Source organism: Chenopodium quinoa, unplaced genomic scaffold, assembly GCF_001683475.1.
Source record: "Chenopodium quinoa cultivar QQ74 unplaced genomic scaffold, ASM168347v1, whole genome shotgun sequence".
In the NCBI taxonomy this organism is placed as follows: domain Eukaryota; kingdom Viridiplantae; phylum Streptophyta; class Magnoliopsida; order Caryophyllales; family Amaranthaceae; genus Chenopodium; species Chenopodium quinoa.
In genome coordinates this window covers 296,995-434,990 of record NW_018744955.1, presented here as the reverse complement: position 1 = coordinate 434,990, position 137,996 = coordinate 296,995, and the positions used below count along the sequence as shown (strand labels likewise).

Below are 137,996 nucleotides of genomic sequence, written 5' to 3'. Positions count from 1 at the left end.
TATTTTTTATACTAAAATGATGTGATATGCACCTAAGAGCATCATATAACATATCTAAGCGTTATATATAAATCATACAATACTTAGCTTGAAAATAATTGAAAGAAGAAGAAAACAACTTTAGATTATTATTATGGCTCAAAACGGTCCCAACCAAATAACCATATCTAGATGCAATAGGTCAAAAATTATACTTCTTTTTTAGGGTCAATTATCATCAACAATTCTGCAAGACAAACGTGTGTATGCCATTGAAACTCAATAAATTCTCTAGCCAGTACCATAGTACAACCTGAAATTTAGTGCTATAATAAACAATGCATGGTAAAGAAAAAAAACATTTCATATGATAGATATTTCACCACAATAGTATGATATTGCAATATCACAAGTTGGATGAAGAAAAGTTTGGCAGTTTATGTTTGGCTCTTTAGATGGCCCAATTCATTTATAATAATAATGGGCTACCAATATTGTCTTAGATAATTTAATTCAAACTGCAAAAAATATGAAAAAAGAGTACTAAAATGAAATATAAATTAATTATAAACTGTCAAGCATATAATTTTGCCTCTAACAGTTTGCTGTTTTCATTGGCCCATATATCACATGTCTAAAATTAACTCTTTATATTTATTTACTATGTATATATAAATAAATAAAAAAAGGACTTGATGAGAAAACTCAAAAATAATTGTTGTATATATATTACTTGGCACAAATGCAGTGAGTGTGTACTCCAGATGAAAATGAAATATTAATAACACCAAGTATTGGTTTCTGAGCTGTGAAATGGATAGTTACATAATCAATGTTCCCCTTTTTAAAACTTACATAAATAGATGTTGGCGAATATTTATACTGGTCCTATTTAGGGGTGTACACCGGTCCAAAATCGGACCGGACTTGGTCCGGACCTGTTTGGACCGGGGACCTGAATTGGGTAATTATGAGGACCGGGGACCGGACCTGAATTAACAGGTCCGGTCCGGCTTTGAACCTGAATGGACCTGTTTTGTGTCTTTTTCGTTTTTTTTTTTTTAATACAAAACCTGTTGGACCTGCATATGGACCTGCATATGGACCTGTTTTGTGATTTTTAGACCTGTTGCATAATTTAATAATTACATGCAAACCAAAATTATCAATTACAAAACTACATAAAGTCTATAAAGTCCCGATTCTCAAACACCAAAAATACAAATGAGTCCACCGAAAATACAAATAAGTCCACGAAAACTCAGTTTCAATTTTTCAGAGTTTGGTTTTCTTTTTTTTTTTTTTTTTTTTTTTTTTTTTTAATTACGATTTTCCCGGGTTTCAGGTCCGGACCTGAAAACCCCGGGTTTGCACCGGGTCCGGACCGGGACCGGGAACCTGGATTTTTAAGAACCGGGACCGGACCTGAATCAACAGGTCCGGGTCAGGTCCGGTCCGGTTCAGGTCGGTTCAGGTCCGGTTTCAGGTCCGGGCCAATTTTTGTACACCCCTAGTCCTATTTATGAGCTATTGAAACCAACCATTCAACCCTAATGGGGCCAATTAGGACCATTGAGTCAAATTAGTACTAACATTTGTGTGTTGGTTTTCCACCTTTGTTCATATAGGAAGATACATACTCTCTCCGGCCCTTTTCAATATTACATATTGTGATAGCTAGCTTGTTTTCATTTTATATACTTACTTCATTCACTTATAGTTGCTAAAAATTGATTAAAAGTAGGAGCTGAGAGTTGTATGTCAAATGGTTTCAACAAAAAGTAAATGGAGAGAATACTGTGTATTTTGTAAGTTCAATTTACTATGTTAAAATTTTGTTTCTAAGAAAGTTTGGGAAAACAAATGAGTGAATAATAAGTAGAAGGCAAATATACTCGGAGATATAAAGTATTACTTTTTCATTTGTTTAGTCTAACTATGGAAACGGTATTTGTTACCCTAAGTTTTTGAGAGGTAAATGATGAGGGGTAATTGTTATCCTTAGATAATAGTAATTGTTACCATGCCTTCAAACCAAACACATGATAACAGTATTGATTTAATCGAATTCGTTTCCAATCCAAAAAATACACTAACCAAACGTACCGTAAATTTATTCCAAATTCTATATCAAAACCCAAAAAAAAAAAAATTGATAAGTTACCTCCCATGTGGTTGGCATGAATAAATCCTTAAAGATTCTGCTCAAGGTTAAGGATGTTGAAGCGTTACCATCATATTGCTTCGCAACTGCTGCAATTTCCCTACCTCTTTGTTTAAGACAAAAGCAAGACACAAACTAAATTCTTCCCCACACTCCTTTTAGCTAGCTACCTTCTAATTTTCAAAGCTTTGTGTTGTCTTGATCCTTTATGTTATTATCATTCTCATCAATCATCATGTTTCATGGTTTTCACCACCACGTAAATACGAATTTACGGCCACTCTAGAGAATGTATAGGATTGATAATAAAAATTTATACTATCTCTAAAGCCCGAGGAAAAGATAAGTTATCTCACTACGCGTTACCCCTACATTATCTATTGTAGGCAAAGATAAGTAATTAAGTATACACCACCCGTTACCCCCTATCTAATAACCTAACGTTCATATGTAATCCTCAGCTCAATGGTACAATTTCAGTATTATGAACACATCAAAAATTTATTTGTTAACCATAAATCTTGACAGAAAGAAATGGTGTTTTAAAAGTAAAATGTCAATATAATAAACTTGATGTGAACGGAGCTAGGCTTATTTTAATTATTCTCTTAAATGTTAACCATAAATCTTTTTTTTTTTTTTTTTTTTTTTTTGAGGAAATAACCATAAATCTTGGTATTGTAGTTTATACGACAATCATACTCAACCAATAAAACACAAATCAAATTTATGGATTTTGACCCATATATATTCATGGAAATCACAAAGTAAAAGTTTATGAGGCAAATAATGATTGGAGTTATATGTAATTAATTAGATAATCAACAAAAAAGCAAAAATTAAAATGACTTTTATCGATCCTGAATTGATTCGATTGCAATCTTGCTCAAGTAATATTTATAACCCTATAAATAAAGTTTCTCTAAACAAAAGGTGTTTCTTAAGTGACCTTAAACATAAACCCAATTGTACGGTAATTATCTATCTATATACACATATAAATACACATATAAGGGTCTGTTCACTTTAGCTTAATTTCAGTTCAGTTTAGCTCATAATTTTATTCTCTCATAAAATATTCATTTCAGCTCTATTCAGTTCAGTTCAGCTCCAATAATTAGTTTAGTTCAGTAAATGTGAACAAGACCTTGGTCTATTCCTCACAATTAAGGGTATGTTCTGATTTATTGAATTGAACTGAATAGTTTATGAGAAAAGGAAATTAGAAATTAAACTTAATTTAAATTAAGTGGAAGAAAACCGCCCTAAATTACATTGCATCATGTTATTTACGGGGTTAATATTTCTTTATATGACTTTCAAGAGAGATGTCCCTTGATATTAAATATATGTGACCCTTATGAGCGTGATCCAAAAAAAAAAAAAAAAAAAAAAAAAAAAAAAAAAAAAAAAAAAAAACTTTATAATAAAAATAAACACATAATCCTAGTAAATAAAGCTATCACATCTGAGATCAGTTGTTACTTTTCCAACACAAGATGATGATTATAACTTAACAGAAAACCATATTTGGACCGTTGGTTCTCCTGCAAATTTAAGACCTTCTATCCATCCATAACGTATTGCAAGAAAACATCGACAACGATGGTTTTCATTTTCCAACTTAACTTCAAATCTTCAAGCTAGCACAAGTGGCCTCACCCATATAATAAAAATTAAACTTATAAATAATGTCATGATGATTTATGATATGATATGATTAAACTGTCATATTTTTTAACTGATACAAGGAAAACACCTCCTACTTTTTTTTTTACCATTAATAGTAATTTCTAAGTTAATCTAAAAAAAACACCATACCACATAATCGATCCATCATATTTTTTCTGCATCGTTCCAATTTTATCAGAAGCTTTTGAATAGATAGACTTAAAGACGATCATATCATATCCAATCTCTTAATTAACACTATCTAATTTCTACAATTTTTACTTCCATTTTCTTAGGGACAATAATAATTAAATTAAAAGTTAAGATTAAAAAAATGAAATAAAATTAAAATCTTCTAATAATTAATTTCATTAAGTAGCACCAACACCAAGGAAATCTATGAAAGGTGGTGAAGAAGAAGTAGGATTATCATCTGATCTGCCTCCAGCTGCTCCAATTGAAGATTGTGAGGAGAGAGAATAAGGGTCTGTTTGGGGAAGTGAAATTAGAGGAGAATTATTATTGATATTATTGTTGTTGTTGTAGTAGTAACAATAGTAAGACTGCTGTTGTTGTAATTGCATTTGTATTGGCCTATCCAAACAGCTGCTTTGACTGAACATGCTCACCATGTTTTGGTTATTATTATTTGGACCTGCCCAAAATATTATGCACAAATCAACACATATACTAAATCATATATTAAAAATATTAAAATGAAACAATATTTGAAAAAATAACAAAGGAATAAATGTGGTATGATATCAGCATACATATAAGTATATATGTTGGTTAGTTTTTAAGATTTGGTGTATCTTATGCTTTTATTCGATCTCCTTAGCATAGACCAAGTAAAAGTATGTATGTACATACTACATATGGTAGGGGTTAAAAGAGTTATGCTAGCTATATATTAACTGTTGTTTACCTAACTCATTATTAAATCGATATTAACATTATCTTAACTTATTTTTCTCTCGCGGTTTTTGGTTTATTTAATCTCATGTTAACAATTTTGTTTCTCTAATTGACTCTTTTTACGTTTTTGTCGTTTAACTTGATAAAAAACATTAACTTATGAAATAGTCCATAACTAAGCGATTTAATTTTATTCTATCATTCTATGTATGGGAAAAACCGTTATACTGTTTTACTCATAAATCTAGATTAATTTCACATTTTGATACGCACCATAATTCCTAATTTTCAAAAAAGGTTATTAATTCATGAATTAGATATAAAAGCAAGGCGTACAATATTTCTTTAAAAACAACACACATAAACATATAATTGAACAAAATCAACCTAGAGAGAATAACTCTACAATCATAGCAAATATTAAATTATTATTATTATTTTTAATTTTAATTTTTGTTGCAACTAATATGAAACGGAGATAAACTAACCTGAGAAATAATCGAAAGGAGACTGCTGCCCACAAAACCCATTACCATTACTTGGAAAAGAAGAAGATTGATTATTGTTGATCAAATTATTAACTCCACCATTGTAAGCACTAGGAATTTGTTCATCTTCCTCCATAGACGACGACGACGAAGACGACCTCATGTGATTAAGATGATAACTGTTAGGAAAACTCGACGACGAAGACGGTAGTGGTTGTTGTTGTGGATGAACAATAAGATTTCTTCTCCGACGATAAGCACTAGATTGTTCCCTATACTTTCGAGCCATAATAACGTGCCAATGATTTTTAACAGCATTATCAGTTCTTCCTGGAAAAAGTCTTGCTATCATTGCCCATTTGTTACCGTACACTCTATGTGCTTGCATTAGTCTCTCTTCTTCTTCTTCTGTAAATGCCCTTCTGTTTATTCTTGGGTCTAATTGGTTGAACCACCTTAACCTGCAACTTTTACCTGCAACATTTCATTTTTAATAAAAGATTATCATAATAATTCATAAAATAAATATTATCATCAATACATATATACTAGCCATGATATGATGATGTCACAATATTTCCAACAAAATATCTTTGTAAATAATTTCAGGTAAACTTTTATTATTATTATTACAAAGAATAAATAGAAGGATAAAAATAAAAATTACCTGATCTTCCTTCTAATTTTTCAGCAATGAGGTTCCAATTTTGAGGGCCATAAATAGCAACAAGTTCCTTGAGCTTACTATCTTCAGCAGGTCTCCAATGTCCTCTTGCACAAACCTTACTACTTTCTTTAGAACAACCCACTTTATTAATACTATTAATTTCATTATTAAAGTTATTATTTTCATAAAAGTTTTCATCTTTATTATTAAAATTTGCATTGAGATCCATGCTAGAAATCCCATGTTTTTCAACAAACCCATCTCCAAAATCACACACTTTACCCTCAATTACTTCTTGCTCTTCATTAATTTGAGTGTGGTCTGATCTTGGGATCATAAAACTACCCAGAAAGGGGAAACCCCTGCTCTTCGAGGCGGTCGGCTGTTCCGAAGCAGCCGGCATTGCCCCGAACGAGCTGGGTTTCCTAAGCGAGAGCGAGGTTAAATCTGGGAATGCGCTCATACCCATTTACGAACTGAGTAAACTAATCTGTAACGGAGGAAGTATTTTTTTTTTTTAAGGGGATTCTAATAGTTGTTGATGAAGGAATTGGAGTGTGGTTTTGGTTAATAGTAACAACAACTACTACACTTGTTGGCCATGCCTACATTTGTTTTTCTGACAAACAAATTTTGTCGGAAAAAAAAAAACTGTTAACAAAGAAATTGTAAAAATTTCTTGAATTTGTTGCAAAATTTTCTAGAGAGAGAAAGAGATTTGAAAATCAGGATTCAGAAAGAAATGAAAGGAATGATTGGTGACAAGTTTTGGGCAAAGAGAAATATAAGGGGGTAGGAAAAATAAATTAAAGGGGGGATTTGATTTAATTTAATTTAATTTAAGAGAAGTTATATGAATATGTGAGAAGAATTGAAAAATGGGAAATGTTTGTAACAGAAACCTACAACAAAGCCTTTCTCTCTCTATCTCTATCTCTATATTGATATCTCTCTATTGCTATCTCTATCTCTATTGTTGAGTTAAAATAAATACTACTGGTTCCAAGTTGTTAAACACCCTGCTGACTGATGACCTTTTGATGTAACTCCCAACCAAAACAAAACAAAATTTTAAATAAGGAGTCCTTTTTTGGTTGTGTGTTTTTTTATTAATTTAAGTCGTAGGATTATTTACTCATATTTGACAGATAGTGTCGATTTAGGATCATTTAGTAAGGGGTTGTTCTAACTTAATCACATACACTCAAGAATGTAATAATGTTAATTTTTTAGAGACTGAAATTGTTTTAAATTTGAATTTTTAGTCAGAGTCAAATAGATATTAAATTACTAAGTAATTTTAAGGACCATGTAAAAAGAGTTAGTTTATGGGTTTGTTGACTGAGTAGATAAGGTCGTAGCCTTAAAAATGCATTACTCCGTATTGTTTTGAGTTACATAGTATATTAATTAGTTGGAATCTGATACGTTTCCGATTACTGGATAAGGAACCTAATATATATACATAGTATATTTTTTTTAATAAGGTCATAAGAAATTCAAAATGGTAATAATTATAATAAGCAAAGTTGAGCTACTTTATAACAGAAAAAGAGAAGAAGAATAGAAGTAGTAGTGAGAATAAACAAGTCGAGGAAGTTAAGTGAGTCAAACCTTCCAAAAAATTGGCAATGGAGGCATTGATGACCAACCACGGGAAAGAAATGAACGTGTGTAGTAACTAATAAGCCCCACTTTGCAAATCTAGTTTAGATTAGGTCTGACTATTTTTGTGTTTGCATTTTAATGAATCTTCAAAAGTTAGGCAAAACGGTCCTAAACTTCACACACGTGTGTGTGGAATTTTAAGGGATTATTATTCAGAAGTGTATAATTACTAGTACTCTTTTCATTCTATTTTTGCAATTCACTTTTCTATTTTTTAATAATTAAATTAGAGTTGCTTAGCTCGGAAAATTTTTATTTAATAAAAAACAATTAGCAAAAGAGGAAGTTATGCGAGGTTTGATTGTCATTAGAGTATTTATATTGGGTCCAAGGATCATGTAAGGTTTTAGATCATATTTGGTTTAAGTCATGTCAAGTCTCAATCTAGTCTCCAAATTGAGTTTCAATTTGTGTTATGTTAGATTGTTTATCATCTCGGGTAAAAATTGTGATTGGTTTAAGGTAGATATAATCGGGCTTGAGTCAGATAATTGATATCTCTTGACGAACCGGTATCACTTAATATTTCATTGTGAGCAACACCAAGATCAATCTAGACCACCAATAATAATATGTAAATTAAAGTTAAAACTCAAAAAAAAGGGTTTAAAAAAATAGGGTTGTCTCTCTCTTAAATGACAAGAATGTGACGGTTTTGCGCAAGCAAGGGGTATGTTATGTAATGTACAATTCTGGAGAGCTTTCTAATCAAAAGCCCACAAAAATAAAAACTAAAGAGGTCATTGACATCAGATTTCTGCTAACATTAGTTAATATAGGCTACCCCCTTTACTTCTCTCTTGGCTCACAATCTCAATCAATCATACATTATCTCTCTCTTTCAATCTCTTTCTCTGTCTCTTTGCTTTTCAGTTTTGTAGAGTTGGGCACCTGAGCTTGACCCACCAACCTATAAGTGAAGTATTTATTTTGCCTCTATAGTGCTCTATCTTTCCCAATTTTAATTTCTTGTTAATTAATCTCTTTAATCTATTAAGAATTTAAGAGTACTTACGAGTTGCTATATGTGTTCAATTAAAGTTCCTAGTGAGGTCGTTGTCCCAAACCTCATGAAATTGCCAGATTTATGTTTCACAAAGGTTACCGCTCTATAGAATTCGTCTTTTCTTTATCTCCTCGACAATCAGCTTTGGGGCAATCGCAGCCGGGAGATCACACCTTTGCTTGGTTTCGGGCGGTTCCTATTTCAAGGTTAGGTCAGACGATGAACGCAAAGACATACCGATGTGTGTTGTGCTACCGGTTGGGTGTTCCATTGTTCAATGTCTCGACGTCGTGCTCTGCTTGTTTAAGGGTCTTTACTAGGGATATTTTCGGTAATCACGCGGTGTCGTGTGCTGGTATTATCGGTATTAAACATCGGCATAATGTTTTTCGGGATACCCTTGTTGATGTTTGCTACAGGTTTGGGATTTCAGCGAGAAAGGAGGTTGGCATTGGATTATCTAGAGGGAATGACGGGGCCTTTAGACTTGCATATGCGTTACTTTATTCATGGGATTGTGGTCGTGATGTATGTATTGATTTGACAGGGTTTTCTCCTTTGACTCGGTCTGGGCCAATGCGGCTCATCCGAAGCGGATCAAATATAAATTTAGTTGTCAAACAATTGGATATGAATCATTCCCTTCTCCTTTTATTCGATCACTTGGGGAATTAGATAAGGCTATCGCGTTGTTGAAGCGGGTTCAAATATTCTCGATTACTCAAGACATTGGGGCTCGTGCTGCTGCTCATATATTTACTAAGATAGGTTTTTCTATAACTAGAGGATTGGGTGTCCAAATTGTATCTTGTCTTTCCACTAATTTTCTATAAGTTGTAAAATTTTATATGTTTTTGAGATATAATAAGGAATTTTTGACAATTAGCACCTTCTATTATGTCCATTTTAGCAATTACCACCTTGTATTTTTTTTTTTTTGAAAATTACCACCTTCTACTTTCAAAAACATCAAAAGTTACCACCTTCTTGCCCCCCAACTACCACATGATGTCATTTTGGGCTCATTCTTTCCCTTCCCTCCCTATTTCCCTCACATTTCTCATTCTTATTTGGATTCTCATCTCCCTTTTCACTTTTTTTCCCCCAAACCACCAATAATTGTCCGTCAATTTTGATTTGGAGGAGTGAATTGAAGTGTTTTTTATTGTTTGGGGGAAAAAAAGCGAAAGGAGAGATGAAAATCGAGTTAGGAATGAGAAATGTGAGGGAAATAGGGAGGAAATGGAAAGAATGAGACCAAAATGACGTCATGTGGTAGTTGGGAGGCAAGAAGGTGGTAACTTTTGATGTTTTTGAAAATAGAAGGTGGTAATTTTCAAAAAAAAAAAAAATACAAGGTGGTAATTGCTAAAATGGATATAACAGAAGGTGGTAATTGTCAAAATTTACATATAATAATAATAATGTTCGTTAGTTCCTTTGAAATTTTCCAATATATTTTAATGCATATAAAAATTTAAATTATTAGTATATCTAATTTTATACGGAATATTAGTTTAAAAAAATTATAAATTATACTTGTAGAAGTTTTCTGTCAAAATAAAAAGTTACTCATATACAAGTAGAAGTATGGCATTTTAAATTTATTGAGAGTACCAGAACAATAGCTCCCAAATAAAATTTTATATAACTATATTTTTAATATTGGAAAGAATTTTGGAGTATGCTTTAGGGTGGACGAGTAATAATATTGAAAAATGAAAATTAAAGTTCCATTGATAAGTCCAATCACCGAGTAAAATGGTTGAGGGTTATTTCTTTGTTTCCTTTAGAAGTGGATGAATGAAGGAAAAGCAAGCTCTGCAAATGCATATTCCCCAAAAAAACAAACTACTATTTAAACCAGTTAAAAGGATGAAGGTATATTTCCATAATTCCATCTAAGGAATGTCTTCCTGCTTGCTTGTGTGTTATCTCACCACTATTTATCCCCTTTTTGGAATGTTTATCTTTTAGAGAGATAAAATGTCATGTGTCATGTTGTTTTACCTTAACAATAACATGGTCAATTTTATTTTTTTAAACTTTTGGATATTAATAATCAAAGTATTTACTAGTACATTAAGTTATTTACGTATCATGCACATATGTCCATAATTCATCATCAATTACATCAATAAGGGCATGTTCTCTTCAGCTTAATTTCGGTTATTTATTTCAGTTTAATTTAATTCTTAATTTCATTCTCTCATAAAATATTCAGTCCAGTTCAGCTCCAATCAATTCATTTCAATTCAATAAAATCAAAACAGGCCCTAACTTAGTTGACTCATGACATATACTGTAGGTCTAAACTGTGTATAGGTTGACCTTTTGAAAATTCTAGTCTAACTTGACAAGTAACTCATGAGTCCAGCCTAGATAATTCCAAAGCATGTTGACTTGACATGCATGATGTTAGGCTCATCGCAACCCGGCCTACACCGTCTTCAAACCAAATGTTGCCTATGTTATTCGAACTCTTCATTTCACCACATGTATCCGTATCGGACCCTCGACACTCGTACTCGGATATGACTATGACACCCGAACTTTTCACTTTTAGTTCAAATTTATGAATTTTTTTTCACAAAATAACCGAGTCGAACACTTGTACATGTACCCGGGTCGAACATGAGTTCCCGAGTCCAAGTTGCATATATATAAAACCCTAGTATTTCTCCTATAAATTGTATAGGTTTTTATCGTATTAGTAACTAAATTGTGAACCATTAAATTTATACAGTTGTTTTCTTACCAGTAGGGTAATAATAAGCTACAACAACACAGCTGTCCAAAGGACATGGGGTTTTACTATTTCCTTCTCAATTTCCAAAGTAGAAACAAATTTGTAAATACATTAGTCAGTAGAAAAATCCGGTGACAAACATTTTTCATTAAATGCAAGGGTCACTTTGCTAAAATAACAGAATTGACTCCAACAAATAAGCATCAAAAAGGGGGAAGAGGGCACTGTAACTACAATCTTTACTGCGAGTGATTCAATAGGTTCAAGTCAAAGCTTCATAAAAAAAGTCCTGTTTTTTTTTTTTTTTTTTTTTTCAAAAATCAAATTAAGGGTTTGTTCTCTTCAGATTATTTTTAGTTCCAATAAGTTTAGTTTAATTCAGTTCATTTCTTATTTCCTCCTCTCATAAAATATTCAGTTCAGTTCAGTTCAACTCATTTCTTATTTCCTCCTCAACTCCTCTCATAATAGTTAGGGCCTGTTCTAATTGACTGAACTGCGCTAAACTGATTGGAGCAAAGCTGAACTGAACTGAACTAAATTAAATTGAACTGTACATTTTACGAGAGAAGGAAATTAGGAACTGAACTAAAGGTGCTGAATTGAACTGAAAATAAGTTAAAGAGAACAGGACCTATCTATTATTAGAAGAAAACTCAAACAATTTTGAGGTGACATGCATAAACTAAATTATTTACAAGAAAACTGATAAATGTCTTAATGGTTCTAATTATTGTACTTAAACAATGAATGACCTAATTAAGGGCCTGTTTATATTATGAGAATAGACAAAAATTACAATTGTCTTGCATGCACATCATTGTTTAAATCTCAACCTCATTTTAAACAACTAAACAACTCGTTCATTTGGAAAGCTATCCTTTGTTCTCAGAATTTCTCCGAAAATAAAGGTAAGGAAATCTAAACAGCTCGTGATAATCAGACTTAATAATATCAATGTGAATACGGAGTAGCATTTTACCTAATGAGTGCACAATTGAAAGAAAATTTACTATGTACTCCATATAAATTATTGCTTGAAATACTTTCCATTTCATGCTTGTCAATACGTCATTTTGAATCATTAATTTTCTTTTATTGCAAATATGTGAAAATTACTAGAATTTAATATTAATAAAATATACTTCATATAGAATAAGTCTATTGAAATAAATATAACAATATCTTACATGACTATAAATCTTCTTAACAGTAAACTACAGAGTATTAAAACTAATTAAAGTAAAATACAATATAAAATAAATACTACTGTAAAAGTCAAAAAATACAACTATACGTAGTATAGAAAAGTCAAAGGGTAAAAAGTGTTAAAAAAAACGGAGAAAGTATCTGATAAAATAGTTGTGAAATATTTGATGACGTCATAACCTGTGATAAACAAATGCACATTGGGAATCCGCAAGTAGTTGTTATTTTAATGCTGTTACGCCTTCAAATTGACCCTGCAGATGAGTTACTAATGCCTACTATTTTCCTATTTTTAGCCATCTAATTTATTATCCTGTTTTCAAATATTTGTGTATTCTATCACACCAATTCACCATAATTTACCCCAATTTAGGAAACAGTCCTCTATCCAGGGGTATGTAGTTGTAATTTGAAACCAAGGAAACTACATTTAAAGATATTTTCTTAAAAAAAAAAATGTTTCACTCCGTATTAATGAGAGGTTAGTTTGCAACAAAACATAAAAAATATGAAGGTAGTATTTGGTAACTAGCTTATTTGAGCAACATTAAGAGTCTGTTCTCATACGTTGAAATTCAGTTCAGTTCAGCTCAACTTAGTTCAGTTCAATTCAATTCAATTCAGCTCCTAATTTCCTTCTCTAATAAAATATTCATTTCAGTTCAGTTCAGCTCAGCTCAGCTCAGCCAGTTCAGTTCAGCTTAGCTCGGCTCAGTTCAGTTCGACTGAGTTCAGTCAATGAGAACATGCCCCAATTTATTTCACCAACATTAGTTAATTTAAGGTATTTGGTGGGAAGCTTATTTAAAGAGCTTATCCACTAAAAAAAATTTAAGCTCTATTACAAAAACGCTCTTTTTAGAAGTTTTTTCAATTACTAGTAGCTTATTCAATATCTTACGGTAAATGACACTTATACCTCTATTTAAATTAAAATTCCACCACATTTTCCTACCCTAACAATTAGCTTATTAGTCATTTCATACTTAATAAACAACTTTAAGCAATCATTCATTTACTAAACATTTTTATTTAATTAGCTAATAAAATAAGTTAGTCAAATCAATTTATACAACCAGCTAGTCAAAATCAACTAATAAAATCAGGTTCAGCTTTCAGTTTTTCACCAAACACATCCAAAGTATAAACAGAAGTCACTCACTTTAGTGATTGTAATATTATAGTACAAAGTATTATTTATGACGTGGTTTAATCCAAACTTTTTGTTGCTCATTAATTCAAGATTAATCTCCACCCAATATAGATCGATCAATGGCCTAGCCTTTGATTGTTGTTCGTTCAAGATTAATCTCCACCTAATATGGATCGATCAATTACCTTTGCAATAAGCTTTCTAATGATATATTATAAGCTCAAAACATGTGCATATTAGATTTGAATAAGATACATCATTTTTTAAAAAATGACAATTATGTATTATTAGTGTCATAATTTTATGCTTTGATCCATATCACTTATTAATGACTCGCACAAAATTTCACTCTTTATTTAATATTAACACCAATATGCGATCCAAAACAAGAATAGTTATCGAGTAAGAATTGAGTATAACATCTGAAATTTTGTTAAAGATTTACTAATAATTAAGTGTATTTTTAAAAAAAAAACATTATAATTTATTAAATTATGTATTCAATATTCATGCATAGTTAATGATATAAACATTTGTCATGTTACACAAAAGCTTCAAAAAAAGGATCAAGAAAAATTAATCTTAATAAACTAAAAGCTAAATTTTTATTACATTGATGAATGTACAGTGCTTTTTTGGTGCAGCAGGCCACACCTGCTGGCAAATCAGTAAAAATAACGAATTACGCAGTATAACGGGGTTATTATTCACTCGCATGACGGGGTTACTGGTTTTGTCAGGGTTACTTGTATTTTTTTTTCAGGGATTACTTGTATTTTTTTTTTCAGGGGTTACTTGTATGGATTACTTATTCAAGGGTTACTTTTTTTTTTTTTTTTTCAGGGGTTACTTGTATGGATTACTTATTCAAGGGTTACTTGTATTTTTTTTTTCAGGGGTTACTTGTATTTTTTTTCAGGGGTTACTTGTATTTTTTTTCAGGGGTTACTTGTATGGATTACTTATTCAAGGGTTACTTGTGTATTTTTTTTCAGGGGTTACTTGTATTTTTTTTTTTCAGGGGTTACTTGTATTTTTTTTCCAGATGTTACTTGTATTTTTTTTCAGGGGTTACTTGTATGGATTACTTATTCAGGAGTTACTTGTATTTTTTTTTCAGGGGTTACTTATATTTTTTTTTTCAGGGGTTACTTGTATTTTTTTTCAAGAGTTACTTGTATTTTATTTTTCAGGGGTTACTTGTATTTTTTTTTCCAAGATTTAGTTGTATTTTTTTCAGGGGTTATTTGTATTTTTTTTTTAGGGATTACTTGTATGGGTTAATTCAAGGGTTACTTGTATGAGTTATTTATTCAAGGGTTACTTGAATGAGTTAGTTATTCAGGGGTTACTTATATGAGTTACTTCAAAGGTTACTTGTATGAATTACTTATTCAAAGGTTACTTGTAAGCCCCATACCAAACCAGTAACACCCTACAAGTAACCCTTGAGCAAAACTAATTATAACATCACTCTACAAACAATCCCTAACCAAACCAGTAACACCCTACAAGTAACTCTTGAGCAAAACTAGTAACACCCTACAAGTAACCCCTAACCAAACCAGTAACACCCTACAAGTAACCCCTGACCAAAACCAGTAACACCCTACAAGTAACCTGACCAAACCAGTAACACTCTCACCAAACCAGTAACACCCTACAAGTAACCCCTGACCAAACCAGTAACACCCTACATGTAACCCCTGACCAAACCAGTAACACCTACAAGTTCTCATAACCAAACTAGTAACACCCTACAATTTTTGACGTAGAATGTTTGATCTAAGATTCCACGAAGAAAACGAGCTCACATTTCTTTGGTTCTCATCAATTTCACTACTTTAAATGTTGTTGATGATTTTAAGGATAATTAATCACAATTTTTCACATCAATTTAACACTCAATTTCTACAATTTCGGGCTTTAATTGCAGCAATTTGGCAAAGACGAGAGAAAAAAATGGGTGGAGTAGAGATATGGTTGTTGGTGATGTGTGGTTTGGCTTGAAGAAGAAGCTAAGAAAAGATGAGAGAGAAAATGGGTATAGTAGAGATATGATTGTTGGTGATGTATGGTTTGGAAAAGAAGATAAGAAAAAAATAGAGAGAAGAGTTGTGGTATTTTTTTTAAAAAAAAAATAATAAAATTTGTGGCTGGCCACACCGTGTGGCCAGCCACATACAAAAATTTGTGATGAATTTATATTTTTCACATAAATTTCCAAATATATATACTTCAGTTCTATAGATTAAAATCATATGAATTTGATTAAAAAATTATATGCAGTCATTTTCAACAAAGATCTTTCTAGTTATATATCATCATTATCAAGATATCTTCTCCACTAGTAAAATTAGATCTATAAAAAGGCATATATTTGCACCCAAGACGAAAACAAGATGATGAAAGCATCAAAGAATTTTCATGATGAAGTGAGATTAGTTGTAGGTAAATACAAAAATATTTGTGTAGAGTGAAAAGGACAAGTTTATGTATGTGTCCCTCAAACTTCCATCATCGCATGTAAACTAAAGTGTAAAAAAGCCCAAAAGATCAAACAAAAAGAAAAACAAACATAAAGCAAAAATACAAGAAACAAATAAGAGTAACAACTGTTATTTCTTTGCGCGCTTTTTTTTTTTTTTTTTTTTTTTTTTTAAGGACGACTACTTTATACAAGTATATTATTGATTATTCCTCTAATTTCACACTCTCTTCATTCCCTTTCTTAATAATTGCAATATTAAGTGTTGTAGAGTAGGGATCAGATTAAAAGGAGAATTTTACACTATAAAGTATAGTTAGTGGGATAATATTATAATACATAGTAATGTTCTGTTCTCATTGACCGAACTCAGCTGAACTGAATTGAATTGAGCTAAATTGAACTGAACTGAAAATAAACGTATGAGAACACGCCCTAACACGGAGCGCAAGTTTTCTTTTCAAAGGCGATGAGAATTGAAGCCACCTAAGCGACTACAATGCAATTGCATTATTAGAAGATTGTGGTATTTGTGGCAAGAGCTGAATTGTCAAAATGTCAAATACCATTTTAATCATCAATTCACACATTGATGCCTATAAGCCATTCCACTACACACAAATCATAATTTCTCATTTTAAAAATGAGATAAATAAAAGAAAATAAATAAAACCTTATTTAATTTGGGACCCAAGATTTTAAAGGTAGTTAGTTAACATCTCAATCCAAATGTAGTAAATTTCACAATCAACACATACATAACGTTAGTTGCAGAAAACATAGGGGGCAAGTAACAGTTCATTAAACTCTTCATAGTCATACATAATATAATAAATAATTTAAATATAAATAAATAAACTAAATAAAGTATGATATTGACATTAATCAGTTTAATAAGTTGGTGCAATATTGATGAAATGCATGAGACTAATTACCATGTTTCTGGGATTATTAGTTAACTTCCTTAAGATAAGGACATCCTATTTGCATTTTTTAAGCCACCTTGCCACATAATGAATTTGCATGCGCCCACATAATTTATGTATATAATAAAGTTTTTTAATATAATATGTTCAACGAACTAAGCTAAACTTATATCATATCTAGTACGTGAAATTGACATTCTCCTTAAAATACTTTTTTGGATAAGTTGGAATAAATGGCTTCACTTTTAAGTAGGTAAACAGTTTATATACATAATTTAGCTAAATAATATATTTTAAAGTGTTTAATTTCCAACCCAAAACATACTTCCCAAAATGGTAGGCCAAGTAGTTGGCCTTGTTATATGGTTTGCTTGTATTAACTAACTTGTGCATACAAGTTAGAGGCATTTCATCTGTCTTTTCCAAATATAATTATAAGCATACATGGAAATTCTCACCCACCTAGCTTATAATTTGTGTATAGTTATTCAAATTCAATAACAACTTCTGAATACATAAATAAGTAAGTGACGTGGATTAAATAGTCTACTTAGTTAGTTAGAACTATGTTCACATCAGACTAACTTTTAGAGTAGCTAATTACTATAATTAGGAACCATTAATATATAAGCACAAAAAATTCATATTTATGAGGATACTTGTAATGTAAATACCGAAATTATTATTGGAACAAGCAGTCTTAAAACATTAAAACCTACAATTAAACATTGAGTACTTGTGAGTTGTGACATTTGAGAACCTAAACCCTACTTGTAAGTCACTACCACACGTGCAAATGAGAGATCCAACATCATGAAATATAAGTTGGTTATAATTTGAACCAAGTTGGGATGAGCATGCATTTAGAATGATAATAACTTCCACCCCAACCCCCTTTTCCCCCCTTCCATGTAAAAATCAAGGTGAGAGAGAATAAATGCATGCACCATAACTTTCTTTGTACTAAATCAAACCCAAAAAAGTGATGAAGTAAAAATTGCATGAATAAGATTGAAGGGGGGTCACATAGAATATATGAGTTGGCCCACCAATATAACAATGGGGTATCCCCCATAAGATTCTGTTAAGAAGCTGCTCCCTTACAAGCCAATTTTAAGGGGCACTCAACTAACTACATGGATGGCCTGGGGTCACAATTATGCCATATTCCTTCTTATTTTGTTTGCCCCATTTTACAACGATATTATTCATCTATATTTTTAACTTAAAGGAGTTGATGAGTCTGAAATGAGTGTGAGGCAAAAGAATAAACGTTAAAGAAACAAAATTAGAAAGAAAACCGATGTAAACATTAAGGGACATATAGAGAAATATCGAATAAAACTAAATGGTAAGACTTTAGTGTTTAGGGCAACAAAATAAAAAGGAATAGGCGTTGGTTTCCTTACCATCAAACAAATGTGGGAGAGATAATGAAGGGCGGCCTATTAATATGAATATATAAGAAAGTCGGTTACCCTTGTCTGTGGACAACATCTAATGACAAAATTCAAACATTATAACAAAAACCCACTTGAGTTAGATCCTAAGCACTTAATGTTTGTTAACTTTGTCTAAAGACAAACAACAAATCAAATGACCATACTTAGCTAATGTATTGTTTCCCTTTTTTCCCCAAACTTTCACTATCTTATCATGTTTTCATAATTTCATTTTATCTTGTTTCTTTCCATATATCCCTATTCAATTCTATCGACCAAGACAAATATTGACAAACAATGTTTTCCTACTTGCTAATATTGTCTTAATATTTTCCTACTAGCCTAGCTTGGAAGCATCAATGCCCATGAAAACCTTTGTTTATAATAATAATAATAATAATAATAATAATAATAATAATAATAATAATAATAATAAGATCAAAATTAAAGATCTAGTCCAAAATTTTCTCATTTGATTTGATTTCAAAATATAAGAGGACAAAAAAAAGAATTTAGATAAGTTTAATAATCGTACCTAGTATAATTTGTACAACCTTAGTGGTGAGAATAACCGGTAAATTGGTAAGAGTACAATAGTAACAGTGAAGATTTGGAGACTAGAAAACAGTCATAAAAGAAAGGGTAATCATGTGAAATTATTAGGGTTTCATGAAATGCCAAACAAAACAGCAAATTGTTCACTTTCAGATGCAAATCATGCAATAGGCTTTCAGAGAGCAATATACTAGATTAGGACCAAGTCTAAGCTAGAACAACAGGCCATGATGTACATTTAACTCTTGTGCCATTATTTAATTTGGTCAAGCACAGCCTATGAACGTACTAATGGTACTATATGGATATATATGGTTATAGGGTCAAGCACTCAAGAGCCATGGACATGGTGCCAGGTTAATCAAACTAGGGGTGGCAATTCGGGTCAGCAGGTCGGGTTCGGGTCAGATGTCGGGTCGATTTCGGGTTATGCTTAGAAACTATTAAAAATAGTGTAAAACTTAATATTATTACGAAATATGAAATTTGGGTCAAATCGGGTCGAATTCGGGTTGTTCGGGTTCGGTTCAGGTCGGGTTCGGGTCTTTCTCAGTAACTTCGGGTCGGGTTTTCGTGTCGGGTCAGGGTTTGCCAGCCCTAAATCAAACCACGTTTCCGATTGTACCTTGTAAATTAAAGTGTAACAAAATATAGTCGTACCTATATTTTGTTTAGACCATTTGCTCACAAGAAAGATATCTGGACAAGAGAATAATCTTGATTGTACCTTAGGATGTATACAACTAATTGTTTAGAGAAGAATTATTGGTTGGAGGATCGAGGGAAGTAAATAATTATAAATCATATATCAAAAATGAGCTGCCACGTTTTAAATTCCTTCAAAGTTGGGGTAAAATAAAATGCAAGAATCCTGAAGTAACATAAAGAGGGGTAATTGCAATAATGTAACGTCTGAAGGAGGGCATCAAAGAATTCTTCTAGGAGAGTTATTTGTGAATAAAAACAATTATGGCTAGAAACAACTTTTGATGCAGTGAAAACTTAAATTAAATCACTAAAATAAATCCAATAATATTTGTAATATGATTAATTAGTTTGGTTTAACACACTCTTGCATATGCACTAGACTCCTTGTTGATTCAAGAAATAAGTGCATACTAGATCCAAAAGTGTACAACCTTTAGATAGTATGGTTAAAAAATTAGTAACGGTCTAACAGGGTGTCATGAGAGAAAAACGACTACTATAAAGGATCATATATATTGTGAAATTGCATTCTAAATAAAGAGGTGAACATTAACGTATTTAATGTGACAATACATCGATAAATTATTTATGAACGAGGGAACGAGTAGGGCTAGAAAGAATTGATCAAGTGTGCAAAAAACTTTGAGAAAGCAACCCTGAAACATATATGCGCATGGATGCCAAAGAAAGAAATGAGAAAAGGATAGAAATATGCATGCAATGTTGATCTCTGAATAAAGTTATCTTCTTTATCATGGCTTCTAGCTAGTACACCTGTCATTACAATTGATAACAACATTCCTGTAAAAGTAACACGGTAAAAACAAGTTTATCATCATCCAATATGTGCCTAGCAACAGTATATTTTGTTGATTATTTTCAATTCTACCATACAATTTACTCCTTCCTTTTTCAATGTCCAACAGTACTACCACTCTCAGCTCGTAATCTCGTATGACTTATTATTCCATCAAAGTTAAATTTATTTTGCCTAATGCACATCTAGTTATATTGCCGCGCACTTAATTAATTCAAAAAAAGATTATATGTTCAGAACATATGTAACAATATAAAGTAAAATAGGTTAGCTATATATATGGCCCCGTTCTATTGAGCTTCAATTCTGAGTAGAACAGAGCAGATTTCAGCATAGCATAGCAGATTGAGTCAGCATAGTTAAGCATATTGCTCTAAAAAATAGGGCCATAGTATGATACTACTCATGACCAAATAACCTACAATCAAGATATGACATACTAAAGATAGACACTAAACATAGACCATACAGATGGACACCATTTCAGTTTCAGATTCCAGATAATGAAAATGAGAGTCATATTAATATTATTATTAGAGGACATGTATATATCAATAATATGCATTATATACAAGTATGTGTTTGTGGATGGGCTGCTTTCTAAAGCATTATGAAAGTGCACTACACTAAACAAGGGATGTACCAAAACCAATTACATGTCTACATTTAGCCAATTATAATACTAAGACTGTACTGTACCTAAAACTATTATGGCTTTTTAACTGTCAGTAATTTCTCCTCTTTTTCCTTTTTCTGTAACAGTATGACTTCACAGTAGATACTTACTGCTAAAGTTAATGACTTACATTTGCAGTTACTACTACATATGGTTAAAATATGATGTAATAAATATATTTATTTATATATTTGGTTTTTTTTGGAAGGATGTTAACAGCTCAATACATAGTAGCTTCAATAAGCTTAAAGTATATCAACAGGAAGCCATTATATCAGTGGGTTTCAGTTCATCAACCTAAGAGTAACTCCAATTTCTAATAGTGACTTACAGATGATTCATTATTACTGCCAATGATTCAGTTACTTTATCTTTTGGGTGTTGGTGTTGGGGTTGAAAAAACTATATCATCATATCATTTCCGATTTTCATTTATTTGAACTTATTATCTAATATTGCGTGTGTAGAGTATGAGTGCATTAGACAAATGTGTAATTAAAGATATTTAAAACTCATTCAAATACAAATGACACATAAGATATCTTTTACTTATTATAATAACATGCACCAATAAAATGAATTCTCCATTTGAAATAATGTACTTCAAATTGTATTACCATAATGTATCCTTTAAACTCTTTAACATCCTAATCATTTGTATATGAGCATAAAAAAATGACTTTAGAGAATATAAAGATAAAAAAATTCCCTCACTAATCACAAAAGAAAACAAAAAATAAAAGAAATTAACAAAAAATAAAGTAAAGGGGAATGGAAATTGTAGTTCCTTGATGAAAAAAGTGTGTCATAAATGATGTAAGAAGTTATTTAACTGTGTAATGCAGAGTAGCAGTAATAAGGAAGTAAAAGGACAACCTTTGATTTAGGGGTCAAGATTTTCTTTTCATTAAGTGGGGAAATAGTTAAGCGAGTAACAGTTACTATCTGTTGTATCAAACTTTAACATTTTTTTTTATTTTTCATTTTTTCTCCTACTCACTTTATTTGTATAGTTTGTTTTTCTATTCTTTGCAAATTCAAATAAGCATATGAATAATTGAATAGTACCAATATAACATAAGAATGATGCTCCATAACATATTTGGATAGTGTTATATGCATCCTTGCATATATATAACAAAATCACACATAAATCAGTTTTGTATAGAATATATTAATGTTTGATTAGGTTTAATAATATTTCCGGTTTAACTCTATATTCTATACAGCATTAAATGATTAAATTCAGAATAAATTTTAGCTTGTGAGAGTAGGGGGAAAGAAAGGACAGAAGATTGTACCATTCCCACGTGCGATAGACCCAGTTGTTTAAAACAAACAAAGGCAGGCCCAACGGTTGATATAGTCCTTTCTGACATTACCTTAACATAATCCTTTCTTTCTACAACAATTATTTATCTACATACACCCCTTAGCTATTCTCTTGGATTCCCACCATTATTGGCCTATTGCTCTCTTCCCTCATCTATTAAGTTTCATATATGCTATCACCTATGTCATCGATCATGCCCCATATAGGTGGCACTTCCCTTGTTATATTATGTATGTTGGGCCGCTTATATGCCTTGAATATGTTAGCCTCTAACGCACAATGTTAGCCTATTATCATTGAGTTACCCTACCCCATAATATAACCACCTCTAATTGAGGCCATGATGACGCTAGTCATGCTTAGAGGCGGACCATTGTTATGGCAGGCGAGATCTTGACCCTCCTAAATTTTTCATAGTTGTTGATTATAACAATATAAAGTAATAAAATCACATAAAAATTAAATTTTTGCATAATAGTTAACTACTACCTCCGTTAAATGCTATGTGCAACTTTGGGGATTTGTGAGATATAAAATATTCCAAAGTTGCACATAACATTTAACGGAGGTAGTATTATTATTTTGGTAATGTTATATGTAGCCCAAAGGGCTATATATAAGCATTAAGTTAAGTCTTGAAAATTGTATAAAATTAGGAATTCATGACAAAAACAATCGTAAATCGGTGTAATTAGTGTTTATATGTCTTATGTTTTATGATTTCTTAACTTTTTACGATTTTTAAGTGTAAATTTAAAGCTTATATATAACCATAAGGGTTATGTATATTATTTTCCTTATTATTTTTTAAGCAATAGATTGGACGATCAAACTTGTCTCACCAACTTTTTGACCTAAGATACACCACTGGTCATGATGGAAAACAAGAGTTTATGACCCTAACAAAAGTCACCATCTTACCAACATGGATGCTCTCATAAGTTATAGTACAATATATCTTCTTCATAGCCGCTCCAATTCAATTGCAAGTTCGATCTTCTCCGGGCCATTATTATCAATGTTGTCTACCAAATGTCCCACCATTGTCAATATCATGATTACGAGTTTTGCTCGTGTTTTCATTAACACCATAGCTTCAGTCTAGGACAATACACTGCCACCTTGATTGGATCTTCGTAGGGTCTATTGAAGTTGGTTCGAAACACAAACGGCTCCAACCTGTTTATTTGGGTCACACGATTTCGAAATAAGATCATCAGTAGTTATCCTAGTTCGGGACGTGTTAGGAAATACTAACACCATTTCTTATCTCATGTTTTGTCCGAGTTAATTATATATTCCACTTTTATCATCCTAGTTAGGACACTACGACTCAAAATCAAATTCCGTCTCATCACTAGCCTTTGTAGCTCTTGCCGTAATTCACTACTGTAATAGTGAATCACAGCGATGTCAAAGCGTGTGAAGCATGTTTGCAAGTTGGTAACATCTATACACAGCATCACATACATAAACATATGTAGAGCAAAAATAGACAAGGCAGAAAAACCATAGTACAAACAACATTAACTAGATACAGAAAAAAGGGGCCCACTTATAAAAAATATAAAAATGGACCTACATAACATTTTATTAGCACCCACATTATAGCAAGTGGGCTGAAACTGTTAGGTGTTACTGGGCAACCATATTGTCTCATTTCACAAACTTAGCCTGGCCTCCAAAAACTGATAGCTGTTCCTGAAATCTGTAACAAACTCAACAGTATTATTAGTAATAGTAGAAGTTCCAATCAAACTTCATTAATGTATGATTAAACTTGAGGATGTACTGTTTTTAATTTGTTGTGATTCACTACTTTATTTTGATTATGTAGGGTATAACACAACCAATTTTTGGCTCTTGTTTTTGCATGGATGTCACCCTTTAACATTTGCTTGTCTAATCTGTTTTTCTGCCCCTTCAATTAAATTAGTCCCACCTTAGCTTGTATGTGTATAGCTAGCTATTAGAAGTGGATAGATGATTGTTTGAATTGGTTATGGTTTGTATCGATTTGATTCAGGGTATATTCGCTCGGGTGATGTTGCATCATTGGAGTTGATTTGATAACTGTTGTTAGATTTTGGGAGCACCCCGATACCATTGATTCAATATATATAGATCTACATGACTAGTCATAACTTTGCTAGGAAACCTATTATGACAAGCATTACAAAGTACAAAAATATTCAAAGATGCCCCTTATCAATTGTATACATGTATTTGGTTCGTGTAATATTTATGTGGTGAGTCACTTGGCATACATACAATTTAAGGGTGATTGAGATTTTTTTAAGTTGAGTAATATAAGTTTCCATTATCGTTTTTCTTATTTTATAAAATTTAATTATTGTTTTTATATTGGCAAGGTGATTTTTTTTTTTTTTTTTTGGGTGTCCAAACGGGAGGTATCAATTAGTTAGAGCAAGACTAGTCCTAAAGTCTTAAGATTTAAAATGACATCACTTTTTAATAGTTCCCATTAAAAATGATGCCATTGTATTAGCTAATAGTATAAGATTCTTTATTTAATACTCACATAGTAGCACTTTAGGGCCTGTTCAGATTTATTGAATTGAACTGAACTGAACTGATTGGAGCTGAACTGAACTGAACTGAAGTGAAATGAATATTTTTTGAGAGAGAGAATTAGGAGTTGAACTGAAATTAGGAGTTGAACTAAACTTAACTGAACTGAACTTAACTGAACTGAACTGATTGGAGCTGAACTGAACAGAAATTAAGTAAATGTGAACATGCCCTTAGTCTTAAACTCACTTAACACTTCTCATACTATATACTCCTTCCGTTACATATTACTCGCAACAAAGGGGTATTATTTGTGAGACATATTCCTTTGTTGGGAGTAATATGTAACAGAGGGAGTATTATTATATTTTATCTATTTTTAATACACTCAAGTCAAAGTTGAGTCTTGAATATGAGTCTTGAATTTTCAAGACTTAACTTGAGACTTAGCTAAGATGTCCGTGGACTATTTTAATGTTGAATGCAGAAGGATGAAGTGGCGCCTGAAGAAAGCAAATGGAGGTTCCCTGAGTTAGGCCCCGAGCATAATGTCATTGGCAGCATCACCCGTGCGCACTGAGTTACTGACTAGTGTCCCCTGCTAAGCTTCATGCATGTAGAAAGCCCATACTTATTACTGTCATTGCACAAGTATTAAATTTCAAATCATGCTAACTGTTAACAAACTAAAAAATATGCCTTTACTAGAAATTTCAGCCCCATATGATCTGATCATGTACTGTTATATACTGTGTGTAATTTGTGTATTCTGTAAACAAACAATAAAATGTGGACTAATATGGTTTATGTTAAAAATTGATCAATTGGTTAACTGGGTCTTGGGGTGGGCTTGTGGAATGATTTTTGGCTCTTATGAAGGCCCAATTTAAAAAAAAACAATAATAAAGAAAAAAAACCCAATAAGCCCAATCTAAACTTCTTGGAATGGGCTTGTGGAATGATTTTTGGCTCTTATCAAGGCCCAATATAAAAAAAAATAATAAAGAAAAAAACCCAATAAGCACAATCTAAACTATAAACCCCTGTAATATAAAAAAAACTGTCGAGTATTCAATGGCGCAAATTTTAAGATGCATAATGGTGCACCTAAAAATAAGTGCACCATGCCTATACTTTTTAACATTCAGTAAAAAAATTTGAATAATTGCAAATTTTGAACATGTAGTAAAACATGTGAACATTGCAAATTTTGAACATTTAGTTAAAAAATCTGAACAATCGCAATGCATCACGTCTATACTTTTGAACATTTAGTAAAAAAATCTAGACAATCGCGAATTTTGAACATTTAGTAAAAAAAAAATAAAAATCTGAACATCGCAAATTTTGAACATTTAGTAAAATAAATCTGAATAATCACATTTCACCGCGCTTGTACTTTTGAACATTTAGTAAAAAAAATATGAACGATAATAAATTTTGAACATTTAGTAAAAATATTTGAACAATTGCAAATTTTGAATTATTACGAGTCAGACAAATGTTGAAAAAAGTTTGTCTGACTCGTAATAATTCAATATATATAAAGTGAACATTTACTGTATACAAAATGAACATTTGTTTATAAAATATGAACATAAAAACTGCATGTTTATGTTTAGTTTTTGTGACGTGCTCATATGTATAGACGTGGTACACCTATTTCTAGGTGCACCATGGTGCATGTAATACTAATTGTATTCAATGGTTTTCCAATCACCAGGCTAACCTACGGTGGTTAAATGATGCAAATTAAGGATGTCATAATCTCAATACTGAAACTTCTTAATGTTCCGATCTTCCTACTTCAATAACAAATTACGATGAAATAAAAGATACAAAAGAAATCCGAGCTACACAGTGAAACATAATACGGAGTATGAAGATATTGATACAAACGTAGTCATAAGGAGTAGCAGTAACCTAGTTAATTAACACAAACAACTGTGCATAAACACGAGGAAATCATTAAAATCCAAAAGTCCATCATTATCTCTATCAAAACCTCTAATCATCTTCTTACATCTTTCAACATTTGATCCTTCTTTGAGATACCCTAAACTACAAAGAACTCTTCTCAATTCCATAGCATCAATAAACCCATCTTTATTTTCATAAAAAACTTGAAAAACTTCAAAAATTTCCTCTAAACATGGCTCCTCTTCCTCAAACAATCCCTCAAAATCTCCCTTGTTGAATACATTCATATCATTCGAATCCTCGATTACTCCATTACACATTCCTAGACTTTCCATCACCATATTAACATCATTAACACTAATGACTATCATTTCACCATTACCATCACAATCGTTTATTGGCCTAGCCACACTAGTATTCGTGACACTACTCGACTTCATTAAGTAGCACTACTACAAAAATGGGCAAAGTGACCTATAATAAGAGACCTGTTGGTTAATACAACAGGTCTCTTTGGTATAAGAGACCTAATATTAGTGATAACAGGTCTCTTAAATCTCTAAGGGCCCACTACTTCTAATATGGGATATAGAGGGAGGGAATTAAGAGACCTGTTGTTTACTTTAACAGGTCTCTCATGTGCATAAGGGCCCACCATGACCCTCACCCTTTCATTTTCGTTTTTTTTTATTTAATTTTTTATTTAATCTTTCTTCTTTCACCCATATCAATTTAGCCGCCTCTAACTCCTCTTTCATTAATGGCGCTGCTGCATCCTCCTCCTACGCCGCCGTAGCCTCATCCTCTTAACTCAATATTGAGGCTTTAAATGTCAATTTTGTCCATAAAAACTCGACCTAGAGTTTTATGGTCAAATTTGCCCAAAGAGTTCAACAATTGAATTAGTCTTAAAAAGGTATGTTTCCATATCATTGATTTTGAAAAGTTTTTGGGTTAATGAAAAGGTGTTTTAATGGAGGTGGTTACTATTATAGGTTTGGTTTTTTCGAGTGTTGCTAGGGTTTTATCGGGGATGGGGTAGTCTTACCGCGGGTAGTTGAGGTTGTTTTTCACCGTGGTCGATGATTCACTTTGCAATTCTGTGTTGTTGTTGTTCATATCCCAGATTGATTGTGTTTAGATCTGTTTTGGTGGGTGTTTCAATGGAGTCGGAGAAGAAAGGGATGGGTGTTTCAGATGCGGGCGCTTGGGCTATGAACATCGTTAGCTCCGTCGGTCTTATTATGGCCAAAAAATAACTCGCTCATGTCGATTTTCTTCTGGCTATGCCTTCAGCTTCAATTTTTCTTCTTCCATCTCTCTGTTCTTGCTTTAGATCTGTTTTTTTTATATATTTATTATAATGTTTTAGATTTTTTTTTTAATTAATGTTTTAGATCTGTTTTTTATTAATGTTTTAGATCTGCTTTATCTTACTTGAATTTTTTTATTGAACCCATCAAATTTTTGTGTATCAAAATGCTTTATGAAGGATTTTGAAATCAAGTTGTTACATAATGTTTATGTTGTTGCTATCTAGTTTTTAACCTGAATTAAAGCCTTGGAGTTTTTATTTTTATTTTTAAAAATGATTCTCTTAATGTTGAGCAGGATGATGAGCACGCAATTCATCAAGAAACTCGCTAAGCTGTTGAATGGAGGGCTAAAGAATTACCGATGATGTGTTGCATTCACTTACCGTATAAAATGATGGGATTGTTGTTGGGTTTGTAACTTGTAAATTGTTTCCCAAGTTCTTATATTCTTGTAACTTATTTCTATAAGTTCTTGTATACTAGTAAATTATTTTTCTTCTTATTTGCTTGTAAATGTTACTCTCTATTCTCTAGTTAGTTACTACTAGTGATTCAATAATAATACTCATATTAGTTTATTTAAATTTATTTTATTATTTCATTTGTAATATATAATTTCTTTCCGGTTTTAGTAGAATAATTACAAAATAATAATATATATCATCAAATTTTTATTTTTAACAAAATAGAATAAAGAGACCTGTTATCTAACGTAACAGGTCTCTTATTGGATGTCAAAGAGACATGTTGCGTTAAATAACAGGTCTGTTCCCCTTCTTAAATATGTGATGTAAATACATGCAAAGAGACCTGTTACCTTCTTAAACAGGTCTCTTATTTATTGCAAAGAAACCTGTTCTATTGAACAGGTCTCTTTATCAAAGAGACCTGTGAGCTAGAGACCTCCTCTAAACAGGTCTCTTATGCCATTTATGACGGGTCTCTTTGGCCTTTATTGTAGTAGTGTAGCATAACTTCGTATAGGAGGAGATGAGTGTATTTGAGAGTGAGCTTAAGGGTTTCAAGTAATTGGATAAATGCATAATTGTTGTTAAACTAAGTATGAATGAAATAAAGGTTAGTTCCACCATTTGAAATGATAAAAAAACTATGTTACCTTAGTGATGACTTAATTGGTGTATGACATGCATGTATACGAACATATATATATATATTAAGGCACAAGATAATTTATTTAATTATTCTTGGAAATTATGCAACATTTTCCATGAAGTTGCGATGATAGTGGGAACGAAACTAATTAGAGGAAATGTTAAGTCAATCTAATCTTCCTCCCACTTTCATATCATGTTACAGTAATCTTTAAAGTAGGTCAACAGATAAAGTCGAGTAATACTTTTTTCGAGGGAAGTACGAATAGTACGTACTTAGAAATCGAAAAAAAAAAAAAAAAAAAAAAAAAAAAAAAGGAAAATTATATTTATGTTTTTTTAGACTAATAAGTCTCGCAAACAAAAATGCCGACTAACTTATTTCAAAAAGAAAAAAAAAAAAACAAAATGCCGACTTAATTCCCGTTTCACATTTGCATTGTGTTATGTTTTACTTCGCCCTAAATAAGGGATTTGCAAAAGACTTCCAATAATGCTTGTTCACCTTTGATCTTCTCTTTTAACTTGAATAAACTTTGAGTCTTTGACATTGTATGTACCTTGCCACCTTGGTATATTAGAAATAATTGAAATAATTATCATGTGAAATAGTGATGAATTAGTTAAATACATCTTGATGCGTATTTTATCCTCAAATATTCAATTTTATAATTTTATTACTCCCTCCATCATATAATATATTTGTTTTGGGTGTTTTTGTCCCTCGGTAGAGTTACGACACGAAGACTGATCCGGCTGAGCTGTACCTGCAAAATAACGGAGACTCCGGGTGGTTGGAGCTCCGCCTCTGACGATCAAGTTAGTAACTTGAAACGGAATAAAAAGAACGGAAATTTAGGTGGGTATCTGCTTGGATTCCAAGCTCAGGTCTTTCTCTGATGTAAGAGAATAAGGGTGTAATAAATGATTGAATGTGTCCCCAAAATGGGGAAATATCTCCCTATTTATAGGGTCGTTGGAAAATGTGCCCCTACCTAGGTCGCTTGACCTAGATTCTAGTGGGCTGCGCCGTTGAAAGCCGTCATTTCAGAAACATATCTGAGGGCGCCAAGTGTCAAGAGGATGTTGTGCCACATTGGCCATCCTGAGCTTGACATGTGGCAACCTCTCATTGGTCCACGTGTCAAGAGGATGTTGAGCCACATGGGCCATCCTGAACTCGACACGTGGCGACCTCTCATTGGTCCACGTGTCTAGGGTAAAAATACCCTAAACGTTTGCCCCTCACAGGTCGCACGTGCATGTCACGTGGGGCCTGTGACACGTGTCCACCTTTCATAGGTGAACAGTAACGAGTAAAATTTTGAATTTCAAATCAAAATTTTCCCCCCACTTTTACTTTCTATAAATAGAAAGTTACCCCCCTCCTTTTCACACCTTACGTTCATATTGACTTTTTAGAGAGAGAAAAAGAGAGATTTCTAGAGAGAGTTTTCTCTGCTCCCGCCTGCATAACAGCAAGTTTCAAGCTTCCGAGTGCTAGCAGTACATCACCCGGCTCACCGGCTGTAGCGGTTTTCAGATTTTTCAGAGTTAAAGCAAGGTAACCGCCTGTACCATTTTAGCTTTTCTCCCCTTCAATTTACATACCATTTTTTTCCGCCTGTATGCCCGGCTTTCTATAGAAAACAGAAAATATAAATGAGTTCCCAATCCACCCACTCGGCACTGCCTAGGACACTCAACCGATCCCCCGGAACGACTGAGTCTAGAACAGGGGGTGCCTCTTCTGGACTGTCGGAACCAATATGCTCATCTCCGAATTCCTCCCTCTCTGTGTCTGTGCAGGACACAATGGCCAGAACGAAACAAACGGCCAGGCGGTCTAAAAGCCGGCGCACCATGAGAGTGCCAGCCGATGAGGTTTTCCCGGAAGGGGATCCGAGGAATTGGGAGGAGAGCGGATCTGACGAAGAGGCTCCTTCTACCTCCGGGAGCTCTGGAGTAAGAGAAGTGGACGGTGAAGGAGCCGCCTCCTCCAATGAAGCCGGCGACGCTGAGGCCGACCAGGGATCAAGAGCGGAATCCTTTGGCTCTGACCAGGGAGATTTTGCGGCTGACTATCAGCAGCCGCCCAAAGTTGCTGACAATCCCAACCCCAAAAGGACCCGGATGTTGCCGAGTAACATTGCCCTTCTTAACAGCGGGTTCAGGGCCTTTAAAGAGAAACATCCGTTTGGAAGGGGTTGGGAAGTTATTGTCCCTCCGGCTGATGCTGTGGTGGCTTGGGGGGACGACATTGACCATGCAGATGATTACTTCATCTGCTATGAGGCGGTTATAGAAGCCGGCCTCTGGTTCCCCCTCCACCCCGGGATTAGGAAAATCCTCAAGGGGTATGATCTAGGGGTTTGGCAGCTCACCCCTAATTCGTGGGTGAACATATTAAGTTACATCGCCGCCTGCGAGTTCCAAAACTTGAACCCCAACTTTTCCGCCTTCGCTCATATGCACTACCTGAGCAAGGCCCCAGGCGGCCATGGGGCATGGTATACGCTGACTACCTTGCCTCAATATCTAATGACTTTGGACAAAGTGTCCAAGTGGTCCGGGTGGAAGGACAAGTTCTATTTGATTTCCTCTCCAACCCTAAAACACAACCGGACACTGCGCCGGTACAATACTGAGCCGGCTCTTCTTGGACGTAAATGCCCTCTCCCGGCACTATCTACTAAAGCCCGGGAGCAAATCATGGAGCCGGGATTTTTTGAAACCACAACTGAGCCCATGGGGGATGGGACTCACATTATTGTTCCCAAGAACTGGATCCCCCATCCGGACTTCTTCAAGGACGAGTGTTTCTTGTCCGCCTGCGGGTTGAGTACAATGTTTCCCAGGGGTAGAGTACTTCTCATCCGGAATAATTGTTGTTTCATTTTTATTGCAAACTTGTCTTAATTCTTTCTAACTTTAAATTCTTGTTTTTGGAGAAGAAGCCCTGAGGATGGTTGACCAGGATAAGACTCCTGCTAAATCTGCGGCGCAACTGCGCAAGGAGGCGGCCCTTGTCAAAAAGGCAGCCATCGAGGCTAAAGATACGAAGAAAGGCGGGGTAAGACCGCCAGACTTTATGTTTGCATTTTTTTTTAATATACCGGTTGGGTATACCTAAATTTTGCTTCTTTTTCAGGAGTCCGTCAAGAGAATTCCTCGATCATTCTCCAAGATGCTCAAAAGGCAGGGAGATGATCTGGAGAAGGCTCCGGCTGCCAAATCCGCTAGGAAGGATCCCCCCCAGAAACAAACTTCTGCCCAATCCGATCGTCCAACGAATGGGGGCAAATCCCCTGTTGTGCTGAAGAAACTGAGTGAAAGCTCAAAACAGCAGAAAGCGCCGGAAGCCTCTACGACATCGAAGGGTGGCGAACCACCTAAGGTTGCAGGCGGTGCGGAAACCACTGGGGAGGAGAACAAGCCGGAGACCCATCCGGAAGTTCACGGTAAGGAACGAACTGAAATACCTTGGCCACTTTTTTTTATGAGAATCAAGACTAAGGTTGATTCTTCAAAAGGGTCAGTCAGCAGCCGACAACGGATGAATGCCAGCTACGCTGCTTCTATCTCACAAAGAACTACTTTTGATGCAGATCTGACTCCTAACCCGCCGGATCTCGCAGGCTTCGCGAAGCGGATGGTGAGGACCCTCACTCGGTCTGAGAAGGCCTCCATACCTGATCTGCAGGTCGCGGACTTCGACCAGATAATGGGCTCTCTGTCTGAGGTACATAATTCCTCTATCTTGATGTCCTTAATCTTTATTTTGACTAAGTAACTCATAAACCGGCTATTATTGACTCAGGCTATGGTGAGAGTGGACAATCTTCTGGGTCCCTTCAGGCGGAAGCAAGAAGAGGTAAACGACGCCAAACGGAGGGCCCTAGAAAACCTCAACTTTTCTGAACATTCTGATTATATGTGTAATTTAAAGATTAAAGCAGTAGAGTTGAAACAGGAGGAGCTGATCCGGAGTTTGACGGCTGCAAACGATGAAGCTAACAGCCGGGCTGATGACCTTGACAAACAGCTGAAAGATGCCAAATTTGATCTCAAGGCATTAGAAGATGTTGACAAGGAGAATGCCCAACTCCGGATCGACAATGACTGCCTGAAGCTCGAGCTCATGACCCTGCGCAACAAGCAGTCGGATGAGCTGGCCCGGGAGCAGACCCGGCTGACTAAGGAGAATGAACGGGACAACTTGGCCCGGCTGAAGATCACTTGGGGCCTCCTCTACCCAGAAATAGACTTTGAGGTCTATAAGCTGAGGTATGATTACGCCACTGAGGTGTATGATGCCCAGCAACTGGGTGATGCTCCTCCGCCTCGCTTCAAAGACTGGGCTGCTGAACAGGGATATGAAGTCTCTGATGATGAGGAGCAGGCGGATGATCATCAAGAGGGCCAAGCCAGCCAAACTCAGCCGGAGAAGACTCCGCCTCAGCCTTAGGTGAGCCTCCCACCTTTCTGCGGCAGTATGCCAATCAATGTTATTTACCGGCTTGCATGCCGTGTTTTGTTGTATCTTTTTACCAACCATGGGGTTGGATTAACATTTCCACTTTCTTTCTTCACCGGATGTGTCCGGTTAACAATTATTCTGGCCTTTGTGCCATTTTAAATATAAATGAAGTATTCCGACTCAGTCGGATTTTATATATGTCTGTTTTGAGTTTTTTCAATTCGAATTTTTCATGTGTATGCAATTCTTTAGTATTTTGCCTAACTTAAAAAAGCATGCGGCAATTCGCAATCCGGGTGCTCTTGCTCCTGGGCGGCTGTGTGGTTGGTTTAGTGCCAAGCTGATTGATTGGCTTGAAAACACTTGATACTTGGAGAAGTATGGAGTGTTTTTAGGCCAATCAATCACAATGGTGATTGCCCCAAACCAAGTGCACAGCCGGCCATAAAAGCGGGTGCTTTGAGCTTCTTACCCAGGCGGTTATATTCCGTATGGGGTTAACGCGTAGCCATTACACAATCCTTTGCCCCAATAGGGGGGGAGGGAGTGCAACTTTGGAATAAATAACCCAAGTAAGAATTTCTACCAATGACCGACTGATGCCTATGGTCATCCGGTATCTGGAAACTTGTTTGTTCTTCGTAGGTTATTTTGGTCAGACGGCTATGAGTTGGCCAGTTTGGTCGTTCAATTTTTGCCGTCTGCATGGGTACGTAGAACCGACAAATAATCAGTTCTCTGCGACGATTGCACCCGAAGGGGTGTCGCCGGACGCCTTTGTCCATGCTGGGACAGGCGATTTTATAAAATGAGCAACCATCCGGCTATTTTAGCCTCTGGTCTTGTTTGGGACCGGTTGTATAGCCACTAAACGTTTTTGTGCTTAGTTTTTAGTCAGTATTGAATTTACACTAAGTATCAAACTTAGTTTTTTAAACAAGCGGGTTAGTCTGGTATTACCCAGACAGATAATCAGGCAGTTGAATAAACAAAGTATCAAACTTAAATAAACAAGGGATCCGAGTAGTATCCAGGCGGTCCAACAAATATAACCTTTACTGAGTGTCAAACTCAGTTAGGAAAAGAAGAATCCGCCTGGTTATTACCCGGATGGATAATTAAACAATAACCCGATTTTGCAAACAAAGTCCGAATCTTCATTAATTGACTCACTGTTTACAAAAAGTTTACAATCTCAGAAGTAGTACTTTTTTAGGTTGTCTACATTCCAAGTTCTAGGCAGACGCCTGCCGTCTGGGGTTTCCAGGCGGTAGGTGCCATCCCTTACTTCTTCATAGATCCGGTAGGGGCCTTCCCAATTTGGAGTTAGCTTTCCCAGCTCATTGGCCCTATCGGTTGCCTCCATTTTCCGTAACACTAAGTCGTCAACTTTCAAAGGAAGCTTGTGTACTTTTTTGTTGTAGGCTCTAGTCATTCTCAGACGGTAAATCTCGTGACGCAAGGCGACATTGCCCCTGCGTCCTGGGAGTGAATCCAATGCCAGGCGCATTGCTTCCCAGTTTGCCTCTTCATCATACAGCATGACCCTGAGAGTCGGCTCGTAATGTTCGATGGGCAAGATGGCTTCAACACCGTAAACCATGAGAAATGGGGTTTCACCGGTTGCCCCTTTCGCTGTTGTCCGGATGGCCCATAGGACATGGATTAATTCTTCTGCCCATAAGCCACCGGCTCTTTCTATTTTCTTTTTAATGCCGTCTGAGATGAGTTTGTTGAAGGCTTCAACTTGGCCGTTTGTTTGGGGCCGGCTGACAGATGCAAAATAGCTTGAGATCCCCTAATCTCCCAACCAAGTTTTTAGCTGAGGCGTCTCAAACTGAGGACCATTATCAAACACCATAGACATAGGTACCCCATACCGGGTGATAATGTTCTTCCAAATGAAGGAAATTACGTCTGAGGTCTTGATGTTTTTAACCGCCTCATCCTCCACCCACATGGTGAAATAATCCACAGCCACCAAGATGTAGCGCTTTTCGCCTGGAGCAGGCGTGTAAGGACCTAGAATGTCCATGCCCTATTTTGCAAATGGGATTGGGCTGTGGATGGCCGTTAGATCAGTAGCCGGACGGTGAATGAGTTTGCCAAATTTTTGGCACTTGTCACATTTCTTCACCAACTCCTTAGCGTCTGCCTCAAGAGTGGGCCAAAAGTAATGTCGTCTGGCTCTGACGGCTAGGAACCTGCCGCCTATATGAGAGGCGCAGAATCCCGAGTGCAAGTCTTCGAGAACTTCCTTCCCCTTTTCTGGGGTGACACACTTCAACAGGGGCTTAAGAAATCCTGCCCTGAAGAGTTCTCCATTTTTCAACTCGAAGCTTGCAGCTCGCTTCTTCAGGACGGCTGCTTCCTGTGGTGAATCAGGAAGTGTGCCGTTTGAAAGATAAGCCCGGATGGCATTCATCCAGGTGGAGCTTCGGTCTAAGGTTCCAATGGGTTCTTCATGTATGCTTCGCTTTTCCAGAACTTCCCAAAAGATCGACCGAGGAGTATCACAGCAGGCGGATGAAGCCAATTTGGACAATGCATCCGCCTGGTTGTTATCTGACCTGGGCACTTGATTCAGACGGAATTCCTCAAGTGCCCCAGTCTCTTCCTTGACTGCCTGAAGATATTTGATCATAGCCGGATGGGTTGCCTCATATGCTCCCTCATACTGGCTAACGACCAACTGTGAATCAGAATAGGCGTCAATCTTTGTTGCCCCTGCTGCCTTACACATGCGGATTCCGGCTAGCAGGGCTTCATATTCCGCCTCATTATTTGAGGCTTGAAACTTAAACCGCAGTGCATATTCAAATTTGTCCCCCTCTGGGGACTCATATATAATTCCTGCACCACAGCCGTTCTTTGTTGAGCATCCGTCTACATACACTTTCCAAACCTGGTCAAGATTATCTGGTTGCACCGGTCGGGTCATTTCAACAATGAAGTCGGCAAACGCCTGACCTTTCACTGCTTTTCTAGGTTCAAAAGTGATTTCAAGACTTTGCATTTCAATAGCCCATTTCAACATTCTTCCGGATGACTCCAAAGTAGACATTGGCCGCTTGAGGGGCTGGTTGGTGTAGATTACCACCGGATGAGCCAGGAAGTATGGCTTTAATTTCTTGAAAGCCATATACAGAGCAAGGCCAAATTTTTCTACCATGGAGTACCGGAGCTCGGCATTTTTTAAGACATGACTAATGAAATAGACCGGAAGATGAACACCATCTCTCTCAGCAAGGAGAACGACACTGAGAGCATGATCTGAGACGGCTAAGTACATGTATAACACCTCCCTAGGCAATGGACTAACAAGTCTTGGCAAAGAGTGGAGGTGTTCTTTCAGCCGTTGAAAGGCCGCCTCAGCCTCATCTCCCCATTCAAATCTGGTCTTTTTCCTGATTTCTTGGAAGAAGTAAAGGCATTTGTCACCTGACCGGCTGAGGAATCTCCCCAGAGCAGCCAGGCAACCGGTTATTCTCTGCGCTTCCTTGACAGTGCGGGGTGACTTCATGTCAATCACCGCCTGTATCTTCTCAGGGTTAGCCTCTATCCCCCTTTGATCAATCAGGAATCCGAGAAACTTCCCAGACGCAACACCAAAGACGCATTTCTTAGGATTTAACATGACCTTATACCGCCTGAGTGTGGTGAAGGTTTCTCGGAGATCAGCAAAGTGATCCGCCTGCTGTTTGGATTTGACTATCATGTCATCAATGTATGCCTCTACATTCCTCCCAATTTGATTAACAAAGACAGTATTAATCATCCGTTGGAACGTAGCCGGCGCATTTTTCAAGCCAAACAGCATCACCGTGTAACAGAATAGCCCCTGATCAGTGACGAATACCGTCTTTTCTTGATCTTTCTTCCACATGGGTATCTGATGGAAGCTGGAGTAGGCATCCATAAAACTCATCAAGGCGTGACCGGTTGTAGAGTCGACCAGACTGTCGATCTTCGGAAGCGGATAACTGTCCTTTGGACACGCCTTGTTGAGGTCTGTGTAATCAACACACATGCGCCAGGTCCCATTCGGTTTCTTAACAAGGACCACATTGGCCACCCAGTCGGGGAAATTACAAGGCCGAATGAACCTGGCGTCTAGCAGCTTTTTGACTTCGGCAGCTGCCGCCTGACTTCTTTCCTCGCCGTGGTTTATTTTCTTTTGCCGGATGGGCTTCTTTTTGGGGTCCACGGCGACTTTGTGGACAGCAAGATCCGGGCTGACGCCTGACATCTCTTCCACTTCAAAGGCAAAAATGTCTTTGGATTCCTTCAGCAGAAGGTGCATGCTTGCACCCAAGGTAGCATGAGCAACCGTCCCAACCTTAACAGTACGTTCTGGACGACTGTCATCCAGAACGAGATCAATGCTTTCACCAGCCGGTTGGGGACGGAGCTCATCTGACCGCTCACCGGTCAGTGATTGCTATTTTTTCTCTTTCTTCACCTCCACCAGTAGAGGTGCCTTTCTTTTCTTACCGGCTGCTGGTGGGGCAGGTGCTGGATCGGCATCCTTGACATTGTCAAGGTCTATTGGTTCCTGGACGCCTGGGGTTACAGTGTCCCTGACGGCTGAGAGGTAGCACTCTCGAGCCGTCTTCTGATCCCCATTCAGGGAACCAACATTGCCATCATCTTTCTCATACTTGATGAGCATGAGAGATGGGATGATTACTGCCTTGGCTACGTTGAGGGTTGGCCTGCCAAGGATAATGTTATAGGCGGTCAACTCCTCAACGACCAAGAACCTGACGACAATATGTCGTCCTTGGCCCTTCTCTCCCAGCCGGATGGGTAAGTCAATTCTCTCGGCTGGGTAGACCATCCCACCCTCAAAGCCAACCAAGGGGTGGGTGACCGGATGCATGCTGCTGATATTGTATTTCAGCTTCTGCAAGCACCGGAGGCTGATGATGTCTGATGAACTGTCGATGTCAATAAGGATCCGTCCAACCAGCTGGTTGGCAACCTTACATTCAATGACCACCGGGTCATCATGCGGGCGACGGACGCTGCCCCTGTCCTTCTCAGTGATCAAGACGTCTGGGAAGGAGGAGCTGGCTTCCGCCTGCTCATCATCATCTTTGTCCATCTTTCGAAGATGGCTCTTGGTGCCCCCGGATGGTAGGGCCACCACATGAGAACCCGCCTACTATAGTGTAGACCGGCTCCTTGTCGGTATCCGAACTACTAGCAGGCTGGGGGGTAGTCTTGGAGGACTGACCCTTGTTTTTCTTTTTTGCCCCGGCTGGGGACTTAGAAATATAGGACTTCAGCATCCCCTTGTCAGCCAGACAGTCCAACGTCTGTTGAAGGCTGAAGCAGTCGTTGGTGTCATGGCCAACTTCCTCATGGTATTGACAAAATTTATTTTTGTTCCTGGATTGAATGGAACTTTTCATTGGATTCGGCTTCTCTAGGGCAGCCGGTCCTTTATCTCCATGAGGATGGAGTTGCAGTCCTTGTTAAACTCGTACTTTGGGACGTACGGTTTAAATTCTTTCTTCTTCTTCTGGGACGGCTGGTCAGAGTCACTAACCGCCCAGACTTCTTTTCTCTTCTTGCTCTCCTCTTTCTTTTTAGCCGGCTGAGCAGGCCGGTTGTCTTTCTTCTTGTCAGACTTCTTAGAGTCCGACTGGCTTCCAAGCGAGTAGAGGTCGATAGCTTGAATGTAGCTTTCCGCCTCTCTTAGGGCCACCTGCAGGGTGAAAGACCCTTTTCTGACTAGGTCGAACTTAAAGGTCGACCCGTCTCTCAGACCTTTGAAAAAGTCTGTAAAAGCTACCTCATCAGACAGCCCCTGAATCTGAATTCTGATCAGGTTCAACCGCCTGACATATGAGCGCAGCCCTTTTCTCTCTCCCTGCTTTACAGTGCTCAAATCAAGGCTTGTTTTCTTAGCAGGGATGTTCATTGAGAAGTTGGAAGCAAACAGGAAGGCAAGCTTCCTGAAGCTATCGATGGACCCGGCTGGCAGATTGCCAAACCATTGTTGGGCAATGCCCTTCAATGTAGCCGGGAAGCATCGACACCAAGTGGCATCATCCAACCCCTGCAGATACATGAGGTTGGTGTATGCCATGAGGTGGTCTTCCGGATTGGTGGTACCATCATAGGTACCAACCAATACATTCTTAACCTTGGCCGGCTGGGCCGCCTCGGTTATCTCCCGGGTGAACGCAGAAGGCTGTTCACCCAGGCGTAGCAGACGAAGCTGCCAGTCTAATGGCTGGACATTTGGATATGCCGCCTGACCCCCAAAGAAGGCCGACTGCATGAAGTGAGGGGGATATTGCCCGTAAGCCTGAGTAGGCACATACGGGACAACTCCAATCATATGAGGGCCAGAATGGACGGTATTACCGCCTGTCTGACTCTCATGCAGGGAGGGTGCACTCCCTGCAGAAATGATGTTGAAGCTGTCTGGAAAGTCAGACGTTGAAGCCGATTCAGACAGCGATTGGTTTCTCTTCCGGTTGATGATCTCCCGGGCATCAAGAGTTGATTTTTTACTTCTCACCGGTTGCTGAGTCCGGCGAGTGTTATTGGTATTCTTCCCAGGAACGAGAATTCTTGACCAATCAATGGTCCCGGCTGCCTTCTCCTTTGGATGAGGAGTGGGCTGCCGGTTTCTAACTGACTTCCCCTTCTCAGGAGGGGTCTTCTTCGCCGACTGACCTTTACTTGGGCCAGCCCGGCTTTTGGTGATCAGCTCTTTAATTTCACCCTTGAAACTTGTCATGAATCTCATGAGTTCGTCTCGGGTGACAGGGGCTGATCCAGCTGCCGTTTGGGTTTCCCCTTCCGGCTGCCCAGTGGGTCTGCTCGGACCCGCCTGGGAGGCGCCCCGCTCCAGAGTCTCTCTGGGCCGGATGCACTTGATTCTGAGAGAGCCTTCTTCGACTGTAAAGGTTTTGACCTGAGGATCTTCATCCTCCTCATGGTCTGTAAATACTTCTGGGTCTTCGCCCAGACGGTTAGGGGGTGGTACAGACTCTTGAACCATCTTCGAGGTACTCTCCCCACAGACGGCGCCAAATGTTTTGGGTGTTTTTGTCCCTCGGGAGAGTTACGACACGAAGACTGATCCGGCTGAGCTGTACCTGCAAAATAACGGAGACTCCGGGTGGTTGGAGCTCCGCCTCTGACGATCAAGTTAGTAACTTGAAACGGAATAAAAAGAACGGAAATTTAGGTGGGTATCTGCTTGGATTCCAAGCTCAGGTCTTTCTCTGATGTAAGAGAATAAGGGTGTAATAAATGATTGAATGTGTCCCCAAAATGGGGAAATATCTCCCTATTTATAGGGTCGTTGGAAAATGTGCCCCTACCTAGGTCGCTTGACCTAGATTCTAGTGGGCTGCGTCGTTTTACGGCGCTTCTAGGAGTTTGGGCCTTTGAAAGCCGTCATTTCAGAAACATATCTGAGGGCGCCAAGTGTCAAGAGGATGTTGTGCCACATGGGCCATCCTGAGTTTGACATGTGGCAACCTCTCATTGGTCCACGTGTCAAGAGGATGTTGAGCCACATGGGCCATCCTAAACTCGACACGTGGCGACCTCTCATTGGTCCACGTGTCTAGGGTAAAAATACCCTAAACAATATTCATGATGAAATTTGACAAAAAATTCTTAATATTTAATATTTAACGACAAATATAGTCATGTGAAATAATAGCTTGTTGAAAAAAAAAGAAGAAAAAAAAAAACAATTTATCCATATCTCTCTCATTGGCTATCTCTTTAGAAACATCTAATAAAACAACCCGTCTTGTGTGTGGCCGGCCGCTCCGTGTGGCCACTTAAAGTAATCTTATAACATTGATGAAGTATTCCCTATAATACCAATCGAGTAACCCCTATAACACTGACTGAGTAACTCTATAACAATGTCGAAGTAACATTGATCAAGTAACCCTTATTACACTAGCGAAGTAACCCCTATAGTGGTCAGCCACATATAAGACTTTGTGCTAATAAAATTGGAACAATTGGCATGGCAGATGAAATGCACAAATCGAGAAATATCTCTCTCATTGGCTAACACATGTAAAGATTTCATTAGGCCCTGAATCGTAACTATCACCGAACATAATCTTTAGGCCCAAGGTTCAGATGAAAGCCATGGGCTGGAAGGTGGGCTAAAAGTGAGTAACTTTCATCTTGTTATATTCAAGCATAATTATATACGAAGTTATGCATAATTATCATATTTTTTTTGTTTGAATTTATTTTCATATACGAGTATATTTTTATTATGTCAATCTTTTATGTATTATAGTGATATATAATTGCAAATATTAATAGTCAAAATTATACATTATAAATATATTATGTAATATGTTATCAAAATTATTTTATAACTGCATAATTTAAATGTTAATTGTAACAAATATGCATTTTGATCGTACATAAAAATTCATAATTTTTGGAACCGCGTTGAATCATTGTTTGTAAATTGTAAGCGTATCAGGAATCAAGAATATAATTTTTTGGTGTCTTAAAATGAAAAGAGTGGATTTTTTTGGTGGTTGTACAAGAAAAGATGCTTTTGGTTTTGGCCTTTTTACACCCCAATTTGAGCTTATCTGATACTTAAGTGAGGGCCTACTAGACTTTTCAGTCGACCTTTTTTTACAATAAATGTATCATAAAAGAGAAAAAGAAAACTTAATTTGATTATAAAAAATAAATTAAAGTGGGGATATATGCTGTGTTGGCATCATAAAGTCCAATGGTACGCCACCTTTTGATTTGCTGCCTCTGTGTTTGAGGAGTTTCTAAGGACGTTAAAAAATCCAACATATGAAAAAACAATCCCACTTTCAAAACCACATTAAAATTATCTTGGACATATTGTCAACTTATCATGTATTAGAGGTGATCATAAATTCGATCAAGATAATCTCTTATTTATTATAATCGCCTGTTTTAAGTTAAAGGGATAAACTAAATAACATACCCAAAAAGCATATTTTAGACTTGCAAAACATGCCTTAAATATGAAATATTGTCTAAATTACTAGCCAAAATGAATAGCCCCAAAATCAACCTTAGTTACATCGAGTAAAGTGGGTCAAGTCAGAATGATAGCTCTCTTAATATGTATAATATATAAAAATAGGTTTCCTCAAAAAAAAAAAAAAAAAAAAAAAGGTTTTTGATTAGATATTGGTACACCGAGTAAAAAAAATAATTTAGGCATATTATATATATATATATATATATATATATATATATATATATATATTGAAACAATTTTAGGCATATATGATGCCAAAAGTAGTTGCAAATTAGTAAAATATATCTACAAAATTTAAGATGAGATTCTAGAAAGAAAAAAAATAGGCTTGAATAATATATACACAAACTTAGATAAGGGAACATTAAAAAGAAAAGGGTTGGGGACTTGGGAAAAAGGCTTCCCTTAGCTAATGAGAAGCCAATTATAAGCAGAGTACATTACTTCCTTTGCTGATTTGTGCAGCATCTTTTTGCACACCTACAAATTCACCAAAATCTATTTAATTCACTATCTAGTTACATCACATAGTGATCAAATTCAAGTTATTGCTTCTAATTTTTGATTTTGTACCTGTAAATAAATTTACTCTAGCATTGCTCATTAGCTTTCATTGAGCAACTTCATGACATGCTAGGGACCTTGAAAATGCCGCGGGATTGGCTTGTAGAGCCAAAGATGATGCTTCAACACCAGATGCATTGTTGTTCATCTCATAGTTGTTAACATCTTTAGCTCGTTGTAACCCTCCAAAAAATGCTACTCTACCAATTGAAGAGCTAGCATTGTGATTGTTGTTCTTGACTCCTAGAGCAGACCATATTGAGCTCTTAGAAGCCTCTACAGGATCACTGATCTTCAGTGTCTTTGGCATCACAACTCTTGATTTTCGAGTTCTTTATCATTGGAAGACTCGTTGTTGTCAGTATTCGATTGCACCAATGTCCTGCCCTCCCTAGAATGTTTTCCTAGGGAAGAAGAATTATTAGGACTAGAATTTGTAGATGACTGATCAGAGTTCAATGACTGAGTTGGTATCCACTGCAGATTGCAAGGTCCTGCAGCTATGCTGTCACCCCACTGAGGTGAGGATGTCGAGTAGAACGATACAGGAAACCCTGATTGCCAAGAGACAGGGTTCCAACTGTAAGGAAAGCATGGAACCGGCTGAGGACTCTCTATTGTACCTCCATTACCATTTGCTTCCTTCATGGAAATCAGATTAGGATTTGAGAATGACACCGAGTTTTTGTTTTCACTCTCTGACCTGAAAAACCCATTTGAAATGAAATTCTGTGAATCCTTGGAATGATTAAGATGTGAATCCATCCCAAAGGCAAGAACTGTTCCATCTGGCCTCATCACTTGGTGAATTAGGCCTTCAGAGGCACCCGGAATCACTAGATGGCGGTGATGAGAAGCCGCAGGATTCTTGTTCTTCCGTCTTCCTGCACCCACAGGAACATTCCTCATAGAGCCACCAGCAGTCCAGTATCTTTGACAGCTTTTACAGAAGTGGCGCGGTTGGTTAACATTATAGTTGTTATAGTAGCAGAATTTTGTGTCCATGCTACTACACCTAGCACAAGGGACAATTTTATCAGGTTTTTTGAGAGGGTTTTGGTCATTTGACTCAGAATTATTACTGCTTGCTTGATCACTTTGGTCTTGATTTTTCTTAGGTATGGTACAAGTTTTTGGCTTTTCGGTGTCTGTTGAAGGGGTAGTTGGTGTTTTAGGCTCATCTAAAACTGAGGTACAAGATAATTCCTCTTCTCGCTTGGTTTCATTTGCTTCTTTTGTTATATTTTCCTGAATTACAAAAGAAAGAACACCAACAAACATTAGACTATTTTAGCATATAACTAGTGAATTCAATAGGACTATCTGAATCTTGCTCATCTATCATTCCATTATATACTGAAATTACATGAACATAACACCAAAAAAACAAAATTTTTGGGATGATTTTGGGTGAAATTAAAACATTTTGATAATACAAACAAGAACAGCTTGAAAAACACAAGAACTTGGTTGTCTAAATTATTGATTGAAACCATATCACTGAAAAACTAATGGATATAATTAAGAAAACATATGATTTTTTTTAAAAAACAAAAGATGAAATTAGTTATTTAAAGGATGGACTAAATACTTGGTTGACTACAATATTTACAAGGATCCAAGATTTTGTTTCAGATTAGCTGTTACCAATTGTCTAAAGCTTCACCAACTAAAAAAAAAAAGCGACTGAATTTAGGGAAAATCAGTTTCATGATATTCAAAATAAACCCACAAATTATATCACATTCAAAAAATAAAAAAAATTGGTACTCGTAAAATCAAGGAAAACAAAGAACAACCCAGTTCAAATTCATGAATTTCACCATAAGGGTTAATCCCAAAATCGCAACTTTACAAAGATAAAGTACAGAAATTTAATAAAAAAAAATATAAAAACAAACCTCATATCCCCTGATTTTGTCCTGTTTAGAGCAGAGAAGATTCTGATCGCAAGTACTTTCACAATCATATTCAAAATCATCTCTATCAGCAGCAGCAGAAGAAGGCTCAAAAACCGATGCACCAACAAAATCTTCATTAATATTTGAACCCACTTGAATCGTCTTTCCAAAAAGCTTAATTGAAAAATCATCATAATTCTCTGACATATTTATTTTATTTTTAGGGCTATAGAATAATTTTACGTAATTTGTTAATTTATTGACTGGTCGAGTCTGAGGATGATCAGTAGCAGGAAGAGAGGGGAAGAGAATATATAAAGAAATGAAAATTAGGAATTGTGGGGGTGAGAATTGAAGGTGAAATGCCAAGTCATCAAAAGAGAGGAGAGATTTAGAGCCACAAAATGAATGTGGGGGTGTTAGGAGAAGATCTTTAAATGCTTTAAGAGAAGAGTTTTTTGATTCCACAACTTTGACAAAGAAAAGAAAAGAAAAGTGTCTACTTGCCCTTTACTTTTTTGCCCATGTCAGCATTTTCTCTCCTAAATCTTGTTTACCATTTTCTTGTCTACACTATTTCAAGTAGTGGCCCAATCCTCCTGGCATGCATACTATAATTATAATTAAAATAATAAATTAAAAAATGGAGTGTTAAAAAATAGAATAAATATAATAAATTAAATTAAATTATTCACCTTTTCCTATCTTTGCCTTCATTGGTTGTAGGATTATATTATGATCCTTTTTTTCTCATCCATGGAATTTTTTTTATTGAAATTTAATGAACCTTTTTCTTGCACTTTAAGTTTTTTTTTTTATTCATACTCACTTTTTAGTCTCTTGTAGGTGTGATATGATGATTTACCATAAATTTAATAAGATAAGACTATGTTCTCTTTACTTTTGTTTTTAATAAAAAAAAACCCTGAAATTATTTATGAATTTAAATTAATTATAATGAATTTAAATTACTGTTGAGGAATTTTTTTTTTTATTAATTTTCTATTATATTTGTTCTTCAAAATACTTGTTTTTATTTATTCATTTTTACTGACTTGATCGAAACTATATTTAATGAAAGCTATAAATTCTAAGACAGTGTGTTTTTCTCCTATATTAGTTTGGCGTCTAGCTTTTTTTCCGTTTTCGTTATCTCATATTAAACGTGCGGGTAATACTCAAACCCATAATGTTGCAAGATGGGATTGCTAGAAATTGTAATAAACTTGTTTCTTTCGGTCCTTTTCCCCAAAGCTTGATTTCTTGAAAATTAGATAATACACCCGGGTGCACCATGCTCATGGTGCACCCGGGTAAACAAAAAAAGGCGGAAAGAACATATAGTGTTTGATAAAGAACATACCTATGTTTAGCAAAGAACATACCTTTAATATGTTCTTTGAGTAAAATTATATGTTCTTTACATTATAACTTATGATATTTAACATATGTTGATAAACATATTTTTTTTTTGGGTTTAATAATACAAAGTATGTTCTTTGAATTTGGCGTGTATGTTCTTTAAGGTCGTAATGACGCCCAAATTCTATTTTTTTATTATCATATGTCATATTTAAATTACTTTTATTATCATATATTCTTTGAGTTTGATTAGTGTGTTATTTAGGTATTAACTATATGTACTTTACAATATAAATTATGTTCTTTTAACATATGATATTTTGAAATTTGATATTGAAATCTTAAATTATTTTTAATTGAAAATAATGTTAGAGTAAAAAAACTAAATTATTATGGGAAGTTGAATATTTTTTGGAGAGATAGAAAACTATTTTTTGGGGAAATGATATCTTTGGTAAGGATTTTTTAAGAGGTGATCAACATTGGCATGACTCGCATCCCGAATCGATCCGGCCCGAAATAGGGTGGGTTTGGGCAAACCTAAAAATGCATTTTTAGTTAAAACTCGAACTGGGTTCGAAAAAAGCCCGAAAACCCGCTACTTTTCTACGGGTTTGGGCACGAAAAATTATGATATGGCCCGACCCTACTCGATTTTTATCACCTCTAAATTTTTCCCGTTAATAATGTGTAATTTTTCAGAAAATTTTATCAAGTTTTTATCTCATTCTTTTTATTATATCTTTATGTTCTTTGGTAATACATGTTTTTGTCAAATACAAACATGTTCTTTGTCAAATACATGTATGTTCTTTATGAAACACAGGATGTTCTTTCCGCCTTTTTTTTATTTATCCGGGTGTACTATGAGCACTATACACCCGTGTGTATAAACTACGAATTATGATTTCTTTGGCGGGATTTGATCTCGTTTAATGAAATTCTCGCAGCTTGGTTTCAAAAAAATAAAAATTAAAATAAAAATAAATAAATAAATAAAATTGAATATAGGTACATCTTTAATTTACCTTATTTTGAACCAGTAATGTAACAATAAAATCTAGTGATCCACAACTCCAGACCACAAAGGAGATATGAAGAAGTAGTAACTTTCCAGCATATTACTTTTGCAAAGGAACCTGACACATGGCCACATAAATCCCCAGCCAAAAAACACATGACACGGCGAATAAAAAAAACATATACAAAAGTGGTAAAATAATTGATCCCTTGATTAGAGGCACACATACAATGTAAAGCAGAACATCTTTACTTCCTCCATTTTACATTAGTTGTAACAGTAGGCTCGACTCATACTTTAAGAAAATTATATATACTCTTATATACTATGCTTATACGCTTATAAATACGAAGTATAAAGTATTGTTAGTAAGAGATAGAATTCCTTCAAAAAAAAAAAAGTAAGAGATAGAATTAATAACTAAAAAAAGTAGTGTGAGTGGGGTCAGTAGGAAAGAATAATAATAAAATATTTGTAAAACTGTGGTTAGTGAGGGAGAAGGATCATAAAATAATGGTGAATTCTTTCCAAATATAGTAATGATGCAACTAATATAAAACGACTAAAAATAAAAAGTGTTGCAACTAATGCGAAACGGAGGGAGTATAAAATTTCCCAATTCATCTAACAAAGTTAAAAAACAAATAATAACAAAACCATTAAACCAAGATCATGACTTAACATACATGATAATTGCCTTATATGACCACAATTTTTTTGTCCAGTTAGGCAGAAGGATGAGTTTAGGCAGATGTAGCATCATATAGTTAACTTAATTAAGCAATAAGTTTGAGTTTAAATCGAGATTATAGTAGTAATTTTTTAGCAAAAAGCCGAAATTGGAGTTAGGCGATTAGATATTTATGTGAGTAGTGACCACTAATTGTAGGTTACACTAATGACAGATTAGAGATCGACTAAAGATGGGTCATTTATGGTAAGAGATTAAAGGCCATTGAAAAGAAACTCTTTAGAGCAGCAAAAATTTAGTACATTTCTGGGTAGCATAAAAGTTGTCCTGCCAAACTTGAATTGTCTGTTAATTATAATTTGGAGTATTCTAAGATGACATAGGATTGAACTACGTCATAGTATGACATATAGTTAAATGATGTCAATAAGATGAATTGAAGTTAACTAAGAGTTAGGTTGGACTAACATGAATCTATAATTGATTGAGTTTATCATGTGAAAGGTAATTGTCATGGAAAACTGAATACAGATTTCTCAAAGACAAAGACAAAGACAATGGACGAGGTGTTATATCAATTCAGACCAGGCCGAATTCACCAAGCACCAATTTGGAGCGATTCATTCCTGTTTGGTACTAAGGAGTCTGGAGATGTTTGGTATGCTCGACTTGGTCACATTTCTTATAGGGTGTACAAAAAATTCAAATTTATGCTCAGATAAAGAATTTTTTTTATGCGTATGTCAATGAGTAAAAAATGATATTCTTTATGTTTGTAAATTGCAAAAATAATTTTGGGTATTTGTTATTAAAAAAAAAAAAAAGAAAAAAAAAGAGGTTTCTTGTATACTAGGATAGATACATCAATGTGAAACAATGCATCATTTAACTCATTATATACAAAGTATAACATATCTATGGTTAATTCATGCTCCCTTCTACTCTTTTTATTGCTCCATAAAACAAAGTTTACAACTTCACATTATTAACAAACTATGTAAAAAATTATGCACATGGGATTATAAGGATTTTTTACGAAACTAAGCCTTATTAGTAAACTATTTACGAATATAGACGCGTGGCCAAACTATTTACGAAACTGAGCTTCTGAGGTAAAACGCTGCCTCGGTCAGCGTTTTTCCTCATTTTTATTTATTTAATTTGTTTTGAATTATGTATTTTGTGAAATACAAAATAAAAAAAAAAAACTGAAATACACAAAAACGCTGCCTCAGTCAGCGTTTTTGTGTTAGGCTATAACAGGCCTTAAAACGCTGACTGAGGCAGCGTTTCATTAATACTAGAAACACGCTGCCTCAGTCAGCGGTTTTGCCTGGTATATTCTTCCAGGCAGACGCAACGCATTCACTCTTCCTCAAAACTAAAAACTCAAACTCACTCTTCCTCACGCAACACATTCACTCTTCCTCAAAGCTCTGCCGTCGCCGTCGCTGCCGCCGCCGCCTGCTGCCTGCCACCGTCGCCGCCGCCTACTGCCTGCTGCCGCCGCGCCTCTCCTCTTCTTGATAATCACATTTTTGGTACTTCTCACTTATTTGTTTTTAAAATTTTAAAACCTAGGTTAGTTTGATAATTATATAGTACATTGTTTTAATTTGATAATGTTGTTGATTATTCTAAGTTAGTTTGATGTAAATTGATAATTATGTTGATAATTCTAAGTTAGTTTGTTGTAATTTGATAATAGTTTAGTATAAAAGCCCTAAATTGATGTTAGTTTAGTAAGAAAGTTTATGATGAAATTGTGGAAATGTTTGGTAAAAATGTTGAAAATGTTGATGAAATTGTTGATATTGTTGATGAAATTGTTGTTTTAATTTGATAAAATAGCTTACATTGTCGTTTAATTACGAAAATTATGTTATGTAGAATACGTTGGTTGTTAGTGTGAATATGTTCGTTGTGTACTTTGTTTTGGTTGTTATGTGAATTGGAACAATGATGGTTAATTATGTTTGTAGTGTGAATTTCTTGGTTGTTATTGTGCGAATTGGTGGAGATTGCATGCAATTAAGATGTGTTTTTGGTTGTTGTATAGAATATGGCTGCACAAAACGCAGCTTTGTTATGCCGATGGGGGGGTGAATTTGTGTCTGATAGACCGAATGTCTAGTATAGTGGTGGAAATATGGAACCATTGCCACTTGGACCAGACATGACTTTCAACGATCTGATGAACGAGGTTCATAGCATTATTGGCTTAAACCGAATGAATGTACAACTAGTGCCCGGCTGCACCGCATTGACCGTCGGGGAAAGAGCGACAGGAACTGGCGGACGGAGCATGCCCAGTACATTGACTTGTGGCATCGACGGTTGGAGTTCGTCGTCACTGGTGACCCCATCCACGGCGTTATGGATCCATACGATCCATACATGGAGTGGTACATGCGGATTACACGACGTTTCATCAACCCCAGCTACACACCGCCATCCGCACATTACCATCCATCCTTTGACGTGATCAGGGGATATGTAAGTGTATTTGATTAACTTATCTTTATCAATTTTAAATTTGTATATCATTCAACTAACTCATCCTTAATTACTGCAGGCGTTGGATATGACGGCGATGGTTGACGCACTGTCGGACGTCCTTCCAAGCATACCTGAGCCGCCCAGAGCACAGGTTGAGCGGGTGCGAGATATGGGCATGGCTACCTTGCAGAGATATGGTCACGCCTATCTCGTCCACCCCCGGGACGATCATGGCGGCCACTCTAGTCACTCACAGTTCGAGGCTGGCCAGAGTAGCTGTGGGGTGATCCTTCGTCATTCACGGGCGCAGAAGAGTACGACATTCGCAGTTCCGCGCCCCTACGTCATCCTGATGACCCATCTTCTAGCCAGCTGACTCCGCCAGTACGCCCGAACCCATTTACCACGGTCCGTCACTACAGCCGTCGTCAAAGGCCGAGAGTGGACATACAGGATAGAGAGTCGTTACACCGAATTGATGAGTCAAAATAGGATAGAATTATCTGATTTATTTGCTGTAATGACCTTCTCTAGTTTGTTGTACATAACACTTACATTACATTATTATTTTAATAATTATTTGAATGAATTTATGTCTTGTTTGAATTTCAAATTCCTTATTTGTCCACGTTTGACTCATTTCGTTCAAAATAAATTGTGGATGTGGAGGTGGTGGATGTGAAGGAGGATGGGTGGTGGAGGTGGTGGATGTGGAGGAGGAGGGTGGTGGAGGTGTTGGAGGATGTGGAGGAGGAGGGTGATGGTGGTGGTGGATGTGGAGGAGGAGGGTGATGGTGGTGGTGGATGTGGAGGAGGAGGGTGGTGGTGGAGGAGGAGGGTGGTGGATGTGGTGGATTTGGAGGAGGAGGGTGGTGGATATGGAGGAGGAGGGTGGTGGTGGTGGTGGTGGTGGTGGTGGTGGAGGAGGAGGGTGATGGTGGTGGTGGATGTGGAGGAGGAGGGTGGTGGATGTGGTGGATTTGGAGGAGGAGGGTGGTGGATATGGAGGAGGAGGGTGGTGGTGGTGGTGGATGTGGAGGAGGAGGGTGGTGGTGGTGGTGGTGGATGTGGAGGAGGGTGGTGGTGGTGGTGGTGGTGGTGGTGGATGTGGAGGAGGAGGGTGATGGTGGTGGTGGATGTGGAAGAGGGTGGTGGAGGATGTGGAGGAGGAGGGTGGTGGTGTTGATGGATGTGGAAGGGGGCTGCACTGGCTGCTGTTGGGGGCCTGCTGTTGCTGCCTTCAGCCAGCAGATAAAACGCTGACTGAGGCAGCGTTTTATGCTTAGGTGTAAAACGCTGACTCAGTCAGCGTTTCTCTCTGTTATGGATACAAGAAAAACGCTGACTGAGTCAGCGTTTTACTGTATTTCCAATTTTTTTTTTTAAATTTGTATTTCACATAATACGAAATTTTATAAAAAATAATAATAACCAAAGGTAAAACGCTGACCGAGGCAGCGTTTTATGTCAGAAGCTCAGTTTCGTAAATAGTTTGGCCACGCGTCTAGATTGGTAAATTGTTTGCCAATTAAGCTTACTTTCGTAAAAAATCCGGATTATAAGTGGTGTTAATGAGAAGAGGAGAGAACAAGGAAGGAAATTTACTAGATACAAAATATCTTACCCTAAAAGAAGCTTTCTTAACGCAAAATGAAATCTTACTTCATGTATATTGGGACGTGGATGAGCTTTGAACCCGGAACCTTTTTATCACTCTTACTGGATGCAGATGAGATCTATTGACACTATGTAGTGCAAAGGTGAGCACTAACCTTATTTGATTCATCTTAAAGTTTCTAGAATATACACAAATGATCCACCAGCTTAGATAATTTGGGCCAACAGCAACACTAATGACAAACAACAAAACAAATCAAGTTCATGTTGTTGCAATCCTCATGACAGAACAAATTCTTAGGATAACAGTTATAAAAAAAAATACTTGTATAATTGTAGCATTTTGATTAAAAAACAAATACTGCAGATTTCTAATAAACATGACTAATACAGGTTTAACTCTATTTGCCAGAAATTTACACTACTAACATCTTCATTTGTGTTGTACTTTGGTATGGGTGTCAGATACTGAGATAAAGCCATACAGGTAATACATATATGAGTCTGACTCTCTGACATACCACGCGTCAAAATTTAGTATGCAGGAACACTGCCTGAAATATGTACATAACAAACTTTTTAACAAGAATAATCTGTATCAAGAGATAGAGTACCTCAGAATTGTTGTCTGAAACTCTAAAAGTTAATCTACTCCCAAGTATATTGCACTCCTCTAAGCCAGTCTCCCCTGCATCTGTCCATCATTCAAAGTGGTATGAACTATGAAGCGTCCAACTGCAAGGTAAAGTCTCCATACCAATATCGTTCTCTTTTCCTGTCAAAACAGATGTGGCAGCTAAAGTGCTAATTGGAAGTAACATACTGTCAACAAATTAATGGCACCAGTGATTTTGAGAATGAAAAGTAGAGGTAGACATATGATGTAGGTATGTTCAGTTATATGAGTTTACACCACTAACCTGTGACGGCTGTGAGATAATATTTTTCATAAAGGCTAGATACCTATAGAATCAGTCACATAAAACCAGTTCAATACTTCAATTACAGAAATGTCTGTTTAGACCATCTCCAGATAATTGTCTATTTCAGAAAATTTGAGTAATTAATATAATGTCCCTTTGAGTCTTAAAACCAATCAGCAGTAGGAGGAGCTAAAGGAAGAACAAGTGCATACAAACTGAGTTGGACCACCAAAATAGCCTGTGGTGACTGAAGTGACTGCAGTCAAAATGCTACTCACGAAAGATTCACTCGATGGACCAGGCCACTTTCCTATTGGATTACTACAACTGAAAGATATGTATGTAAAGATCAAGAGTGCAGCCAAGTTGGAACTTCAGGAACTCGAAGGTAAACAAATTTCTTGATTCTTCAACATGATTACAGAAAAAATAAAGTTTTTCAGGGGTTCAAGTCCAATCTTATGAGTTTCATTTCTTTTCATAAGCACATCCCCTTCCCTAGTTAATTGTAACAGCAATATAGTAACACATTAATGTCAGAGTTCATCAATAGCCTTACTCATTTTTCTCTTAATATCTGCTCCAAAATTGTTTACTTTTCCTTTTCCTTTTCCCTACGCCTGTACTTTGATCTTTTCCAGATGTTATTACCTTTTCATTATTTTACCCTTTGGTAGCAAACTAGCTATACACAGCATTTCGTTTACAGTTCAAAGTCATTATTGCAAGTAAAGACCAAAGTGGAACATGGGTTACATTGCTGCATTCTGTACTTGGAACTTGTAGATATCGTTCAATATTAGATGCACAATAAGCTTCAATTAATCAAGTTCCCAGAGTTTTAAGTGTTTAATGATATCAAGGCCCTTTGTAAAAAAAAAAAAATGATATCAGGACCCTACTTTGAGCTTGTAAAATGAATCATGACAGCAAGAGGTACCTGAAGCATGTAAGCCATCATCTGAATCTGCATGAAAAAAATCCTGGCAAGCAATTACAATATTGTAAGTTAAAGCGATGATCAGAATCGTTGCATAAATCCAGAAGAAGCCATGCATAACTGGTACCTTTTTTTTAAAAGAATAACTGGTACCCATTTCAAAGGATCTCAACTTCAATGACAAGCTTTTTACATTTTCAACAATCCTAAGTCATCTTTCTTTTAAATTTTTTTAATTAGAGTAATCGATAATACAGGAGAATTCCAGTTTCAACAAACCAAATATATTTAGTATCATGGCCTATTTTTTGGGACTACGTAGAATAGCAATGTGGTCTCAACGGAGAGAATACAACACACAAAAGTTTCTGCCTTTCTAGTATGTACGTGGGGGAAAGGGTGGTCCAAATGCCAAAGATTCACATTAAAGTGCTCACATCATTATGTATGTATTAAAATCAACAAACTCAAGATTGCATCCTATGCTTCCACATTAAGTTGGTTCAAAATATGTTAAGTTATCAACAAACTGGTCATTCACTCCACTTCATACTAAGATTCCAGATACCTAAACGAACCACATCTATAAGCCAGCACCACTGTCTGATAAAGGCATGCAAACTCTCACCACACATTACTTAATGACATAGCTGTCCACTCAATAAAGACCTCAAAAAGCCAATCAATTTCGGGCCTATGGTTTCATCCTCACTTGCAATTGACATAAACTCGATATCAGCCATCAGTTTTAATTTTTTTTTTTTTAATCTTTTCTTTCCAAGCAAAGATTTTCGAACATCCAATGGAAATCAATTATAGAGTATCTATTAGTAACTAAATGTCTAAATCCATTTTCCGAATTACCAAATCTGCAAGTTTTATAATAAAACTTGGATAATCTTTTTATAGCAAGCAGGAATTTAAGCATGAATAATACAGTTCAGCTAGTAAGAAAGATATTACTACAAACATTATGATGAGAGAGGATGGGACGTGTAACAAAGAGAAAACTCAACAAGATAGCATTAAAAATGTCATAAAGATATATAGTAGCTATATAACAGATGATGTTGGTAACATGTGATTATGCTTCTAGGTGTTTGGAACAGGAACAGAAACAGAAGACAAACCTGTAGGTTTTGGCAAATTGAAATTTTAGCATGTACGGCTACTAAGATAATGCTGAATGCCCAACTTTCTGATGTTGGCCGACCACAAGGATAACATCGACTACAAAAGGTTGAAAAACTATTATAGTCTATTATAGAGATATGAAGAGTTTCAGAATGATTTCAAGCCTATGATAAAAAAATGTTCCTCATAAAATTTCTTAAACGTGACAAAAGGCGACTTACTTGCATCTCATTGAAAACTAACGCTTATGTCAACATAACATCATCCTATAATGGAAGGGGAAGGGGGCTTCAAAATGCATTGGTAGTACTGCATTTTCAGTTTTTCACAACCACAAGGTGAAGTAAGCTAGTAAAACTATGGACTATTACTTCAGCATACTTTTTTACAAATATATATGTAAGATCTTACAATCTATAATCTGATCCAGAGTATCTCCATCAATCCAAAGAAAATCTGGATCCCTACAATCGTGCATAATGCATTTATTTTTTCTTGTCTCGTAAGTTTTTTTTACTGTTAAGGCACCAAAAAATGCTCATAAGAAGCTTATGTTTAAATTAAACCAGCTCGGTCTTTAAGCTAGGCGTAAGATAGGCATGCAGTAGAGGAATGATGAATAAAGAAGTTCGGAAAGCACCTAAGTTTCCTGAGTCTGAAATTTCCAAAGCTTATTTTATCAGACACTGAAGGGACTTTAAACAGGTGGTAAATACAACACATATTGTTGGAAAGCTACTCATTTTCCTCCACTTCTATGGTGGGTTCTACTTTCCTTATCAGAGACTGACATATTATTGATATCTTCCACTATACATCAGTCATCAAACACGCCTCACAAATCATGCACGGAAATAATAGAGAAAAAAAAATCCCAAGTGCCTTTCAGAATCACATCATAACAAAATATGTCCAAATTCATATGATTCATCTAAGGAAGGCAGAGATAGAAAGTGCGCGACACACTTAACCTTTCAGAAACATCCAGTTATTGTCCAAAAGAAACCCATAATTTGACTTTTTTCGCTTAATATGAGAGAGCTTATCTACATTTGGACCAAAAAAATTCTTATAATTAATAAAATAATGACAAAAATCTTAAGCTTCCAAACATATCTTTTCCTATAAATATGTCAAAGGTATAAACCTCTATAGAATACTACCTCAACTATCATCAGGTAATACCTTAACTGAAGCAAGATATAATGGCATCTCACATGCTTCATCTCTTTGTGCTCATGCTCGCTTGTTCTTACCTTCTGATGTCAAATGCTATCCCAATGTCAAGTAATAAAAACACAGCTAAACCATCTTAAAGTTTCACTAATGGTTGATCATTTTATATCTTTTCCTTGGCTGATATTTGTTTGATTGTTTGTGTTACGATTTCAGGGCTAAACAATCTCCCGAATAAAGAAAGAGAATTTGTAGTAGCAAGAAGCATGAAACAGGTATTTTTACTTCTATGTATGCAATGGATGCATCACGTATGATAGATTGACAGTCATTTGAGTCATTTCTATTCCTGTAGTAAATTTGTTCTGTTTTCTAACAGGATCAGATGGTATCAAAGGATAAAGTAGCAGAAGATTTTATCGAGGGTAGGATGGATTTTGAGAAAAATGATTATGGACCACCGTCATCTAATCCAATCCACACCCCAAAACCACCACATTGATGATGCCAAATTGCCAATTACACTGCTTATCTCTACAGCTATTAAGAAAAACTACTCTGGTAAGTGTATAGAATGTCCATATGATGGCAAGTTTGAATTTTAACCCTTAATTCAGGGAAGAGTTCCATTAGCCAACACTAAGTGTCTAATTGTAAGGGTCAATCATCACTCATGCATGTATTCTCAACGGTTTGTCTTCTAGGAATTTACATAGCCGACCCTACCTATATTGGTTGAATATACAGGGTTGGTCAGTTAAAAGGCTAGTTTCTGTATTCTGTGACACAGAATTGTCATAACCTAGTCAGTGTTATAAACTTCTCATGTAATTCTAGATCTTCTATTTTCGAATAAGAATAATGTCTGATGATGATAACATAGTCTCATGAGATACTTATCTAACAAGATTTGAACTGTCAGTTTTTTTAACTTTAAGCTTTTGGCTAAAATTAGTACTAAAGTGTTTACAGAACAGTGATCACTTATTTATGATTCAGACAGGGTGCTTTTACCGATTTCTCCTGTTAATATTAACACAAGTACAATAAAGCTGGAAAAAAAAGGACAGAAGGGCTGTATAACAGAGAAAAAAACACAACAGAATGACAAATGTTACAAAAATAATGAGCTGCTAGATATAAAATTATATAGGTAACATGTAATTCTGTTATACTGAATGTGAAACAGAATTAGAATACAAACCTGGAGCTTTTGGCAGGTTGAATATTAGCATGTACAGCTACTAAGATAATGTTCAATGTCCAACTTTTTGATGTTTGCTGACCACAAGGTAAAAGTTCTGCTGCACAAACCATAAAATTTCCGAAATGTGAAAAAAGGCGCCTTACTTGCATTGAATCTGTGGTAAGCTCATTGTGAACTAATACTTATGTGAAGATCCTATCTTGGAAGAGGTGGGGGACTCATTTTCACAAGTCACAACCACAAGGTGTAGTAAGCTAGCTAGTAACTGTATGAAAGTTCAGCTTCATATCACCTATTTAATAGTTGTAAGACACTACACAATCATATCAATTGTCATTGTAGAATTGACGCAAACTAGGGTCTCAATTCTAACAACCTCACACACAGGTTGTTCGCATCAATTTTCAGTAACTTGATATGCTAAGCAAAAGAGAGAGCTTTTAGTATTCTTAAACAGATGAGCTAAATATCATTTATATTTTTTTTAGTTGGAATATCACCACTGTAAATTTGCAAACATGTAATACCTTACAATTTTACAGCTCAACTTAACAATCTGATTTTGAGTATCCCACCAATCCATATAAAGATCGGATCCCTTCAAATGGATTTGGTAAGAATGTTTATTTCATCTGTTAAGTAAGTTGATGTTAAGCACCAAAAGTTTATTCGTGTTCAAAATACTCAGAAGAAGAATATGTGCAAATTAAGCTATTAGTCCAGCTTTTACTTTAAGCTATACATACATATCAATCACATGCTTCAGCAGAGGAATTTTGAATGTAGTTCTGAAAGCACACAAGCAAGTTCCTGAGTAAAAAGTTTCTACATGCTTATTTTATCAGATATATAGTGGACTTAAACAGGTGGTAAAATAACACACATTATTGGAAAGCTCTACTCTTTTCCTCCACTTATTATTACTTATATGGTGGGTTCTACTTTCCTTATCAGAGTTTGACATACGACGTATTATAATTCTCAACTGATGTCTTCCACTATACATCAGCCATCAAACATGCTTCATGCACAGATATTACAGAGAGGAAAAAGGAAAAAATCCCAAGAGCCTTTTAAAACCATATCATAACAAAATATGTCCAAATTCATATGATTATTCGAAGGCAAAGACAAAAAGGGCATGACAGACACTTTACTTTCAGAAACATCCGGTTATCCTCCAAAAGACATCCATTTTTTTGGCTTAATACAATCTCTATGACTCATTATTGATTTACATCAATCACAAGATATACATCAATGATTACAAAAGCTAATTTAAAAAATATTTCCATAATAATATCAGATATGATAACTAAGATACCAAGAGATAGTGTGTGCTTGCAATGTGTTAATTGAAGGGTAAAAATATAGTGCTGAATGCTTAATTATGTTTATGAGATGATACAGCTATGTACAGTGTTACAAAATGATTCAAACCTAATACAATCATTATGATTTATTAAAAGGTATACTTGAACCAAACTACAAAAGATATCAATATTTACATAACAATGTTTGGTAAGATAATAGCAAACCTGTCAAGTAATACATGATACAAATCATGAACAACAAATAATATCTGTAACATCAAAAGCATCAACTGTGTACTATCATATCTTAAACTTCCAAATATTGTCTACACTATAAATATGTCAAAGGTTCAAACCACTATATTTTTTGATGCAAAAGGTTCAAACCACTATAGTACCCCAACTACTGTCAAAATATACCCTCAAGTGAAACAATATAAGAGGGGTCCTGATTCTGGGACGAAGTCGTAATGGCAGGCCACAAGCTTCATATATTTGTGCTTATGCTCGCTTTTATTTTTTATTTTATTTTTTAACCTTGTTTTGTCAAACGCAGTCCCCATTTCAAGTAATTCAAAATACAGAAGAACTATCTTCAATTCTCAATAATAAATCATTTTATATCTTTTTCTTAATTGACTAATCTTTGTTTGATTGTTTGTGTAATTATACTAGGGCTTAACAATCTCCCAAATATAAGAAGAGAAAGTGTAGTAACAAGAAGAATGCAACAGGTATTTGGTAGGTGAAAGAATGAAAAATTGAAAAAAAAAAAAAAACAAGTAATTGAGAGAATTGAAGGAGAGAGAATATGAAATTAATAAAATATGATTTAGATTGAGTCCACTAGTTGAGACAAATGGATTAAATATTGTAAAAACATTCCAAATAAGGAAATGAAGCAAGTATTTTAAAATGACCGATAATGGAAAGTGGAGCAAGTATATGCAATCGGAGAGCTTTTAGTATTCTTAAATAGAAGAGCTTTACCATTTATAATTTTTTTTCCCTGTCACGAATGAGATTCCGCCTTAAAACCATATGCCAATGAAGAAAGTAACCCCTTAGTCTTATAAAGTGGACACAACTTTATCTTTTCTTAATGTGGGATACACATTCCGAAACTCATCTTCACTTTTATACTATTTCAATGCGGAACAACACTTTCACTCACTTGTGGGTTTGCTCATAGACTTAACAATCTGATTTTGAGTATCCCCACCAATCCAAGTAAAATTTGGACCCCTACAATTGGATTTGGTCATAATGTAATTTTTATCTGATAAGTAAGTTGATGATAAGCACCATAAATTAATTCGTGTTTAAAATATTTAGAAGAAGAATATGTTCAAATTAAACCATCAAACCAGTTTGTCCTTTAAGCTATACATACAGAACAATCACCTGGGTGTAGCAGAGGAATTTTGAATGAAGCTCTGAAAGCACATAAGTTCCTGAGTTTAAATTTTTTACATGCTTATTTTATCAGATATAGAGTGGACTTACTCAGGTGGTAAAATAATCTATTGTTTGAAAGCTACTCATTTTCCTCCACTTGAGTATATGGTGGGTTCTACTTTCCTTATTAGAGTTTGACATACTAAGTATTGTAATTCCAATTGATGTTTTCCACTATACATTATTCATCAAACATGCACAAAATTCATAGAGGAGAAAAAAAAATTATATCCCAAGAGCCTTTTAGAACCATATCATAACAAAATATGTCCATTATTTAATATGATTATTTGAAGGCAGAGACAAAAAGGGTATGACAGACACTTAACTTTTAGAAACATCAAGTTATCGTCCAAAAGATATCAAAGTTTTATTTTTTTGGCTTAATACAATCTCTATGACTCATTAATGATTTACATGAATCACAAGATATACATCAATTGAATACAAAAGATAACATGAAAATATTTCCCTAATAATATCAGATATGATAATAACTAAGATAAATTTTGTACGTGCCATGTACTAATTGGAGGGAAAAACAATAGGGAAAGCTCAAGTATGTTAATGAGATGATACGGCTTTGTATGCATTGTATGGTGTTCAAAGAGATTCAAACCACATACATTCACTATGATTCAATGAAGTTATTTTTAAGAATATTTACATAACAATATTTGATAAGATAAAAACAAACCTACCAAAAGATGGAGTATATGATTTCATACTATGAACAAATAATAATATCTTTACGTAATATCAGGAGCATCAAATGTGTGCTGATGTGCACTTTCCTATCTTAAATTTCCAAACATTGCCTACACTATAAAAATGTCAAAGGTACAAACCTCTATAGTACCCCAACTACCGCCGAGTTATACCTCAAGTGAAGCAATATTATGGCAGCCTACAGACTTCATCTCTTTGTGCTCATGCTCTTTTGTTTTTACCTTGTTTCGTCAAATGCAGTTCCTGTTTCAAGTAATTCAAAACACAGAAAAACCATTTTAAATCCTCAATAATTGATCATTTTATATATTTTTCATGACTAATACTACGTATTTGTTTGAAATGTAACAAAATCAGGGCTCAACAATATCCCTAATATAAGAAGAGAAATTGCAGTAACAAGAAAAATGCAACAGGTATTTGTATATGCTTCTTCGTATATGATTGTATGCAAATCATACACCACGTACGTGTCAGTCATTTCTTTTCCTGTAACAATTTTATGTTCTGTTTTCTTACAGGGTCAGTATATATTAAACGATAAAATAGAGGACGATTTTATCAAGGGTAGGATGGATTTCGAGAGAGACGATTATGGACCACCGTCAGCTAATCCAATCCACACCCCACCACCACCTTGATAATGCCAGGTACACTGCATAATACACCTGTGTACAATAATATGTCTATATGATATTGATGGCAATTTCGGATCTAAACCTGGTATTAAGAGTAGAGTTTCATCAGCCAACATCTATCTAGTGTAAAGCTCTATGTAAAGGACTAAAGGATTGGTCAGTTAGTAGGCTAGTTTCTGTATTCTGTTACACAGAAAAGTCAGAACCTGGTGGTACATGTAATAAACTTCTCATGTAATGCTAGATCTTCTGCTTTATAAATGGTAATAAAAAAAGCATGCATAGTGTCATGAGATCATTATTCTAAGCAAGATTGTATCTTTCAGTCGCGGTTGGATTATTACTAAAATGTTTCAGTGTTCACTTATTCATGATTCAGACAGGCAGCACTGCAGCATGTAGCCGATGATTTTACTGATTTCTCATACTAACATTATCACAAGTACAATTGATGTAAAATAGTAAAGTGAATATTTGAACTGACTAACATGCCCAAATACATCTAAGGAATCACAGAAAACTTAATGCAAATCGTTCAACCAATTACGAACAATTATCATTCATCCAATCAGCAAATTCATAATCACTCTTCTTATATAGAAAACCTTTACCAGCCTATTTTTGGTAAAGTCTCTGAATTTGGTCTAATTTTATAAGTAAAATGATACTAAAGCATTTATGAATAACTCAACACATTCTTAGTAAATTTTCATTACCAATTTACCATGTTATACATCGGTAAAGTGGTAACATTACCACGGACAATGACATACTACTTTATTGTCATGTTAGACTACCAAAATCGTAATATATTATCATCAACCAAATGTCATGTTAGACTACTAAAATCGTAATAAATTACCATCAACCAAACAAGCGGTTAGTTTATTCGGAAAAAAAAAAAGTCTACGTGGCACACATCCAAGGAATCAAAAGCTATAAAGATTGAAAGGGGTAATCTTGAATGACAACTTTCATTGAGGACTTTCATCAAACACCTTTCAATCAAAGTACAACAACACAAGTCAACTCAATAATTCCCTCAATGGAGTAGGACCCACAATTTGTTGAGATTGGATTTCATCGTATCAATTCAAGGGATGAAAAGAAATCTAAGATTAGACACTTTAAATTAATCATAAAAGCCTAAATTATAAGAGCAAAAACATGAATTAAAAAAGATAGTGGGAAGATAAATAACAAGTGGGTTTGATGTGTGAGCCACTTACTTATAATGAAGTAATAGCTTATCTCTTTGCAATTTGTAAAATCATAAAAGTTAAGCACTTTGCTCCATTAGCTAGATCTCATCATTAAGCTACAAGATTTCAATGGATAATAATGCCATTATTCTACAAAAATTACAACATTTTGTTTTTTTCTTTTTGTTTCGTGTTTTGTAATCAAGATTCAAGATATTGGCTTTGGGCTTTATGTCTGAAATCAAGAAGTTAGCCCAACCTTAACAAGAAGTCTACAACATAAAACAATTGCATACTTGCTTCGTTTCGAATAATTGACATGTTCACTTGGACACGTACTCATATAGTTTGAAAATCTTACATGCTCGTAATACAAAAATGTGTTGTTTACTGATTTGTATGGTAAAGTTGGTGGATTTTGTTTTAATGAAATATACACTATGCTATGGAATCGGAATCAATAGAATAAACTCCTAGTCTACTATGTACAAGTATTTAATACGAGTAACATATATTTTCTCCGTTTCATATTAGATAACATGTTTGTCAATATATATTTTATAATAAAATACATCCTTTATTATATATTAGTAAAAATTATAAAATTTGACATCTAAAAACTAGGTATTGAGACGAATTTAACAAGACTCCACATAACTATATTTTTTTCTCATCACGAAGCCACAAAACGAAATCAAAGCAAGTTATGTGAATAGTACACAAGTCAAATTGTGTCATCTTGTAACGAAAAAAGTATCGAGATACAAAATTTGTTTTAATACATTAAAAAAAAATTATGAGTAAAATTAGTCGTAGTCGTATATGAATAGTGAAAAAAAGCTCGTCAGAATTTGGTTATTTGTCTGGAGTCTGGACCAAAATGGTTTGGGCTTAATTATCCTCTTTGTTTCCACCTAAAACATCCCGTTTCTTCAATTCTCCTTTCAACAGTTCGTCAATGATCACACTTGCTGACTTTATTGTGAGCGCCTTTCTTAGGTAAATTCTTATTCATAGAATTCCTATTTTGCTGTATTTTTGTTATAATTCTTATTCTAAATTTCTGGGTAATTTTCCCTTTTTAGTGGATATGATATGAATTTTTCAATGCAAATTATAACCCATTTCTATATTTGTTTCAATGATATGATATCAATTTTTCATTGCAATATGGCTGTTGATTTAAAGAATATTTAAGCTCTTTTCGATTTTAATCAGAAATTTATAATTTTCAAAAAGTTCTGAACATATTAACCCTAAACTTATCTTACATGAATCTGAATTGAACTTGTCTTCCCCTAAATTCTACTTATCTTGATACTTAAGATTAATTTTTTTGTAAGAAAAAAATAGCAATTACTATAATTTATAATGAGATCTTTCTTCTCTCAATACAAAGACCTAAACTTGAACTTAATATTTTTTTTTGAAATAAGGGATGCATTAATTAGTTAATAGGTATATTACAAGCAATAATCGCTAGGACATCACCAGTCAAAGGGGACAAATTGTTTTCAGTGCTACTGCGTTGCTCTCCCTCTTCTCAATTTCAAAGAGCATATCCAGATGGAGGTCCATTCTCAGGTCCCTGCATTTTGATAGCAGTGAAGGTGCATTAGCCATACAAGCATTGGAACTGATTTCATCAATTGCCCTCTTTGCATCAGAAACTAGGATGGAATTCAATGGCTTTTAGTTCTGCTTCATGGCTAGAAGGGAGATACCCCTTCCAACTTATACCAACAATCCAAGAGCCCCTGCTGTCTCTACACACCACTGCACAACCCGACTCTTTGGTGGAAGATACAAAGGAAGCATCACAATTGACTTTCTTTGTTATACTTCGTAGAGAAGTAGAACTCCGAAGCAGCCCAAATACACTGGGAGATTGCAGTAGAAAGAGGGATGTTTGTTTTGGAAAAAAGCCAAGCGTTTCGCCTTAACCATAAATGCCACAGAACAAAACAAAACATGACATTCCAAGGGATTGAATAGGAGGTGATTGTATCAAGCTTCAGATTATAGGACAACCACTCAAGCCAAGAGTCGTCACCCGAGAAAAGGGAAGGGCAAGTGACAGAGTTCCAGAATTCGGATGCTCGAGTGCAATGGATGAAAACATGAGAACAAGTCTCATCTTCACCAGGGCAGAACTGACATTTAGGAGAGAAATTTTGTATTTTCTTTGATAGATTTTCTCTGTGAGGAATTCGCTCCCATGCTAGGAGCCAAAGAAATGTCTTGATTTTTGGGAAAGTGTTAGATTTCCAAATCAACTCCCAATTGAAAGGTGGCGCATGAAGGTTATCAAGAGATTGAATTGCAAGTTTGGCTTTTTTTGAGTCAAATTTACTCTTTAGGGTCCAACTAGAGAAGTGAGAATCCTTGTTTGCGCTGAAGAAAACTGATTGGATGAGATCAAACAACTGATCCGAGAGAGGGAAGGTGATCTTTTCCTCCATCTGATTTTTGGAGCAAGAATGAATAGCAGAAAGAGGGAGGGCTAGAGAGCTGAGATTAACTGGGCCACACAAAAAATCACGAAGATAAGAATGCATCAACCATTTATCCTCCCAAAGACTTATGATCGAACCATCACCAACATCCCAAACAATACTCTCCTTGAAAAAAGGCCAAGCCTTACCCAAACCTTTCCAAATGAAGGATCCCTTGGAAAATGGAGTTGGATTGGGTTTTTTTGTCAATGTAGATTTCCTTTAGCAGATTGGCGGCCCATCCTTTATTGTTGTAGACGGACCAGCACATTTTAGCAAGGGAAATGGAATTAAGTTGGTGATGTTTGGTAAAACCCAACCCACCATCTTCTTTGGGCTTGCAAACCTTATCCCATGACACCCAAGTTATCTTTTTCTGATGGGTCGAGCTACCCCAAAGAAAATTCGAGCAAATGGAGTCCAGATTTGAATTCAAGTACTTGGGGATCCAAATGGATTGCATGAAGTATCTAGGGATGGCTTGAAGGGAGGATTGGATAAGAATTTGTCTTCCGGCCTTGGTTAAAGACTTGCTCTTCCAAGTAGCTAACTTTGCACCTAATTTATCAACCAAACCTTGGAGGTTTCTTTTGGAAGGCTTTTTGGATGAGAGGGGAAAACCTAGGTATTTACCTAGATCCGAGGTTGCGGTGATGTTTAGCTCTTGCTCAAACTCATCAATCATGGATTGAGGGGTGGGAGAAAAAAGGATTGAACTTTTTTGGTCATTCATTTTTTGGCCGGAGAGGGTGTAGAAAGAAGAAAGGGTTGAGGCCAAAGCTTTAAGAGTTTTTTTGTCGGTTTGACCAAAAAGGAGGACATCATCCGCAAACAAAAGGTGAGAGATGTTTGTTTTCCCCACTCTAAAACGGAATGGACTCCAACTCTTACGATCACACTCCTTGTGGATCATTCTTGAAAAGTATTCCATACAAATAATGAATAGATAAGGGGAGAGAGGGTCTCCTTGGCGCAATCCTCTAGAGGGAGTGAAGGATCTAGAAAGGTGGCCATTTATTAAAATGGAGGAGGAGACGGAGGTGACACAACTCATAATGAGGTCAATTGTATCAAGGGAGAAATTGAAATAGTGAAGACAAAATTTGGTAAAAGGCATTCTAGCCTATCATAAGCTTTTTCGAGGTCAATTTTCAAAGCAAAGGTTCCTTTCCTCTCTTTTTCTTACCCATGGAGTGGACAATTTCCGAAGCAATTATGAAATTTATTTCCGTGCCCCGACCGGGGAGGAAACTATTTTGATTTGGAGAAATAATAGAATTTAGGTGGGGCCTAATTCTATTAACCAAAATATTTGAGACAAATTTGTAACAACAATTCACAAGGCTTATAGGCCTATAACTCGTGATTTTGGTTGGATTTTGAACTTTAGGGATAAGACAAATGATCGTTTTATTAAGAGCAGTAGGAATAGTTTTTGAGTGGAAAATGGAAGAAATAAGGTTGAAACAATCTAAATGGATTGTTTCCCAAAATTTTTGGAAGAAAAGGGCATGGAATCCGTCTTCTCCCGGGGATTTTAAAGCTCCAATTGAAAACACGGCTTCCTTCAATTCGGGTATGGTTGGGAGATGGGCACACGACAATCTCGGCAAATTTTGGACAACCGCTTCTTGATACAATTGGATCCAAGACGGAGTAGCCCAAAATCTGTCAAGTCTTTCGAAAATCGGAGAATTCCTCCTCTTATTGAACCAAGTGTATTTATGACCGGTATAACCCAAGTCCAACAAATTACAAATGTCCATTGTATCTTTATATGCTCGCATTTGATCCACGGGATGAGGATTCCCACCCCATTTTTCATGAGAAAAACAAATGTCATTAAAGTCGCCACATACCAGCCACGGAAGGTTGATAGTTGGCGCCAAATTGATTAACTCCCCCCACAATTCTAGTCTACCTTTAAAACAAGTACTAGCATAAATGACGGAAATAAAAAAGGGGGCTTTATTGGCTACCTGATCAGGGAACTTTACTGGCAGGTAATAGGCTTTACCGGGCTGGGCTGAGGACGGCAATGTTGGATCGCCCTGATTAAAGCTTGGGTTTTTTCTTTCTTTTTTTGTCTGATTTCCATTTTTTTTTGAAGGGAGGAGAGGGAGGAGGGAGAAACTCAATTTTCTTCTGGGGAAGAACCATAATAGAAAGGGGGTGGTTTAAAGTTTGAAAATCGCCGGATATTGGGAGTGGCGATGGAGGTAAGGTGATAGGACAGGGGAGGTGACAAGGCATGGTCAGGCGGCGACAGTCAGAGAGAAAATTGGGAATGATGAAAAAAAGATTATGGGAGGATTTTCGGGTCAGGGATATAGGAATTTCCGAAGGTTTATTCAAATGAAGGGTCCCACACAATTTTTCTTCCAAATTTAACACTTGGAACTGATTTGTCGTATTGACCTTTCTCAAAGAAGAACCTTTTGGTAGGTGGTCCCTAGAATTAACCTTAAATTGTCCAGAGGATAAAGAGGACAAGGATGCACTTTTTGCTGGAACTATTTGCCACCCACCATCTGAGGTTTCGACTGAGGAACTTTGAGTATGGATTTTGATTTTATCTGAAGCATTGGTGATAGCTGAAGACTGTTTTGGATTTTTTTTGGGAGGTAGCTTGCGAGCTCTGATTAGCTGGGTGTTTCTGAAACGATTGCTTTGGAGTTGGCTCTTTGTAACAAATTTCTTGCTTGATATTCCTAAACCAAATGTGATTCTTCTTTGGAAGATCCTCATTGATCAATACAAGAATTCTCGCCGTTCTCATTGCTCTGGAGTTGTCTCTTTTAACAAAGGAGCCGATTGCATTACCAATTTTTGACAACATAGTAATGTTGTTTAGCTCAGCAGGGAGCTCAGGAAGTTCAACCCATAAGGCCACTCTGTTTAGAGGAGCACTTGATGGTTTGAACCCGGGTTTCCACTTCTCTACTGCTATGAATGCACCATTTAACAACCAAGGACCCTTGCCAAGCACACGATCTAGATCCTCTTGATGGCTGAACTTAGAAATGAAGTAACCTTTTCCAATTGGAAAGGTTGAGGTTGGAGTTTTTGGTTTCCAGAGTTTGTTGAGATTCTCAGCATAGAACTCAGTGGAGAATGACTTCCCGCAAGGTTTAGAAATGATTGAATCAATCCAGTTAGAACAAAAAGACTCATATTCAGCCTTTTCAATAGGGATAAACAACTCAGAGTCAGCATTGAACTCAGCTGGGGGGTGGAGGCTGCTTGGATACAAACAGGGGATGTAGACTGTTTATTCTTTAGCACCTCAAGGAAGGATTGGTTTGATCGGAGAGGTGAAGGGGTGACAAGGGATAGGGTAGGAGGAAGAGAGGAAGAAAGGGTGGAGGATTGGAGTGGTGAAGACTGAGGGCGTTGTAGAAGGGGTGGAGCAAGAGAGGATGATGGTTGTGCTTGGGAAAAGATTGGTGTTGGGGGCTGTTGTTTGGATGGGGTTGGGGACTCTCTCTCACTAACTTTCTCTCTCATCCTGTAGAAATGCTTACTAATTGGAGATGTATTTAAACTTGAACTTAATTAATACATGTATGAACTTATAAAACTGAAATAAGTGAAAATAAGGCGAGGAGAGCAAAGCTTATGGATAAACATTTTAGAGAAAATGAGAATAAAATTTGGGGATGTTGAGAGATTGAGAGTAATAAACCAACAAAATTGAGTTTTGGGTTAACTACTTGTATTATGTGACAATCCTATGTGGTGCTCTCAATGCTCATATACTTGTATTACTTTGTAGATTACATTTCCCTTGATTTCAAGGATATCATGAATATGTACTAAGGTAGAATTTGTCCACATGCGACTTAATTTTAGCCTTAACACCATTTTGAATGCCAGTATGATCACTGCTTAATTAGGGAAGAGGGGGGAGGGGATTTGTTTGGGTGTTTCTAAGGACATTACAAGAAAAAATTACTATATCGAGGATATTTATTGCTATATTTGGGATTGATTGGATTTATGAGATTAAGGTCCTAAATAACAATGTACTCCTTTGTTTAGATACTAATGGTGGAGTATGGAATCTTGATTGTTTTGTTATCTCACAATAAGTTTGTTTACTACCGAAAAGAAGGCCTTTTTTCATGATGTCATTTTTGCTTCTTTTACTTATTACCAACAATTTTAGAGTATAGACTATTGATCAATGTTTTGTTGTACTCTGGTTCTTTAATTTGTACTTTTGTAGTATTTACTTGGATATACTAATTAAAATTAATAGTCAAAATCAACATACTTTGACTTTGACAACAAAAGTCAAGCGTAACCTGTCATATTGGTATAGATTGTGAATATGAGTATGTCTTATTTGAAGTTAAGTACAAGTTTACACATATCTCAGACTACTCTAGCTCTGCTCGGAAAGATTCTTTATTTGGGGTTTTTAAATTGAAGTGTCCTAATATTTCTATGCATACCCAAATAACCCAATATGCCTATCGTACTTGGACATGATACTAGGGTTCAAATTCCTAATAAGAGCATGACACTCTTGGATTAGGAGGTTCATATGATAGGCCTTTGGGCTTATATCTGGGAATGTTTGTCGTAGTTTGGCTGCAGCCAATTGACATGGGGGAAATGTCCTGTACACCCTTCACCTGTGACAAACACTTATCCTGAATGTACAAATGAAACAAAAGTGCCTAAGGTATTTTATCAAATAAAATACTTTTGATCCATGCTTTATTTTTTAGGTTTGATGAGTTTCATAGAGGTGAAAGTAGTGGATAATGGTTGTCGGATTGAAAGTAAATTCAGAAGTTTGTTTTGGAATGAACTGATATTGTGAGGCAGAAGTACCAATGGCTGATTTCTAAAAAGAATATGTATGGTACAAGTTAGGTCAGGTCATCATAATATGAGTTGCATTTTGTGATGTATATGGTTTCAACCGATAAGATGTTTTTGCATAATAAAGTCTGATATGTAAATTAACGATGAGTCTATTACTAAAGAAAATCTCAAGCTATTGAATTTGATGTTTATTATTCATCTTTTTTGCTTTTATTTCAACAACTTGATTTTGCTTGTCAATGGCAAGAACTGTACTTTAGTCTTTATGTTTTGCTTGTTACTTGTTTTAAATGTTGTACATGGAATTACTTTTCAAAGCTATATTTAACTTTTGGATTCCGTCTAATGTGGCAAGGTGCTCTTCCTTATAAATGAAGCAGTGTGATTGCTGTATCACAGTCAATGAAATAAGCATTAATATAGCTTGGAAGTTTGAAACAATTGCTGATTCTCTTAGGCAAACGTAAAGATTTCAATATTTCCATTTTCTATTGTCGTTTTCCTAGAAAAGATGCGGTATGATTGTTTGAAAGAGCCTGTCAAAGCTGTACAAGTTTATGCTTGGGTTTCAAAGTCCTAATCATTGTCACTATTAATCAACTGTTAATCTGTGTTTTGTCTGTTCTTTTTTGCTTGTCATCTCTGTAATCAGAGTTTGCCACTTTTTCCCACTACAAACATATTACTTAACCCATACATGACAACTTTGATAATCATCATATTTGATTATGATCTGTTTGAACATAAAATAAGAACGTGCCAAATCGTCTACATATTTCTTGTTAACACTGATATGAATTTAGGAAGCATAGTTTGTAACCCAAATTATTATGTGCTTGACTGGGATGACTCTTTTAACTTGTCTATAATTGATTCCAGCACATTTCTAATTCTCTGTTTCCTCTGATATCCTATCACGTACAGATCTGTAGATGCTATATGTGATTTTTGATGTGAGGTTGAAGCAAGAAAAAATACCCAATGTGTCATCGCAGGAGAAGTGGTGGGCGTGGTTACTGCATGCTTGAAGATAAACAATATCCTAATGACAATATCAAAAATTTGGCAAGATTTACTCTTTCCCTAGTATTTCAGTTGCTTCTTAGTACTGTGAAGACAGAACTATGATGAATTGAATATTGTTGCTAATTTCGGTAATGTTAGACTGATGTGTCATGTAGTTCATCTTCTGTCTGCATATAATCATCTCTCTCTGAAATTGCACACTTAAAAGTTATAAGGATATTTATAGCTAGTACAGCGGGATTATAGAAGCTATTGTGTTGAAATGTTGAATATTGCTATAAAGGTGGATTGGGGCATAGGAGAACGGATTTTGCCACAATTATGTCTCAGTTTGAGAGGCTTATCATCTTTGTTTTGTTAATATTAGATTTTTCATCCATTAGGTTAGCCTCTAATGCATAGAAGAAAAAAATATGACCATTGCTTTCTTATGTTTGCGTGAATTGTCTGATTGCAGGTTAAGCATCTGAAGTTGCCTTTACATAAAATGAGTTTGTGACATTTGTGCTACATGAAAATTGTTTGAACTCTTAATTTTATGTAATGGCATGATTTCACTAAGCAGTCCGCCAAGCTGGCATTGGACATATTTAGTTAAATTGGCTATATATCAATATATGTGCACTCTAGATTAATAGAAATTGAAACAAAAACCAAACTTCATATATGCATTCCTATGTTACCTGGACTTATCTTGGGAAACCTCATAGCAGACACAATCACATAAGTTGGCATTGTAAGGTAAAAGTTTCATGCTTTTGGTCCTAGATGAAAGTATTGAAGTAAATTATACCTATGTTGGAGTGTTTAAGGATGTGCACTAGTACTTAAAGTGAAATGGAGAGTTCGAGTAATACCATTGATGCGTTTCCCATTCTGATCTTAGTAGTGATTTGTGCAATGGAATGACTGGTTCTTGTCGTATTTTGGAGGACTTTTAAGGAGTAGGTGGAATTACAAATCATACCTTTGCCAGGTTTCTTTGTTGATAAGACTGGAAAAAAGTAGCATTATTCAGGAATCTTTTAACCACTAACAAAACTCGCATAGCTGGAGAGTTTTAAGTGTTTACTTACCTTTCCTTCTTTAATGTTTATGGCTTCCAGTATAACATGCTGTCAGGATTTATGCTTTAGCCTTTCCTTGTAAATTATTGTTGTCCATGGTAAGTTTTTCATGAGAATTGAGAACAACTTTTCAGTGCTATGAATTTCTGTGCTACTGCATACGCATGGTTGCATGGAGACTCAAAGCACATTTTTTTTGTTTCTTGTTTCCACTTGGTATGGCTGAAATTATCAGTGGGCTGATATGCTTCCGAAGTGTTTTACATTGTAGCTAAAAACATAAGTTTGGTTTGCTGTGCTAAATTTTTAAGTCATTATACCTCTTTCCCTTCCTAGCATTGTGAATTGATAGTCTTAAGTTTTTAGTTTTAAATCAGTGTAATTGTAGCCACGACATTGGACATAAACATGTTATACCATTGGACATAAACATGTTATAGTGTCTTAACGACATTCTGTGTGTGGAATGGCCAAGTAAAGAGGAGGTTTATGATGTATGCACTCTTATTCCTGTGATTACAACTATGTTACTCAGACTTTAGAACTATGTACATGTTTATGTGTTGAACTTTAAATGAAAATGTTCTTTCTTTAGTCCAATATGGAGTGTCAAGTATCCATATAATTGGTCGAAGTATCAAGGATCACGGGTATGTGAATTAAAATGATGAGCTCAAACTATATAAGATTGCAGAGTAACTCAAAGATGTATATTTGTTTGCTCTGATTTGATATGTGATTAGCTAACATACTTTTTTGAAGTAGGAGTCAACTTATTGTGATATAATTCGTATAAGACAACAGAACACCTTCCAAATCTATACTAGTATTTTCAGATCATATAAAAATCAGTTTAGTTCTGGATTATACTAGGTTACCTAATATCAGCAGACTCAGTGACATAAAATGACATTACTATACTGTAGAAAGGGCTTGGAAAAATTGAACACAAGATTGAAGATTTCATGGCTATGCTAGCTTTAGGCTCCCGTTTGGCGTTTGTGGAAGTGTCCTGTGCTTGTTGCAAGTAAAGTTTTGCAGTATTATTAGTTTCACTTTGAAATAATGTGGTATCAGAAAATAATGCTTATTATCCTGTCATCTATGAATAAGTCTTGATCAAATTATACAATGGAATATTTTAACAGTGATTCTGGTTTGTCTATGTGATTAAATTGTGGGGTCTTTGACAAAGACATTCTGTTTGTAATGGTTCTAGGTATTATATCATGACAAACGAGGGAAATTAAATTATTCTTTCTCACTTGTTGAAATTATGATGATTTATATCCACTGTTAGTTGGCCTGGTTATACTTTTTTGAAGCGTTGTATATTCTGCATCAATCTATAACAAACCTCGAAAATAGAACTAGTACACAAATTACTATTGAGGGTATATTGATGCTATAATCTGTGACTTATAAATTTCAGTATTAAATCAGATGAAAGAATCTAACTTATTGTCCTTGCTCAATGTTTGCCTCTGACAACCTGTATGCAGAATATAATATGTACTCCATATGTAGCTGGATGCTGATATAATTGTTCCTGATAATTATAAATCTCTCTTACTAAGTTTAGTCGTCACATTACTAGTCCAAATTACACCAGCAACTGTATTATGGATCGAGAGAATAATTCTAAGCTATATTTATTATTATGTCTGAATGTCACACGTATATCTGACTATCCTTATCTGCCAATTCATTGCCAATCATTTTATGCTTATCAAATATCAATTGTTTTCTTGTTTTTGGGAGAGGGGGGGGAGAGGGGATTCTGTCACTTTGCTGCCCCAGGTTCCCTTCCAAAGAGGGAATTTCAAGAAATGATAAGTTGATGGACCATCGCCGAATACAGTTCTTGACCTGTAGACATCGAACTTGCACGTGGAATGTCGAACATCTGTTCAATTTGGGGTAATGCTTATTTACTTTTCAACTATTTATTTATCTAAGTTAAACCAGTTTGTTTATACCTTGATGTAAATAGTAAATTGTCATGTAAAAGTAAAAACAAAAAAATAGATGCTAACTACTTATTCTTTTCTTCTTTTCAAGTCCAAAGTGATCGTAAATCAGAAGTAACTACAGAAAGGTGAATTTAAACGTGTGACATACTGCTCGCGTCATTTTCAGTAAGTATGACATTTTCATTTGTATTAGTTTGCAGCAACTGAATGAATTTTACTTTGTAGGAGTGGTGGTGACTTGGGGTTCTTTTTTTGATTCCTGAGACCATATTCTTTTCATTTTGATGTTCATGCTTTTGGCTTTATAAAAACATCTTCTTCACGAGGTCCCTACCGAATAATAATTGATGAGGAAGGAACCACCTTTGCCCCTCTTAAGAAAACTTTTTATGTTTTAAATCACAACAACTTCACCTTCAAACCAAAAAAATTACACAGGATTCTTTCAGCATCATCCCCAGAATCTACTTTACTTATTATGGAATATATTAAAGCGATTAAAGAGCTAAGTACATCAGCTAGCTAAAGAGAAAGGTTCATCAACATTTCTTTTTTTTTGCTTGTTTTACAAATCTTTGGGCCACATTTCATCATAGACTCTGTTACATAAAAATTGATTCCTTTCTTTCATTATGACGAGTATATGATTAATGTGTTTTTATCGTCACTGATCATTTTGATTATATGCAATAATCCCTACATGTATATGTCAAAGTATTGTGGACCAACCAGTTAAGATCCCCAGGTTTAAAGTCCCCTGTATGCTTTCAGCATACAAAAGCATTGTCCCTTAATATGTGCTCTTAATTTTTTTCTTTTTATCTCCCCTTTAATAGTTGAAGTTCTTTTTTCATCTAATGTTACCTGGTATCTAATCTTTTTCTCTTTTTCACATCCTGGAAATTATTTTACAATGCATCAGAACATGTAATTGTATGGCACTAAGATAGCAGCACTTTAGAAAATCAATGATTAAATTCTGATTCCCCTTAGTTATCAAACACTTAGACCGTTACCCAAGAAATCTAAAGGAAGATCAATCTTGATCAATTTGACTTTTTGGATATGTTGTTCGCCATATTATGCTTCTTTACTTTTTCCCCTTTTCTTTCGTGATTAACACTTTGCTATCTTAAGTTTTAGCTTGTTTTAGGATATGGATTACAGGCCTAATCTAGTATGCGAAATGTATACTTTCTTTATTCATCATTGAAGTGTTATCAATCGTGTTAAGTGGATTGCTTTATATTGTTTGAAGATAAAAACTAGATATGACCACTTTTAAGCATTTCCATTAATAATATTCTAGTGTACGTTAGGTCGTTACCTCCTCTAATGAAGATTAGCTTTCAAGTCTTCTGCTAATGAGAAAATAATAGAGAGAGGATATTTTTTTCCTAACTTGTTTGCCTGTTGCTAAAATCAGAGTTGGTAACATGCTTTCTAATTGTACCATCTCCTTCTAGGTCTGAGCCTTGATATATTATTAGCGCGACTAGACATGTACATTAAGTGTGCATAGAATTTTCATTTCATATACTTCTATTGGCTCAGCAATTTTCTTGGTAAAAATAAGTTATGGAGAGAAATTTTCATGCATACTTATGATTATTATCCCGCACTAATTGAGCTATTATAGACTTATAGTCGTATTTTCCACTAGTGGCGGACCTAGGAATTTACCTAAGTTTAAACCAAATTATATACATCATATCTAATTTGTAACTCTAATCAAATTTATTGGGTCTGCTCCTAACTTCACCCTGAAATTTCACATGCATCATTAGAAGTTTTACAGGAGAAGATTATGGTAATTTTAATCTTTTCCTGTTACTTTGAAAGAACTACTATATGCAATTGCAGATGTAGTTAAGGAATATTAAACAGGGAAAGTACAACAGAATTAACTTTTCTGGTCAAGCTAATCATTATTTAGACAAAACTAGACTTGGAGCTGAAGGATAGAACCTAATCTTAGCTGCAAGTACCTTTTACCCCTATTATTCATTACAGTAAAGCCTAGAGCATATCAACGGAGCGGAGCCAGTGATAAGTTGTTCTAAAACTGCTTGTAAATATTCTCAGAACAAAATAAAGGGGATATTTTCTGAGTTCTGTAACATTATCAGTATATAATGCTCACGGGCTCACGGCTCCTAAAATCTGATTCTCTGTGCATGGATAATTCTGCTGATATGCGGTTTCATCTTTGTCTATTCCTAGTAGAGATAAGAGGATAGGAGGGGTATGGTCTTCGGAATTCATATTCTTATTCATATTCATATTCAGTTACATTGAACTGGCTGATTTGACTCTCATTTGGGTTGTAGTAGATGATACAGATGGCTTGAGTGTGCCCCAAAATCTATCAATTGATTCTTTGGTTCCTTTTAGCTTACAAGGAACAATAAGAATCTGACAATTTCAACCACATGAAAGAAAATTTGGGAAAGAAAAGTAATAAGAGAGAATACATTATAGGTCTAATATCCTTTCAATCATAAATATCCCATTCAAACAAACAATTCCAATCAATGATAGTTTATTTTACCTGATCCATCCTATTTTACTCGCTCCATATTCTAATGACATAATTTTTGACATAAGATGTACAGAAACGTAGGTGGATGACTGTGAAATTTAAGGGGATAAGATAGGTAAATTAGGACATTCCAAAAGCGAAAACGATGTAGGTAAATTGAGACGTGGAGAGTATCTTTTTTTCCGCATCTACACTCTATTTCTTTATTATGGTGGGGCTATCTAATTCCCCTGGGAATAAGAGAGGAAGGAGAGGGTGAAGGAAGATACAAACAAAGGCTACACTTTTATTCCTTTTCTTTTCTTTGTATTTCTATCCTTTTGAGACTCCATGTTGAAGTGTGTTGCTTTCTCTGTTTTTCCTGTCTCAGTGAGATTCTCTCCCACTTCCCTTCAAGTCAAAGGACATAGGAGAGGTAACTCAAGTTAAAAACCTGTAAATTAAAATAAATAAATAAAAACAATGGTAATTATTTTTTTTTTACAAAAACTAAAAAATAAAAAAGGTGACATGAATATTTTTGGGAGGTGAGAGGAAAGCATCCCCAGCTCATGGGCATATATTCCTTATAGAACCCCACTTAAAATGTTTCCAGATATGGAGTGAGAACATAGGACAAGTTCAACCAACTTCTCATTTTTTTATATAAAAAGAACCCACTTCTCCTGCTTATTTTGAAGCATCAGAGCTTCAAGGGTCAGAGTTACCTTATTCTGTATTAAACTACTTGTATTAGTCTTACTATTTATATGCTTCTTTGGCTATTTTCCTACCTGTCATTCCTCCATAAAAATACTGAAACATGGGTCATCTTCAAAATTTGCAAACTCAAGACATGAACTTGGTCTTATCTACTGATGCTAAGCCTAGGCTCAGATGGACACCGGATCTTCACCAACGATTTGTCGAAGCAGTTGATCAGCTTGGTGGTGCTAACAGTTGCGTAGCGAATCCCTTCATTCTTTTTCTCTTGTAATTGTTTTGTTTTCTATAACATTAGCTCATCTTACAATATTTCTATATGTTCTCATTCAATACTTTCTTTTTCATTTATTCATTAATCAAGCAGAAGCAACGCCGAAGGGTCTTATGAGAGTGATAGGCATACCAGGACTTACTTTGTATCACCTGAAGAGTCATTTACAGGCAATTCATCTACTGCTTCTGTCACCTTAGCTAATATTCTTTAGCTTCTAGAAAGAGCAGAGTTTTTTTGAAGTACACATCGTTTTTCGATCATTGCAGAAATTCAGGCTTGGAAAGAATCATCAGCACATTCAGCAATCAGAAACCTGCAGTGAATCTAAACCAGATGATGCAGATTATGAAGAAAGCCAGGCCATGGACACGCTTAATCTATTCGGCGAGGAAAAAGAAATAAATGATCCATCTCAAGAACAGATCAATGAGTAAGATTCATCAATGTTCGCCTTTTCTGTATTCAGATAAGATTTACATCTTTACTGATTCTTGTTCTCCTTCATTGCAGAAATGTTCAGATATCCGAGGCTATAAAAGTGCAGATGGAGGTACAAAAGAAACTTCATGAACAGATTGAGGTAAGAAGATACACATTTATCCTATGACAGTAATTCAATTTATCCTCATTATTTATGATGTGATAAATATCATGTTATTATAGGTACAAAGACACTTGCAGTTGCGAATCGAAGCTCAAGGAAAATATTTACAGAAGGTGCTGAAGAAAGCGCAGGAAACACTGTCAAGCTATAACTGCACAGCAGCAGGAGTCGAACATGCAAAAGCCGAACTTTCACAACTAGTCTCCATGGTTAGCACTTCATCATTCTCTGGTCTAACAGAGGTGACAGATTTATCACTAGAACAAAAGCATATAATGAGACATGCAGTATGTTCTGCTGAAAGCTCCTTGACTTCATCCGAGAGCTCGGAGCAGAAAGAAACAGGACTCGAAAACGAAGAGATTACCGATAAGGGTAGCCAAGAACAATGCCTATTTGTTCTCCCATTATTCGATCAATCGAGAACGAAAGGGTCGGGGCCGAGGAAGAGGAGCAGAAGCATAGTATTTGATAGCAACTGTGTAGAGCAAACAGACAGTAAGAAATCATGTAAACAAGGTTATGGAGAGGAAATGGGACATGGGCTAAAAAAGTTTGGACTTTTGGAGACAATTGATCTGAATAGCCAATGTGAGAATGACTTAGATTTAGGTCCAAGGCAAGCAATAGACTTGAATTCAAAGGAATAGAAATATTCAATGTGCATCTTTATTAGGTGCTTTTTAGTGGACCATTAAGCTAGATTATTGGCCCTTAATTTACGTATAATATAGTCATTTTTATGCGCCAAAATAGTGGGTTATAGGAGATAATGTTTGTTTATAATAACTTATCTGATATTGTTTGTATATTTTTGGACTTTCTGCCAACTTTTTAGAGTATATACTGAAAACAATTTATCTGTAATGTTATAGGAGTATGTGTACATAAAGTAGCTCACTTTTCTTATCTACATTTAGTCAAATTTGTACATCGGACCAAACTAGAAAACTTCCTACTAGACCAGTTTTTGTTAAAATCAAACCAGATCACCTTATTTCAAGTGAAGAGAACAATCAAGTTTTCAAAGGCAAATTTGTGGAGGATGGCGTCAAAAAACTTTCCCAATACGGATTACTAGCTACTCCATATCAGAGATCATAGTGGTGTTTGTGGAAACAATATGCTACATTTTAAAGTTGTATAAAACAAATTATACTCCCTTTAATACTTCATATAAAATAAGTGTAAGCCTAGCAATTGGGGTATTATAAAATTATAAGAAAATATAACAAAGTAGATACTTTGCATTTACGATTTACAATTAAACAACCAAATAATATATATAGGCGGATTTGGATTTAGATTCGATTGTTCTATTGGAGTTGGACTTGGATTTGGAGCTCCAAAAACTCCGATGGACATGGAATTGGATTTCACCTAATGGACTTAGATTTGGATTTAGACTTGGATTTGGATTTTGGGTCCAATTAATTTTTGGATTGAACCTGTATCCTTAGGCTCCGAATATCCGATCCATTGTCATTTTTAATACCACATTAATCAAAGTGAATTAGGTGAATAGTGTAAAAATTCAAAATATTTCACTAAAAATAACGGAGGGAGTAGATGGAAATATTTGAGTTGGCTCATCAAATTGCTCGATTTATTCTCTCCACTGAAAAATGGTTGGATGAGTTTCGTTCGTTCTTTTTTGTTTGTGCTATGATTTATTTGTTTTAAGTACAATTTTCAATGCACATGTTTTACACAAAGTTATAAATAGCATATTTAGGGTATTTCTTTCCTTCCTCCTCCATTTTCGGTTGAATATAAAAACAATTTGGTGAAAACCAACAAATAAATGCTGACATACTACAAAATGGTAGATCCCTCCCTACCTTCACAAGATCAATTAAGAAATTGTAGGCTAAATTGTTAAAGCTAAGGATAGTTAGGAGATTTGGACCCGACCTAAAATGACTTGATACAAACTTAACTCAATGTCTCAGCCTCATTCAATCCAAATGACACGATCTTAATTAAAATTGACCTAAAGTCTGAACTAAAACCCGACCGAACCCGAACCAACTCAAATGCGACCATATTATTGACTTGTAACTAGAGCTGTCAAAAGTTGACCCAACCCAAAATACCGACTTAAACCCGATTATTAACCGACCCAGCTGAACCCGAAAAAATGGTGATCCAAACCCGACCTGAAACCAATCATAGACCCAAGTTGACCCGAGTATGTGAGACCCGAACCCGAACATGAACTGACCTGGAGATGACCCGACCCGAAATCAACCCGACTTGTTATTGACCTGACCCGAATTTTACCAGACCTGTTACTAACCCGACCCAAAAATTCAACCCGATTTCTTACTAACCTAACTCGAAATCAACACGACTTGTTATTAACCCGACCTAAATTCAACCCAAATTGTTCCCGACCCGATATCAAATCACCTTAAATGCAATATAGACCACCTTATTATTGTTGATCAAAGCATTTTGTCTAGGGAGATCAAGTCGGTCCAAGCCAACAAAAGAAAGGAGCATCATCCTCAAATTTAAGAGTTAAATATAGTATATATTTGTTGTATGGTCAAAAAAGATAATTATCTTCCTAAATTATAAACTATAGTTCCCTACTATATTGTCATGTATATTATAGTCAAAGGAAATAATTAGCTTGATAAAAATGATAATTATCTATTTATAGTTAATTAGTTGAACTCGAATGTGACTTGACATGGAAATGACCCCACCTGATTGTAACCTGCAATTTATTGACTTGAAAATAACCCGACTTGACTCCGAGAATGACCTGACTTGAAAATGACCCAACATGATTATAACCCACAAATTATTGCCTAGAACCCGACTTCAACCCAAGAATGGCCCGACTTGAAAATGACCCGACCTTATTATAATCCGCAAATTATTGACTTGAACCGAACCCGACTCAAACCCGAGAATGACCCGACCTAATTCTAACCCGTAAATTATTGACTTGAACCGAACCCGACTCGAACCCGAGAATTACCCTAACCTGTTTTAACCCGAATTAAACTCGACCTATTGTTCACCCGACCCGATTGTAACCCGACATGTTATTAACCCGACCCAAACCAGATAAGAAGTATGACCCTACGTGACACGACTCCAGCATGACCCAACACAAACCCGACCCGCATAGGTTATGGATTTAATCCGAATTGACCCGACCCGAGTTGACCCAACCCACTCTTACCGACCCAACCCTGACCCGTTTACTCGAATTGACAGCTCTACCCGAAACCTCCAAAATTTCTCAAAAAGCGTGGATATAAGCCTTCAATTTTGCAGTTTTTTTTTACTTTTTTCATCCAAAAATAAAAATTGCCGAAATGTTTACCATGGTACCTAATACCCTCCGGGAGTCCAATTGGGTGGGTGAAACCATCTAATTTGCCTTTAAACGACCAATTACCCGTTTACAACTTACACCAATTTCATTAACTCAAGCATACCACGAACATTTATGACAACATATAATGACCATATATAGTTCCAAACGGCATTATATGACCCCGAGATGTATCCCCTAAAATCTCAAACTTTTCGACACCGGGCCTTGAAACATCACAAATATCTCAAAAGCGTGGACATTAGCCTTTAATTTTGGAAATTGACTTTTTTCGCCATAAAATAAAAATTTCCGAAATGTTTACCATGATCCGTAATACCCTCCGGTAGTCCAATTGGGTGGGTGGAACCATCCAATTTGCCTTTAAACAGCCAATTTACCGATTTACAACTTGCACCGATTTCATTAACTCAAGCCTACCACGAACATTTATGACAACAAATAGTGATCATATATGGTTCCAAACGACATTATATGACCCCGAGATTTATTTCAAGAATTTCGAGGCTTTTCGATACCGGGCCTCAAAACCTACAAAATTTCTCAAAAAGCGTGGATATTAGCCTTTAATATTGGAATTTTTAGACTTTTTTCACCCGGAAATAATAATTGCCGAAATATTTACCATGGTACATAATACCCTTCGGAAGTCCAATTGAGTGAGTGGAACCATCCAATTTTCTTTTAAACGGCTTATTTACCGGTTTATAACTTGCAGCGATTTCTTTAACTCAAGCCTACCACGAACATTTATGACAACAAATAATGATCATATATGGTTCCAAACGACATTAAATGACCCCAAGATGTATCCCCTAGAATTTCAAGACTTTTCGACACCGGACCCTGAATTCTCCAAAATGTCTCAAAAACCTGTGGATATTAGCCTTCAATTTTGAAATTTTTGCCTTTTTTTTTGCCTGAAAATATAAATTGCTGAAATGTCTACAATGGTCCCTAATATTGGTCGGGAGTCCAATTGGATGGGTGGAACCATCCAATTTGCCTTTAAACGACCAATTTACCGGTTTACAACTTGCACCAATTTCATTAATTTAAACTCAAGCCTACCACGAACATTTATGAGAATTATGACAACAAATAATGATCATATATGGTTCCAAACAACATTATATGAAACCCCGACATGTATCCCCTAAAATTTCAAGACTTTTCGACACCGTGCCCCGAAATCTCCAAAATTTCTTAAAAAGCGTGGATATTAGTCTTCAATTTTGGAATTTTTTTTACTTTTTTTCGCCCGGAAATAAAAATTGCCGAAATGTTTTTTATGGTCCCTAATACCCTCCGGGAGTCTAATTGGGTTGGTGGAACCATCCAATTTGTCTTTAAACGGCCTATTTAATTACCGGTTTATAACTTGCACGAATTTCATTAACTCAAGCCTACTACGAACATTTATGACAACATATAATGATCATATATGGTTCCAGACGGCATTATATGACCCCAAGATGTATCCCTTATAATATTAATACTTTTTTACACTAGGCCTCGAAACCTCCAAAATTTCTCAAAAAGCGTGGATATTAGTCTTCAATTTTGAAATTTTTTGATTTTTTTTCGCCCGGAAATAAAAAATGCCTAAATTTTTACCATGTTCCCTAATATCCTCTGAGAGTCCAATTGGGTGGGTGGAACCATCCAATTTGCCTTTAAACGACCAAATTACCAGTTTACAACTTGTACAGATTTCATCAATTCAAGCCTACCAGGAACATTTATGACAACAAATAATGATATATATGGTTCCAAACGGCATTATATGACCCTGAGATGTATAGAATTTCAAGACATTTCGACACCGGGCCCCAAAACCTCCAATATTTCTCAAAAAACGTGAATATTAGCCTTTAATTTTGGAATTTTTTGACTTTTTTTTCGCCCGGAAATGAAATTGCTGAAATGTTTACCATGGTCCCTAATACCCTCGGGGAGTCTAATTGGGTGTGTGGAACCATTCAATTTTCTTTAAAACGGTCAATTCACCGGTTTACAACTTGCGTCGATTTATCGTTTTACAACGGCCAATTTAATTAACTTGCACCGAACCCGGCTTGAACCAAAATTGACCCAAATCCCTTTTAACCCGTCAAAACCCGAATTTAACCCGACTTGTTACAAACCTGACCTAAATTCAACCCGACCCGAATTTAACCCAGCCTGTTACAAACTCGACCCGAAATCAACCTGACTTGTTATTGACCTGACCCAAATTCAACCCGACTTGTTATTGACCCGACCCAAATTTTATCTTACCTATTACTTACCCAACCCAAAAATTCAACCCAATATGTTACTAACCCGACTCGAAATTAACACGACTTGTGATTGACTCGACCTAAATTCAACCCAAATTGTTCCTAACCCGATTTCAAATCACCTTAAATGCAATTTAGACCACCTTATTATTGTTGATCAAAGCATTTTGTCTTGGGAGACCAAGTCGGTCCGGGCCAACAAAAGAAAGGAGCATCATCCTCAAATTTAAGAGTTAAATATAGTATATATTTGTTGTATGGTCAAAGGAGATAATTATCTTCCTAAATTATAGAATATAGTTCCCTTGTATATTTCCATATATTATAGTCTAAGGAAATAATTAGCTTAATAAAAATGATGATAATCTATTTATAGTTAGATGAACCTGAACATGACCTGACTTGGAAATGACCCGACCTGATTGTAACCTGCAAATTATTGACTTGAACATAACCCGACTTGAATCCGAGAGTGACCCGACTTGGAAATGACCCAACCTGATTATAACCCGCAAATTATTGACTTGAACCAAACCCGACTTGAACCCGAGAAAGACCCGACTTGAAAATGACCCGACCTGATTATAATCCGCAAATTATTGACTTGTACGGAACCCGACTCAAACCCAAGAATGATGATAACACGATATTATACACGACTTATATGTGATATTTGGTCATGTTTTATTGTGTTTTCTTCATTCTCCTAATCTTTTTGAGCTATTATTCTTTCTATTTCGATACTACTCTTCTCGGTTTTTTGTTTTTGTTTTTATAGGAATAGGGCTCGATTTGCATGGAATTCATTTTGATCGCGAGATATTTCTTTATATGGAGCGTTTCTAGCACCAATGGAGCATTTCGGCAGCCTACTCCACAGCTTGGTTGTGGCGTGCAACCTTATGGCCACAACCTGGTTGTGGGCGTCCATTATTGGAGCAAAGGAGAGGCGAAGACAACCCACTCCACAGCCTGGTTGTGGCGGTTTTCTTCGTGCCACAACCTACCTGTGGAAGCTCGTTTCGGTGGCGTTTGAGAGTCATATTTAGATAAAAATATCTACTTTTATGCTAGGATATAAATAGGTTTTAGATAATCTTTTATTTATCACTTTATCACTTTTTCAGATATTATTTTTTAGACTTCTTTTTGGGTATTACGTTCTTCCATATATTATTTTCTAGGGTTTTGCTTTCAAGATTCAAGATTTCATAATTAATTTCAAGTATTGATTTCTTCTCTCAATTCTCTTATTTTATTATTGTTAATTATGTTTTCTTTATTGATTATTATTCTTGATTTCATTAATATGTGTGAGTAGTTTCCCTATTCCAAGATCTAGCGGAACCCGAATATGATTAATGCTTGATTTAGTTCTTTAAATTCTCTAATGATGATTGCAATTGATATGCTTAATTGATTGTGCTCATGCCAATACTAGATTAGGGATAATTGGTATTGTTATTAATCCATTGTTTTAATCGCAACGGGAGTTGGGTTTTGACGGGTTTGAATAAATCAATTAAGGGTTTGAAGTTCATCACGGGAGTAGTTGAATGGATGATTAGGAAGTTAGAGTAATGTGCTTGAGGTATTTAATTTACATGATTCCACCGAAGTAGGCTTGATTGTGATTAGAGAAGCCATTGATAACTCGGGAGAGACCATTGGTATTATTCATGGATTACTTTTCCTCTTTAATCAATTGAATTATGTGTTAGGGGTAGAACGACTATTGCATTAATAGTATTTGTGGTGATGCTTGATCTTGGATATTTTTAGCATTGATTTGTCATATTGTTTAGATTTAATCGCTTTAATTAGTTCTTTAGATATTGATTCTCACTTATTTGATTTGGTTACTTAGTAATTGCTTGAGTCTATTTAATTAGTTGAACCATAGTCTCTTGGGATCCGACCCTTGCTTGCCCGTCTACATAGTAGTGGTCTAGTTAGGTTTATTTTTGTTAGGTACGCGACACGCCTATCAAATGACCCAACCTGATTCTAACCCACAAATTATTGACTTGAACTGAACCCGACTCGAACCCGAGAATTACCCTAACCCGTGAAAACCCAAATGTAACCCGAACTATTGTTCACCTGACCCGAATGTGATCCGACCTGTTATTAACCCGACCTAAACCCGACCCATTCCCGATAAGAAGTATGACCCGACTCAAGCATGACCCAACCCAAACCCAACCCGCATAGGTTATGGAATTAATTCGAAATGACCCGACCCGAGTTAACCCGACCCACTCTTACCCGACCCGTTTACCCGAATTGACAGCTCTACTTGTAATGACCTAGCCAAAAATGATAGGATGAGGCTATGACTTATAGTATACTCCCTCTATCTCTTAATTATGTATCTATTTCTATCATTTATCACTCACATGATAGAGAGAAATAGGCACGTAGTTAAGGGACGAAAGGAGTACTAATTACTAAGCTAATTCAAGAACCCATTGGTTGGTTGTTATATTAACGGACATCAATTTCTTACGTATGATTACTAATCAACCAATGAACAACCATCTTCAATATATAACAATAAGTAAATGGTAGTAGGTGAAGAGCGTCTTTTTATAACTTCCCACTATATAAAAAAAATATGGGGAGGTCCAATCAATTATACATGAAGTCCAAGGAAGAGCATGCAATAATAACCATAGCAAGCAACATTATTACATACCCGACTAATATTAGTCCAAGTTATAATTGCTCTAAACATGCGTAAAGTTTTAGTATTAATTAGTTCTCTATCTACCATTAAAGTAACAAAATTCATATTACAAGAGTTCTTTTTTTCTTTTTTCTTTTTTTCTTTTTTTTGGTTGCATGCATCTTTATAACCAAAGTTTTCTAGGATATCGATTATCATTGTCTTTTTGAACAATTTCTTGTACTTTTTACATACTACACTATTTCTCAAGTCTCAAAATACTAAGCAATAATCTTCTTCTCATTATACCATAAATGAAGAAGCTTCAACAAACTAGAATTAGAATTTGGTTTCTTATCCATTGCATTCTTTCAATCCTCTATTTATCAGCTAGCGCATCACCAACCACCTCTCCTTTATGTAACAATGGTAAGATATCTATCTTATAAAATAGTAACTCGAATGTTTATATACAAATGTGAGCATTTTTTTTAACCAAATTAGGTCATTCACTACACTTGATTTTATCTATAGACTAGTTTCTACTAATTGAAACATATTTATTATTCATCATTTTTAATTGTATATACTGTGATTAAAGAGGGCACGATCGTATTTTAAATCAAATTAGCAATCAGCATATTGTTTCTGTATGTTTTTCTACATCTTTATTTGTATATCCAGATTTGAAATTTTATGGTATACAGTTATTTATTAGAGAGACACGTAGAGCAGATGATCAAACATAAACATAACCTTGTTATTAACATGGCAGGACTAAAAGTTGAGCACCCATACATGACTTCGGACGTAACAGAAGTCGAAGGGAAATCATTCAATTACATAATAATCGGAGGAGGAGCATGCGGCTGCCCGTTAGCAGCAACACTCTCGGAGAAATTCTCCGTGCTCGTAATCGAACGAGGGGACTCACCTTACGGCCACCCAACAATTTTGGAACGAAATAAGTTTGGCTATCCACTCGTGGAAACGAACAAATACACTTCAGTAGCACAAGAATTCGTTTCCTTAGACGGAGTTTTGAATTACAGGGGAAGAGTCCTAGGAGGATCGACCGCTATAAATAGCGGATTTTATAGTAGGGCAAGTGATGCATTTAATAAGAAAATGGGATGGGATGAAAAGATGGTAAAACAAGCTTATGAATGGGTGGAATCGAAGGTGGTTTCCGCGCCAGAAACATTAAGTCCTTGGCAATCTGTTGTGTTAGATGGACTCTTAGAGGCAGGGGTTTTGCCCTTTAATGGGTACACTCTAGAGCATGTTCAAGGGACTAAATTGAGTGGTACTATATTTGACGTGCTCGGAAAACGCCACACGGCTGCTGATCTTCTTGGTGGAGGGAATCCGAAGAATATTGTGGTTTTGTTGAATGCAACTGTGAGTAAGGTCTTCTTCCACCATGATGAAGGTAAGTGTTGTAAGAAGATGTTTGGTTTTCACAAATTTTACTACCTCCGTTTCTTTTTATTTGCAACAACGGAATTTTTTATGTTTCATAAATAATACCCTTAATCATTATAACTAAAAAGAAATAAATGTAGTTTTTAAGATTTTATAGTTTTGTCACCTAGAATTTTTCTTTAATTATTAAAAAATTTCAAAGTTTTTAATAATGAAATACTTTGTACAATTTTCTAACCGTATAATTGTTAGTGTAGTGTTGCAGTCTTATACACATGAGAGATGAGACATCCAAAAGTTGATTGGTAAACTTTTTTTTTTTTTTTTTAAGTTGAGTGATAACGTCAACATTACAATTGATAATGTCATACAAAGTGTATGTTGGGAAAAAAAAAAGGATAGGAAAATTAGTTGATTATTTTGGGGTGGAATGCTAGTCATTGTCAATTACATTGATTGATTTGGCTCAGCTCACTTTAGAATGATAAGATTTTAAGTTAGGTTCGATTTCATTCTGTCATATTTGGATCAACTTACAAGTTTACAACTAATTAATACGGAGTATTATTAGTCTTACTCTATTAATTTTGAGCGCAATCTTGTCATCTTTAATTTGATCATGTCATATTCAAATGACTAAATGAGCGTGTAACTGTGTAAGAAAATACAGTTTTTTACATTATACACGAAAAATATATTATTTTCTTTACATATACAACCAATGAATTACGCATATTCAAAACTAAAAATGTCTAAATTCTAAATTAATTTTGTTCCTTCTGTTTTTGACAGACAAAGCAGGGGATAAACCAAGTGCTAAAGGAGTAAAGTTCATCAAAAGTGACGACGACACAAAAAAATCCCACAAAGTTTACCTCAAGAAGCAAGAGAATTCAAGTCTACCAAGGGGTGAAGTTATACTCACAGCAGGAGCACTTAGCAGCCCACAAATCCTCATGCTAAGCGGTATCGGACCCTCGAAACACCTCCAAACGTTCAACATATCAGTGTTAGCAGACTTGAAAAGTGTAGGAAACAGAATGCAGGACAATCCTGCAATATCTCTACTAGTCGATTCGAAGCCTAAATCTCGAACACCCGATACACCACAAGTAACAGGCATTACAGAAAACTTTAAGGTCATACTTGAATCAATCATAGTACCAGTAAGTAAGGACTTAACACGGGTGTCAATAGCCGGTAAGCTTGCCTTCCCTGCTTCGACGGGCACACTTGAGCTGAAAAACAAGGATCCTAGGGAAAATCCGCTAGTTAAGTTCAATTATCTATCAAAAGATGAAGATATGGAGTATTGTGTTAAGATACATCAGTTGGTAGAGGGAGTATCAATGTCCGAGGCAGTGAGTGTATACCTCGGGCGCGAACGTAGCCGGTTGGAGAAGCTAGGGAAAGAGGAGAGTAAAGAGTATTGTAAGAAAAATGTGAGCACGTTTTATCATTATCATGGTGGGTGTACTATAGGAGAAGTGGTAGATAAGGATTACAATGTGTATGGAATTAAGGGTTTAAGGGTTATGGATGGATCGACTTTGGTGGAATCTCCGGGGACTAATCCTATGGGTACATTGATGATGTTAGGAAGGTATCAAGGTTTGAAGATTGTACAGGGTAGATCAAGTTCATGATCTTCAATTCAAAGATGATTTATGTTATAACTATTGTGATTATTGTTCAAACTAGTGATTGATTTTGTGTGATGTTCTTTGAGGAATTTTGGTGTTAACGTGTGATACACGAATTGTATAATATATTCTAAAGAATAGAATTGTATAATATATTCTAAAGAATAATATATACGTAATATATTGCCTTTCTTTTATTGTTTTTATACTAAATAATATCTATATACTTGCAACATATAAAGTATGTAGTATAAAATTTCACAAGTTTAACCAGTTCGGTAATAGACCAATAAAACAAAGATCCTAAACATGAACATGACCTATCTAACAAGTCCAACAGCAGTTATGTATCGGATCTGAGTTCTCAATTGACTGATTCAGTCAATTCAACTACCGAAATTCGAGACTAAGAATGAACTTGAAAAAAAAAAAAACAAACAAAAAAAAAAACAAAACAAAAACAAAGTACATACAAGTGATACAACTCGCAGATAACGGCGACAAACGAGCTTAAAATTTTCTGGAAAAAAAAAAAAAAAAAAAAATCTGAGGAGAAGTCACTGTCTGAAAAGACATTCTAGAACTCTTTAGAAGTTTCAATAGAATACCTAAATATAGACAATACTAAATTGCTAAGAATTTTCCCATGAAGGGCATGAACTAATCAATCCATTTACATGTCTTTACAAAATAAATTAAAATTCAAGAAACAATAAATCAACAATCAATAAAACAGTTATAAATAGTGCCATAGTTGAGTAATAAAGAAATCAATAAAAGAATATTTCAAAAAAAAAAAAAAAACAATAAAAGAATTGAAACAAATTGTTTAAAGATATTAAACCCAACAAATTTATTTCTGTTCATCTAATCTCCTACAATATTCACAAGCATTAACAAAGAAACAACCCTACTGAAATTTCCATACTAATATGTAACAAAATTTGCCTGTCTTTAACCTGACTCCAAATAAACCGATCGATCAAACCCGAACACCTGAATCGACACCTCTAATTACTATTGTCAGTCATTAGACTCACTCTCTCTCTCCTCTTCCTCTTCCTCTTCCTCTGTTCTTCTCCTACTACGCCCAAACAAAAAACTAACCCTAATCTCTCTTTGCCCTCTCCTTTCTCTCTCCTCCTCTTCTCCCTTCTTCCCACCATCTTCCTCTTCAATCGGTAAATTAAACCGGCAAACCGGACACGAACCGTGAAGATTCAACCATTTATCGATACACCCGCCATGAAACCTATGCTTGCATGGCATCTCCTTAACAAGATCACCAACCTTACACTCTTCCAAGCATATCACACACTCTTTCTCCTCGCCTTCTCTGATCTCGACACTTGGCATCTTCTGGATCGCTGATTTTGAAGCTGGTGGTTGTCCTTCTTTACTCTGTACTCCGCGAAACAGAGAATCAAGCCCTGCTCCTTCGATCACTACCATCCCTTGCGTCATCGGGTTTATCAGCACGATTCTTTCACGGCGTTCTTCTGGGGTTGTCGGGTTTTCCTCCGAGCTGGGCCGGGTTTCAGTCGGGTCGGGCCCACTGAACCCTAACATGAAGGGGAGAAACATGGAGATGTCTCTGTTTCTTGAAGTTATTAATCTTTCTAAGAATGATTGCATCTCTGTTGAAGAAAATTCTGATTCTGACGCCATTGTTGAAGGAAAGAAGAAGAGGAGAGAGATCAAAGAGATCGATTAATTTAATTGAATTGAATTGAAATTTGAGGAGAGAGAAAAATTGAAAAGAAGGGATTTATATGCAACGTATGAAGACGGTGTTTGGGGTTGAAGAAAGTGGAAGTTATAAGGTGGTAGAAGAATCTGGAATGTTTGTGTATGTGCATGTATTTTCTTACTTGAATAAAAAGCAAAAAGAAATAAGGATTTTTTTTTTTTTTTTTGTGATGCTTATCCGTTGAAGAGAGAGATATTTATGGAAGGAGGATTGTCTGCAGACGGGCCCACAGGATTATAGTAGGTTCTAGTCTAATCAGTTTGGATGGAGATAGTAGTATGATGACATCTGTTATTTTTGTTAGATTTAATGTTAGGATTAATTATGTTAATCATGGATATTTGGGAATTGGAATCAGCAGTAACAAGATGGATAATTAGAGTGTCACGTGGTTTTGCATTATTTCATTAAGGGCCCGTTCATTTCAGCTTAATTTATGTTTGGTTTAATTTAGTTCAGTTCAGTTCAGCTCCTAAATTTCTTCTCTCATACAATATTCATTTCAGCTTTATACAATTCTGTTTAGTTCAACTCAAATCAGTTCAGTTTAGTTCAACTCATTTCATTAAACATGAATAGGCTTTAAGTATCGCAATTGGATTCAAATTTTTTTAGGGGGGTACACTTTGTTGTTCAGTGTGTTTTCTGTATCTAACTCACACCAAAACACTAATCGAGTAATCCTTAATTAAATAATTCCTAACTAATTGAGTAACTCCTTATCGAATAATCGAAACTGACTAAGTAACCCTTGATCGAATAATCCCTAACTAACTGAGTAACTCCTAATCGAATAATCCCTAACTAATTGAGTGACCCCTGAGCGAATAATCCCTAACTGGCTTAGTAACCCTTGATCGAATAATCCCTAACCGACTGAGTAACTCTGGCCGAGAAACCCTTGACCGACTAATAACTTCATATCAACCGAGTAATCTTTAATCGAGTAAATCCTAACCGACCAAGTAATCCCTGAACAAGTAACTTCGGTCGATCGGACAACCCCTGATTAAGTAACCTCGTCATAGTTTGGAAAAAAAATTAACAAAGAAAATATATAATATATTATTTTTGTTCAATTGCAATAAATAATTATCTCACATCCAAAGTATAACATTATGGATGAATTTAAAAAGAAAATAAATAAATAAATAAATAAATAAATAAAAGAAGAAGAAGAAGTAAGGAGTATAACATTTTGGACGACATATTTTGCTAAAAACAAATGCCGTCCAAAATGTTTACGGAGTATTTAAGTTCATAAAAATAAATTTGCCATCAAATATGTTTATTGTTTAACAAACTCTCACAATTTGATTAGGAATTTGTTTGTAAGGACTCAGGAATATATTTAACACGTCAAAATACAATTGTGTTGTATTGGGTTCGTAACGATTTTTCATTTTTTACCGTATATTTTTGGAAATTGGTCAAAAATAAGTGGGCAAATAAACCAACTGCCAAAGCCGGCCTCTCATGCTTGTGCGAAAATTTGAAATTAATGTTTATACAGAGCACCTGACCGGTTAGCCCCCGCCCCCCGACATTGCCTCTCATGCTGTGCTGGGCTCGTGCTAGATCAGGCCATTTCATTGTTGTATGGTCCCAGCCCATGCCCAACTTATGGTTTGTATAGGAATCACAATTTAAGTTAAAATGGCAAAAATGCAAGAATCCTCTAATAATTTTTCTGAGCAAGGAACATTTTTTTTTTGGTGAAAAGAGTGGGCAAAAAACCCAAGGGGAGGAACAAAAAAGAAAACACACAGCAAGCAAAACAAAAACGAAAAAGAACAAACAGCAGCTAAACCACTACAAACCAGCTCGTCTGAGCAAGGAACATTGGAACTGGTCTGCCAGAAACAGAAACAGAAACAAATTACAGCGGGAGAAATTTAAACTAATTTAGTAAACTTAACCAACTAATCAAGCAGAAATCATCATCGACAAACCAGTAAACTAATGATTTCTCCAAATTTTAAAGGTATGTTAGTTTACTGCATTCAACAATTTCATAATCATATTAAGCCGGAAATAGCTCTTTTAAACTGAGAAAAATATCTTAATTTTAGCTTTTTACTCTAACAATCCACAAAATTCCCAATACCCATTAACATGTTCTTTGATTTTGACATGGGTTATCCAATTAAGTACTTTCTTATTATAATTCAAGGATTAAATTTGGTGTTTTCACCTTTGCACACCACCTGTTTGTTAAAATTACACTTTGAAGTTTGCCCTTTTTCATATTGTTAAATAATACAAGGACATATTATGTGCTTTCTGGAATTGGATTTGACTGATTGTATATTTTTATGTGTTAATCTGTTTTAGGAAGTGGGTTAATTTGATGTCAAAGTTAGATTGCTGACATTTATTGTCTGAAGCACAATGGCTCTTTTGAATGTCAATCCAATGCAGCATGTCAATTGCTGGCTTCTTAATAGGATTGTTTTGAATCCATTGAGAGTTCACTTTCTGCCACTGCATACTCGAGGTAAGCCCGGCGAAAAAACGGTTATACAAAATGGCAAAGTGTATTGGTTTTGTTTGAAGTAGTCCTTGTGTGAGTTTCAAGATTTGCAATTTTGGAGGTTCAGGAATATTTTGTTTTGTTTTTGGACAGTAGGAGTTGCTTGGAAGTCGTTGGTGATTGAAGCGAAGTTTAGGAAAAGGGCAAATACTCGAATTGAAAGTAACAAACTCCAAAACAGACGATTACAGAAAAAGGTATGAGACCTAGGATGATCACACCTTATTGAAGGACTGTCATTAACACAATGTTTGTGGTTTATACTTCATATGTCTGCTTATGAATTTGAAAAGTATTTAACATTGTAAACTTGGTGAATTCAAGGGAACTACTAGTGGAGATGTTAATGAATCCATTTTGTGTACTATATTTTTTTCTTGGGATGAAGAATCTGTATCTGGTTAACATATATATACAAAAGGTTGAATGCAGCTGCTGCACAGCTAGTATTTTTAGTTGTTGATGTCTTGTAAAGCCATGGACTTTCTAAGAACGTATTTTTTCGTTGTCACAGTATGATGGCACATCTACCAAACCAAGGCTTTCAGTATTCTGTTCAGATAAGCAGCTGTATGCAATGCTTGTAGAAGATGTAAATAAGAAGTGTTTATATTATGGAAGCACTTTGCAGAAATCTGTCCGAAGTGATCCTGATGTGAGTACTGTGGTAAGCACCAAATTAACTTCATATGATGTTTGCGTATGTACTACTCTCAATTGACTTGGTTGGAATTTAATCTCAATATGCTATATGCAATAAACTTTTCTAGTTAACAATGTGACTTGCTATGATGCTAAAGCATTCAAGAATCACTTACAGATCAGAGTATTTTCTTGCAGTTTCTTAAAGTTTCAGTGATTAGATAGAGATTGAATTAAAATGTTCCTGGTTGTCAATGCTTTCAGGAGGCTGCGAAAGCAGTTGGTGAAGAGCTTGTAAAAGCAGCAGTAAACCTCAGTATCGATGAAATATCATCTTACGATCGCAATGGCAGTGATCGTGGAGAAAGGGTGAAAGCATTTGAAATTGCACTCTCTGAACACGGCTTCTTGCTCAGATAGACTGCAGGATACTCCTTGTAAGTTGTAAATTCCTCCATAAACCCTTGAAATTCATGTACAAGTTTCGAAACACAAGGTGGACAACTGGACATGCTCCTGAGATCCATGTTAAATCATAAACTTCCACACTCATGGCACCAAGAGTAATCTTGCATAACACCATGCCATTAGACACTCTTCATTAACAACCCGTACTTAATCATAAATAAGATGAACCTGAACCATTAAACATCTAGAATCACGGTCCAGACACTTGGAAACATAGAAATTTGTGTTTACAGAAACCTGAGCCTTTAGGAATCGGTTCAACCTAGAACCGAGGCTCAAATCGTATGTGATTGTTACCTATAATGTACTGTATATTCACTCTTAAACGTCAATGACTCAATTCTAGCCAATTTGTGTTTTCATTGTTTAACTAGACAAATCAATTTTATTTTTTTTAATGCTCATTTTTTGCTTTTTCCTCTTTACTTCATCTTGGAAGCAACATTGAATAAGAATGGCAGTTAATTTTTCATAAAAAACGGTGGTTATTAACATTTTTTTAGGGCAGTTTTTTTTTTTTTTTTTGGGTACATTTAAAAAAAAAAAAAAGGGTGGTTATTTTTTCTTTCAAATACATGGACAATAAATAAATCAACAAACCTTCATTTTAAACCAAAAACCACCACTCTCCCATTGTCATACTCTAGGAAACAAACTTTAACTTCTACAACCGCAATAAACCTCTTTCCTTATACCACCACCACAAATGGAGCAAACTGAACAACCTGAATTAGGAATCAAAATCTACACTGCATCTCCATCCAAAGGCCCTCCTCAATTCCCCCCTCCACCATCAACCCCTCCGGCACCCTCGGACCCACCAACGCTCCCTGAATCCACGGGTGTGCCAAAGAAAAGGCGTGCCGTGGTTGCGAAATCTGTCCAAAGAACCCTTTCTAAGACATCTATGCTAGCCCATTTCCTTCCTACTGGAACCCTACTCACTTTTGAGATGGTCCTTCCTTCTATTTATGGTGTTGGTGAATGCTCTTCAGTTTCCACTATTATGACTACTATTCTACTTATACTATGTGCCCTCTCTTGCTTCTTCTTCCATTTTACTGATAGTTTCCGGGCCCCGGATGGGAAGGTTTACTACGGTTTCGTGACTCGTAACGGGTTAGCAGTGTTCAAGCCAGGGTTGGATGTTGAGGTGCCTAAGGAGGACAAGTATAACGTCCATTTTTCTGATTTTGTGCACGCTATGATGTCGGTTATGGTGTTTATGGCGATTGCGTTTTCGGACCATCGGGTTACCAACTGTCTTCTCCCGGGTCATGCTAAAGAGATGGAGGAAGCCATGGAGAGTTTTCCTTTGATGGTTGGTGTTGTTTGTAGTTGCCTTTTTCTTGTCTTTCCTAAGGCTCGTTTTGGTGTTGGGTGCATGGCTACTTAGAAAGAAATTTATGCAATTGTTGGTACGTAGTATGTCATAGTTTATTTGTCTGCCTTTATTAATATGAGAATTATGTTGTTATTTGGTTTATGTAGTTTATGTTGTACTTTTAAGTACTGTTGTAATTGTTCTCAAAAAAAGTACTGTTGTACTTGTAGTAATTATGACAATGGATTAAGATAATGATTTTAATAGTTTCTCCTTGTGTTTGTTTGCTTTAAACATTGTTGTTGATTTGTATTTTGTACTTAATCTGAACTATGCTTGTTTTAATCAAATCAAATCTGTTTCCCTTGATATGCGAATACTTTCGATGATTGATTAACTAACCAAGTATAGTTCAAATTTTTAGGACGATAAAAAGTGTCTCACTTATTTTAGCAACTTTTTATTTTCAACTTTTCATAGATTTTTGGCAACAAAGGAATGTAAATAGAGGCACGAGTCAATCTTGTTAAAAAACAGGGTAAAGTTAAGATATTTTTTCATCATATAGGACTACCTTAGATTAGAATCTCACCATAGTGAATAGCAGAATATTGGAAAAAAAGAATAGATGTTGGCTTAAAATACACGAGACTTTTTTTAAAAAATTTGTATTTGTAAAAGGAAGAGTTGTATGGCTTGAAAGTTATAACTGCAACTTTTTCACACTACAATTGTTGTATCAGTTAATTTTGGTGTTTTAGAACCTTGAATTGCTAATTTACTACCTTATCTTTGAACAAAATTTCAATCTTACACAAATCATATAGTCTCCGCATCAGTTATGTTGTGCGGTAACATATTGTGGCTTTGAAAGAAGGCAAACAATCTCAAAAGTACACATACTAACACGGATTATATAAGAAAAAGTCGATTTGTATTCCCTTAGTATAAAACGTAGATAAATACAGAGTACAATGTTTAAGACTAGATTTTATTTTTTAAAAAAATACTAGTAATAATAAAAATGATAAGCAGAATGTTTACAATAGCTAGAATGGGATTTTGAAGATTTGTGATGACTTGTTGGAAAAAATGATGTTCTTAATGTCTAGCGTAGCTGTATAGGATAGGAATATAGGATATCATAATTTTGAGATGGAAGAATGGGAGAAAAGGGTATTCAGCACATCATAATTGCAAAATACTCCGAATTTATACACCCTCTTTTAATTCTATACAAGGATATTAGATAATACTCCGTATATGTGACCTCTCTCTCGCATATATGGAGTACTCAATATGTTACAAAATGGAATACGGCTAAACCCTTAGAAATCAGCTACTCGCTCTCAAGGAATGAGAGGTAAAAGAACAAGGTAATGCCTCCTATATATGCAATTCCTAAAAATGTGTATTCATCTACTACCTAAATCCTACATCTATGCAGAAGCAATGGTTGGTAGTCACTGTCAGCCGTCAAAAAAATTCTCAGCTCATACCATCTCCACAGCAGAAGGCGCGCTTGGTTTCTTGAAGTTTTTGCCATAAACACAACATGTCTCTTGGACCTTGATAGTGTGCAACAACATAACCGTCCTTGCAACCCTCGTTGTAGACTCTCATCTCTTTCTCATACCTGATCTCAAGCCCTTCTTTCTTCATGTCAGCAATCCAGATGCCCATTGCGACATCCTCCAACTTAAACATCTGGTGTTTACAAGAACCAGCATAAATGTTTTTAGAGTACAATAACACATGGCAACAAAATTTTATCAGCATTCAAACAGATATTCAATATTATTGTTGCACTAGGCTTCTCTCACCTTCAGTTGCCCATTTTGATGTCTCTTAGATACTGCTTTCGCAATGTCATGTGACACAACATAACCAGGACCATGTGCCCAAGGTGGGTAAGTTTCTTCAGGCCATTCCTTCAAAAACACACATCAAAGATTATCAGAAGCCATGAACATTAAGCATCTTTACACAGACAAGCATTTAGAATAGTATGATTTGATTGTAAATTGAGCAAACACGCCTAAGATATAAGCTTTTAAAAATAGCCTAATAAAACAGTGTTTTTGAAATATACAAGTACATATGTAAAATAATACACACTAAGACGTCGTTGGATCAGCCTTAGATGATTTTGAAGATGGATGTTCAATGGAGTTCTTAGATCAACACAACAGAGCAGACAGTAGATTTATGCAATGCTGAATGGCCAACAGAATTGATGATTTAAAATAACAGGCGTTATTTTCTTGTAATGAATAACCTTTCAGGCATGAGGATTACACAATAACAGGGAACCATTGTGTATTTTAGTCTTTGGTAATTTCAGAATTTCAACAGAGAACTCATTAAACATCGGCATAGGAGCTGATTAGCAGCTACTAGAAAAGAATACTCATGGAATCACTTAAAAATAATTTTAAATTGTATGCAACATTGAAATTTTACTAATAGCTTCTAATATTACCTCAGTACTAATAAACCATTTGCTGTCAGGACTCCGGTGAGGTCGTGAGTCAGAGTTAATGAGCCCATAAAGCAACCCACGAGTCACATTTATCTTATTCAAGGAAGCTATTACTTCATCAACACGAACAAAAGCATCGTCATCTGTCTTCATGACATATTTTGCTGAAACAACCTCCGTCTGTTGCATCATTGTGCCAGAGAAGTCAATGAGAAGTTCTATTGAAGTATTAATGTTTAAAAGACTAAATTTCACTACAATTATGTAAAAATGAAATCCCAACATATTAATGAAAAATAATTCCAAAAGAAGTGTGTACTATAACTCATAGGATTCATGCACCCTTCTATACAATCACAAAATTGTTTCAAAACGGTTTTGTTGGACATAGCAAATTCATGGATTAAAGTTAAAATTGAGTAAATCAATGAGAAAAGCAACTATCCAAAACAGCAATTTTCCTTTTTATAGATTGATATGTTCAGACAAAGTGACAAGTCCCCAGGCTCCAACAAAATCGCATTTAGGAGACATATTCCAACAAGTCATAGATTAAAACAACTTTTTTTCTACAAGATTTTTTATGAAAGAACATAACTGATAGGAATATCCGATTCATCAAGAAACAGGGAAGACATAAATCAAACAAGACCTTACCCCAAAAACACAGATGGCCACAGTCTTCCATGTAATCAGACTATAATAATCTACAAATGGCATCAACTGCACGTCTCCGTAAGTACGGGCTTCATTCCACAGTTCTTCATTCACTCTTTGGTTTTTATGCTGTAAAAATACCACCTTTATAAGTAATTCTCATTTAAATGATTTGAGCGCATAAGGATTTCAATAATAGCTATCAATATCCTAGAATCCTACCATGATACACATTATTGTACTGAATTTTTATTTATTTATTTATTTATTTATTTATTTATTTATTTTTTATATGCAACTATTCCAAGGGCTTTTTTTTATTGCAACAATTCCTAGGCCGTTTCTTTTTTTAATTGCAACAATTCCTAGGCCGTTTTTTTATTTAAATGCAAAACTTCCTCAAATAGAAATACTATTCCTTATGTCTTTCTCCTCACATGGTCCCCACTCTTACCCCATTCAAACTTTTGTAAGATTTCTCTCTCACATCTCTTACTGTTACATGGATTTGAAGGAAGGATTTGAAGTATATGGATTTGCATGAAGATGAGGCAATCGTAAGGGATGGAGGAGGAAGATTTTTGCTGATGACTACACAAAATAATCACTTTTGGTTCATGTAGCCGGCCCCACTTATGGGATTAAGGCTTTGATTGATTGATCTCTTACTTTTATTTTGCTTTTGACGGCCAGATGCAAATAGGAGTATTGCAACCCAATACATGAAATTAAACAGAATGGCGAAATTTGGAGTGACTATTGAAGTCACCATTCAACAGGACAAACAAAGCTTAGGGACTCACCAAACCAACAAAAAAGCGCACTGCAACTGACCCTGAGCGCACTTCTGGAAATTGCATCCACGTTCTTCGAACAGCCATACGGCGCTTAAAGTTGTTTGCAGTCGAGAAAACCCCAATAAAAAGATCTAAAGCTTTTTCGTGTGGAATGGGAACAGCCTTCAGAGTTTCCAGATCACGAACATACTCTATATCCTCAGATGTAGGTAGACCGCTTGCAATGATAGAAATTAACTGCAGATCTCCAGATATTCTAACTTCACTAACAAGCCAAGGCTCCAAGGTCTGAAATAATTGGAAAATGCAAGTGAATAAATTGAACTGGATTTTACCTCAAGCATCTAAAGTGCAATTCTAGAGGAATTTTGAAAACAGCACCTCACGATAAGCAAATGATGTTACATGCTTCCCATCAACTGTCATTTGTATCCCTTCTGAACCCACTCTAAGTGTTGCAACAAATGGATAGCTCTGTTTAAAAGGGAAGTATGGTCTTCTTTTGAACCCATCATGAATATGTGGAGATCCTTTAGAACCATTTACATGGGTGAACGCTTTCAATGTCTGATTGACATCCTTTCCCACCATTTCATTGCACTGATCAAGCTCATCCACTATAAAATTTGGAAGAGGGTCAGCTCCAAAGTCACATACAAATACAACATGGTTTCATTCACAAAAAAATGTCAAATACTGAAGACATAACTTCAATATGGAAAATATAAGATAAAGTCAAGGTGGAAGTAGTCATATGTTTATCAAGTTTCATAGTACAATAGTCCTGATGGAGAACCTGACGATCTTATGCAGAAGTCTAAACCTCAATAAATGGGGAGTATGAGTCATCATTGCAAAATTAGGATAACAAATACAAAGTATGAATCACGTCTGGGTAATTTACACTGTTTCCTCTAGAATGCACATTTCAGCTCAGCATCACCCAAAAGAACGAGATTGTAGGTTTGAATAAATATTGCGACAAGGAACTAAAGCTACAAACTCAAATAACACAAGAAAACTACAAAAGAAACATGATAATTTACTGGAACAGTGGAACCTGGACAATCCTAGCAACTACATTTTTTGACAATGACTGAACCTTACATAAAAATCTCATACTTGTTTAAAGTTTCCTACACCTTCCAGTAGGGTTGTATTACTAATATAGCAGACCAGAATATAAAAGTATAGTGGCTCATCAAACTCCAACCACCAAATTCCAAGCACGACCACGAATTGCTTAAATGAAATTACAAAAGAATTTTCAGAGACATCCTTTTTTTTCCAGAAAACATAATAAATGATTTAGTTGAAAATGACTAAGAAAAGGGCATAAAATTTGAGTGTGGCATAGCAAGTAACTCACAGAAATTCTTCAAATGGTGGCAATGTATACTTTTACTAAATAATAAAAGAATAAAGCTTCACATAATCCCCGGAATAGAGAAACCTAGTTACCTTTTTTGTTAGTGTCAGTTTCAGAATTCGGGCAACGCTCCTCTTCACCCCAGTCATGTGCAGCAGTCCAGGTGTTTTGAACAATAACAGGGTCCTCTGTTATCTGATCTCCATGTAACCTAACATTATAGTGCAGTATAATAGGTGGGTCTGGCTCTCCAGGAATATGTTCCCCAGTTAAGTCAATCCGGAAGTTGCCAAGAAGGCCATTTGGAATAGCTATTATTGTAACAGACGAACCTTGAGTCAATCCACAAGGGACCTCTAGCCTGAAATCACTATTGTTAAGTTCTAAGCCACTCATCTTCTTAAGATAGTGCGGACACTGTTTCTCCTTTGCTTTTACAGTAGTACTGTCATTTACATGAAGCTTTTCCTCTTCAATCACAGTCATAAGGCCACTCCACGCATGTGAAGCTTCTCTAATGGCTTCTAGTGCATTTGGTAAAGACTGAGAATTATTTATCAAGTGCTTCAGCTGGTTCCAAGTCAGCAAAGAATGTTGCTCCACCTTCGTAAGGTTTCTCCAAACAAAGAGTCCGGATGTCAGAGTATCAGTAGAAATTACTTGGGTAGCAATCTTAGGACTTTGAACATCAGGTGTACCAGTAGAGCTTATCCATTCAAGAGGATTAGTGTTAACCCATTCAAATGGATTAGTCGCATTGAACGTTAAAGAAGCAGTCAAGGAACTTGGCCCTAGTGGGTTTTGCATGATGGTGTATCGTAGCACCAGCAACATGAAGATAGAGGAAACTATAACACCAACATACCATTTCTTCATGTCTTTCATTATTAGCTCCAACAAATAGAGTCAATCACTTTGTGCAGAAAGGTAGTGCTTAAACGTGACAACCTCAAACCAAATAGCACATGAAGCCAAAGGTGATGAGATATCATACAGCTATACTACAATGATCAACTGATCGGTCTTTGAAAGCAGACATGAACCAGACCGTTGACCACATTCATGTAACCATTTTCTGATCTTTAAACAGCATTTTCTTAGTGTAGAAATCTGTAAGAGTAGTAAGACCAAATTCCATAATTAAAGAACAGATTATCAGACTAGTTCCTCAAAGACTATAGCAACAACTACTCAACCCATGTCCTGAAAACCGATTTTAGAGCACAAGGTCATAAAGGAGGTACAAACAAACCACAGAAAACCATGCACCATCAACACAAAGCTACAACAAAAAAATTAAAAGCATAATGGATACTTTCATTGTCTGCGAGTCGTTCAGCTTAATAAAACCATGATGAAAATAATGAATACATCTATTATCGTTTCTCTATCAAAAAAAAAAAATTCCTACTCAGTTTTTACTTCTTCAACTAGGTACATACTTTTTAGTTTTTACTGCCTCAACCAGTTACATACATCGAATAAGACATTGCTACAGATGTTTAAGCAAAGGATAAATCATAATATATACTTGTATACAATTTGTATGACCAACAAATTCGAAGCAACAAAACACAAGCACATTCATGGTCCGCTCACTAAAAACCAGATGGAAAAACTAGAGTATGGATTTAAATTTTGTATCAGGCCATTACACTTAGACAGATTAATGCATGTTGTAGAGGTTTTTGAAGTGTTCAAGTAACATAATCCAGAAATCTGGTGCTGAGATTCAAAAATTAAATGGTCAAATAACAAAGATAAACTCCAATGTTACTGTGATTATTGCAACTACTAATAAAATATGCAAATCAAAATGTTGCCGAGAAAGAAAAAAATACATTAAATTTACCACCCAAAACCCATTTAGGAAACCCCACAACAAATTTATTAAACAATTTATTAAACAAAATTCATTCCACTATAATATTAAGTATAAGTATCCAGCAAATTATAAAAGGCTTCCAATTTCAGTACTTCAATAGAAAAATCATCAGTGATTCTAGCACTTGTTTTGACAGATTCAAAGTTAGCTTCTTGATTAGTGGGTTAATGTCTATCGGGTCGAACTCGAGACCTCAGATCGAATCTCGTCTACTTCATTGTCATTTACACATTGCCCAATTTCTAGCCACTGTAAAGAGACACTAGTCACTAAGAAAATTATGAACAATTTCATCTAATAAATTAATTTTCCACCCAACAAAACCCCACCAAAATAAAAGCGAGAAAGATCAAAACTTTACATCAAATTAACAAATACAGAAGATCCCATTAAACATCACATTGAACCACAATTGGCATAAAACTAAATAACATTTTATGGGTAATTTTTGATACAAAAATCACTAATAAAAACTGCCTAAAAACTAACGCTTGAAGTTCAATTTAAAAGCAAAATGACAATTAAAAGCAGAAATTAAAATTGCATAAATTAAAAACTCACCTGGATTCGAAATGGAATAACTTCAGAAGACAAAGATGATGGTAGAAGAGAAAGAGAAAGATAAAGAGAGAGAAATTGAAGGGGACTTTAATTGGTTTGAATAGTGGTCTTCAAGTCTACGCTTTAACGGTGGTACTACCAAAAAATTAAAATAAAAAGAAAAAAAAAACGAAAAGAAAATTGAGTAATTTTGACTAGTCGAGAGTAGGTTTTAAGGTAGCATTATTTTGACAAGTTCTACAACTTCTACCCTTAAAACGTTACAAGTATTCTTTTTTGGGGAATTTATAGTCAATAAGTAATCCATTAATATTATCTACTTCTTATAATAAAGTTTTAATAATAGACTTAATTCATAATTGGCGTTCTTCAATTAAGTCGGTCCAAACTTCAAATTCCTAGTGGACTACATTTTTCCTAATCTAGGTATAAGTTATAGGTTTTCCTTAACTAAATAAAAATAAAGTTTTTGAATTGAATATCGTTTATGGTTGAAATAATATTACATCATGGGAGCAATGAGAAGTTTCATATTGATAAAAGAATGAATTGATGATAAATTAGTGTGTGGCCTTGATGATAAACTAGTGTGTGGCCCGCGCATTGCATCGGGTTACCACTTTAATTAAATTGTTTCTTTATGAAATATATTATCATCTTTTTTGACATAATGAAATATATTATCGTCGACTATGTATGTTATGAATAAATGTTAAAAATTATGTTATTAATTGCGATGTCCGAGTTGTTTATTATATTTTGAGATAAATTTTAATCAAATTTCAAAATATATCTCTTAATCTCTAATACTACCTCCGTTAACATTTACTTGCAACTTTGGAATATTTTATGTCACTCAAATAATACCCCAAAGTTACAAGTAAATGTTAACGGAGGTAGTACAAAATTAGTTAGAAATTGATGTGCTTTTGTGACGATTTTAACTATGTAGCAGTAGGCATGTAAATGTCTAATAATAATATTGATATTTTTTTTAAAAGTTATAATCTAATATTTTTTTGAATAAAATTATAATTCAATTTATACATATGAATTATTGATATTTTATCGAAACTAAAACTCTCAATTAACAATTTTATCCTAAAATTCTATCCAAATTTGATTGAAAATAAAATTTAAACTAATTTTTTTTATCCTATGAAATCTATCTAAATATATTCAACATAGCGCGATACTTGACGAAAAGTTAGAACGTCAAGTGTCGCAATGTCGTAGACTGGTTAAAAGTTTAGCTTTATATATTAGCGGTATGATATGATATGATGATTTGATTTGCCCTTTATCCATTTTTTTTTAATACTTGTATAATATAATTAAAGTTAGTTGTCAACTATCCGTACATATATGACTTGCAATATTATTTCTCTCCCAAAAGAAATAATTTTTTAGCAATTGAAGTAAACTAAGCTAATCCGTATGACTTTTCTTTATTTTAAATTAGTCAAAAGAAATTAAATTTTTATATTCATAAGAACTTAAGAAGTGCATTATCAGGGTACCTATTTAAATTGTGAACCATATTTGCCATAAAAAAGAGGAAGAATGTGGTGGTGGGAAAAGGGTTACCTAGAGAGGGAGCAGGGTTGGCTGGAATGGGTTTTACTTGTTTGTGATGTCTCAATTTGTTGGACTTAGTAATTCAACTAGAAAGATTTTATCTCATATTTAATCAGCAGATTGGTTCATCCGTCCGAGTAACTCTTTAGTTAAACACTCATTATTGTCGTACATGGTCGTGTACCTTGTATTACACGACCATGTAATATAAGTGGTTGTGTACCTTACTTTACACGGTCGTGTAACTTTGCATACGAATCTATCTACTCAGTTCGTCAACCAAGAGAGAGAGTCCACTTTACAAGTCCAAAGGGGGTTCTATCCCAAAATCATATGGCAATAGCAGGAGTAGCCCATTAACCTTATAAAGTGATTAACTCTCTCTTCTTCAAGTAATGTGGAACATTTTACATGTGGTGATACTCTAAAGGTTTATTCTTCAACATGAACTTAATATATACATACAGGGGCTTCTTCAATGATATGGCTTTTGAATAACTCTAAATACATCAAACACAAACCAACCCTTTATGATTTGAACAGTTCTTGAGCAATTCCAATTAACCTTCGAGTCCGAGTTCACGAATAATGGATTTCGTTGCGAAAACTTAGGGGCCATGTGTCACTAAGATATATATACTGGTGGGGACGTATTTTGCTTCTAAGGCAGTGAGTCCCAAACCACAGCACAACAGTTGAAGGACATATCTTTGATCAGGAAAGTGCTATAGTTCTTCTTTATTTTCCTTGGAATCAACATGTATTTTCCCAACACATTACTTGCCATAATTTTGTATGGAATTTTTTTTTACGGTTTACTCTAGAGTTGTGTCTCACACTTGCTCTATTATTGTTTTTCTTTACTTTTTCACTAGAATAAATCATGTGCAAATATTTTTTTGGGCAATCAAACAAGAGCAAAAGGAATAATTTCTCAAAAACTACTTCTTCCGTTTTTTTAGTGGACATGTTTTGACTTTTAATACTATTCATAAATCTTATTTTGAGTAGCTTATGTGATTTATATTTAAGACAAAATATATTCATTTGGAGTCTTGTTTGAATTAACTCAAAATATATTTTCTTAATATCACTTTTTTATAATTTTACTTATTGATAATTAGATATATTGATCATTAATTTAGTGTCTTTGCAAAGATGAAAGAAGAAATGTGTCAACTAAAAAAACGAAGGAATAATATTGAAATCTATGTTTCCATGATTTGTTGTTCATGCTTCTATAATGACTTTATATGTTTAAGGATGGTTCTTTGTAGAATCAGGACGGAATCCTACCGAATTTTAAAAGGGATGAATCTAGATCCACAGCAACAAGTTCAATTGTATGATGCACTCACATATATGATTTAAATTGCATCATCAATGGCAACAATAAATAAATAAATTAATTAATTAAAAATAAAATTAAAATTAAAAAAAAAAATTGTTTTGTTTTGCTCCCTATTCACCCTCTCACCAAATAAATAATACATGTATGTCCTTCTCGTTGCAGCACACATCATGAAAGTAAGCATCAATATGAATATGATGGTCACACCTCCTCATGAGATGCCTTGACTCCACGGTTGCTTGGACGTTTTTTTTTTCTTTTTCTTTCCCATCTATTTTGTATTTTAGTATGTAACAATATTTATTTATTTCCATTTCCCTTCCTTGGGCAAATGTTGAATTAGGAGCCTAGGAAGTGAAAAATTGTACGTACTGTATTCATTGGATGTTTCTATGATTGCAACTTTTCCTAATTAATTGGTCAACATAACTCAAAATTGATGATTCCTTGCATAAATTAAATTCATAATTCTTGTCAAAAGCTGACAATTTTTAATTTCCTTGTTTCAAATAAAATAAAATGAAATTTTTTCTTTAAATAAGTGATAATTTTAATTATTGAAAACCATGGTTATTCTACTCTAGAAGTCTATGACGACCATGAAACATGCATAAGAATAAAAAGTAAAGTTGATAATTGAATGGATGCATGATGAGGGAATATTTGAATGGATAAATTGGAGTAGTAATTTCTTCTTCTGCTTGAATGCCTTAATCGATTAATCTCATAAGTGATGGTAGCTAAATAAACCAACATGAAGATTACCCGGAGGTCATCCATTCTAGTACTATTCTTAATCATCTGCCTCATGTCAAGCGATGTGATAAAGTTTTACATGGGCTGTTAATGGTCTACTGTAACCCTCCTGTTTTATCCAGGCTTGGGCCGTTGGCAACAGGAAACCCAGTAACATAAAAGTTATACCTCTAAGGGTCTGTTCTCATTGACTGAAGTCAGCTGAACTGAACTGAACTGAAATGAATATTTTATAAGAGAAGGAAATTAGGAGCTGAACTGAACTGAACTGAACTGAGCTGAACTGAACTGAGCTGAATTTCAACGTAAGAGAACAGGCCCTAACACAATATTTTGTAAGAAGTAGTTAAACCCCATTTGTTACCTAAACTCCTAAATTTCTAATTTTGCAAATCAAGTTGCTGTTAAATTATTATTCAATGGAAGTTAGGGAATCCGTAGCATTTTGTACTTTGTATGTAACATAACGTCCAACGGAAAAAGGTCTTCATCATTAAATTTGTTGGCTATTGATACAATTTGTAAAGTATATATGATAATGAGGAAATATATTTAAACAAATTAAAACTATTTTCTTTTTTTCTTTGAAGGGGATGTTTAAACTTACACTAAACTTAAAACAAGACACAATGATTATCTCTTTTCTTAAATTGGGGTTTGCCTATTGTAAAGGTGTAAAGGATATGTTTTGTTGCGTGCTTTTTCAAGTTCATCAGCAGACAACTTTCACTTTTTTTTCTTTTTTTTTTTTTTTTTTGGTTGTTGTCAAAGTTATAAATCCACTATTGGTGTTGCACCACCTGTACAACATCATCTACTACAATATCCAAATAACATATCCTTGAACTTATCTAAAGATTGGATTTTTCCGTTACTAGTCCGATTGCACCGCGCGCGTTGCGCGCGCACCAGTTTGTGAAGCTTATTAAAAAAATTATTAGCAAGACGTATAAGTTAGTTATTTAGCTTAGTTTTTATGAATTGTACATGCTAGCTTAATTTTTGTAAAGGAAAATTTAACAACAACAAACCAATCTTTGCTCCATTCTCCCAAAATAGACTAACCTTTAAATCTTTCCAAAATATCATCAAAATTTTGGCCCTAGTTTCTCTACTTCCTTTTCCTTTTCTTTCCTTCTCCTCTTCCTCTCCTCCTCTATCTTAAGTAACCCTGACTGACTAACCCCGAACTAAGTAATTCTTCAATTAACCCCTAAATGAACCTTTAAGTAACTGCTAACCGAGTAACCCATGTCCGAACTCTTTAAGTAACCATGACCAAATTACCCAAGTAACCCCTGACCGAACTCCTTAAATAACCCCTTACCATGTAACTCGAGTAACCCCTGAACGACTAACTCGAGTAACCCATGTCTAAGTAAATCCTCGAGTAACCCTTTATCGAATAATTCGAGTAACCCCTGATCAAGTCATCCCTCAAGTAACCCTTAACCGAGTGAACCTCTCGAGTAACCTCTATCGGAACCCCACAAGTAACTCATGACTGTGTAACTCGAGTAACCCCTGACTGCATAACTCGGATAACCCCTAACAAAATAACTCGGGTAGCCCCTGCCACACAGTGTGGCTTACAGCACCAAAATGTTGTTTGATAATATATGTTGTGACAAAATCGAGTTCAAATAAGTGAGAAAAGATAAAACAATAATAGGAAATTATAGGTCGCACTTACTCCCTCTCTCTCCCTCGAGCCTTCTCCTTCGTTTATTTTATTATTATATCATATACTCTTTCTCTATCCTTTTCTCTTAGTTATATTCCCTATTTATCACACCATTTATTTCTCTTCCAACCCCTTGCATTTCTCCTGTCCCTATATCTTTTTTTAAGCCTCTTTCTATCTCATCCTCTTTCCTTCATAACCCATATTTCTATCTCTCCCATTTTTTTTTAATTTTTTTTCTCTAGGCCTTTATCCCTTCTTCTATCCTACCCCTTATCTCTTTTGAACTGGAATCTCTATCTTTCGGTCTGCCCTATCTCTTAGCCTCTCTTTGTCTTTCTTTTCAAACCCTTCACTTTCCTAGTTCTATTTCTCTCTCTCGATGATTTTTTCGATTTGGTCCTTGTTTCTCTACCTCTCTTTACCTTTCTCTCCATCTCCCCTTCCTCTCCTCCTCTATCTTAAGTAATCTCTGACCAACTAACCTTAGACTGAGTAATTCTTCAACTAGCCCCTGAATGAACCCTCAAGTAACCGCTAACCGAGTACCCTTGATCGAACTCTTTAAGTAACCCTTATCGAATTACTCAAATAACCCCTGACCGAACTCCTATAATAACCCCTTACCTAGTAACTCAAGTAACCCCTGACCGAGTAACTCGAGTAACCCATGACCGAGAAACTCCTCGAGTAACCGTTGACCGAGTAATTCGAGTAAATCCCTGATTGAGTAATCCCTCAAATAACCCTTAACCGAGTGAACCTCTCGAGTAACCCCTATCTGAACCCTACAAGTAACTCTTGACCGAGTAACTCAAGTAACCCCTGACTGCATAACTCGAATAAACCCTAACAAAATAACTCGGGTAACCCCTACCACACGGGGTGACTTGCTACACCGAAAAGTTGTATGATAATATATGTTGTGACAAAATTGAGTTCGAATAAGTGAAAAAGGATAAAACAATAATCGAAAATAAGCTTCTCACTCCTAAAAACAAATGAAGTATACAATCTATGTGTGACCTTGTAAGTGGGGTTTTACGGATGTTGCTATAAAAAGTATGTTGTTCTTGTTTTTCATAGATTGTTTTGCATTTGAGTTAAAACTCACATGTCATGCTTTCGCCCTAAAATTAAATAAAATTGGAAATCAAATGATAAATTTATATTGATCACATGCTTTATATTCAGATTATGCCCATTAGTAGAGATATACAACTTTGGTATGTGCAATATTAAATCAAATTCAATAGTATGATTTGTATATATATTATGCCAAATAATAAATTAGGAAAGTAAAAGCAAGGATCTACAGTCATGGCAGAATTAAACTAACGATTTAAAGTACGCATGGTTCTCACACAATACAAGTATACAATACAAAGTACAAACCCCTCACTCATTAAAGATGCCAATTGTGGCTTTTAAAATAAAACAAAACAAAAAAAAAAATTAATTAAGTAGGATTGCTCCACAAAATCATACAATGATTCATGATCTTAATTAAGAATCCAGCATATATATAATTAATTAAACATGAATAAAGTAGCCCTAAATTATCTATTTAAGTTGAATAGAAGTATCATAAGCAACACCAGCTTGCCAATAAGTAAGGATGAATTTAGGAACCAAAACCCATCTAGCTCTCTTACTTACACTTCCATCTAAGAAGAACCTCACTGTTAGAGGACCCCTTGGTGGATTTGCTATGTCCCAAACTGCTCCGTACGCTCTCCGGCATCTCTTCCATTCTAGGGCTTCTTCCTGTACATTTTTTAAAGACATCACCACCAAATATACATGAACGTAGATAGAGCTTTTACAATTGATTTCTCATTATAAGTGTTAAAAAAATTATGCGAAAGCCTATTTATGCAACCGGACACATCTATATTTTTCATCGTAATAAAACGATGTGTACTAGCTAGTGATTTATTATATAATTGAATGGTGGTGAATTGCAATTGTATTTATTTAATTATCACAGGTGACTTAATATTAATACATTAATTATTCATTGAACTACTATATACCATTTGTTAATGTAAATCCTCTTATAAATTAAATTATGATGATTAATTTCAACATTGAATTTATTACTTCAAATTTTGGAGAGAAAGGTTTTTTAAAAAATTTTAATTTCTATATGTTTGCTTCTCCACTCCAATCAATATAATAATCAAATTCAATTAAATTGTTTTCCTATTGGACATACATTATAATTATTTCTAGGGTTTAAAGATTAATATTGAACCATGCATCAAGTTAAAGAGAAAAATTACAAAAATATTTATTTCTTTATCTTAAAAAAATAAAATATAAATAAAAGGTTATTTTTGTATATAACTCAAACATTTCAACAGCAGTGTCATTGGCCACTAATTTTCAAGGGACAACATAGTCATCTAAGATTTTACTACTAAATAACTTTATGATGGAACAATCATTTTCACTTCAAATTTATTTTAGTGTTGGGGAGTGGGGTAGCACTAATTGATAAGAGCTTTCCTCAGTTTGAAGGAGAAATAAAGATAAAGCTTTATCAATATCTAAAATGCATCAGGAGTATAATAACTTAGAAGGGAGTAAGGGAGGGAGATAGACTATGTTGGATGGGTAATGCTCCGAGTGCTATGTATTATATGGCCCCACGAAACTATACAAGTAAGACATAATTGTGATAAGTCTTATCTATATAAGTAGTCAACTATCCTAGCTGCTTGGCAATGGTCTTGAACAATTTATAAAAGGCGTGTACTTGGGTATAATACTTACTATACACTCTTGACCATCATCTCAATTGCACAAAGCCACAAAGCATTAAAGCAAGACGAACCTCTTTAGGTTCAAAAGAAAGCCTTCTAACCTACTCAGTCTAATTCATTTAACACTTGATCTATGGGAATACGGAACCTAGATAAAGTAAAGCATCGTGCCAAAATAATGATATCCAGAGATTTCGCCAGATAAGGACCATTTGTGGGGAATGCATTCAGGCTATTTATATCCTTACAAAAATATGAACAGTTGAGAACCGCCGGGCAACACCCAGTGGCCAGCACATTCATTTCTGGTGAATACAGGAAAGAAGGCTATAAGCGGTGATAGGGACACAGGGTATGGTTGTACACTTGTACTGCTCAGACTATAGATAATCATCATATTTATTGTGGTTCACTTGGTAGACATGCTGAAGCAATAAGAATGGGGACATTGCTTAGAACACCTGGAAGTTAAGGCCAACTAAATGATAGCCCAACTAAAGATAAAAGCTTATGATCACTCATTGTATCTAGTTTTCATGAAAATTTTTGCAATATAAATGGGGGCATTGCTACACGTGGAAGCTAAGGCTTCATGGTTGAGAGTACTAATAAGGTCTTCCTTTGTCTATTATGCCATTGTTTAATCCTATCTATTATGAAAGTCACACTAATTGTTCCTGCTATTTCATCTATGCAAAGGTTATAATTTTCTAACACACCATAAAACTCAGCAGAAATTCTTTCCAAAATCACCACAGGACTCAGCAGTCAGCACCTAAGCATATATATTAAAAAAAAAATAAAAAAAATTAAATCAAATTCCAGGTTTTGACAGCCTGTACCCTTCTTCCTGATCCCATACTAATTCCCATAGGTGGCATTCTTTTATCTACTGACTACTGTTTAATACAATGGACCCTGTTTTTTTCCCCTATTGAATTCCTTAAACAGCAGAAGCAGTGTGCATTTCATTAAAGAAAATTTTAAAATGCAAACATGTCAGCAGACAGAACATAAAATTAACTTCCGGATGGTAACAAGGATATTGCTCACAGCAGGCAGAACATAGCATATGGATGGTAACGAAGATAGATAAAACTGGGCACAATAATGAAGACAAATAAAGTACATAGCTAACAGCAAAAACAGTGTCCATACCTCCAGGGTGAAATTTCATGTATGGAGAAGTGTTATACACACGTCCATGCACAACTGTCCACATGGTGCCTTCTGATTGATGTTGTTTTACTTCACTCATAGGTATAAGCCTCCTATTTGACTGGCCATTCAATCCTATATTAACAGTTACAAAAAATTAACATTAAGGAGCATTCCTGATCACTTAATATAACCAAAAAGCAAGACATCTAACTCTTGGCCTGCATGCACAGTTATGGTATTTGATCAATTAAAAAGGGTTGAGAGGTGGGGTGTCTCCTGTCTGTTATCAGGCTTCCCAACACCCCCAAGCAAATTCATCCATACACAACAATTCAACAAAAATATACTACATGAACCAACCTGCAAGGTCAGGATGCGTACGAGTAAGCTTGACCCAATCCATTGGACTAAAACCTTTTTAAAAAGGAACCTTGGCCTGAAGGTTTCAGTTCTGATGATTCCTTTAATGGTTTCCCTGCTGGTTCCAGTAATTCAGTTTTAAAATAGATAAATAAATAAGTAAATAATGCATTACTTCAATTGATGCAACAATCAAGCTTAGAGGAAAGTCAGGACATTCGTATTAGGGGGTTAAAAAAAAGTTTGGGAAGCTTACATCACAAACATAGAATCATGGATTTGGGGAAAAGACTCATCAAATGGATCCAGCAAGAGCAACCGTTCTGCAGCAACAACAATAAATAACCATAATTAGCCGCCGGATTAATACAGAGCAGCAACCAGACGATTCGGATGCAACCTAGTAATGGCCACCATAGAATCAAGCAGTAGCATCGAGGCCACAAAACACACTCATATAACTCTAACCCATATAAAAATTCAAGCAAATATCATCAAAATTCTAAAAAGGGCATTTAACAATAACACCTCTTTTAATACCAATTACAATTCATCATTGATCAAAACGTCCTAGCACTGTTCATAAGGATTTTCCAAAGCAAAACTACCTCAACCCAATTTGGCTTTTATAAGGGTTATGGACTTATGGATTATTACTAGAGTGCATCTGTGCTACTCCGTAGTATATATGTATTATGTATAGTTAGATAGAAGAAAATAGTATAGAAGTGAAAGTTATAAAAATATTTTTTTTTAGACTTTTGGAGAAATTTATTGAAAAGTTAGAAAACCAATTTTTAAATTTTATAAAAAAATTGTTATGATTTAGGGCATGTTCTCATTGACTGAAATGAGCTGAACTGAACTTATTAGAGCTGAACTCAACTGAACTGAATATTTAATAAGAGAAAGAAATTAGGAGCTGAACTGAACTGTACTGAACTTATTAGAGATGAACTGAACTGAACTTATTAAAATTGAACTGAAAATAATCGTATGAGAACAAACCCTTAGCTTTACGTTTCAGTTAAACTTGGGCATTTTTTTTTACCTCAATGTATAATGTAATTATGCTATCATAAATATATAAAATGATAATTGTAGATTCATTTTAAAATAATTTTGTTTGTTTTTTAAATTTATACTCCGTACATACAAGTGCAATATAATTTAAAGAAAGAGAAAATTTATTTATTTATTATTTTTTTTTACTAGATTTTTTTTTATTGGTTAAAAAACTATATTTTTTATATATGAAAGTGCCTTTTTATATAAATTATAAATCTCTTCTGATCTCCTCCCCCCACAAAAAGTTTGTCAAAAAAAAAAAAAAGGTGCAACATAAAGCCTTAAATTAGGCTGGCTCGCATTCTTTTCACTTATAAAGTATTTTACTATGTACTCCCTCCGTCTCCCAAAGAAGGATCCATTTAGATTGATTTCGCAGGTAATAAGAAACTTAATTTGTAAGTACAAATGTATGGGAAAACAGAAATCAACAATAGTTTGCAATTAATATCTAGAGAGAGAAAGTCCTACATTTAAGTTTTTATCTTTATCCTATACAATAAACATGATGTAATAATGCACTAATCCATGTGATGTTTTATTAGCCAATAAGTTTAAAGTACGGAGTATTGTTTTACAACAACCAATATAATTAAAATACACAACACTGCCAAGCTGACACTTTTAAAAGGAAGGGAAATGAATAGAAATTGGGAAAAATAATTGGATCATTCTTTTAAGACTAAAATTAAGCCAAATAGATCGTTCTTTCGGAGACGGAGGGAGTACATAAAATTGACATATTAGTCTAAACTCTATGTCAAATTGTCAAGAGTTAAAAAAAAAAACCTTATCCAAACTTAATTTCCCATAATCAAACTTATATAATTAATTGAACTTCAAATTTTACATAAAAGTTTGGTGTAGTTGTGAATTGAAGATTAAAATAAAATAAGTATTCACCTTAAGTAAGGGCTTGGGAGATAAGGATTTATTTTGTTCACCTTATTTTCACTTAATTTAATTCAAATTTTACAATTTCATATAAGTTTAGTTTAGTAATTAATAAGGGTTAACCATGTACAAATTACCACAAAAATAAATTTTACTGTAATAACTATAGATAAGTGAAAATCAGGTGAATTGAACACACAATAAGTAATAGACACGTGCATGTAAAAGGATTAGTAATTTGTAATAATCATGTGAGGATTACCCAACAAACTATCATTACACGATTATTATTGTGCTTTAATTTGTCTTTAATTGTGGTGGAAGTATTTTTTATTTATTTAATTTTTTTTTTTTTTATCAAAATCTAAGTGCGAAACGTAATTTCCAACTTTTGACTCTACTGAGGAACATGTCGGCCAAATCACTGCCTATGGTTTCCAAAATTCCAAACCAGGAGTTTTATGGCTTTGGCCGTGGCAATTTGCAATAACTTAACCAAATTTGATTTTTAATCAAACGTACTAAAAACAAGTGTTATTTCTCTTAGAGTGATTTCTCACAATATTGTCAAAATAAAAATAAATTCTAATATTGTCAAAATAAAAATAAATTCTTCTAGTGTGCGGATTTTAAAACTCAAATAATTGAGTCACACGAAAAAATATGTGTAGAAAGTGAAAACTCAAAACTACGTACCTTACCACTTCGGCACTTAACAATGCTATTTTTATAAAATAAGGGTCTGTTTGATTTAGTGAAATAAGCGAAATGAACTGAAATGAATTAAGCTAAAATGAATTGTTTATGAGAGAAGGAAATTAGAAATTTAACTGAACTAAAATTAAGCTGAATGGGACAAATCCTAAGTTGTCGTAGAAAAACATTAGGACATTGGACTTGTTGTTGATGATAGTGGCTGATCTAGAAAGGCTACCTGAAGATATAAAACTTTAAAAGATACTCTGCTCCCACTATCATTTTGTGTTTGCTCTATTGCAGATAATTAATATTTATAACTTTGATCACCATATATCATTAGTAATAGTATATGAGAAATACTATAGTCGTGTGAGATTTTCTTAAATTTGTTTTATCATCAACTTTTAAATATCACATTGATTTTCTTAAATTCAATTCATTATCAACTTTTAAATATCACATTTTTATAATTATTACATAAATCGAGATAAGTTTATGTTTAAAAACTAAGACATGTTTGAAGACCACAACTGTTATGAAGATATATAAAGCTGTTATATTACAAGTGTACATATTTGTAAGAGAATTTGGACAACCCAAATATCCAAGACAATCAATGCAAAGTATCAAACCACGCCCACTAATTCCTAAACTAGTGAAATTAGGTCGAGGAACAAGGCCCAATATATGTTCACAACATGGATTTCAATTGGCCCAATATGTTCACAACATGGGTTTCAATTGGCCCAATAATACGTTTCATCTGTTAATGAGCTGAACAGATTTTTTTTTTCTTAACTTATGCAGCCCTGGCCTGGGTTCCCAGTCTCCGTCGAGAGAGACACAACTTTTTGCCCTTATTCCGTAATTGCTACCTTCATTTCCATATTTATGGGTTGGTTAGCGGTTTAAATATCGGTTAGTGATATGTTTCAAAAAAAAAAAGTATCGGTTAGTACAAAGTACATTAGTCAAAAACCGTAGTGCAAAAATTCATCCTATAACTCACTTTGTTAGTTTGAGGTTATGAGTTCGAACCCCAACTACATTTGTTTGAAATTAGGGGGATATCCCTACCTCTCCCTAGCTCTACTCTCAGGCATTGACATGCAAAGCTGAATTGACTTAATGTAAAAAGTCAAAATATATACAGTCAACCATTCTAGAAATGGGGGAATATATAGGAACTTGGAAGAATCCGCAATTGATCTATTTAATTTTGGAGTGAATTTGTGTATTACAAAGTATATTCTTTTGGTTGATATTGGAGTAATCCCATATTCTCCTTGAGTTGAAGAAAAAAAATATGATAGCTAATTTAAAAGGAGACATTCAAAAGCTGAAAATGGAAGGAAAGATCAAACAAGTGGAGTAGCTAGTTGGATTAATATATTATATAGTCTATACATTCAAGGTTGTCAATTTAATTTTAGCAAAAGTATAAGTTATAACTACTTATGCACTTTTATAGTTTTTTAGTTAAAATACTAACATTAGTCGTATCTTATCGATCATCATGCTTGGTATATATAGAATGCTAATCACAATTTTCCAATACGTAGTCCTTACTAAAAGAATTTGGTCTTTTGGTTAGGTTAAATTTGATTCTGTACACACAAAGCGTTTTGTGTGAGACCGGACTCACGTGAGACCGGGCTCAACAATAAAAGGCCAACAAAAAGGCGCGGGCTGACTAAACCCGATTGCGAGGCCCGCGACACCAACTCCGCATTAGTACCGTGTCTACCTCCATTTTCATGGCTTGTTCTTCGCTGTTGTTGATACTCAGAAGAAGGAGGTTGAGCTTCGAAGACCAGCTTCCAAGTCTAGATCGAGAGACTACCGATTCTTTAATACTCTGACCTTTCTCTCTCCTACACCAAAAATGAAGTTATAGGAGAGAGAAAATTGGATCAAAAATCTGGTATCACTTGAAACCAGAACGACAATGGCGGAAAATTTAATAAACAAAGTAACAGTTGCCTTGTTACTAACTTTATTGTTTAATTTTTATTTATTTATTAATTTAAGCATTTATGATTAATCTTATCTTAATTATTACTAAAACAGGATAGGAATTAAACTTCCAACAGTAGAAGGAAGATTTGAGCATTTAACGGTTGAAGCAGATTGTTGTGTCAGTACAAGAGCTCTTCCAACAGTACCTAATACTGCTCGTTTAGTTTGATTGGTATTACATTGGCTGAAAGGAAAAAGCTCACTATCCTTAAAGATATTTCGGGCATTGTTATACCTGACCAATTATACCTATTATCAAACATTATAACTATAATACCTGACCAAATATACCTATTATCAAACAAAATAAATCTAATACCTGACCAATTATACCTATTATCAAACATTATAACTATAATACCTGACCAAATATACCTATTATCAAACAAAATAAATCTAATACCTGACCAAATATACCTATTATCAAACAAAATAAATATAATATCTGATCAATATAATCTATTACCAAGCAAAATAAATCTAATACCTGACCAATATAACCTATTACCAAACAAAATAAATCTAATACCTGACCAATATATCCTAATACCGAACAAAATAAATCTAATACTTGACCATTATACCTGTTATCAAACAAAATAAATCTAATACCTAACCAATATATTCTATTACCAAATAAAATAAATCTAATACCTGACCAATATATCCTATTATCAAACAAAATGAATTTAATACCTGGCCAATATATCCTATTACCAAACAAAATAAATCTAATACCTGACGAATATAATCTATTATCAGACAAAATAAATATAATACCTGACTAATATAACTTATTATCAAACAAAATAAATCTAATACTCCGTACTCGAAAAATATTAAAAAACCGAGGGAGTATCAAATATTCAACAAACATGTTACTCCGATATACTCTAAAAAGCTTGGTCAGATAATGAAATTTTACTGCACATAATGCAATTCAAGTTGTATGAATGCTTTTTAATGGACTATTCTTGTAAAATACAGCTATATGTATAGGATGACTCAGATAGAGTATATTCCGCTTCATATTACCATATTTACCAATAAAGCAGCCAAGCTTCTATTTGGGAACATCAGTGCAGAAAATTAGTACAAGTCATACAAGTTCTTGACGAAGAATTGAAATTTGAGAAAGTCGCCGCCATTGTTGAGAGTCCTTTCATGGTTGAAGGTTTGCAGAAGAAAGCAATAGAGATGAAGAAGAATAAGAATTGAAGAAGAATATAAAACCGGGCCGCGCGCGAGCCTTATAATAGAACGGACTCACGTGAGTCCGTTCTACACAATATTTTTCCCTGTACACAACCCTAATTCTACATGTTTTCGAAATAGTACAAGGCCATGTTATTTATTTTCCGTATTGAACTGTATTGATTTTGTACCAGATTGATCTAATAAGTTTCGACTTTGTTCATGTTAATTAATAATCATGTTTGAGCGTCATTCAAAAATTATGATAACAATAGATCATCTTTATTTTGTTTAATATAAGGATCACAAATTCACAATCACATAGGTTGACTTAACTTGTTTATTTAAAAACAGGGTAATATATTTCGGAGTACTACAATCTAAAACATAATGTCTCAGAGATTGAGATACACTTTAGTTGAATATTATTGAACTTATACGATGAAATAAAGTACATAATTAATAAGGGAATTACATCTTAAAGTAATATAATTGACAATAGGAATTGTGGTAGCTTAATACTAATTATACTTCAAAACAATTGAAGTAATAACTAACCACAATTAATTAATTGTCTTAATTTCTTGATTAATAATAGGAAGAGAATTGGATATTGTTGTCGCAATTACCACGTCCACTAGGAAGGTAAGGGCATTGGATGAGTTTCTTCCCCGATTTATCGGAGCATAGAGTGACTTGCCAAATTTGCTTGTTACCTTGAGCATTTGTGTTACAAACAATCCATGGATGAAACCCGGTGGCTCTAGCAATGGCGGTCTTGATGGTCTTGAGAGGGTAAAATCGATTATCCGGTCGGATCCCATACCTTGCTAGGGCTTGTAAGATATTAACCTTCTTCTTAAGGTACAAGGCACCCTCAAAGTAGTCAATTTCACCTAGAATGTCTTTGGTGCATGTACCATGCTTATTCCACAAATGCACCCAAAATTTCCTTCCGATTTGTGGGCATGTAAATGTTGGCCATGATTCTTGTAGCCTCTTCTCCATGAACTTAATCTATACATTAATTAAGAGAAATTAAAGTTTAATTAGAATTTAAAATAAGAATTATAACTAATTAGTCAATCTACTAATCTAGGCTTCAATTTGACTTAAGCATTAACTTTTGTGTACCTAAATTTTTTGGTGTACTTTTTAATTTAACATGCAAGTCAATATTATTTTTAATCCGGTCAATGGTTTAATTAAACAAAAAAAAAAATTATAGAATTGCACAAAATGATCATTATTGAATTGGTTAAATAGGATTAATTGCATGCATTAGTGTAGAAGATTTACCCGGCCAACATCATAATTGTCATCGCCACAGTTGTAGGGGAAACTACCATCGTTGTAGTAAGGCCATAGCCCATATATTGTAAAATCTGGTTTTGGCTTCCCGGTTGGTGGGTCGCAACATTTTGTCCCTCTTTGGTTACAGTATGATCCTAGCCACTGTATGAATTAACGAGTTCAATAGGGCACACCAACTTGAAAAAATAATACTCGTAATAATGTGTAAATTAAAGAATGTTACTACCTCGTATCAAATAGTGCAAAAGATAAAAACCAACATGAAAAATGTACCTGTTGCACAAAGTAGAAAGCACGTAAACCACCAGTTCGATAGCCAAGAGCACCCGTTGATAAACTTAACATTATAACAACCTTAAAAATCATCAAGCTCCTATTTTCTGCCATTTTCTAATTCTTCTTATCTTAGCTTAAATTTTGTATGATGAGATGCTTAAACTTAATTTGATGAAATATAATGAGGAGATATGCCCGTTATATATAGTATTTGGAAGTAGGGATGGAATACATATCCACCACCTTAGAAATTGTATTTAAAATTATGTTATACGATTGTTACATTAATTACATAATAACGTGTGTCTAACCTAGTGGCATCAAATTATATGGAGAATAATTATTAAGTTGAATTAGGGTACCGCGTCATTGTGATCCAATACAATTGCATGCATATTCTTCATCTACTAATTTTAAAATGTTGATCAAATGATGAATGAGTATAATTTTAATTTAAGAAAATTTTAACATAAATTATTAACATGACGTAAACTCTTCATGCTATTAAATTGTACAACTTTAATCTCAACTACCCAATACCAAGCTTAATTTTATTAACAATGCGCACTATAATGTGACATACAATGAAAATTTGTGCGAAAATAATTATCAACCATATTATATAAAAAAACGATTAAATTTAAAGACTATTGTAATAAATCCAACTTTTTAAGTTTTTATAGTTCATGGCTTCATGCAATGTAGAGCAGTCAATTCGAGTAAACGGGTCGGGTTTGGGTTGGGTAAGAATGGGTCGGGTCAACTTGGGTCGGGTCAATTCAGATTAATTCCATAACCTATGCGGGTCGGGTTTGGGTTGGGTCATGCTTGAGTTGGGTCCCGTCGAGTCATACTTCTTATCGGATTTGGGTCGGGTTACATTCGAGTCGGGTGTACAATAGGTCGGGTTTAATTCGAGTTTTCATGGGTGAAAACGGGTAGGGTAATTCTCGGGTTCGAGTCGGGTTCGGTTCAAGTCAATAATTTGCGGATTATAATCAGGTCGGGTAATTTTTAAGTCGGGTCATTCTCGGGTTCAAGTCGGGTTCGGTTCAAGTCAATAATTTGCGGGTTATAATCAGGTTATTGGGTCATTTTCAAGTCGGGTTATGTTCAAGTCAATAATTTGCAGGTTACAATTAGGTCGGGTCATTTCCAAGTCAGGTCATATTCGGGTTCAACTAACTATAAATAGATAATTATCATTTTTATCAAGCTAATTATTTCCTTTGACTAATACATATGACAATATACTAGGGAACTATAGTCTATAATTTAGGAAGATAATTATCTCCTTTGATCATACAACAAATATATACTATATTTAACTCTTAAATTTGAGGATGATGCTCCTTTCTTTGCAAGCCGGGACCGACTTGGTCTCTCAAGACAAAATGCTTTGATCAACAATAATAAGGTGGTCTAAATTGCATTTAAGGTGATTTGAAATCGGGTAATTAAGGAACAATTTGGGTTGAATTTAGGTCCGGTCAATAACAAGTTGTGTTAATTTCGAGTCGAGTTAATAACAGACTAGGTTGAATTTTTGGATTGAGTAAGTATTAGGTATGGTAAAATTTGGGTCGGGTCAATAACAAGTTGGGTTTTCTTTGGGTCAGGTCAATAACAAGTCGGGTTGATTTCGGGTCGGGTTTGTAACAGGTTGGGTTAAATTCGGATCGGGTTAGGAACGGGTCGGGTTGAAGTCAGGTCAGGATGGTAACAAGTCTTGTTAAATTCAGGTTTTGACGGGTTAAAACGGGTTTGGGTCAATTTCGGTTCAAGTCGGGTTCGGTGCAAGTTAATTAAATTGGCCGTTGTAAACCGGTAAATCGGTGGAAGTTGTAAGTCGGTTAAATGGCCGTTTAAAAGAAAATTGAATGGTTTCACCACCTAATTGGACTCCCAAAGGGTATTAGGGACCATGGTAAATATTTCGACAATTTTTATTTTCGGGTAAAAAAAGTCAAAAAAATTCAAAAATTGAAGGCTAATTATCCACCTTTTTTGAGAAATTTTGAAGGTTTCAGGGCCCATTGTCGAAAAGTCTTGAAATTTTATAGGATACATTTCGTGGTCATATAATTCCGTTTGGAACCATATATGATCATTACTTGTTGTCATAAATGTTCGTGGTAGGCTTGAATTAATGCAATCGATGCAAGTAGTGAATCGATAAATTGGTCATTTAAAGGCAAATTGGATGGTTACACCCACCAAATTGGACTCCTAGAGGTTATTAGGTACCATGGTAAACATTTCGACAATTTTTATATTCGAGCGTAAAAAAATCAAAAAATTTCAAAATTGAAGGATAATATTCCGGTTTTTTAGAAATTTTGGAGGTTTCGGGGCCTGGTGTAGAAAAGTATTAATATTTTAGGGGATACATCTCTGGATCATATAATTCCATTTGGAACCATATATGATCATTATATGTTGTCATAGATGTTCGTAGTTCAGCTGTCAAAAAAAAAAAAAAGATGTTCGTAGTAGGCTTGAGTTAATAATGATATACGTGCAAGTTGTAAACCGGTAATTAAATTGGCCGTTTAAAGACAAATTGGATGGTTCCACCAACCCAATTGGATTCCCGAAGGGTATTAGGGACCATGGTAAAAATTTTGGCATTTTTTTTTTCTGGACGAAAAAAGTCAAAAAAATTCCAAAATTGAAGACTTATCCATGTTTTTTGAGAAATTTTGGAGGTTTTGGGACCCGGTGTCAAAAAGTCTTGAAATTTTAGGGAATACATCTCGAGGTCATATAATGTTGTTTAGAACCATATATGATCATTATTTCTTGTTATAAATGTTCGTAGTAGGCTTGAGTTAATGAAATCGGTGCAAGTTGTAAACCGGTAAATTGGTCGTTTAAAGGCAAATTGGATGGTTCCACACACCCAATAGGACTCCCGGACGGTATTAGGAATCATGGTAAAAATTTCGGCAATTTTTAATTTTTATTTCCAGGCGAAAAAAAATTAAAAATTTCAAAATTGAAGGCTAATTGTTAAATTTCGAAATAATATGAAATGGGCCTGGGCAACCCGAACAAGGAGGAGGAGAGTTTGGTCCACAAACAAGGCTTTGGAGCTTCCATACTAAAACCAATTGGCAACAGTAGGAGGTACTTCTCTACCTTATAAAGTGAAACCATCTCTCCTCTTTCTCCAATGTGGGACACTCATAAGTGGGCTACAATGGGTTTCAACAATATCCACGCTTTTTGAGAAATTTTGGAGGATTCGGGGCCTAGTATCGAAAAGAATTTAGATTTTAGGGGATACATCTCAGGGTCATATAATTCCGTTTGGAACCAAAAATGATCATTATATGTTGTCATAATTGTTCGTGGTTGGCTTGAATTAATGAAATCGGTGCAAGTTGTAAACCGGTAAATTGGCCGTTTAAAGACAAATTAGATGGTTCCACCCAACCAATGGGACTCCCAGAGGATATTAGGGACCATAGTTAACATTTGAGCAATTTTTATTTCCGTGCGAAAAAAAGTCAAAAAATTCCAAAATTGAAGGCTAATTATCCATGCTTTTTTCAGAAATTTCGAAGGTTTCGGGGCCCGGTGTCGAAAAGAAATGAGATTTAAGGGGATACATCTCGGGGTCATATAATGGAGTTTGGAACCATAAATGGTCATTATATGTTGTCATAAATGTTCGTGGTAGGCTTAAGTTAATGAAATCGTTGCAAGTTGTAAACCAGTAAATTGGCTGTTTAAAGAAAAATTAGATGGTTCCGCCCACCCAATTGGACACTCAGAGGGTATTAGGGACCATGGTAAAAATTTCGCCAATTTTTATTTTTGGGCGAAAAAAATTCAAAAAATTCCAAAATTGAAGTCTAATATCCACGCTTTTTGAGAAATTTTGGAGGTTTTGGGGCCTGGTGCCGAAAAGGCTTGAGATTTTAGGAGATATATCTCTGGGTCATCTAATGTCGTTTGGAACCATATATGATCATTATATGTTGTCATAAATGTTCGTGGTAGGCTTGAATTAAAGAAATCGATGCAAGTTGTAAATCGGTAAATTGGCCCTTTAAAGGCAAATTGGATGGTTCCAACCACCTAATTGGACTCCTAGAGGGTATTAGGAACCATGGTAAACATTTTGGCAACTTTTATTTTTGGGGAAAAAAGTCAAAAAATTCCTAAATTCAAGATTAATATCCACGCTTTTTGAGAAATTTTCGAGGTTTCGGGGCTCGTTGATGAAAAGGCTTGAGATTTTAGGGGATACATCTGAGGGTCATATAATGTCGTTTGGATCCTTATATGATCATTATATGTTGTCATAAATGTTCGTGGTAAGCTTGAGTTAATGAAATCGGTGCAAGTTGTAAATCGGTAAATTGGTTGTTTAAAGGCAAATTGGATGGTTTCACCCAGCCAATCGGACTTTCGGAGATTATTAGGGATCATGGTAAACATTTTGGCAATTTTTTTATGTGTGAAAAAAAGTCAAAAAATTCCAAAATTGAAGGCTAATATCCACGTTTTTTTTAGAAATTTTAGAGGTTTCGAATTGCAATGTAGTCTTGAAATATTAGTCACGCAATTTAAATCTCTTAATATAAACTTCAATCCAATTTATTGTTGAAGAAACAGAAAGGCATTTGTTCATTCATTAAATTTCTTAAAAATTATCCTGCATTGATTTCATTATTGTTTAAATTTCTTTAGATAAGAGATTTATAGCCGATGTAGGGTTCAAATTGCATTTGTCGATCTTACATATAACAAGTGTGTATCATGGACATGTAGTATCATATTGAGTAGAGAGTGAGGGATATCTCAAGTGGTTAGAGCTTTCCTTACGTTTTTAGGTGATCTTAGTATCGATTCTCATCACCCGTCCTTGTGGCTTTCTAAACACAAAAAAAAAAGTACTTCCTCCGTTACGAATTACTCGCAACAAAGGGGTATTATTCGTGAGACATAAATTATTCCTTTGTTGCGAGTAATATGTACGAAGGGAGTATCATATTGAGCATAGTAACTAGGGCTATTCTTCAGTCCAAGATCAGACCGGACCGGACCGAAAAAATGAATAATAGACCAGACCGATTAAGCAAGGACCAAACCCGGACCGGATCGAAAAATCGGTCCAAAACCCGAACTGGACCGGTTTGGACCGATTTTAGAGTTTTTATTAAAAAATTTCCTAAATTTTAAATAATTTATAGAAAACTCGAAAAAAAATAAAAGGAAAACAATATTTAACGTCATTTTTTTGTATGTTAAGTATAAAAAAGCTTATATGACTACAGTTTTAAGGAAAAAACTATTCTGTTCCAAAACTGGTTTTTATAGCGTTTTGGACCGGACTAATGACCCAGAGACCGGACTGATTAGTCTGGTCTGGTTTGGTCTTGTCCATTTTTTCGGTCCGAACCAATGTTTGAACACCCCTAATAGTAATTCATCAACATGTTTTGAATTAGTGGCTCAATAACTCTTCAGTCGTGTATTTTATCAAACTTGAGCTATCAATAAAATCTATCTAAATGCAGAAACTTCTATGAGGTTAAAAACATAATGCACAACTCGATTGCTCGAAGCAGGTTTAATGTCAAACTTTTAAATAGCACACATAAGTATCTTGGAAAATTGGAAAGTATGTACCGCGCACCGTAAAGTGAAATTCAGCATGAAAACTGTTAATCATTAACCCTTTTGCTCAGTTGCTCTCCAATCTCCATGCATATTTACTTCTTTTTATTACATGCCACTTTTGAAGCATGCATTCAAGAATATTGAATTGAAATAGAACAAACACAAAATTCTAGGAAGAGTATATAGGGAAAGATGTAGGAGATTGTATGATTTTCATGATACTGAATCAAATGGAGAAAATTAATGTTCAAATTTAAAGTTAATCATTAATAGTAAGAACACGATTATTGGCGACATTTGGAGTAAAGATGAGGTAATATAGAAGTGAAATCAATTAGACATAACTGTTATGATGTCTAAACTAGAACTAGTTAATTACAAGTTCGAGTGACATTTCACTCTTCATATATAACTAACAAACTCTCATCAATCAATTGACTAGTTGACATTCACTAATCCATATGATATATACATAATATTAAGAGATGATATACAAATTTTAGAGGAATGGTAATGATTACGATTTACTAATTTACGTCTACTAATCCACATGATTACAATTTAAAAAGGAAAATGATAAATTTTTTTAAAGGACGGAGGGTATATCCTTATATAAGATTTGAATTTTCGTAAACTTCTCGTTTTTCAAATTTTTTGAGCCTGCGACCTTACTTCAAAATTTTTAAATGTTCTAACCACTAAACAATAGCTAATTTTATTTACCAAATTGATTCTTTCAACAACAAATTCCTTTTATTCATGGTTAAAATAGATAATATCTGAAGTCATGTTTAAATGCGCAATTATCTATCAACAATCAAGTATAACCATCGCGATATTATATGATAGTCGGTTAACTTTTTTTTTTTTTGGCCAAAATTACCGATGAATGGAATTCCAATGTTTAATTATCGAAGACTTATGATAAGTCGTCGATAAAGATGTGTTTTCAAATCATGTTGTGTAGCGTATCTATTACTTTACCTATTGATGCATAATAAACAAACGCAACTATTATTTCTTTGGCCAAACTTGTCACAAGGCTACGAGCGAGCCTACGGCCGTACGGCCGTACAACTCTTTATCGTAATATTAGTTCTTGCCTTTATCTTCAAAAAAAAGCCTACGGCCGTACAAGGTACGTACAACAAATACTTTCCGATAGAACATGAAGTTTTTGTAGGTAACAAACATGGGAACTTGCTTGAACTTGGAGGCCATCGATCGGACATTGTACATGCAAGCAATGACGGTTATTCACATGGTTTGACTTAAGGAAGAAATGCACATGTTATTGATACGTAATACTACATCTTATAACTTAAAACATACAACCACTATTTACGGTAATTCTCACATGTAACGGCATATATATATAGTTGACTTATAAATCAATTAATATGCATGTTATTCATAAGCTAAAAGGTGAGGTGCCTTAAGGTTATGTTCCCCTCCACTTGCTAGTTGCTACATTTTCATAACTTAATTATATAGTTCCCAATTACATACTTTAATTTTATAATCATTGATTGATGAAGCATCATAGATTATTTTAATTAAACATAGATAATTTAGAAAAAAATAAGAGATCTAACCAACTAATTATACATATGGAGTAATAGATAATTTATACGTTATCTTCTATAATGATTAATAATAGATAGAAGAAAAATTATTTTTTATAAAAATAAAACAAGTTCGTCAATTTCATGTGGAATTAGCCGTACACACCGTTAATCCACGATGATAAGAGTTTTTGATGCGTTGAATGTACCCGTTATTTGTTTTAGTTAGGTAGTGGAAATATTTTTTAAAAATAAAATGAAAAACTACAAGTATTTAAATAAGGTACAATTACAAGGCCGTACACAAAGGATCATGGGGAGTACAACTAGTAAACGTGTACACAAGAGTCTTAAAATGCGTAGAAACTACTGTATTTGAGAGAATCTCAACTTCTTCTCTGTCTTTAACTTTTCTTTAAGGAAAATGAGAATAATTCGTTCATTAAAAAGTTAACTTGTAGAGTTGTATGATTTTGAAACTAAATGGAGTGTTGAAGTACATAATGTGATGTAAGATAGATGTATACGGTGCATCCATGAAAATGACAATCTAGTATGGATCCGACATAATTCAATTTATTTGTTTTTATATTGAAACTATTGGGCGTAAAAAAAAAAAAGAGAGTCAAACGAGTTGGAGTAAGATGTTATGGTTAAATTGATGAAGTCAAATTGTTAGAATAATTTTTGGAATTGGAATTAATTTAAATTATAATTCCAACAATTATTTGTAGAGTTGGAGTTGGATTATGCATAATTCAACCTAATGCCATATCTATCATATATATAATCATATTGTGTTATGCTACTCCGGTAAACCCCAACAATCTAGAGGCAATAGATGAGGTACTGTACTAATTAATGATAACCATAATTGTACCATGGTAGTCTATGACAACAATCTTTTTTAAAAAATAACTATCCGATCCTTGCTAACTTCTTAATTATCTACCGTTCTTTAAAAAAAAAAAATAATAATAGTTGCACCATGGTCCATGGATACGATACAATAATTAGTACATGATTTTAAAATAACCGTCAACTTATAATTGATTTTATTATTTGAAGTAGATTAATATGCTATTAGCATAGTGAGGATGTACAAAATCATATCGAATTTTATTAGTACTTCCTCTTACCACAATCAATTCAACCCCTTTTCGGGTGGGGTGGGTGGAGGGTATTGAGAATCGATTCTAGAATCTCTTAGAATTGGGATGGAAGGTTTAACCACTTGAACTATCCCTCACCCCTCTTCAACTCTGTTAATTTTAACTGAATCTTTATTTATTTATTTTTTAAAAAACAAGAATATCAAGGCCTAGAGCCGTCCATAAAACCCAATAATTTTTAGAGTTGCACTTCTTCTCCCTGTGTGACCAAATCATACGAGTATTTACCAATTTGTGAATTACTGTCTTTATTGGTTTTTTCAAGCTTTAACTCTTGCAAATATACGAAGGACCTGTTCATATTTACTTATTTTTAGTTCAGCTCCAATCAGTTCAGTTCAGCTCAGTTCAGTTCAGTTTTATGCATTTTAATTTTTCAGTTCAGTTCAGTTCATTTCAATTCAATTCAGTTCAGTTCAGTTTAGTTCAGTTCAGCTCCAATCAGTTCAGTTCAGTTCAGCTCCAATCAGTTCAGTTCAGTTCAATTCAGTTCAATTCAGCTCAGTTCAGTAAATATGAACAGGCCCGAAGTATATATTTGGCTTTTGCTATTTACAAATACAAGTATATTTTAATAGAATGGTCTCAATAATTACTAAATATAAAATAAGGTTAGACGTCCCAAATTATAATCAGAGATCCATAGTTTTCGTACAATAGTCAATTAAAAATGGGATTTTATGTATCTGTAAATCATGTTCAGCTCAAAACATTCATTTATAGGCTATGCAATTAAGTTGTAAAAGTATAGGCCACTACTACCACCACCATCATAAATACCTGAATGATAAAACAAGAAAACTGAACCTCATAAAAAAGGAATAACGAGTCGCAGATCAAGCCGATTTACCGGCACAGGTTATTTATGACACGCCCTATTTTTTTTTTTTTAGCTAATATTAAATAAAGATAATCTGTTTTGTGTGTGGCTGACCACCTATAAAAAAAACAAAGCAACCCCTATAACACTGACCGATCCGAATAACCCTATTATACTGACCAAGTAGCCCCTATAACTCTCACGAAAAAGCCCCTATGTGACCGCTTGCATTGTAAATTAATAAAGTAACCAATATAACAATGATAGAGTAACCTCTATAGCAATGATGAAGTAATAACTGTAAAACTGTTTGAGTAACTCTAGTAACATCAACAAAGTAACCCCTATATAATGACTAGTCACGCTGTGTGGCCAGCTACATATAAGAATTTGCGAATAAACTACCCCTTGATTTAATTTCAGGATGAGAATAGTTCGGTCCAACAACAATTAAGTAAGGAGTAACTACTTCACATTATAAAGTGAAACCATTATTTTTCCTCTTTTCTCCAATCTGGGACAGTTAGAAGTGGATTTACAATTGATTTCAACAAGCAATGTTAATATGCTTTTGAGTTTTGATTTGACTAAACAGTTCATTGGTGCAAATTTTAGATGAGTAAATATAATTGTACACTTGTACGTTGTATGTATGATTTTAATATACCAAGTTGATCGATTTAAACCATAATCCATACTTCGTATTCTGGTTGTATATAATTCTTTGAACTAGATAAATTTTGAGTCTTAAGTCTCTTACCATTGAAACTGATATATATATATATATAACCCTTAATAAAAATGGAAAGTTAGTAACAGTAACTTTTGGAGTTATTACACAAACACCCTCGAAATTAATGGAATTCCGAAATTGCCCTTTATTCTAATTGGTTGATGCTTCATGCTTGACAGCTTGAGCGCTTTTTCACCGACTTCCCTTGCCTACTCCCTTAGCTCTCTTTCTTCTCATCTCAAAAAAAAGCTCAGAGTATTTATGGAAACAAGGAGAGAGAAAGCTAGAGAGAGAAAATATGTCTTCCTTCAACAACAATGGCGATGAGCTCAAAACCACCTATCATCCCTTCGACGATGGTTATGGGAGCTTGTGGAAGATGATATTTGATGTCGTTTTCTCCGATCTTCAGGTATAATTCTACTCCTTTCTTAATATTAAACTACCAACTAAAATAACAAAAACCCCATTTGTAATTCAATTTTTTTAAAAAAATATCCAGAATCATTTCTGGTGGAATTCGATTTAATAGGATGTCGTGATTTGGGAATTGAGCTATGGGAATTAAGTTATGCAAATTAATTAAGCTAATGGAATTATGTGAAAATTGATGCATGACAAGCTGAATTAATGTGGTATGATCTAATGACTTCTTCTTTGTTACCAGGATTCGTGGTGAAGGTGGTATTCCGAATCCCTCTCACACTCACTCTCTAAACTTACCATTGGAGCAGTTTTTGAGTTTAGTTTTTTTTCTTTGAATTAGCTGATCAATTACCACTCCTCTCTTGTGAATTCGATTCCTCCAGTTTTGGCCCGCCGTCTCCGAGGTTCCCGTTCAGTCTGAGATTGTGTTTCAATTTCCTCCATTAAAGAAGCTTCTTGAGGTAAGATCTCTATCCTTTTTATAATCATCTAATATCAATTTTGACAATCTTTTAACAGTAATCCTTTTTTTTTTTGCTACGTTTCTTCATTAAGCTTCTTAATTAATTTTCTCAAATTCGATTAATAACTCGAACTATTTTTAAATGAATGAGTGGTGATGAAACCTAAGAAAGGGAAAAAGAGGAGAGAAACTGCGATGAACGACGCCAGAAATAATAGCCATCAATTTGATGAAACTCAGAAATTTGTAAGGTATTTTCTCTCCTTCAATTTGATGTGGTTGAATAGAAATATGTAAAAATTGCTCATTTCTGGAAAATTAGGCTGTAATTTTTTTTCTAGGGCTTTTGCTCAGATTCTGTAATTTAGATGTTTGTTTTTTAATCATCAAAAATCATTTCTCGATCTAGCATTTCATTGTTAATCGAATTAGGTTGTTATTGTACTTGGATTTGAAAATAATTATCAAGTTTCTTTGGAATTTTGAACAAATTAGGGTGTATTTTTATTTTTTTACTCGACTTTATACCGCCCTCTAATTTCAAGCAATTGCAAAAAATAAAAAATTCTGGAAGTCTGTGTACACGACAGTGGAACAACAACCATACCAATTCCAGTTACTCGGGATTGCCGGTGATGTCCCTTGCTCACCAACCTCGTACTCTTTCATCAACACCCCGAGCTTGAAGTTGTTGCTTAAGATATTCGCAGGTTAGTGAATATTTCAATCAATACCATAAGAAAATCTCTTTTATCAACACCAACCTCGTACTCTTTCATCTCACTCCTACTGCATCTGTTAGTGAATCTAGAGTCTTCTTGATGATGAAGGGAGCGTACTTTTTTGAGTTTATTTGTTTTTTGGTGTTGAGTTATGAAATTATGAGTGATTTTGGAGGTGGATTTTGTGTGTTTGTTTATCACAATCAATAATAATCAATTTGCGGAATTTGTTTTTGTATTGTTCAATTTCAGATTACTATTAATTGGTTGCTCTTGTAATTTTGGATTGGTTCAAATTTTGTGATGAGAGTCTATTTGTTGAAATCAATTACTGAAGAATATATCGGCTTATTTGACTGATTTTTTTTTTCTGTTTTGGTTTATTGTTTGTTGCTGCCTTCTTCTCACTGTTAGAGTGTCAGGGCTGCTGAAGCAAATGCGGAGGTTTGTTTCTGCGGATTGTATCTATATTCTTTATGGAAATGAAAATGAATCACTGTTGTTTATGAACGGTAACATGAGAAGTAGCGTACTACAGCTTATACGAGGAAAGAGCCTTTGATAATATCTTCATATCACCTGGCCCTGGTTCTGCAATCTGTGCTGCTAATATAGGTGAGAGTCGTGAGACTCTTCTGCTCAACATGCTTTCAATAGAAGTTATGAAAGTCACTTTAATTTTTTACTTATTCATATGTTTGAACTGTGCTTGTTTCCAAGATTTATTGAGCTGATTTATAAAATTTAGTAATGATATGTTTGTCCAAAATTGATTAATGCTGCAATCTTATATAGTTATTGCTTAACCTTGATGTTATTGCTTAATCCTTAGTGTCTGCTAGAACTAAGATCTTACAACACATCTGATCTGCTCTTCTCCTTTTGAATTCAATCAAGATGAAACCCACTCAAAAAAGGTTGGTGACCTGCAGCTACTGTTGTAATGTAGTTGAGAATTGACTTTGAAATAAAGTTCTCTTACTTAGCTGATGACTTTATGAGAAGTATATTCTATTAAGCTTTTGATTGATCTCTTCTCTTATTTTATATCGTTTTCTCTACCTGTTGACGGCTCTGAATATCCTCTTGTTGATTTCATGTCTATCTTTATTTCGTTATTTTACAACAGCTTTGGTGAATAAGTTTCATATGCATTTGTATTTCATCATTTGAAAACGGCTTTGGTGACTGGTTTGCCTTAATGAAAAGCAAAGAAAGAGAGATAATCAAGATATTTGGATTTGCAAGCAAGTTGTTTCAGCAGAAAAAGCTATAATGGTTTAATTTATGACACTATTATCCTGTTTTATGTTTTTGAATTCCTTGAACCTAGGAACCATGTAGATTTTGTGAAAATACTCTATATTTTTATTTTCAATAAACATAAAACCTTCTTTTCCAATTACCGGTGGTGGTGTGGTTTATTTATTTATTTATATCATATCTTATCACCAACGACCATGGGTTATATTTTTCATTTACCAGTCTACACAATCAAGAAAAATTGTCTTAATTGAGGAGTTGAGGTTTATGGATTATATTATTGCGCTTGTCTATTATTTATTATATTGGTAAGTATATCCTTTATAACTGCAGTTATTTGATGTAGTCTTCAATTAGGGATGGAATCTCACAGTTATACGAACTCACCTTTGCAGGGCCATAACAATGTCAAGGATGGTGATTCTTCATCTCAGACCGGAAGTTGTATATTGAAGTCTACAAGGAGTGCTTTCAACTTTTGGTTTGACTAAAATGCATGTTTCTACAAGTAGACAAACTGCATAAAAATGTTAATAGAAAATTAGAAACCATTCTTATGAGGGAAAAATGGTTTGACCAAAATGCATGTTTCTATAAGCAATTTTCATAGAAATCATGTATACTTGTACAATATAGGTTTACTGACCATATAACTTCAATTTCTTTATTCGTTCGTTGTTTTGTTGGAATGTTGGATGAATCTCAACGTGTATAATACGAGAATATTATGTTGAAAAATGAGATGATCAAAAGTCATTGTACTGCTCTCAGTTTCTTATTGATGTAGAGTTCTTACTAGTTATTTCGGTAATTGTTCACTTTTCCTTGGGCAATCATATACTGATTGGGGATTTGATGAAAACATATACGGGGCGTTTGGATTGTGGGAATGAGAGTTTGGGGATTGAAAGGTGGGAATGGGATTTGGGAATTAATTGATGGGAATACATAAAAATATGCTAATACCTTGTTTGGATAGTGGATGGGAATATATAGGACATAAATAACAATTTTACAAAATACCCTTATTAAGATTGTTATTTAATTCTTTTCATTAATGGCAAAAATCTCATTTTTCTTCCTATTCCCATTCCCATTCCCATTCATTTATTGTCTACCCTCACTAGGTAACAAAAGGGTGGGAATTCACCTGTAAATAACCCATTCACAAACCCCTTTTTATTCCGATTCCCACCAATCAAACAAGGCTTATTTTTTATATTGGGATTAAAACTCCCAATCCCACCCTCAATTCCCACTTACCAAACACCCCCATAGTGAAAGTAAAGAAAGTTAAAGAAGACATGTAGTTGTAAAATTGTTACTCTCTTTTTCTCAATCAAAATTTAGGGTAAGAGTCAAGGACATCTAAAAACCCATTGAGAATGTAGGAATGTAGATAAGAGGGTGAAAGTGAGAAACACTTAAGAAAACCTATTGAGAGAGAGAGATACCTATAAGTTATGAAGTCATTACAAAGGAGCAAAAAGTATAGGAAGATACGGAATTTTGGGAATTAAAGGAACGAAAGACAAATAATACTTTTTAGAGTGTAATTGAGTAAGAAGTAACCATTGAGAATGTAGGACTGGAGATAAGAGGGTGAAGGTGAGAAACACTTAAGAAAACCTATTGAGAGAGAGAGAAAGAGAGAGAGATACACCTATAAGTTATGAAGTTTGTACAAAGGAGCAAAAAGAATAGGAAGATAGAGAGTTTTGGGAATTAAAGGAACGAAAGACAAATAATACTTTTTAGAGTATAATTGGGTAAGAAGTAACCATTGAGAATGTAGGACTGTAGATAAGAGGGTGAAAGGGAGAAACACTCAAGAAAACCTATTGAGAGAGAGAGAGAGATACCTATAAGTTATGAAGTCAGTGCAAAGGAGCAAAAATTAAAGAATAGGAAGATAGAGAGTTTTGAGAATTAAAGGAACGAAAGACATATAATACTTTATAGAGTGTAATTGAGTAAGAAGTTGACAATAATTTTTAGAAACTTTCTAAAATGGTCGAAATAATAAAAGACGAGTTAAAGATGAGAAAGCTAAAGGGAAGGAGAAAAAGAGATAACAATATAGGAGGAGTAGATTTCGACAACTAGATTTAGACAATCTTTTTTCAGTAATCAATAAATGTTATTAATTAAACAATGTGCTTTTGTGACAATTAAGGCATCAAACTGATTAGAGTCACCTTTAGAATAAATTTATCAACATTATGATATAACCGTGTTATATTCATGAGTAAATGTTTTTTTTATATTTGTACAACCATAGTTATAGATAGCTTTAGAAAGATAGAGGATAGGAGGTAGGAAAGGGGGGAAGAGTAGGACAGACACGAGAGATGAGAGAAAAAAATATAGGGAGTAAGAAATAGGAGAGGGAGAGAGAGAAAAAAAGAGGAGGGATAGGAAGAGAGGGGCGCGAGAAAAGATACGTCGAGAGAGAAATAGAGGGAGAGAGAGAAGGGTCAAGAGAGAAAAAGAGACAAACAAATGGACAGAGAAGGCAATGCTGAGAGAAATAGAGGGTTAGGAGACGAAGGTGCTAGGAGAGAGAGAGAAAGAGAGAAAGAAAGAAATAAATAGGGTTAAGAGATGAAGGTGCTAGAAAAGAAAAATAAAGGGAGGCTGAGAGAGAAAGGTGCTATATATGAAAGAGAGAGAAATGTGCTATAAAAGAGAGAGAAGGCAAGCTAAAACAGAAAAATAAAAGACAAGCCATGAGCTAAGAGTAAAGGACATGTCGGAGATTGTTAAAGAAGTGTTGGGAGAAAGGAGCCAATAGATAGGAAAGAGGATCTGGAAGATCGAGAAGAGAGAAATAGAAAAAGAAAGAGGAAAAATATAGTGAGATAGAGAGAGAACGAGGGCAAGAGAAATAGAATTGAAGAGGTCGGAAGGTCGAAAAAAATTCGTGAATTAAATAGAGAGAGGGGGTTAGGAAAGAGATATAGAGTGATAAAGAGAGAAAGAAAGAGGCTAGAAGAAAAAGGAAGATCAAGAGAAGCTGGGAGAGATAGACAGATAGATGGCTCAGGGGAGAGAGAGAGAGAAAGAGAGGGAGAAAGTGCAACCTATAGTTTTAAAAGCTCATTTTTAGAATGGAATAAGGACAAGAAGAATTAGGAAAGAAAGAAAGAGAGGGAGAGAGAGAGTTTGGGCCAATAAAGGAAGAATGAAACGAGTGAAATGGGAGCAAGTGAACCAAAATTTTTCAAAGCCATTAAAAAAAAAGTGGGAACATATAGACAAAGTTAGGAAGGAGATAAATCAAAAGGAAAGAGAGAGATTATTATTAATTAGTAAAATTAAAAG

At 34.9% G+C, this 137,996-nt stretch overlaps 12 protein-coding genes and 1 pseudogene across 18 annotated transcripts; 4 read left to right on the top strand and 9 right to left on the bottom strand.

Annotated features, from left to right (window-relative positions):
* Window positions 1–3,238: 3,238 nt before the first annotated feature.
* On the bottom strand, window positions 3,239–6,844 carry LOC110706330 (transcription factor MYB117-like). Its single transcript, XM_021884237.1, has 3 exons — window positions 5,888–6,844; window positions 5,221–5,694; window positions 3,239–4,469 (listed from the first exon to the last, which is right to left on the bottom strand). The coding sequence occupies exons 1-3, from the start codon at window positions 6,354–6,356 to the stop codon at window positions 4,186–4,188; spliced, it is 1,227 nt and encodes a 408-aa protein (XP_021739929.1). The 5' UTR covers window positions 6,357–6,844; the 3' UTR covers window positions 3,239–4,185.
* Window positions 6,845–43,352: 36,508 nt separating this feature from the next.
* Window positions 43,353–46,040, bottom strand: LOC110706329 (annotated as a pseudogene).
* Window positions 46,041–52,990: 6,950 nt separating this feature from the next.
* Window positions 52,991–58,893, bottom strand: LOC110706328. The gene is made up of 4 exons (XM_021884236.1): window positions 58,047–58,893; window positions 55,663–55,762; window positions 54,533–54,575; window positions 52,991–53,444 (listed from the first exon to the last, which is right to left on the bottom strand). Exons 1-4 carry the CDS (start codon window positions 58,196–58,198, stop codon window positions 53,371–53,373), a joined length of 369 nt encoding a protein of 122 aa, XP_021739928.1. The 5' UTR covers window positions 58,199–58,893; the 3' UTR covers window positions 52,991–53,370.
* A 5,363-nt stretch (window positions 58,894–64,256) lies between these two features.
* LOC110706327 (myb family transcription factor PHL8-like) lies at window positions 64,257–79,820 on the top strand. 3 transcript variants are annotated; one of them, XM_021884234.1, is made up of 8 exons: window positions 64,257–64,388; window positions 71,645–74,733; window positions 74,875–74,951; window positions 78,162–78,266; window positions 78,398–78,474; window positions 78,574–78,737; window positions 78,818–78,887; window positions 78,971–79,820. In XM_021884234.1, exons 4-8 carry the CDS (start codon window positions 78,164–78,166, stop codon window positions 79,559–79,561), a joined length of 1,005 nt encoding a protein of 334 aa, XP_021739926.1. In that variant the 5' UTR covers window positions 64,257–64,388; window positions 71,645–74,733; window positions 74,875–74,951; window positions 78,162–78,163; the 3' UTR covers window positions 79,562–79,820. The 3 variants fall into 3 exon arrangements, with proteins under 3 accessions (XP_021739926.1, XP_021739927.1, XP_021739925.1); XM_021884235.1 differs by lacking the exons at window positions 64,257–64,388; window positions 71,645–74,733; window positions 74,875–74,951 and adding an exon at window positions 75,096–75,320; XM_021884233.1 differs by lacking the exons at window positions 64,257–64,388; window positions 71,645–74,733; window positions 74,875–74,951 and having other exon boundaries at window positions 76,627–78,266.
* Window positions 64,884–67,650, bottom strand: LOC110706423. Its single transcript, XM_021884346.1, has 4 exons — window positions 67,189–67,650; window positions 66,040–67,007; window positions 65,232–65,900; window positions 64,884–64,977 (listed from the first exon to the last, which is right to left on the bottom strand). Exons 1-4 carry the CDS (start codon window positions 67,648–67,650, stop codon window positions 64,884–64,886), a joined length of 2,193 nt encoding a protein of 730 aa, XP_021740038.1.
* LOC110706422 lies at window positions 68,457–69,391 on the bottom strand. The gene is made up of 2 exons (XM_021884345.1): window positions 69,170–69,391; window positions 68,457–69,065 (listed from the first exon to the last, which is right to left on the bottom strand). The coding sequence occupies exons 1-2, from the start codon at window positions 69,389–69,391 to the stop codon at window positions 68,457–68,459; spliced, it is 831 nt and encodes a 276-aa protein (XP_021740037.1).
* A 7,331-nt stretch (window positions 79,821–87,151) lies between the features above and the next one.
* LOC110706325 ((R)-mandelonitrile lyase-like) lies at window positions 87,152–90,481 on the top strand. The gene is made up of 3 exons (XM_021884230.1): window positions 87,152–87,645; window positions 87,992–88,648; window positions 89,434–90,481. The coding sequence occupies exons 1-3, from the start codon at window positions 87,531–87,533 to the stop codon at window positions 90,285–90,287; spliced, it is 1,626 nt and encodes a 541-aa protein (XP_021739922.1). The 5' UTR covers window positions 87,152–87,530; the 3' UTR covers window positions 90,288–90,481.
* A 610-nt stretch (window positions 90,482–91,091) lies between these two features.
* On the bottom strand, window positions 91,092–92,434 carry LOC110706326 (E3 ubiquitin-protein ligase RNF181-like). The gene has a single exon (XM_021884231.1). The coding sequence runs from the start codon at window positions 91,950–91,952 to the stop codon at window positions 91,308–91,310; it is 645 nt and encodes a 214-aa protein (XP_021739923.1). The 5' UTR covers window positions 91,953–92,434; the 3' UTR covers window positions 91,092–91,307.
* A 1,220-nt stretch (window positions 92,435–93,654) lies between these two features.
* LOC110706324 (50S ribosomal protein L18-like) lies at window positions 93,655–96,855 on the top strand. Of its 3 annotated transcripts, none has more exons than XM_021884228.1 (6): window positions 93,655–94,018; window positions 94,369–94,531; window positions 94,661–94,764; window positions 95,082–95,234; window positions 95,474–95,646; window positions 96,768–96,855. In XM_021884228.1, the coding sequence occupies exons 2-5, from the start codon at window positions 94,426–94,428 to the stop codon at window positions 95,627–95,629; spliced, it is 519 nt and encodes a 172-aa protein (XP_021739920.1). In that variant the 5' UTR covers window positions 93,655–94,018; window positions 94,369–94,425; the 3' UTR covers window positions 95,630–95,646; window positions 96,768–96,855. The 3 variants fall into 3 exon arrangements, with proteins under 3 accessions (XP_021739920.1, XP_021739921.1, XP_021739919.1); XM_021884229.1 differs by having other exon boundaries at window positions 94,664–94,764; window positions 96,746–96,835; XM_021884227.1 differs by having other exon boundaries at window positions 93,656–94,018; window positions 96,746–96,835.
* On the top strand, window positions 96,216–97,323 carry LOC110706323. The gene has a single exon (XM_021884226.1). It carries the CDS (start codon window positions 96,384–96,386, stop codon window positions 97,071–97,073), a length of 690 nt encoding a protein of 229 aa, XP_021739918.1. The 5' UTR covers window positions 96,216–96,383; the 3' UTR covers window positions 97,074–97,323.
* Window positions 97,324–98,149: 826 nt separating this feature from the next.
* LOC110706322 (beta-1,3-galactosyltransferase GALT1-like) lies at window positions 98,150–105,011 on the bottom strand. 2 transcript variants are annotated; one of them, XM_021884225.1, is made up of 8 exons: window positions 104,753–105,011; window positions 102,399–103,509; window positions 101,319–101,554; window positions 100,944–101,225; window positions 100,141–100,269; window positions 99,484–99,663; window positions 98,825–98,932; window positions 98,150–98,708 (listed from the first exon to the last, which is right to left on the bottom strand). In XM_021884225.1, the coding sequence occupies exons 2-8, from the start codon at window positions 103,189–103,191 to the stop codon at window positions 98,490–98,492; spliced, it is 1,947 nt and encodes a 648-aa protein (XP_021739917.1). In that variant the 5' UTR covers window positions 103,192–103,509; window positions 104,753–105,011; the 3' UTR covers window positions 98,150–98,489. The 2 variants fall into 2 exon arrangements, with proteins under 2 accessions (XP_021739917.1, XP_021739916.1); XM_021884224.1 differs by having other exon boundaries at window positions 102,399–103,416.
* Window positions 105,012–111,436: 6,425 nt separating this feature from the next.
* Window positions 111,437–115,036, bottom strand: LOC110706321 (cytochrome b5 domain-containing protein RLF-like). Of its 2 annotated transcripts, none has more exons than XM_021884222.1 (4): window positions 114,667–115,036; window positions 114,411–114,528; window positions 114,048–114,182; window positions 111,437–111,888 (listed from the first exon to the last, which is right to left on the bottom strand). In XM_021884222.1, the coding sequence occupies exons 2-4, from the start codon at window positions 114,451–114,453 to the stop codon at window positions 111,773–111,775; spliced, it is 294 nt and encodes a 97-aa protein (XP_021739914.1). In that variant the 5' UTR covers window positions 114,454–114,528; window positions 114,667–115,036; the 3' UTR covers window positions 111,437–111,772. The 2 variants fall into 2 exon arrangements, with proteins under 2 accessions (XP_021739914.1, XP_021739915.1); XM_021884223.1 differs by having other exon boundaries at window positions 114,411–114,525.
* A 5,666-nt stretch (window positions 115,037–120,702) lies between these two features.
* On the bottom strand, window positions 120,703–122,031 carry LOC110706290 (ribonuclease 3-like). Its single transcript, XM_021884184.1, has 3 exons — window positions 121,872–122,031; window positions 121,584–121,739; window positions 120,703–121,301 (listed from the first exon to the last, which is right to left on the bottom strand). Exons 1-3 carry the CDS (start codon window positions 121,983–121,985, stop codon window positions 120,873–120,875), a joined length of 699 nt encoding a protein of 232 aa, XP_021739876.1. The 5' UTR covers window positions 121,986–122,031; the 3' UTR covers window positions 120,703–120,872.
* Between the last annotated feature and the right edge of the window lie 15,965 nt (window positions 122,032–137,996).

Coding starts and splice junctions, on each gene's coding strand:
- LOC110706330 (XM_021884237.1), bottom strand. CDS start 6,356: ATGGGTATGAGCGCATTCCCAGATTTAACCTCGCTCTCGCTTAGGAAA. Junction 5,695..5,887: donor AAAATTAGAAGGAAGATCAG/GTAATTTTTATT, acceptor GAAATGTTGCAG/GTAAAAGTTGCAGGTTAAGG. Junction 4,470..5,220: donor TCCTTTCGATTATTTCTCAG/GTTAGTTTATCT, acceptor TATTTTGGGCAG/GTCCAAATAATAATAACCAA.
- LOC110706328 (XM_021884236.1), bottom strand. CDS start 58,198: ATGCAAGTAAGGCGCCTTTTTTCACATTTCGGAAATTTTATGGTTTGT. Junction 55,763..58,046: donor CAACCTGCCAAAAGCTCCAG/GTTTGTATTCTA, acceptor AACCTTTTGTAG/TCGATGTTATCCTTGTGGTC. Junction 54,576..55,662: donor CAATTTGCCAAAACCTACAG/GTTTGTCTTCTG, acceptor ATTGCTTGCCAG/GATTTTTTTCATGCAGATTC.
- LOC110706423 (XM_021884346.1), bottom strand. CDS start 67,650: ATGGACATTTGTAATTTGTTGGACTTGGGTTATACCGGTCATAAATAC. Junction 67,008..67,188: donor AATTTGTCTCAAATATTTTG/GTTAATAGAATT, acceptor AGCTTATGATAG/GCTAGAATGCCTTTTACCAA. Junction 64,978..65,231: donor GAGTTCTACTTCTCTACGAA/GTATAACAAAGA, acceptor ATCAAAATGCAG/GGACCTGAGAATGGACCTCC.
- LOC110706422 (XM_021884345.1), bottom strand. CDS start 69,391: ATGAGAGAGAAAGTTAGTGAGAGAGAGTCCCCAACCCCATCCAAACAA. Junction 69,066..69,169: donor CAAACCAATCCTTCCTTGAG/GTGCTAAAGAAT, acceptor CCTATTGAAAAG/GCTGAATATGAGTCTTTTTG.
- LOC110706327 (XM_021884233.1), top strand. CDS start 78,131: ATGGGTCATCTTCAAAATTTGCAAACTCAAGACATGAACTTGGTCTTA. Junction 78,267..78,397: donor TCAGCTTGGTGGTGCTAACA/GTTGCGTAGCGA, acceptor TTAATCAAGCAG/AAGCAACGCCGAAGGGTCTT. Junction 78,738..78,817: donor TCTCAAGAACAGATCAATGA/GTAAGATTCATC, acceptor CCTTCATTGCAG/AAATGTTCAGATATCCGAGG.
- LOC110706325 (XM_021884230.1), top strand. CDS start 87,531: ATGAAGAAGCTTCAACAAACTAGAATTAGAATTTGGTTTCTTATCCAT. Junction 87,646..87,991: donor CTCTCCTTTATGTAACAATG/GTAAGATATCTA, acceptor TTAACATGGCAG/GACTAAAAGTTGAGCACCCA. Junction 88,649..89,433: donor CTTCTTCCACCATGATGAAG/GTAAGTGTTGTA, acceptor TGTTTTTGACAG/ACAAAGCAGGGGATAAACCA.
- LOC110706326 (XM_021884231.1), bottom strand. CDS start 91,952: ATGGCGTCAGAATCAGAATTTTCTTCAACAGAGATGCAATCATTCTTA.
- LOC110706324 (XM_021884228.1), top strand. CDS start 94,426: ATGGCTCTTTTGAATGTCAATCCAATGCAGCATGTCAATTGCTGGCTT. Junction 94,532..94,660: donor TCTGCCACTGCATACTCGAG/GTAAGCCCGGCG, acceptor GTTTTTGGACAG/TAGGAGTTGCTTGGAAGTCG. Junction 94,765..95,081: donor ACAGACGATTACAGAAAAAG/GTATGAGACCTA, acceptor TCGTTGTCACAG/TATGATGGCACATCTACCAA.
- LOC110706323 (XM_021884226.1), top strand. CDS start 96,384: ATGGAGCAAACTGAACAACCTGAATTAGGAATCAAAATCTACACTGCA.
- LOC110706322 (XM_021884225.1), bottom strand. CDS start 103,191: ATGAAAGACATGAAGAAATGGTATGTTGGTGTTATAGTTTCCTCTATC. Junction 101,555..102,398: donor AACTGACACTAACAAAAAAG/GTAACTAGGTTT, acceptor CAAATTTTATAG/TGGATGAGCTTGATCAGTGC. Junction 99,664..100,140: donor TGGCCATCTGTGTTTTTGGG/GTAAGGTCTTGT, acceptor ATGATGCAACAG/ACGGAGGTTGTTTCAGCAAA.
- LOC110706321 (XM_021884222.1), bottom strand. CDS start 114,453: ATGGATTGGGTCAAGCTTACTCGTACGCATCCTGACCTTGCAG. Junction 114,183..114,410: donor TACGCATCCTGACCTTGCAG/GTTGGTTCATGT, acceptor CTGTTAATATAG/GATTGAATGGCCAGTCAAAT. Junction 111,889..114,047: donor CATGAAATTTCACCCTGGAG/GTATGGACACTG, acceptor AAAAATGTACAG/GAAGAAGCCCTAGAATGGAA.
- LOC110706290 (XM_021884184.1), bottom strand. CDS start 121,985: ATGGCAGAAAATAGGAGCTTGATGATTTTTAAGGTTGTTATAATGTTA. Junction 121,740..121,871: donor CTTTCTACTTTGTGCAACAG/GTACATTTTTCA, acceptor TAATTCATACAG/TGGCTAGGATCATACTGTAA. Junction 121,302..121,583: donor ACAATTATGATGTTGGCCGG/GTAAATCTTCTA, acceptor ATTAATGTATAG/ATTAAGTTCATGGAGAAGAG.